The 143,790-nt window shown below is 46.2% G+C and overlaps 2 protein-coding genes and 2 long non-coding RNA genes across 12 annotated transcripts in view; 3 read left to right on the plus strand and 1 right to left on the minus strand.

Annotated features, from left to right (window-relative positions):
* Positions 1 to 4,261, plus strand: part of ODC1 (ornithine decarboxylase 1) — an 8,519-nt gene extending 4,258 nt beyond the window's left edge. For both annotated transcript variants that reach the window (XM_040552629.1, XM_040552630.1), the window contains exons 7-11: positions 13 to 96; positions 1,355 to 1,517; positions 1,604 to 1,716; positions 1,994 to 2,208; positions 3,784 to 4,261. In XM_040552629.1, the coding sequence (XP_040408563.1) occupies positions 13 to 96; positions 1,355 to 1,517; positions 1,604 to 1,716; positions 1,994 to 2,208; positions 3,784 to 3,925 (717 nt within the window). In that variant the 3' untranslated portion in view covers positions 3,926 to 4,261. The remainder of the gene's footprint in view (positions 1 to 12; positions 97 to 1,354; positions 1,518 to 1,603; positions 1,717 to 1,993; positions 2,209 to 3,783) is intronic.
* Positions 4,262 to 17,440: 13,179 nt separating this feature from the next.
* Positions 17,441 to 73,468, minus strand: HPCAL1 (hippocalcin like 1). Of its 7 annotated transcripts, none has more exons than XM_040551292.1 (5): positions 73,224 to 73,468; positions 58,548 to 58,594; positions 20,849 to 21,251; positions 20,052 to 20,157; positions 17,441 to 18,655 (listed from the first exon to the last, which is right to left on the minus strand). In XM_040551292.1, the coding sequence occupies exons 3-5, from the start codon at positions 21,224 to 21,226 to the stop codon at positions 18,558 to 18,560; spliced, it is 582 nt and encodes a 193-aa protein (XP_040407226.1). In that variant the 5' UTR covers positions 21,227 to 21,251; positions 58,548 to 58,594; positions 73,224 to 73,468; the 3' UTR covers positions 17,441 to 18,557. The 7 variants fall into 7 exon arrangements, with proteins under 7 accessions (XP_040407226.1, XP_040407227.1, XP_040407233.1 ...); XM_040551293.1 differs by having other exon boundaries at positions 20,849 to 21,317; positions 73,224 to 73,434; XM_040551299.1 differs by lacking the exons at positions 58,548 to 58,594; positions 73,224 to 73,468 and adding an exon at positions 45,394 to 45,526.
* Positions 45,689 to 55,850, plus strand: LOC121067149. 2 transcript variants are annotated; one of them, XR_005818135.1, is made up of 4 exons: positions 45,689 to 46,335; positions 46,932 to 47,094; positions 52,318 to 52,537; positions 55,394 to 55,850. It is a non-coding gene; the product is annotated as an uncharacterized LOC121067149 (long non-coding RNA). The 2 variants fall into 2 exon arrangements; XR_005818134.1 differs by having other exon boundaries at positions 45,689 to 47,094.
* A 69,463-nt stretch (positions 73,469 to 142,931) lies between the features above and the next one.
* LOC121068051 overlaps positions 142,932 to 143,790 on the plus strand; it is a 1,731-nt gene continuing 872 nt past the window's right edge. The window contains exons 1-2 of the long non-coding RNA XR_005818580.1: positions 142,932 to 143,075; positions 143,761 to 143,790. The exon at positions 143,761 to 143,790 is cut by the window's right edge and continues 112 nt beyond it. This is a non-coding gene — a long non-coding RNA (uncharacterized LOC121068051). The remainder of the gene's footprint in view (positions 143,076 to 143,760) is intronic.

Below are 143,790 nucleotides of genomic sequence, written 5' to 3' on the forward strand. Positions count from 1 at the left end.
ATTTCATTTTAGGCTGAACTTGGCTTCAACATGTATCTGCTTGACATCGGTGGTGGCTTCCCTGGCTCTGAAGATGTCAAGCTTAAGTTTGAAGAGGTATAGCTTTGCTAAGAACTTCTTGGGTTGTGGGGTCTTTTTGAATGTCATTCTGCATTAAACCAAATACTGTTCTTCTCTTACGTTTTTTCATGGCAATATAATTTGTGTGGTCAGAAATTGAGTTTTAGAGGAGAGGGGAATGTATCTGACAACTGGAAATTAGATTAGCGCATAAAATAGAGCTGAACAACTACATGAACAAGCAGAGGTATCAAACTTGTAAAGCAAGCTTTAATTATGGACTGGAGAATGAGCTGAAAGAAGTTTATGCCAGTGAGGAGGATCTTCAGACATTCTAGATAAGTTAAGCTTTCAGCTGGGAGGAAAAGGTAGTCCTGAACCCATATGGTTCTGAGTGGCATGAGCGTTGTTGCAGCCAACAGGTCAGTGTCTGATATGTTTTGATCAAAAAAAGCACATCCAAATGCTGGTTATAATTACGTAGTTTGCTTTCACACAAATACGTGTGTTTTTAGGAGAGACAAGGTGGCTGGATATTAATAGGACTAACTTAAAGCAGTGTTGTCAGAATACCTGCCGGTCTAAAGTGGTGTTAAACGATATTACAGGTTTACACGAGGAGAGAGCAAATAGATTCCACAAAGTGAATTTTCTGCTAATAACAAGGGCTAATGTTACCTCACTTGTTACGTCCCTTAATGCAAGTTGGCTTCTCCTAGCGTAGTATTGGCTTATGCAAAGCATCAAGAGCAAGTGATGATGTCACTGGGCTCCATGGCATAATGCAGTTGTGCAGCAGTTGGAGGCAGCTTCATCACTGGTAACTCCAGAACTTGGCAGTAAGAGTGTTCATGAAGGCAACGTGATTTCAAAGGTGATGACAAAGGTTTCTGTAGTCTTAAAATCCTGTGCGATTACTTCTTTAGGATGCAGTAAACTGGGGATGTTGCATGATTAGCAGAACCAGAAGTGGACTAGAAATTCAAGTTGAAGGACAGTGACTTGTTGGTCACTAATGCTGGTTTAGTGAATCTAGGAGGGATGACTTCACTTAAACTTAAGTGACCAAACAGTGCATGTATAACTTTTTAAGCTGCAAGTGTCTGCTTTTGTTTTCTTAAACTTTGAAAATGTAATAAAGCAAAGGCTATCGATATAGTTAGCTACTTGCATATTTTAATCCATGTTTGACTAGCATATTATCCTGAGCATGAAAGAATGACTTCATCCCAGACTTAAAACAGCATCTGAGTAGCTGCTGAGACAGTAATATGTGCAACTGATTACTCCCTAGATCACAAGTGTAATCAACCCAGCACTGGATAAATACTTTCCTTTGGATTCCGGAATAAAAATTATTGCAGAGCCAGGAAGATATTATGTTGCATCAGCATTCACACTGGCAGTCAATATCATTGCCAAAAAAATTGTGTTAAAGGAGCAAACAGGTTCTGATGGTATGTAAATTTAGACTTAACGTTACTTCAGGCCCAACTGTAAGTGTCTTTTCAAGCATTCTAACTGGTGGCTCTACTTCTTCCAGATGAAGACGATGTGAACGACAAAACGCTTATGTACTATGTGAATGACGGAGTCTATGGATCGTTCAACTGCATCTTGTATGACCACGCACATGTTAAACCAGTTCTGCAGAAGGTACGGTAGTTCAGACGTATCTCATGCTTGTAGCTTGGCTGTAGGAAATCCTCTTCACCGGAGTCGATTCTGTTCACTGCTCCCTTCACGTAGACAGTTTGGCAATAAACTTACAAAGCATGCAGCAGAAGTAATTTGGAGCCAAGGGTATAGAAGGAACTGCAATCAGCTCTTCCTCCTCTTAGAGAGGAAATGGAATGCTGTGCATGTGTCAATTGTGATGTTACTTCTGGAAGCTCTGTTTTGGCTGTCAAACTAATTATACTCTTTCCTTTAGCGGCCTAAGCCAGACGACAACTGCTATTCCTGCAGCATATGGGGACCAACATGCGATGGCCTCGATCGTATTGTTGAGCGCTTTAACATGCCAGAGCTGCAAGTTGGTGACTGGATCCTGTTTGAAAACATGGGCGCCTATACTGTTGCAGCAGCTTCTACTTTCAATGGATTCCAGAGGCCAACAATACATTATGTGATGTCAAGACCAGCATGGTTAGTAACTGAAATGTGTGGTGATAACTTGATCTATCAAGTACTTTTGGTACAGAAACCGTAGCTTGAGTCAGTTGGCTGTTCCTTAACAAACAGGGCCACAGGTGTGGTGCTGCAGTCCTTGGAAAACTTCATTTTGGTGTGGAGGGCAATGCCTTGGAAGGCTTCTCCTACATTAGTAGAACAATCAGTGCTACCAGTTACGTTTTTTCTCTGATCTACTTTTGTCTAGAAGCCCTTTTAAAGGGACAATGCTAGGAGTTTTTTCATTAACTTGGGTTTCTAGCTTGTCTTTCTTTGGTACAACAGAGTGATTACAGATTCTGTAGCTAGTTTTTCTGACCAGCAGTCAGTCACCACTCTGCTACTATGCCGTCTTCTAAACTGACAGCTTGCTAAGTCCTGACTGTAAGGAACAGGAATATAAAACCAGTTCTTACCTGTGCAGCTTCACAGTGTGTTCTGTTCGAGAGCTGTTTGTTGACTTAGGTTGCGCTCTGGCTCATTGCTTAAAGCAGTGTGTTAGATCTCCACAGAGGAAGTTACTGCTCAGGTAAGCGAGGAAAGCAGGGTTACCTCTCGACTACCGGCACACTGTGACATTGCACTTTGTAAGGAGTAGTTGAAAGTAACCTGGATGCTCTTCTGTGTGAGACAAGGTGGGCTCCTTCTGTAAAAGTCTTCTTTCATAAGAGGAAGTCCCTGTCTCTGTACTGAAGTTTGCTTGTTAAAGTGATGGAAAGCATTTGGGCAGCAGTATTGCCCAAAAGCATGATTAACTTTGGTAGCAGATTCTTCCCAGACTTTCCGAAAAACTTCAATCTGGGGGAGTTCTGACTCTAAAAGTAAGAGGAAGTTTCCTCCATTCTCCTGTTAGCCTTGCCTTCTGTATAAGCAAGAGTTGTATTTTCTTTTCTTTTCCCCTTTCACGACACCTTCAGTCAACTGGAACACTCCCTAAGCCACATGAAGCTTTAGGCTTCCTGTAAGAGTCCAGACTTGTCTGGCTGAACTACAGATGGCTCTGCAGAAGAGTAATTGGCTTGTTCACTGTAGCACTGTGTGTCTGTTAAGATGTAATGCTTGAGCTTGGGGCATATTGAACTTGAATAAGCCAACGTAACTGTTGCCCAAGGCTGCAGCACTCTTTGTACCCCATGTGACCTCTTAGGTGTCTGTTTGTTTGTTTGTTTTTCTTTTTTTTCCAAACAGGAGTACTAGTATAAGCTGCTCCTTAACTGTAGGGAATGTATTAGTGAGGTTATGCTGCAGATCTCCTTAGCATAGGCAAAAGCTTTTTGCTATATATTTATGTATGTGTACAGCTAAATTCATGGCTTTTAACTGAAGGGTGTAAAGGACAAGATGCTTACATAGGTTGAAGTAAAAGGTAAGAATGTATACCACATGGGCAGCTGTACGGTAAAACAGCTTCACCTTGCATGTAGTGTAAGATAACAAGGTCAAAATTCACTTACCTGAAGTTCTATAGCTGTCAGTAACCAAAATGTTCTCTTATCTTTTTTACATGTTGTAGTGAAATAGACTTGACTTTTGCTGTTTTCTTCTTTCCAGGCAACTAATGCAGCAGATTAAGGAGCAAGGGTTCCTAGCTGAAGTGGAGGAGCAGGATGTTGCTAGTCTGCCACTCTCTTGTGCCTGGGAAAGCGGAATCGAATATCCAGCGACTTGTGCTTCAGCTAGTATTAATGTATAGATAATATTTAGTAACTAACTGCAAGTTTAGTCATTGAATTTAGGGCATTTGGGGGACCATTAACTTAATTCTTGCTAGAATTTTTAAGTGTTTTTTTTAAAGTTTAGGTTTGGCATAAATGCAACAAAAATGACTAGGAGATGGGTCACATTTATCTGTGTTCCTATGGAAACTATTTGAATATTGTTTTATATGGATTTTTATTCACCTTTCATGTATGCTACTAAAGACTGACCCTCAACTGTCAAACAAGTATTTGTAGCTTGTGTATGGCAGAATGGGCTAAGCTTAGTGTTTTGTGACCTACCTGTTTTAAAATAAAGTATATTGAAATAAGTGGCCACGTTTGGTTAATCTGCAGCAAATTTCTCTTAGATGGCTCTTGCCATGTACACAGAGAGTGGGAGTTGCTCTACACCAGCGTGCTAGGAAGGTTAAGGCAGACCACGTGCTGTGAGCCCTTAGCCTCTGAAATTGTGAGTAACAAAACTACCAGCTCTCCAAGCTTCCCGATGTTACTGAGGTAAAGAAACCCCATAATGGGTAGGGAAGTTAGCTTGTTTCTTTTCCTATATGTGACCTCAAAAGTTTGACTAACAGCATAATATCGTGCAACTTCCCGTAGGATCACACTTGTTTTTAGCTGTTGAACATGGGGTTAACAGTAGCGTATAGCAAGTAAACCATGCGGGTTTTATTCATATTGGTCTACAATGGGTATAAATTGCTTTGGCCAGACATAATGACTACATCATATCTAGTTAGTAATGACAGAATACAGCACAGGCTCCGTGGTTGCCGTTGACAAGTTGCTTGTTACATATGGAAGGATTAAAATACATAGGTTCAGGCTCTTACCTTTTCCCACTGTGTGGCTGACGATAGTACAATATTACTTGTGTTTGACACTTGTTCAGGGCTTTAGTATAAAATAGGCAAGGGATGAGACTACATCCTTTGTGCATGCAATACAATTAGAAGTTTATTTTATAATAAATATTTATTATTCAGGGAAAATACGTAAGCTTCAGTTTTTAGAGTAGATGTGATAACTAAGTAGTAACCAGTAAGAGCCATTACAGGGTATGTCTGCTTACTGGGAATAGAGCATTCTGACTTATACCTAACTCGATGCTAGTTTACTGCCACTTCTTAGGCTAAAACAGTAAAATATTTGCAGCATGCTCTGCAGGTCCCAGGTCTGTTCTGTTGGCCAGAAGGCCCTGGACTGCTGGCATACCTTAAATGCCTCCTGTAGTGTAAAGGAAAACCTTAACTTCACCAAATGAGTATGTAAATCCTTAACATGTTAAGTTAACTTAAATTTAAAAGGTCAGCTGAGGGGTTGCATTGCTGATAAACAGGGGATCTAGCAAGATAAGAAATACAAAGCTGTTTTCCTAAAGGTAGCTGTGAAAGCTTATGTTTAATCTTCATCCTGTGCTTTCAGCTGAGCCTCAACTCCCCACTAGCTGAATGAGCTGGGTAAACAGGAGCAAGTTACTCATTCCTGTTTCTCTTGAAGCAGCTGAGCTGAAGTCATGTTTTGTTTTCTGAAGCTGCTTCACTCCTAGCTTCAACCTTGTGACTGAAATAGCACTTGCCTTAATTCTCATGCATACAGGAGCCAGCCGTTTGGCTACTGCCATACCCTTCTGCAAACTGCAGTACATGCATACAGGAGAGTGACAGCCTGTGTCCGATGCCAAAGAAACTCCCTGCAACCAAACCAGGGTTTTCATTTTAGCTTCTACAGATTCACAGAAATGTGATTCCTAGTGTGAGAGCAGAAGTAATGAGTGGTAACCAAAAGTTAGTACTGTGACAATTTCACATCTAAATCTTGCTCTGTAACAGGTAAGTGTGTTTGAACTGTGGAGAAAAAACCAGCACATACATAGTCAAAGTACTCCTGGAAGGTCTGCAAGTGTCTGAGGGAACTGTTGGTAAGCCTGTCTGTTGGAATGGGGACAGAAGAGCCAGATGTACGGCTGTTGTGAGACCCTAGGTGATAACAGCTGCGCTATCAGCCGCTGCCAGCATCCATTCTCTTGCCCCGATGGGCAGCCAGCACAATCTGGCTTCCTCCACTCTCAGCCAGTGGAGGCTGTTCCCAGCAGGTAGTTTGCACACAATAGGGTGTGGAAGCTAATTAGTAAGCTGCCTGAGAGGAATTTGTCAGGCTGCCAATTAGTTTCTTGATCTGCACTTAACTCGATTAGTTGTTTTAGCTGTTTCAATGTCTTTTGTCTCAAAATTCCATCTGCTTCTCTCTGCTGGAGGCCGGAACAGTGGCAACGTGCTAAGCATTTTGATGAGCTTGGTGATGTTCCCTAGAAGAGATGTAGGTGGCCTCAGCTCTTCACCTTCTACAACAGGTATGTCGTAGCTTCAGCTGGTGCTCTGTAAGACACGAGTAAGGAGAAGAATATCTGGTGCTTAAAAGAACTGTTAGTTTCTTTGTGCATCTTTTTTGTAAAAAATCAATGGGTTTTACTAGATTATTGCTAATACTTGTAGGAATAATAAATCCTCACAGTAACAGTGGTGTGGTTTTAAGCAGGACACAACTTTGTCATTTTAATTTGGATTGTGTTGAGCAGATGTTCTGGGCTTTCAGGTACTGCCCGTATAAACCTGTCTGTTTGATCTCACAGCAGCCATAGCCCAACTTCCATAGGATCTTAGTGCTCCATTTCCACTTTTTATAGACATTAAAACACCTGAAGTGACAGCAATCTGTCGCGTGCTAAATCAGGCCGTCCTGACTGTGGGGATTACCTGTGTACCATCCACACTGGGAATATGTTTATTACAGCAAAGCTGTAACAAAATCTGCAGTGAACTGCTGGGGTTTGTTTTGCTTTCCTTTCCCCAAGTCTTGAGCCATCAGAGCCTTTGCTCTATTTTGCAACATCCATTGATAAAATCTGCTCGTCCTAACCGCGCACCTTAGGCTTTCTCCGGGGAGGTATAACTGTCTGATACGGGAGGGAAGGAGGAGCTGCGTACCAAAAAACCTGAGGTCAGCTGCAAGTGTATTATAAGCGGTTCAACAAGTATGAAAGGTACAACGCAGCTCTCCTGCTCCAGATGTTCCTGGTGGTCACTGCTCTCATAAACACCAGCGGTAGTGTCTGGTCATTTGGGGTCGCTCTTGGAAAGAAGGGGGCAATACCTCAATGAAATACAAACCCATTTCCCTGAGATGAGGGCATGGCTTCTCAGCGCCCCGTTCCTCACTGAGTGGTGAAGCCGCCTGAGGTCTGAAACAAACCTAGCCGAGACTCCTTCCATAAACCCACCTGTGGCTCTGCCTGGCCTGTACCGGAGTCAGCCGACAAACTTTGGTGCAAAAGTGGTTTTACATTAAAAAAAAAGAAAGAAATAGTTGAGAAACACTGATCCTCTAAAACTGCATCCCCCATCCTGGCAGCTGGAAAAGCAACGGTGGGAGCGTGTCAGCGAGGGTGGAGAATGCTGAAGCAGAGGGAGCAGACGGGGAGCGGACTGTAAGAGACAAGCAGGTAGTGTGCTGTGGAGCTGAACTTCCTTACGCTATGCATGAGCACTTAACTCACAATTAAGCTGCTAACTTGTAGGCTGCACATCATAACAGGTGCCTTTCAGACAAGAGGTAGGTGAGTGCAAGTCACCCTAGGCCTGCAGAGCTGCTCTGGGCAGGCACCGCACAGCTCCTGCAGGCTCCAGGAACAAAGCTGGGGCTGGGGGAGAGCTGCGCACCTCACAGACCTCCCCACTAGCGAGTGTTACCACTTAAAGCGGTCTTTCGCGGCTAAACACAGCATCAATTTGTAGTGAGACTGAAAGGGAAAGATTTTCCTTACCAGATCGAAACCAACCCTCTTCCCCCTCCCCAATAAAATAAAATCATTACTCAAAAGCATTGTGTGAAGATCTTAGATTACTACGTTATTTGACTGTCAAAAAGGAAAAGGACATCAGCAATTGCAATGGCAATAATTATTAATTTTCTCTTGAAATAAACACTGACTGGTGCCAGAAGAAGTAAGAGTGATTTGCTTCACAGAAGTGCCCCTGGTTTGGCCATGTATCACCTGGTATTGAAGGCAGTTGGTGTCTCATCGCCTCTGCTGTGGTTTCAGTATTGTCATGGTTTTGGCTGGGATAGAGTTAATTTTCTTCGTAGAGGCTTGCATGGTGCTGTGCTTTGGGTTTAGGATGAGAATGATGCAGACAGCACAGGGGTGGTTGAGCTGCTGCAGGGCCGTTCTGCTCCTCGCGCTGCCCTGCCAGCGAGGTGCCTGGGGGGGCACCAGGAGCTGGGGGGCACACGGCCAGGACAGGTGGCCCAGGCTGGCCAAAGGGGTGTCCCACACCACGTGGGGTCATGCTCAGCAACAGAACTGGGGTAAAGGAAGATGAAAGGGAAGGATGCGTGGGTTGATGGCATTTGTCTTCCCACGAAACCGTTCCACGTGCTGAGCCCCTCTCTCCTGGCAGGGGCTGACACCTGCCTGCCGAGGGGGGAAGCAGCGAACGGGTTCCCTGGTTTGCTCTGCTTGCACAGGCAGTTTCTGCTTGTCCTAGCAAACTGTCTGTGTCTCAGCCCATGAGTTCTCCCACTTTTACCTCTCCGATGCTCTCCCCATGGCACCTGGGGAGAGCGAGCGAGCGGCTGGGTGGTGCTGAGCTGCCTGCCGGGGCTAACCCACAAGTGCCCACATCACAAATGCCTTCAGTATAAATTCATCCTTAGCTATTTAAAACACAGCATTTGACTATACTGGAAACACACTAAGAACAGAGAGCACATTTGGGGCTGGGACTTATTTTTGGGCAAGTTTTGCTACTGGTTTTCAGCTGACTTTGTGGTCCTCTGCGCTGAAGCCAATCCTCCTCTTTCTTTCCCTTGTTTCAGGGAACTGTTCCCAGCCTTGCCCACAGCATTCCCACAAGAAAAGAAAAAAAAATGCTTCCCTTCCCGGTTATACCATTCAATTCACACTCAAGGGTGTCATGTCATTACCACGCAGCGGCCAGCTTCAGGAAAAGAGCTGGATATGGACACTTGGTGGGCTTCAGCATCACCCCTGTCTCTTTGTCTCCTAAGCTCACTGTCTGGGAAGCAGCTTCATGGTTACAACAAGGTATCGGCCCTATGCTGGCACTATTGCAGCAAATGGGGTTGCAATGCTTTACCACAATAGTGTGGATGCAGTTTTCAGTAAGGTAATGGAGGTGCTGCTTCCTTTTCTGAGGACAAAAAGAAAAAAAAAAAAGATGTATATTATGTGGTTAAATAAAAAAATTCCTGCTTAAAAACTCCTCCTCCTCACTGTTAATTATAGTTCAGCAGCAGCATTTCACTGTCCCATCCCAGTAACTATTTCTCAGCAATGACTGTCCCTCTTCCTCCCAGCTGAAACTCATATTAAACCATTCGAGCATCCGACCAAAGTGAAAAGCAGAAGAAAAACCCAACTTGCCACTGAGACCTGCTGATTTGGGGGAGGGAAATTCCTCATGCAGCCTGCTGGGCTGGCTGGGGCTCGTGTGCCCGTGCCACGGGTGTTTTGTGCCCCCCCGCGGGGCGATGATGCCCGACAGAGAGCAAAGCACCCTGAGATAAGGCTGGGCTGAGTAATTCACCAAGCAAAAGCCCGCAAGATGGAGCTCGGCTCCAAAGGCATCAGAAAGTTTGTCTGACGGAGGCAGGGGAAAGTGGAAAGCTTTATCCGACTCCCACACTCCCAATGCAAGACTGCACCATGAGCAAGAAGCATTAGAGAGAACAAACACAAATGTGAAAGAAAGTGCAAGGAAAAAGTGCACACAAAGGAGTCATTAAGCCATTGCATGGCTAAAAACGAAAAACACAAACCCACACAAAAATTCCCCATCTGCTAACAGAAATGGGAAACAGAGGGTTTGGGGACTTTTAATATCAGGACACTTCAGAAGTGGTGACTTTTCTTTATTTGTTTAAGGCTGTTACCTCAAGTATCCCCTCATTTTCCAGCTTTCTGCTTGGAGTCCAGCCCAAGGCTTGGCTCTCCCAGTAGTTATTTCAGAGATGTTTTAATTCGCCTCTACTGCTCCTGGGCTTAATTTAGGCTCTCTGCTGTCAGGGTTTTTTTTTGCTGGGGTAAGTACTGACTCATGCCATCTTCCTTAGTGCAGCTTCGGGGAACAGCTGATGTTAACCAAGAGGCAGAAGACACAAGCTGGGACCACGGTGGTTAGGCTGGGTGGCAGAAGTCTCCACCATGAGGACACAAGGCTCACGAAGGTTCCTCATCCAGGAGCCCCGACTCTCACAAGGTGGAGATGAGCCCTCCTGAAGCACTTTCCATGGCACTCTCCCCTTTTACCAACTGAATGTGCCACCTGTGAGATTTGGGAACACCATTCCCACTCCCTCCTGGGTCAGATGGTGGCTACAGAAGCTTCAGGGAGCAAATGGCTTCAAAAGCTAGACCTGTCCCCAGACTCAGGTTTAGGATGCTCATGAGTGCGAGGTGCTGGGTGGAAGGACGCAGCTCAGCAATCATGGCCCCAAAATTCTGGCTATATCTGAGCCCATGGCCATGGGAAATGGGGGAAGCAGTGGTTTCTCCTGCTCTGGTTTGCCTGTTGAACATCCTGTATGTCCATCACAAAACAGAACAGGAAGGGGGATTCCCAGAGGCACTTCAAAATTTAGGAAGCAGCCCACGAGCAGCATCTTCAGTACATTCCCTTTGAGGATCTAAGCTAGGATCTCAAGCTCACAAGTTTAGCTTGTAATGGAGAGCTGGATCCAGGCATGTCACTAACTCACCCCTCTCCTCCACACTCACATTTCCTGACGGTCCTGGGGGAAGTGATTTGGCTGCTGGCAAAAGCGGTCTGTCCTTGGTGAGATCCTTGTGGGCTCAAGAGAGCCACAGCGTGCTGGAGGAGGCCAAACCCCCACAGAGAAAAGCAGCTGCAAGTTAATATCCGCGGGAGCGTCTCTTAATGAGCTTTTACTAGGACCATGTCCTGGCCCTAAGTACTGCAGCAAGCAAGGCAGAAACCTCAGAAAAGGAGGTGAAGCGAAAAAAAAAAAATTAGACCTTAAATATTTTCCCCTTGGTGGCTCAGAAGAGGAAAATTGCAGAAAACCGGCGATTTGAAGGGGAAAACCAGCAGCAGATGTGGGTGCGAGGGCTAGGTGGCAGCAGCAGCTCATGGGACCGCCTGCCTCGCCTCCCTGCTCTCACCAGCTCCCGGGCGGCCCCAGCACAGGGAGGGAACTTGGTGCTACCAGCAGCTGCACTGACCTGCTCTGACTCCTTACCTCTCCAGCTTTGTTGTTGGTGGGGAGGGAGGAGGAGGGCAGGGAGCACCAGGAGGGCTGGTACCCAAAAAGTGCCCTGGGAGAGGCTTTGCGCTTCCCCACTGCTTTTTTTTTTGGGGGGGGGGGGGTGACGCCAGGAGGCCTGCAGCAAGGCAGAGCACATCTCCACAGGCCTGGCTCCCCAGCACCATCCCCCAAAAAGCCCAGGGGCACAGAAAAAGCACCCTCTGCTATCCCCCGTGCTTCCCAACCCCCCCCATGAGCCTGCTGTGCCTCCTGGGGCTGGGGCTCCTGTGCCTGCGCAGCAAGTGGGAAGGGATAAAAAGCTTCCCTTGGCCCCCCTATTTCTGACCCAGAGTTTTAAGTGCTAAATTGCTAGTGCATAGTGAGATGTTTTGTCCTGAGAAATGGCAGCTTGTTCATCTTTGGGAGAGACGGGAGCAGCCAAGGCAGTGCTGGGCTGAAGAGAAATGAGCCCTCACACCACCAACATGCATTCAGCGCCCTCAGGCCAAAGGCCCCGGCCTGGTGCAAAAATTCCCCAACCTGTGGCACCTGAAGGGTCAGACAGGCTGATTGAAATGTTCCCTGCCAGTGTGAAGAACCTGTGAAGCTATTTGGCACAGGCCTGACACGACACCAGCCATGGGTACCAGCTGCTGAGGCCTGGAGGCTCAGGGCCCAGGACGCTGCCATGGGGGCAGGCTGGGCAGCCCTGGCTCTGCCCCAGCAGCTGAAGGTTTCAGAGGCCACTGCAGCCCTGTGTGATGCTCGGTTCACAATTTAGTAACATCCTAAACCCAAAGGCTCCCCCAAAGCCCAAGCATGGTATAGATTGCAGGGGGCCTACAGGAAAGCTGGGGAGGGACTCTGTCAGGGAGGGTAGTGATAGGAGAAGGGGTAATGGCTTTAAACTACAAGAGAGTAGGTTTAGATTAGACATAAGGAAGAAATTCTTCACTCAGAGGGTGGTGAGGCACTGGCACAGGTTGCCCAGAGAAGCTGTGTATCCCTGGAAGTGCTCAAGGCCAGGTTGGATGGCCTATGGTTCTGTGACTGAGAATTTAGCTGATATTTTCAGACCTACCCAAGGTGATCCCAGCATCACGCTTATTTGGACCTCTTTGCTGTTTACGAACAGTTAGGGCTAGTTTTTCACTGTCCAGTCAGCAGCACTGAGAAGCACCAAGCTTTCCACCAGCTCTGGCTATCCCAGACAATTCTGTATCATTGGAAAACTTTGTCTCACTGCACCTCTCCATCCCTTTCCAGATCATTTAACGATGCCTTACTGCAAAGACCGCTAATAGACTCATGAGGCAAGACCTTCATTTGTAAAAGCCCATTTTGTCTCTTCCCTAATAAATCATATTTATCCCAGTATCTGCAATGTCTGCACTTTGCTGTAGTTTCTACCAGTTGTTTTTTTTTTTCTGGTTCAGACATCAAGCTTACTGCTCTGGAGTTTCTGTGACTGTCCCTGGAGTCATTTAAAAAAATATAATAATCTGGTACCGTGTTTGCCAAAGGCTGATAAAAACGAGAGGTTACACTCTCATCTTCCTGCTCTTTTAGTGCACTCGGGTGGATACCACCTGATCCTAGCAATTTGCTGCTGTTCCTTTTAATGGGCTGCTGTAAAACCTTTCCTGTGGCATTTCAGGTTGGCACGGCTGCTCTGACTGGTTCTCTGTCATCCAGAGCTGGGGGGAAATCGTTGTTTCCACCTGGATGTCTGGTTAAAGAAATAATTTTTGCAACTTAGCTTCTCGCTTCCATACTGGTCGCATAATGGCCAAACATCACTATTCCGAGAGGCAAAAATGGGCCAGGCTGGTCCAGCCTCAGCTTGCTCCCACCCCAGCCGTCGTGCTCCTGCTTCTACGTGCCTTTGAGCTTGATGTCCTGAGGAAGTCCCAGTGCCACCTGCTGCAGCTAGGGCTTAACTCGGCTGCCTTGGCACCACTTGCTGCCTTTTGGGTATGTCTGAACTTGCACATGGTCTAGAGGGAAACCCTGAGCAGACCTTTGTCCTGGCAAGACGCACGGCCATCACCACCACCCCATGCCCAACGACAAGCTCAGCTGCAAGAGGTCTTGCAGAGCTATGGCAAATCCAGCTGGGGTGGGAAGGGGATTGCCATCAGTTGGTGTTCTCTGTGCCATCGCCACATCCTGGGGCTCCTGGGCATGCTGCAGGGACAGCTGCCACCCCACCTAAGCTGACTCCTCATGTGCATTTGCAGCAGGCTTTGGTCCCCCCTGCTCATACCTCCTGCAGCGCGCAGGCGCTGTGACTTCCCAAAGGTGGAGGCAGGGGGCTACAAAGTCATCCGAAACGGAAAGTAAGGTTTTTCTGCAAGCAAGTTGCTTTGCTTGGAGTGGAAAAGAAAGAATACCCTTTGCTCCTTTTTGGGTGTTGCCATGGAAACTCAGGCTGCCCCAGCCTGTGCTGCCTGGAGAGCATCAGCCGGGTACCAGGCGGTGGGCGCAGGAGGGGCCGTGCAGAGGCACAGAGTGGGCAGCAGCTCCCTTACAGGCATCACGGGAAGGCATCTCACTCCGAGGAAATCATTTACAAAAACACACTTTTTCTGTTTTTCTTTTTCATTTTTTTTTTTCATCAGTCCTGCAGCTTTCAGTGGTGCAGCCTGTGATGCCTCGGTCCCAAGTGATATTGGGATTTTGGCAGGGGAGCAGGTGACCTGCTCAGGTTGTGAGGGAACACTGGGCTCGTGGCAGTGTGACTGCTGGGCGGCTGGTATCACCTGCATCTCAGGGAGGGGTGGCTCTGAAATCTCCTTCCCCACGTCCCCCAGCAGGCACCAGACCTGCTTGCTGGCAAATATCAATAATTAAGAAGGGCAGCAAACAGCACAGGAATAACCATGGCTGCGCAACACTAACATCTGAATTAGCCGAGTTTATTTTATTTTCTCCAAGGAAAGAGTGTGCAGTGTTTGTGTTTTGTTTCTGGTTATTAATGGCAAATTAATGCAGCTGCGTTGCGCTCACCTTTCCCCAAGGAGCAAGCTGCCAGCGCTGCGCCCACTGCCAGCGGCAGCCGCTCAGACGTGGAACCGGTGATTTACCCCAAAAGGGGTCCAGGGAAGTATTGAAAAAAAAGGAATAAAGAGAAGGAGGGAACCCTGAGGGTTTTCAGCAACCTGGCTTGTGGCTGAGCGGGGCCAGGCGGGAGGAAGGCATCCAACGGAGAGAAGTTCGCAGAGGCAGCACGGCGTCCTGCTGAGGTGACAGAGCTCAGCCAGGAGATGCCAGCTGCCACCTGCCTGCTCCGGGCCATGCGGCAGGTTGCACTTTGCTCCTGTGCAGACAAGCCAAAGGATGTGTGGCAGGTGCTGTAAGGCCCAGAAGAAACCCGTGGGTCTCCCTGCCGGGGAAGGCAGCGCGGGTGCAAACGAGGAGGCTGAATCTGCACCCCCACACGGGCTGGCTTTGTATTTTTTTTTTTATTTTTTATTTTTTTACTTTGAAACAAAAGAGCAGGGGAGGTTTAGCTCGGACATTAGGATGAATTTCTTCACAGAGAGGGTGGTGAAGCATTGGAAGGGGCTGTGCAGGGAAGTGGTGGAGTCCCCATGCCCGGAGGTATTCAAGAGACGTGTGTACATGGCACTACGGGACAGGGTTTAGTGATGGGACTTGGTAGGTCAGGCTGATGGTTGGACTTGATGATCTTGAAGGTCTTTTCCAATCTAGATGGTTCTGTGCCTCTGTATGGGCTTGGGGCAGCGAAGGATGGTGTGAGGGTAGCAGCCTGGCACACTTCATTGAACAACCAGGAGCAAGGAGGGGGCCCTGCCTCTCACCGTCAGACCAGAGACTATTCCCTCCAGCTACATCCCAACCAGTAAAGACTTCATTTAGGATAAATCACTTCTCCATCAGGACGAGCCCAACGGCTGTCCACCCGTTCAAACACCCCATGCTGGCTGTGGACTTACCCCTTCCGAGGCTCCAGGACAGCTCCTCGCCTCCTCCTTGGGGCCGGGGGTTCCTGCCTTGTCCCCACACTGGCTGGCAGGAACCCAGGCACCCCCAGGTGGCTGGGACCTTCAGGAGAGCATGCAGAAGCACAGCAGACCCCATAACATCACACCTAACACACAGGGGCTACCTACAAGGGCTGGGGCCAGGCACCGCCTACAGCAACAAAGCTTGTAGAGATTTGCTTTGCTCACTTTTTTTTTTTTTTTTTTCCCTTTTCCAGCGAAACATCTCCCCTCCCAGAAGACGTAACAGCGATTATCGGGTTCATAAGCAGCCTCTCTGACCTGACGCAGCCTCAAAATGCCAGCTTGCCCACTGGACCATTAAAGCCCACGTCTGCTTCCTAACCTTTACATACGAGGGTGCCCTGCACAACGCAGCGGGGACGGCTCCGCGAAGACCACCTGCCCAGGGGCTGCACAAGACCGCATCCCCGCGCCTCTGCCACCCCGGCTGGAGCTGAGCGGCCACCAGGAGGGCACTAACTTCATTTGGGAGGCAAGGCCATGATTTAGGATTAGCCTAACAGGGCCTGCGATTCGTACAGAAGAGCCTGAATTGATGTGGTAATTAGCCAGAGCTTTCGGAGTGCCAGATATCTCCATGGTGAGAGAATAATTACACAGCTTATTAAAACGAGGTAAAAATGGACCTGTTGATGGGTTATTTATTTATTTATTGTGCCAAATTCCACTTTTGCTAAGTTAAACTCACGGCCTCAGAGGGGCTCGTCACAGCAGAGCCGAGATGTTCAAAGTTAGCTAGTGGCCGTGGGTGCCCAGCTCCAGCATCTGGAGCAGGTCTGATTAAAGGCTGGGAAAGTGGTGGAAAAAGCAAGAAGCAGCCTAAAAAAACCCAAGCATGGGGCCGGAACCTGCTCTGGGTGGCCCTGCTTGAGCTGGGGGTTGGACAAGGCACCCTTCTGACCTCAGCCCCTGTGATCCTGTGAGAGGCAGAAGGAGTTGGGCTGGGGGAGATGTTGGGGAGCATCACCCATGCATGTTGTGGAGAGATGTGCAGGCAGATGGACTCAGGCGTTGGGCACGATCCCATCTGCACGGGGTGGCCGGCAGCAAGCCTTCCCTCCCGGACACCTCGGCACATTTTAATGCCAAAATTGTAAAGCCAAAGAAATAGAACTTTTTTTTTTTCTTGCCACTAGAAGTCAGCTTTCGTTTTGTTTCTCGAAAGCCAGTCAAAATGAGCTTTTTGTAAGGAGATTCTTTTTTTTTTTTTTTTTTTTTTTTTTTAAATGAGAACAGTTTGGGTTTTGTCAGACTGTTACTCAAACTTGCTATTCACCAAAAAGAGAGTCGGAAACCAGAAGAGGACAGATGGCAGAAAAACCTGAAAAAAAGGACCACGCCCAGACTCAGACAAACGACGAGAAAAAAGACCTGATGCGTTTCCGAACGCTACATCGAGACAACTCTTAACATCCTCGCTACCCAAAAAAAGGGGTCATTGTGCAGCGCCCAAATAAAAATACGCCTGACTCATTTTAGGATCCCACAGACCTGCCGAGATTCAAATGCTGTGGTCCCCTCGGGGGCACGGTCCCGCTGCAGGCGCAGGGACGGTTCCGCACGCTCGCCCAAGCGTGGCCACATGTGTGAGCCCGGAGTGGCCGCTGTACCTCTGCCGCAGGACCCTGGGGTCCCCTCGGGACCTCCAACCCCCAGCCACCCATCCCCTGCGAGAAGAGCCGCTTGTGGAAGCTCATCTATGGTGAATTCAGTGCTGCAGCACTTCCCTGCATGAGCAGCGAGGCTGCCGACGGGCTGAAAGCAACCACCAGACTTCTTGTGTGTTTTTTTTTTTTTCCCCAATACCTTTTTTTTTTTTCTTGGCTTGCAGATTCTCAAATAACTCCGCTTTCAGGGCTGCGCTCATCCGCAGGGCGTTGCAGTTGAAAGGAAGGTTGGTTTAATGGCTCAAATCTGAATTTCTGTGGAAAAAAAATAATGAATGCGCTCCTCTGCTCGGCAGCACTGACATAAGGCTGTACTTTGTACTGGGTCTGACCTACCGGTGCATTTCTGTTTGGATATAGCGCAAACACATCTTTTTTATTTAACAGTGAAATTCAAAGCAGCCAAAATGTGTCCCGGAGAGAGCAGGGACAGGGAGCCAGCCTCCACCTTCCACCAAATAGGTGACGACACAGATTTGCTGCAGGGGTGAAAAGAAGACAGCTATTGACAAGAAAAGTAGTCTTTTATTTCAATTGATATTTCTTGGCATTAGGCAGATATTAAATAACACTGGAATGCACGAGACTAGTAACGTATCGACAGCAAGAGGGAGGAGGTGCAGCGAGGTCGAGAAGAGCGGTGCGAGTCACGTCACCTCATTTCACTCAGAAGCCATTTAACGCAGCGACCACCATAAAGTAGGACTCCACTGAGAAATACAAAATGAGGATTGCTCCTTTCAGGTCTGCCGTTAATACAGTAACGCTGGAACAACCGACAGTAAAAACGAACGAAGATTTGCATTCAGTAATTAAACAGAGTGAAGTATCCACAAACTGCTAGTCATGCATCTCTTTTGGAACGGCGATTGGCTAATGCATAAATACCACAAAAAACAATCATCTCCAAGATCGGAATAAATCACAGACAACTAGAAGAAACAAAGCTTGAATTCTATTGTATGCCTTAAATAGATGACCTAAATATTTAAAATTTTACTTCACCATATATATATAATTTATATATATATTAAAAGAAAGTAAAGACCATTAGATAAGTGCAAGCAATTTTCCTCAAAAAGAAAATTGGAACCATGCCCAGGAAAGCTGCGTTTTGTTTTGTTGTTTTTTTTTTCCCTTTTTTTTTTTTTTTAAACTTTCTACTCCATTCAGTCCACCTTTTTTTTTTTTTCATTTTTTATTTTTTTTTAACATAGTCATTTCCGAAGCAAAATAAATTACCTGCCATCTGCTACGTTGGGTCAAAGTCCTACCTAGCGTCCTCCTGGGACGACGGGAACACCATTCTTCCTCCCAGACTAAGCGAAGTGGTATCTCACGGGAAATCTGAACCCTTCGGATCTGCATGTAAACATACCTTTCATTTACCGTTAACACGTGCAGAGTGAACCAAAACATTACGGGAAAGCAGAAATGGAGCTGCCGAAGGAGAGCTGCACTGGTGTTAGTGAGGGGAGCGAGGGCTGTTTTCACTCAGACACACACAATCTGGCAATGGTATCTTATCCACTAACTGTTGAGGAATGATTGAGAAGGCATCCATTTGCGAGCAAAGCTTGAAGGACAAGCCGAGATTCTCGTTGCAAACTGTCCGCTTTGTATCAGAATTGACTCGCGCTGCTGGGGTCGCACTGTAACAACCGCACGATGGAGGGATCGCTCTTGGCACCTTTGATGAACTCCTCCAGGGACAGTTTACCTTCAAAGGAGGAAAGGCAAAACAGAAGAGAAAAAAAACAGTCATTCATTGCTGCCACTCACTGTAGCTTACAAAAAACAATGCACGTATATTTAATCTATTGCAAATGCATCTCGGGGAATTTAGTGCAACGCACAGCAGTCAAATCCCGCTCAAGCCCTTAAGCCTGGATGCATCTTTCTTCTGCAAAACAATCTAGCATAAAACCCTGTCGTTTCTTATTTAAAAAGACAGTACCAAATTAAAAATAAAATAAAAAATACAACGGTTCTAATATCAGCAGCTTTCTGTCCCAGAACTGGGCCGTACAAATAGCACGGAACATGAACAGGAGGCTTGGTACCTGCACGTGTGTGTGCTTTGCATGAGATGCTCACAGTGCTATGCTGTTTTCAACCCAAACGTGCCAAATCTCTCTGCTTTCACCGCCGGGGCTTGATGTGAGCAGTGGCAGCCCCTGCTGCCCCTCCAAGCCCCTCGCTGCCTCCCTCCTGCTCCAAGAGCTCTTCCCTCAGGACGCTGCTGAAACCATGTGTGAGTGTTTGCAGGGTTGGGAGCCACTACTGCCCTACCCACCCGTGCCAGTTCCTGCTGGAAATGCAGCTCCTCGCTCCCAAAAATGTGTCTGGGTGTCACAGGAAGGAGGAGATGAGCGTTTGCTGCCTCTCTCACACCGTGTCCTGATGCAGAAGCATCACTGATGTTAAACCTTTTGCTGAGCTCTGATACCTACACAGTGTGAGGGGCATCCCAAAGGGAAGGTTTCAGCTGTGGGAGATGCTGAGGGTTCCTCTCTGCTGTTCATTAAACCCCCTAGCTCAGGGTTCAATCCTAGTTTCTGGCTAACGTCTCCAAAAAAAAAATTGTTTTCTTAACTTTTTGTCAGTCTGAAAAAGAGCACTCCTAACTATCACGAAGTTTATTAGCGTTTCCCTTTCCTCGCAATGCTTAAAAGCAGCGCACAAAGGAGAAGCTATTAGCTGTGCCCCACAGCGGAGTGGGGCAGAAGAAGCATTTCAAGCCACCGAGAGGAGCGGGAGATCCATCCCTGGCTCCCTGGGCTCCCTGGCAGGGAGCGAGCATTGCTAACGTGGGAGCCTGCAGCAGCCTCTCTCTGTTACCTTTCCCCCGTGCAGATTTTATTGTTTGGCAGCGCGCGGCTCACGGGGCGATATTTTACCAGGAACGAGCTGACTTTATCTCAGCGACAAGGTGCAGCAGATGGAGGATGCATAGAGCAGGTTTTGCTGTATATTTTGTCATGAAACGCTCTTAAATCAGAAATAGCCTTTCTAGACGTAAAGCCATATTGTTACAGGTCTCTGTACCAGCATGAGAACCACATCCTCGCCCCGTGAGCATCTCCCCCTCGAGCAGGACGAGGCTGAGACCGTACCGTCATTGTTTGTGTCCATCTGTCTGAAGATCTTGTCTGTCCGCTTCTCTGGAGTGGATTCGTCTTCTGGCATTTTCATTACTGATGAAACCATTTTGTAGATTGCCTGAGTATTAAAAAAAAAAAAAAAAAAAAAAGGACATAGGAAAAACATGACCCAAACTACAAAGCATCAGGACTGAGAAAATTAATTTAAGCCTGCAGCAATAAAAAAAGGCAGCTGACCCCAGCAGGCAGCTGTGGGACTTTACAAACCAAAACAAATACAAATTTCTGACTGCAGGGTTTTTTTATTTTTCTTTCCTGTGTTCACTTGCACTTCAAAGAAGCACCCACGCTGCTGGGTCAGTTTAAGAGAAAGTTGGGGTTTAGGCTAACGTGCAGGCTGGCCCCAGAGCCAGCCGTGGGGCCATGCTCCCAGCCTTCAGGGGATGAAGACATGATACAGTCTTTAATTTTGAGCTCACGTTGACTCAGATTTGAAGTTTCAGAGCCTGTGGTATCGATTTTGAGATTAACCAGGTGAGTAGAATTTGCATTTAGGTCTTTATGGCCCCACCAAAACCCCACCAAGGAATCCTCAGGGAGAGCTGCAAGACTTTGGCCTTGCTGCAGTTGCATGGAGCCTCATTTATCTCTCAGGACCTTTGCACCTCCTAGGTCCCATCGTGGCCCCAAACTGCCCCTTGGGGACACGGGAGGGACCCAGCTCCATACACCAAACGTCTCCAGCTCCAAATGTCTCAAGCCAAGAAGTTACAACAACGAACATAAAATAAAAGACAGAGCCTCCTCACCTGCACGATTTCCAGCATTTCCCCGCGGCTGATGTACCCGTTGCCGTCCAGGTCGTACATGCTGAACGCCCACTTGAGCTTCTGCTCGAGCTTGCCCCGCGAGGTGACGCTCAGCGCGATGATGAATTCCCTGAAGTCGATCGTCCCGTCGCCGTTGGTGTCGAAGGTGCGGAACACGTGCTCGGCGAACTTGGACGCGTCGCCGTAGGGGAAGAAGTTGGCGTAGATTTTTTTGAACTCCTCCACAGTCAAATGGCCCGTCGGGCAATCTTTTAGGAAGCCCTTGTACCACTCCTGCAGCTCGTGGTCCGTGAACTCGGTGTTCTCGCGCAGGTCCTGCAGCACCTCGGGGCGCAGCTTGCTGTTCTGCTTCCCCATCCTCTCCCGGAGCCCGGCTCAGCTGCTGCCAAGCGAGAGAGCACCCGCGTCAGCTCCAGCCCCGCGCGAGCCTGCCTGCCTGGTGCAGACCCTGTACGGGGCAAGGGGACAAGGGCAGAGGGAGGATGAGATCACAGAATGACAGGATTGTAGGGGTTGGAAGGGACCTCGAAAGATCATCGGGTCCAACCCCCCTGCCAAAGCAGGTTCCCTAGAGCAGGCTGCCCAGGTAGGCGTCCAGACGGGCCTTGAATATCTCCAAAGAAGGAGACCCCACAACCTCCCTGGGCAGCCTGTCCCAGTGCTCCGTCACCCTCACCGTGAAGAAGTTCTTTCGCATGTTGGTGCGGAACTTCCTGTGCTCCATTTTGTGGCCATTGCCCCTTGTCCTGTCCCCACAAACCACTGGAAAGAGGTTGGCCAAATCCCTCTGTCTCCCACACCTCAGGTATTTATACACATTGATGAGATCCCCTCTCAGTCTTCTCTTCTCCAGGCTGAGCAGACCCAGGTCTCGCAGCCTTTCCTCACAGGGAAGATGCTCCAGGCCCCGTATCATCTTTGTGGCCCTCTGCTGGACTCTTTCCAGATGCTGGATTTGCCTGTCCTACTAGGAAAGCACCCCATTTTGTTTAACCCTCGCAGTTAATATGATGTGGGAGCATCTCCTCCCTCCCCGTTCCTCTCCGCAGCAGTGTCACAGGGCCCCAGTGAGACGGGGTTGGCAGAGCAACTCCTTCCACCTTTATTGGGGCTTGTGCGCCTCTGCAAGCTTGTTCAGTAAGTTCATTACTCCACAGCACGGGCAAAAGGCAAACGTCATGCTTTTATCAGGGTTTTTAGGAGGGGGGAGGATTGTCCCCTCCTGTGACAGTGCCCGTGATGTGCGGGTGGCCTGCACAGGCCCAGCAACAAGCAAGAGCCTTTGACACAGCAAAAGACAGTCAGTGTGTATTTAGGAGAGGAAACAAAATGGGTATCACGATGGATTTTTGGATCTTATCCCTTCCAGCCTTTTTTGTGGCCTCCCAGCAATACCCAGGCAGGGCGATGCTGCCACCTCGCTGCAGATCCACGAAGAGGTTGAGGAGCATCTCCCATCCCGAGCCCCAAATGTCCAGCAGGACAGAACCACAGCCTGGGACAGCCTCACTAGGGGGTGCTCCTACGTGTAACAACCCCAAGTAATTACCAGGGCGTTTCCACAAGGTTTGTACAGAGTTACGTCCGAGCCCCTACAAACAGGGAGGACTGAGCCCAGCACAAATGCCTTCCTTGACGTCCCTGCTATGCTTGCCCAAAACCAGGGCAGAAGGCAGGTCAGGACGAGCCCAGCACCCGTGTGGCTGCACAGCACCGCTCCTCAGCCCCAGGAAACAGCAAGAGCCGAGCAACAAAGCATGCAGAAACGAATACCAGGGAAAAACGTAACAGGGGCTAAGCGCTTCCCAAAGAGTAAAAAATCCCAGGCATGCATAAGAACCTAAAAAAATGTTAAAGGTCAGCAAAAAATAAGTTGCTGTGCAGCAGAGGGCTTTTCACCAGCTGAATTTAACCTCATTTTATCTGTATCCCACTTATTCTCTCTGTCGCCTGAGCAATGTGAAAAATCCCCGTCCTGCCCTGTGACTTGATGCTCGGAGACAAAAAACCAGCCAGCTGCTCATTAGTACAATGCATCAGGCTAGGCAGAAAACTCTGTTATCATCAGCGCTTCTGTTTTCTAGAAAGCTGCAACTATTTCAGCTCCGAAGCTTTATTTCTGCTCTTTGCAGGGCAGTTTTCTGCGGGTCCCATACCTCTGCTCACCCCCAGCGTGCGGGGAAGCTCCTGGTCTCTGCCAGCATCCCCTGCAGGAATGCCCGGGGCCATTCCCCCTTTTCCTAAAATACCTTTATTATTCCCGTTCCCTTAAAAGGAGAAGCCCCTCGCCAGCAGAGAGGCAAGAAGTTACCCTCATTTATTGGATTTCAATGCTTCTAATCGCGGTAAGATGTATCCTGATATTTGGACGGATGCTCATTTAGTATCATCCCCAAAAGCTTTATGCCGCAGTAGTCTTTGCATTCAACAAATTACAGGTTATTTCAACCCTCCCTCCTCTTTTGGGTCATGTTATATCAGAAAAGTGATGTGCAATGATCTAAACATAACCCTTTTTTTGCATATGAGCTTTCTGAAAGGCTCGCTAATGTGTTCAACCCAAATATAACCCCGCAGTTGTTGTAACCAATTTGTTAAGAATAATTAAACAACCAGCATTAACATTAATTTATTAAAGCAGGTCTAAAAACCACCTTCGACGTGAATTGTGTTTCAGGTAGCTCCTACAAAACGAAACGCCTAAACAGCTCATTAATCATGACAGCCCCCCCCCCCTGCTGCTGGCACCCAGCTGACATTTCACTCGATTGCTGTAAAATGCTTTCATCAAATCGCTTTCCAGAGGCTCATCGGCTGATTTAGCTGCGAGGCCACTCGGAGGACGGCTGCTAATGGAAATTGCAGGGAGCGGGCTCGGGATGCTCAGGTCAGTGCTGTGATTAGGGCAGTGGGTTGTCGTGGTGGTGTGTTTTTTTTTTTTTTCCAAGAGCTTGTGCCAGCTGAACCTCTTGCGAGCCTGAGACATCACGCTGCCAGCAAAGCCAGGAGCAGGAGATGTTTGGGGCTTCCAGCACGACTGTGATGGCTGGACTCCCCAGAGGAGCAAAAATAAGTACAGAAATGCCCCTGAGTCCTACCTGAGCATGAATATCTTCTGTCCTTCTGGGCTCACAGCAAAATCCCAGCAATGAGCAAAAGGTCTTTTACTCACCGAGGCCAAGCCAGAAAGCTCGGTGCGTGCCACTTTGCCACGAGCCCTCTGTATACCTACCACCAGTTACTGCCAGAAGCAATGTTCCCAGCGCACGTCACCCAAACAGCAGAGAGCAGCCTGGGTTTTTCACTGCAAACCTTCTGAAGGGGTGCAAACCCCTGTGAGCAGAGCTCCTGATGGGATGCTCTCAGCGCATCAGTTAGGGCTGCAAGAGAAGGAACGGCTCCGTAGAGATGCCCTGCCTGGTTCAAACCTCCTTGGGAGTGGACTCGGTGTTAATAAAAAGGGGAAAATGTGCGATGCGCCTATCTGTAGGGCAGTGGTGCTCTTCAGCAGAGAAAGAGCATGGTGAAATATAATAAACACTCCTTATATCATCTGAGCTGCCTGCTTCACAGGGGTAAATTTTGCACCATTTGTCTTGCCGTGCTCGCTTACAGAACAGAACAAGCGTGTCCGAGACCCATTATGGTCCTGAATCTGTAGCACGGTGCCCTGGGGACTGCAGGAGCCCCGAGCAAATGAACAGCATCAGCCAGGCAGCCAGCGCTGCTCTACTGCCCTGAGATGGGCTGACACGCAAGAACCGCTCCCATATGGGTGAAAGATTTTTTTATTACAACAGCCAAAGCGTCGGATCGGTCACTGATGCCTTCTGCCCTGGAGAGAGACAAAAGGATCAGCCCGGAGGGATATCGCGAGCTTCGTGCTACGAGAGGTTTTGCTTGGAGACACTGTTTTACTGCTCTGGGTGACCCTGCTGGAGCAGGGGGATTGGACTGGATGATCTCCAGAGGTTTTTACCAACCTCAGCCATCCTGTGACTCCATGAACTAGCTTCCCTATCCTTCTTCCCATTGCCAGGTAAAGACGAGAGCCATGGGGAGGTCCTGCCCCGTGGGGCACTTCAACAACTGCCGTGCCTCAAAAAGCCAGCAGCTGTTTTCTGAGGCTGGGTCCTCCACTGCAATTTGATCCTTATGTTAAAAAAGGGCAGGAAGCCCAACTAAAAGCTTCAGTCCCTAAAGGCCTGTGCTGTCACACGTCACGGACACACCCTTGAGTGAAAAATGCATTGGACTCTTCGTCAGCTTAATATATATATATAACCTTCTGGTTAGGAGGAAGCCCTCCTGTCTCCTTGCCGATGCCCCTCTGGCTCACCCTGCACTGCTGGCGTGGCGTGGAGAGGGGCTTCTCCAGCTCCCACCAGCCCATTTAATGCACACACGGATTTAAGAAAGCTCAGGAAGATCCCAGAGCAAACAGCGCTGCAAGTGGGAACGTAAAGGAGTCCTCCAGACCTCGTTTTGCCCGGGGACGGCCACCTGAGCCGTGTGGAGAAATGTCCGGCTGCCCGGGCCTGGGACAGACAATGAACTCCGCGGCGAGGAGCAGCTTGTGTTGGATGTTTTAACGGCAGTATCCTAAGCAACGAGCACTGCAGCAGAGGAGGGGCAGGATGCACAGCACGTTGCTATAGCTATCCGGCCCTGCCGGGCACGCTCACGTGAGCCCCGCTTCCGCCCCGCGGCCTCGGCCTCGGCCTCACCGGTGGCGGGCTCGGGGCCGGGAGCAGCACCTCACGACGGAGCTGAAGGGTGACGAGGAGCATCTCCACGTCTCTCGAAGTTAATAACGGGAGCAGCTGGGCGGAAGAAACTCAATAAAACGCCGAACATTCCCCTGCAGCCTGCGGAGCAGGGACAGCAAGGCCTGGCTGCAGGAGGAGCTGCGGTTACTTCCTCGCCGCGAGACCTAGCGAAGGGAAAGGCAAAAGGGAAACCTAGCAAGCCCAGAACAAACAGAGCTAAACAAATAAACGGGCTTTTCCACTTTTTTTTACTTTCAATGACTAATCACTCTTTTATCTAAACGAGCAACGCCGCTTACTCGCAACTTAGTTTTGAGCTAAGCCTTTTCCAAAAGCTCATTTAAAAGCGGTCGGAGGGAAGTAACCCCCACCTGCATCACCCCCACTTTCAGTTTCGGAAAACCCAGCGGTATTTTCAGGACGAACGCCCTTCGGAAAGGCAGAGCGATGTGCGCAGAGCCCCGCCGCTGTGAAAGTTTCACCATCAACACACACACAGGCACTGGCAACGCGCCCTTGCAAACCCAATTCTGGGAAGGCAAACGGACAAGAGCTATAGATAACCCACCGCCAGCTCTCCCGAGAAAGATATAATTACGAAGGCTCCAATCCTGCGAATAGCTATGCGAGAGGAACACTGCAGGATGGCACATTGATTTCATGGGGCCAGCTGCACTGAAACCTTAGAAATTCACTTAGAGGGCTCTGGATTCCTCGTGTCTCTTCAAGTCGCTTTCCTCGGGATTATATTCCTGATTAACGCAGGAAATCACTTAGGCTGTGGACATCGAGCATCAAGCCGAGAGCCATTTGGGGTTCAAGCTGCCTGCCTGCAGTGCAACCCCATCACCCCACTGAGGGCACGCCGACAGAAACCCCCAAATTGCTGCAAAACAAATTGAAAACGGGCTGTGGGCAGAAAGGGAGACCTGCGCTAGGACCAGCAAATCTGGCAGCTCCTCGGGAGCTCTCTATAACGTTTTCCAGCTCAGAAAGGAGCTTGTTACTGTAAAGGGCAAATATTCCCCAATGCAATAAGAAAAGCACAGAAATATTTCGAGCAAATTAGGAAATTAGGTTAATTTGGGTGGGAGCAGTTCGGGCAGGGACGCAGCTTGTTATTTGAGACAGGAAAAGACAACCATGAGTGGATTTTCCTCTTCTCCTCCCTTTGCCCTTTTTTTTTTTCTTTTTAATGAAACCAAGGGAGAAGGAGGCAGCCTTCTTCTGTCTTCAGATGCTGTGTGAAGTTGGCAAGGCTTAAAAAAAATACAGTTTGTTTACACAGGATTACACTGCGAGGAGAACGTGTCGTCAGCACAGCGTCTTAGCATACAAGGTCTTTTTCTGAGCAGGTTGGGCTGCACGGGGGAAAACCCACGTCACCTTAAGGTAAGGTACAATTGTGATAGGTAAATTAAAATAAACCTCCGGGAGCACGGGCTTGCGGGAGAGGTGCCTGCCACGAACCGGGAAACGAGGGAAATGTTGCAACCGCACGGTTCCCAAAGGTCAGGGAGGGAAGAAAAGTGACAAAAACCAGCGCAGGGCAGGGCAGACGGAGCGATAAAATCCAAATCACGGACTTGGCAGGCTCGTTGTTGGATTTTACAAGTTTCACGTGAGGCATTTGTTAACTGATTAAGCTAAATCACATCCAGCCCCGGTGCTGGCCACCCCCAAAAGTTTCCTTCGTGCAGCAGTCCATCACAGAGCCCTCCATCCACCTGCCACAGCCCATGTCAGGCCCCATGCTGAACGCCTTGCTGCACTAGGAAGGAGGCAACAGCTTGGGCTCTTCTCCTCTGGTGTGCTGAGCCACCAGCAGAAAGTCCCTCAAACGTTATAGGATTTCCAATATTGACTTTGTAAAAGTCAGGTTGGCTTGCATTAAAGGGTGTGTACGTGCTCATCCGAATGACAAATGTCAGCGTCCCGCTTCTTTACGCGTCTGTCCTCTCTGCAGAACGATCACGGCACCGGGAGGAAGGAAGCTGGATCCAATTCCTCCTTCTGCATCGCAAGAATTAGCCGAAATGTGGCAGCGCCAAGTGCCTGACGACTGCACCTGAGCAAAGCCCGTCGCATCGGAGCCACTCACGCGGAGAAGATGAAGAGTTTGGGGACAAAGACACTTGCAAAAGAGATAGTGACAGACGATAATCAGCCCTCAGAGGCTGGTCTGCGAGATCATCATCGCTGCTGATGGTGCTTAAACGGAAATAAAAATGGGATCTGACATCCTGCCTCTCCCTAGCCGCAGGTACCGTGCTGAGATAGGGGGCTTTGAGGAGCCAGGGGGATCTCGGGGTAGCTAATCGAGGTTGTCTTCTTTCAAAGAGTGGAAAGAAACTTTTTTCTTTTTTTTTTTTTTTTTTAAAAGAAAGCCTCCCTTTATCTTACATAAGAGTTATGCTTACTAAGACGATGATGAAAACTGTGGTTTTGGAGGTACGCCAACTGGCTACCTCGAACAAAAATTCAGCTGACATTTGTTTAGATGCTTAATTAAAAATACTGAACCACTGGGGGGAAAAAAATAAAGAGAGAAATACTGCTTGTCACTAACATTTTCATTGACCAAATAACACGGTTATTGCTAACAATTTCTACTATTCAATTTCTGGTTCCCCAAACCTCCAATCTAATAAACCCGCATCCATTTCTTTTATTCATCTGGCTTTCTAAACAAACTTTCTCTCCACTGCCATTTTTTGGTGGTGGTGGGGTGTTTTTGTGTTTTTTTTTGTTTTTTTTTTTTCTTTTTTCTAATATATCACCATTTTAATAGAGGACAAAAGCCACTGGTTAACTTGCTTGAAAAGACACACTCCACAGTGAACAAATCCTACTCAAAACACTGTCTGTTCTCGTTCCCCTTAATCCACTAACCTAATTGTTTCACACCTTTATTTTCCTGTCTACTGAATGAAAAAATACCTAAGTCAAAAAATCTGAAAGCAAACTGAGTGTTTAACTTTTTTTCTTGCAGAAAACCCCATAAAATAACAGCTCTGTAAACTAACTAATGAGAGAAGCATCCCACCAGCACGGCCGGAGCCCACAGAGCTCAGGCAGAAGACGTCTGCTGGACCCTCCTGGCAGCCTACAAGAAAGGGAGAGCTCCAAACCAGAGGGATCAGCTGGGAACCCCCTAATCCAGGCCCCTTACGACATTTTTAGGGGGACAAAGAGCACCCAGGTGAAAATCCTTTCTGTCCTCTGGCATTTCTGTGCAGCGTTCAACACCTGAATGGGACTCATGAGAGAGTTACCCCCTAAGATCTCCCACTCAGATAGCACTATCTTTGTTGTAGCAAAGATAAATAACGTGTGCGGTTAGGTTTTATTGCATCAGGCCCTGGACAGACAAGCTCTTCTGGGTCCAGCCATGCCAGAGTACTGCCCTCTGCTGGTTTTTGATTTTCCATTAGTTATTCTGGTCTCTGACGAGCCACTGGGCTATGCCTGATGTCAACCACTGGTCAGCTCCACTTCTAACCCAACATTTTACCCACTTCTGCACTACATCTTTCACAATCCGAGATCCACCCTAGCCACCAGGATGACATTTTTTTAATGTCCCCTTTCCCAAGGATGGCATTTGTGTTTTCCTGGAAATTTGCAGCGACTTTTCTGCGCGAGGAGAAGGTATCCTGTGTGAGAAGCCCTGTCAACAAGACCTTTCCGCAAGCGGCCCGTTTGCGCAACATCAATGCGATAATTTATCATTTATTTTTTCCTCTTTGGAGAAACAGGAAAAAAGTGTTTAAAGGACGCGGCGGTGGTTGAAAGGAGGGGAGTGCTGATGGAGGGTAGGGTACTGACTGGAAGTTTCTGAAGTGGTGTGTTCTCCCAGCATCTGCAGACATCTCCTTTCAGCACACAAGAGCGAGGCTGCTTCCCTTAGCCTTGAAGCCTGTGAAGAGCACGTTGCTTGTAGGATGCACGTTAAAAGGGGAAGGCCAGTGAACATCCAACCTCTGGGACCAGGAAAGTCAGCCGCAAATTGATATAAATATTTGGAGTCATGTAAGAATAGACAATACCTTAAAAGCATTTCGGGTACTCATTCCCTCGTGGTCAATATTTTATTTTTTTAGCTCCTTGACCCAGAGAAGACAGATCATGACTTGCCAAGTTTATCCAGAGACCTCCCTGTCCCCCCTCCAACATTCACGACTACCACAACAGCAGCAGCAAACATCAATCGTGCTCCCGAAGGAAGGTCAGCCCCTCTATTTCCTCTCCGCAACGCCAACATTTCCAACGGCACGAGGGGCGGCGAGGACAGACGGACATTTATTCTGATACTCCAGACACCAATCTCGGGCGTTTTGGTGCAGAAACGCTCTGCTTTGGAAAAGGAAAGGAGACACATCTAAGGACGGCCCTGGCGAACAATAGCGTGCTGCCCCGGCGCGCTCGGCTTTGGAGCGACTCCAAGCAGGGTGGGGACTGTACGGAAGCAGACAAAAGCGTCTGTGGGGTTGGGATAGAGATCTGCGTGGAGGAAGCGCTTCCTCCATCCTACAGCCCACAGAAAGGACGAGAGCTTTAAATAGCCCTCCTCCAGAGCGCTGCTGAAGACCGAAAGGGTTGTCATCGAAAGAAAGTCCTAAGGTCCAGAGCCAGGCTTGGACCCCCCAAGGACATCCTCTGTTGGACAAGAAAAAGCACGGATTGGGGCAGAAGCTGGAAAAAGCCCTACAGTTACCTTCAGCAATGCCATCCCAACATCACACTGTTCCTCAGCCCCATTTATCCTAAAGCATGGAGGCATTCCCCTGCTCCACTCATCCCTCTTGGAGCTCCCCACCTCCACATCCTTCTAACTCCCGTGTGGCCACGCGTGGACCATAGCCACCCGAGCAGCACAACGGGTAGGTCTGGCAACCCGGGGGCACAGCACTGATATGAAAAGAATTGGCGCTGAGCAAAAAAACACCCTTTCCCTGATGAATATCCATGGAATACTTGCTTCGGTTGGACACAACGGGATCACAGAGTGCAGAAATGTGGATTTGCAGACCACCCAGGTCTTTTCTCTGTACGTTATGGCATCGGTTATCTGATCTGACCTGAAGCTGGAGGAGGTTCCCTCTGAACATCTGGGAGCTGTGCGGGTGACGGAGCCCTGGCACGGGACTCAGTGCGCGTGCTTGGCTGTTGCACTGCTCGCATGCCCTATTCTCCGTCCTGAGCACCAGCCCTGGTCTGTTGGTTTCCAGCACGTTTAGTGTACTGGAGCACACACTGCCCGATAGAGGAGGACTTGAGCTGTGCCCAAGCTGTTGAAATCTACTTCTCAGGCGCCTTCAGTGGGCTGGAAGATTTAATAGTGGAAAATGAGGGAGAAATAGGAAGGAAACCACAGGTTTGGAAAACGTCGGGCTAGACAGCTTGAGAAGCAATGTGGGAAAAATCTATTCCAAATTATATTCAAGAAACAAAAACAAAGATAGAGGCAGGTCAGAAAGAGCAGAGCTGTGCACACAACCCTGCCTCGCTCTCTGGAAAGGAACGACGCTGCTTTGACATGGAATTGAACAAACAAACTTCAGCTTCCCGGAGGAAAAAATTAGTTCATGAATGGCTTTGCACAAAGCAATTACCCACCGGCTTGGAACAGACGGCTGTGGTTTCAACCTGCCAAGATAGCCATCAAAGCTGCACTCGTTCCAAAACCGGGAGAGATTAGTTATCTGCTCCTCCCTGGTTTTACAAGGGAGAGAAGGAGTTCGAACTATTTGTCATAGCAATTATCTGCCCGGGTCTGGGTTCACTGGACAACAAAGTGCACTTTGTAAAAGTGCAGTAGTTATAAAACTCCCAGGTTATCTCCAGTAATTCGTATTAGGGCAATACCGTGAGCACTCAGCTGAGGAGACAGCTTTGGTGTGCTGAAATTAGACAAAGCACAACAAGAAACAGCCCGCGGCAACACCAAATTCGTGGCTGGGCGAGAGGCAGGGAGGTGTGAGCGCCAAGGGCTAACACACAGTCACCCCAGTCAGGCTTTCATGGGATCTGATTCCTCTAACAGCTCAAAATCACTTCCCAACGTCCAGCCCAAAGGTACCCACTGCTCGTTACAGCGTTTGATCTGGTCCCAGCATCACCTTGTATAGAATTTACCCTCTGCTATGCACGGTTACAGAGCACCATCACTCCCACGTCACTTTTAGCTCTCCTGCCTTACCGACCAGGCTCCTCATCCCCTCCCATTAAGATGTGTTCCTTTCTCTGCATCCCCGGCCACCAAGACCGCCCGCACCACCTTGGACGAGGTCTCGCCCCTGCTTGCCCAGTGGCACCGAGTCTCCTTGACTGCACTGGGAACCCATCCAAGAAGGGGATTTGGCTTTTCCAGGGAAGCCTCACCCCGGTGGCTTGGGTCAGCCTGTGCTCAGCTGTAGCCAGGCTCTTCGCTGTGCTTCCAGCTGAGCAGCTTCTCCCCCGGTTACAGGCAGGGGTGCCGGCTGCCCATCCCTAGGCGCATTAGCTGGACGGCACAGACTTCCCCCAAATTCTGTGCGTCTTCTGACTTCCATGCCCAGGGTTAACCACCTCTCTCAAAACATCCCGACCTTCTTTTACGTTAATGGCAACTCCGTGGCATCAGACATTTGCTCCGTTCCCTCCCAAGTGCAGCTACACTGATCCTCTGATAAGGTCTAATGGAAGAGATGCGAAGCTCAGTGGAAAAACAGCGTAAGAAATAATGTTCCAGCTTGTTTCTGGAACATCTCCACATGCAGTACGAGTTACACAAGGAGTTTCCAGTCCCTTCTCCAGCTCCAAGTGTCCCGCGACCAGGGAGGACCCCATTTGCCACTGCGAGGGCAGGCAATAGTGGTGCATTTGTTTAAAATAAATAAATAAATAAAAAGCCAACACCCAGGCTTGTACGAAAACAAACAAACAAATCTAACCACAGCCTTAACTATGGGAGACCACAATCACTCTCTGTTTGCTGTTCGGTTGGATCTGTGTACTGGAAAACATTCTCAGCAAGTGCAGCTCCTCACATCCACATATTTGTATTTTATACATAATCCAGCTGTTGTTGTGGTTGTTTTTTTTTTTATTTCTTAAGTGGGAGATTCAGACCTGCCCTACCAGAGGAACAGCTGTAACGAGCAGAGAGGCCATCAGGCAGTTTGCTTGGGAAATAAAAACGTCCCTTTGCTAGAGCAGCGAAAAGGGAAAAGGCTGCTGAAAATACCACCGAGTGCTACTGGCAGGCTGGGGTGTGCCGGGAGCTGCTGTTCTCATGCACGCTTACACACACAGGGCACTTGCAGACAGGAAGAGTGCAGAAAAAAGAAAAAAAAGTGCTTTTCCTTTTGATAGCCAAGAGAAATGTGCCCTTAGCTGCTTCTCCCCATGGCCATGACAGTGGTGGCACAGGCACAGACCCTCCCCTGTGGTAGCTAAAAGCAGCTGCACTTCACACCCTCTGGAAAACATAAAGACATCAGAGAGGGGCACCAGGAGAGCAAATGGATGGGGAGAAACTGCTGAAGTACCCTGAAGTCTGATCGTTCACCAAAAACTGGGGAGAGACACCTGGATGTGGGTTACGGGGCACCACGCAGGTGGCTTCGGCCAGGAGCAGCCAGAGAAGCAAGCCCGGCTGCTCAGCTCCGGTGGCTTCCAACACACAGGTCTTGAAAGAGCTTTGAAAACCCACAGGCTTCAGCATGCTGCTTAATAAAACGCGTATGTAGAAATAGTCCTAATCCATAGATCTACTTCCCCTGTGCAGCGTGGCTGTATGTCTCAAGAGGAGCTGCTCTTTCCAGCGAGCCTTTCCATGCATGCAACTTGCTTTTACGAATCAGGAGCGTGTGTGCGCCCTCACCAGTGGGCACCCTGGCTGAAAAGAGCCCATCGCCATGCCAAAAAGCTGGGAATTCAAGTGGAAGGGCAGATAACAGGACCTGGGCACTGCAGTGCCCGCGGACAGCTGGGGAGCACCCCAGGGAGGTGCTGAACGCCCGGTGCCATCAGCATCCCTCAGCAAGCTGGAGGCCCTCTCCAAATCCATCCCGGGCATCCGAGGAGAGGAGCCAGGGACAAAGAGGAGGTGCCTGACAAACAGCAGCACGTGGTAAGGCTAAACAACGCAGTGCCTGCTTGCTCTGCTTCGAAAGCTTGCAGAAAATTGCCTCGCAGCCCATAAAACATCATTCGATTTATCCAGACTGAAAACACTAGATGCCTTATGTCTTTAGCTTGAATAACACTTTTCCCCCTGTGGACACAGGAATTTTGCTTACCTTCATCAAGCAGCAGTGCCAAAAGTTGTTCAAGTACTGTATAAAGAGCAGCTAAGAAACATCGCAGCCTTTGGCAACAAGCAAATGCAGATTTTGGCACCGGTCCTCACAGGAACGAGCTAAAGCACAGCACAGCAACCCACAAGGAGAAGCTGGTGACCTGCGTGGACCAAGGTCTCCTGTGCTTCTCCAAGGACTGGAGCAGGCTGTACATAGGCATGGCTAGGCTGATGCATAATTTCTAGAAAATCCACTTCCCTGCTTTATTTTTATTTAACAAATTGAAACCCTAAGTGTCCAATTTCAGGCTCAGTCACAACTCTCCCACTAACCAAATTGGCTACTCAGATCATTAGTGCACTTGAGGACAACTTCACATCCTTCTGTTTATGCTCTGCTAATCTCTACTTTTCTCTCAGTCTGATAATAAATACAAAAAAAATCCATTCCACTTTCAGTTTCTGGCTGGAGAAAGTTTCAAGAGTTCAAAAGCTACGGGGACTTTTTTAATTAGAAATGTTATTCTCCATATATTTTTGGTAAAGAAATCCACTGGGTTTAGGTAATTAAACAGATCTGAAAAATTAAATATGCAACAACTTAAACCTACTATCTCTGCTTCTAACTACTACCAGCCTTGCCTAAGGAGCAGATTTGCAGGGAAAGTTATGCATCGAAATGCAGGGGCCAAGTGATGCAGAGGTGCTAAAGACACATCAAGGAGAGCAGGGGAGGTAATGCCTAAGTCAGTTATGTAAGTGGGGAGGCATGGGGTGAAAGGACAGGAGGACGCTGCGGGACGGACGGCCGCGAGCTTCTGAAAGCTGATAAAGAGCTTTGGCAGGAACCAGCCGTCCCGCTGGAGCAGGCCCCAAAACGGGCGTCGATGCTTTCCCTGCACTCTGTTTTTTAATGCTGATTTATTTTTGTTTTCTTAGTTTGCTGCTGAAGTGCCCACGGACAATGATGCTGTTAAGCTCTTATTATAGCATGAGATTAGTCTGGGTTTCAGTTTCTGCTGAGCCAGCTCATTTCCTTCTACATTCGTATACAGGATCAGATGCTAAAACATAAATGGGCAGTGATCATAAAAGCATAAAAAAGGAGATTTTTCATGTAACAGCAGTTAAAATTTTTCTTTTTCACAGCTTTAGCCACAACTGTTCAATAGCCTGCTCCACGTCTAATTACAGTACATTAAAGAGGCATGGAGCGATTGCGTAGTCTTTTCTTTAATAACAAAAACACACAACACACCCCAAAATATCAAAAAACAACAACCGACTAACAACAAAACTGGCCCAACCGGAGAGATGAGAAGCCTCCAGAGAAGCCAAACAGAAAAATTACTTTATCCCCCTGCCATCCTGTAAGCGTGACTGCGGCGCTGGTTTCACATGCCAAATTGGATTGCAATTAGTCACAAAAGTTCAGCATGAGTTAAAACCGCTGGATGCGCCTGAGAGCATCCCCGTGCTGTTCCTCCCACCCAAAGAGGAAAACCAAGTGGATGAATTACTCACCTTCCATAAAAATCCACCTCTGCTCTGTGACTCTGGTTCAACAGGCATCCCTCCCTGCCCAGGTCTGTCCCAAATGTCCCCAGTCATGCCACTGAGGGAGCATCTCCTCCCCGCACATTGGCACCCAGTGCTGGTGGATGCACCCCTACGAAGCACAGGGCCAGGCAGCACACAAAGTCACGGCTTCTCAGGCTTTTTTGGGGGGAAACACAGAAGCACATCGGTACCGCTCTGTAAAATGAGGCGGTGAGCGACTGAATGAAGCCACCTCACTTCCTTGCTCAGCATAAAGCTTTGCAGAGTGCAACAGACACACGGGGAAGGCCATGGGAGGCAGCTAACCCGCAAAGAGCTGGTGAGCTGTGAAGCAGAAACATGCGACGTAAATATACAGCTGATATATATGCCAGCAGGAACCGAGTTATGATGAGAAATCGTTGATAAAACTTAGAAGGGGTTTCAGAGCAATCTTTCCAAATCATTGGCTTCTGGATTTGAGAGAAGCAAGGCAGAGCAATGCACAGAGTAAAATTCATTTAGCTCCCAGGGATAAGAAAGAAAGGGTCCCTGCTGGCAGCTTGGACAGAGCTCTGTGCTGTCTGAATTTCTCTGCAACATCTCACTGACCACAGGCACTGACTAAGCAAGGGAAGTCTCATTCCTGCGTGTATGGGGCAGCCAAAACGATGCAACTTCCTACTGCATTTATCAGCTTATTCGTAAGCACTTGATTATTACAAACGTTTTCAGCATGTGTGCCCACTGCGCCATTACGTTTCCTTAAAAAAAATGAAGAAATAGATAAATGAATGAAGCAACACGGTAGGGAATGGTGCAGTGCCACAGCTGAAAGTGAAGCTCCCAGCATGTCCCCCCACCTGCCCTCGCATTCCCCGCAGTTTCGATCGGGCGCTGCCTTTCTCACTTCCCTTCGGCAGCGGTTTCAAAGCCTCGGTGCTAGAGGGGTCAGAGCACCCAACTGCATCAGATCCGCTGCCACAAGGCTACGTTAGCACCGGAGGCTGCCGGTTCTTTGATTTGGGGTCTATTTTGGTGGATTTCCGATCGCTGCGCCATTGCTGTGTTACTGACCTGCTTCACCCCGGCCCAGGGGGGACACCCGCCGCTCTGCTCGCCCCTCACCTGTCCCCTCGGTGTCCCCGGGTCAGGAGGGGGCTTCTCGAGGCTGACACAGACGGCCCATGGCTCCGGCTGCCCCAACCACCACAGCCCTGCGCTCACCAGGAAGTGCAGGCTTGTGGGGAGCCTATTTTTAGATTCTTCTTCTTCTTTTTTTTTTTTTTTTTTAAATGTACAAAGCCACTTGTTCATTCTCACTCCGCCCAGCAATGGGTTTCACATTTTGCTTTCTTACTATAGTCAGAATTTGGAAGGAACCATAAGATCCCATATATTTGCACCATCACCTTTAGAAGCCCCATTCCCACCCAGACAAAGCAGGAGCCTCTGAAACCAAATATTCTGTGAGGAACTGCATGCTGTGGTGCTGTGAAAGCCCAAGGAGAAGCCCCAAACTTTCATTTCAGAGGCACAAGCTGAAGGTTTCTGAAGCAATCGAGGACTTGGCTGCTGGCTGCTGCCCAGGCTGGATTTCAGATGTGGTGGGACAACAGGTCTTATATGGTAACATGGGTTCACATATGGGTTCAATGGGAATTGCTGGTACAACACTTAGCTTCCCTCTACAGTAGAATAAGCACAAAAATTCGAAATTATACAGTATCCTGAGTTGGAAGGCACCCACAAGGATCATTGAATCCAACTCTTGGCTCCACACAGACCCTATCAGACCCTATATCTGAGAGCGTTGTCCAAACACTTCTTGAACTCCAGCAGGCTCAGTGCTGTGCCCACTGCCCTGGGGAGCCTGTCCCAGTGCCCGACCGCTCTCTGGGTGCAGAACCTTTCCCTAACACCCAGCCTGACCCTCCCCTGTCCCAGCTCCATGCCGTTCCCTCGGGTCCTGTCGCTGTCCCCAGAGAGCAGAGCTCAGCACCTGCCCCTCCGCTCCCCTCGTGAGGGAGCTGCAGGCCGCCATGAGGCCTTCCCTCAATCTGCTCTGTTCTGGGCTGGACAAACCAAGGGACCTCAGCTGCTCCTCACATCTTGCCCTCCACTTCCTTCAGCATCTTTGTAGCCCTCCTTTGAACACTCTCTAATAGTTTTATGTCTTTCTTATATTGTGACACCCCAAACTGCACACAGTGCTCAAGGTGAGGCCACACCAGCGCAGAGCAGAACCGGACAATCCCTTCCCTCATCCAACTAGCAATGCTGTGCCTGATGTACCCCAGGCTATGGCTGGACCTCCTGGTGGCCATGGTGCTCTGTTGGCTCATACTCAACTTGTTGTCAACCAGAACCCCCAGGTCTCTTTTTGTGGGGCTGCTCTCCAGCCTCTCATCCCCCAGTCTGTACGTACAGCCAGGTTGCCCCGTCCAGGTGCAGAATCCAACACTTGCTCTTGTTAATTTTCAAGCAGCTTGTGATTGCCCAGCCCTCTAATTTGTCATGGACTCTCTGCAAGGCCTTTCTACCCTCAAGGGAGTCAAGATCCCTTTATTTTCCAAGACCGTCAGAAAATCTACCAGAAATGCACAGTTCTTTAAAAAAAAAGAAAGAGGGGCGCACTAGGTTAGTGTATACATATACCTACATCAGCAAGATGTCTGCATTAAAGAGAGCAAAACCCTCAAGGGAAAGTATATTTTTATATTTGTGCCTATGGATTGATGCGGCTACACTACCAGGCTATAACCGCAAAATCACCCATTTTACAGACAGCTTCAGTTTCACCTCAAAGAGAAGCCCCATGCCAGAAGCAGGCCACTTAGACAGGGACATTATAAAAGAGGAATAACTGTTTCAGAGCTCTGAAAACCCCAGTAAATCATGGCGCTGTTTCTAAGACCAATGATTAACAAATGCTGTGCTGGTTCCTCTACAGTTTGCCCTGATGTGCAGCACCAGCTACACACACTCACTGCTTGGTGGGCACATGCTGCTTGGACAGCATGTGTCAGACAGCATTTGGATGACAGTGAACTTGAAACATACAACTGAGTCACTTAAAATTGCAAGAAGGTGTCTGCCTTGGTTTTAGTATCTCACTGTTGTTTGTTTTTTTTTTTACCTCCAAGACAAGAGAAATTCAGTAGCTATGTCATTGTACCAGTGCTCTAGGAAGGACAGGGCACCTTCAAGTATACCAAGCGGCTGTCAGACGCATAGGTGTTGCTTCCAGAACCTCAACAACAGTAACTTGTTGAATTCTGAATATCAATGAATATAAAATTAATGGATGCCTCTATTTAGTAATATTATGAATTTATATTCCTATTTAAGAATATAAGAAGGTGGAATCTAAGACACTTAGGCCACTCCAACCATTCAATGGTCCTCCACACTAGGACAAAATGTAGACTCACTGAAGCCATTTATATATCTTTAATAGTTCAGGAATCATAAAGAATCTTCTGTTAAAGCTGGCAAATATTTCTGTGCATTTTAAGCAGCAGAGCTGAACTCACGAATATCTTTTCGCAGCCCAATCCAACAAATCCGTGGTAATACCCAGGGTTTTATTTTATTAATTAATTTTAATTTAATATTTATTTTGATTTATTAATTTAAAAATGTTATTTTATTGTAATTAAGAAAAAAAAAGAGAATAGTGTCTAGAATGGCCCTGGGCTTTAGCTGTACTGAAGACATTTCACACAAATATCACGGCAAGGCTGCAGGTGTCATTTAGTCACCTTGTCAGTATTTTATCAGCTTTTGCACACTGCCCATTCAACACCCTCTGGAAATGCAACAAGGCATCCTGTACCAAGGTCAGTCAAAAAGCCATATACCAGGTTGCTTAAAAAAAATAACATTATTTGATCTAGGGCAATGGGAGGCATATTTGCTCTGCCCCCATGCCCCCTGCCCCTTGAATGCCCACGCATTCAAGTGCTCTGGCATTCAAGCACCAAGCCCTGTCCTTTCCCACTTCCAACAAAGTCTACAGACTTCTCCAGCAGCAGCCTAATGGACTGTGTTTATTGCTGCATCCTTCACTTTATAGGTCAACATATACCAGAGAGCTAGCAATTCTAAGCTAATCAGATTTCCACGCAGACTGACAAATGGCTCCCAATAAGAATATAAAAAAAGCCATAAAATAAACAATCCCTGTAATCAAGTAGCTCAGGGTAATGCAGTAAGTGTGCAGAAAGCTCTCACACTTTATTAATGCATTTGTTTGCACTTTGCGGCAGCATCCTGGGGGCTGGCAGTGCTGGGGGGTCCCCAACTTGAGCACGAGACGTCTGTCCACATTCTTGCTGGTCTCTGCTCTTTGTGCTCCAACAACAGTGGGATATTTTAAAACAGCATTAGTGACAGTTCTTTGACATACCATGAGTTCACTCACACAGTGCCAAAGCCTGAACTAAAAACAGTGTGAAGATGCTTGCAAGGGAGGTCTTTGCAGCTCTGCTACATTTGGTCCCTTTGAACTCCCGATCCTACACACACAATCATACACCTTACTCCCAAAACAACCTTCCCAGGGATGTGGTAGAATCCCCATCACTGGAAGTCCTCAAGATGCAATTGGACAAGATACTAAATAATTTCATCCAGGTTCCCTTTTCTCACAAAAGGTTGGACCTGATGATCTTTCAAGGTCCCTTCCAACATGGGCTGTTCCGTGTTTCGTGTTTCAGAAAGCTCCCTCATCACTGGAGAAGTTTAATGAGATCACTTCGATACATCCCATCTCTTCATCTCCCCTCACCTGCAGTGGCTGCGGACACTACACACCCCAAGAACCTAGTGAACGAGGTGAGCGAGTGAGCCAGGAGAGGAGGAGATGCTGGACAAAGAGGCAGGTAGAAAATCATGAGTCCCTACTCCATGATGGCCCTCAGGTGGCTTTAAAGGATGACCGGGACTTCCAGATAAAACACCAGTGTTCCTGGAGGTCTGACACCTGAACTGCTGCACAGGTAAAGGGGATAGCAAATCTGCCAAGGTCCCAGATTAGGAGTGAAAGAGAAGCCCTGTGTACACAATACTCTTAATGCAGCTATAAATACGCCCCTCTGAACCAACGTTTTATACGCTGCATTGACACTACTGACTTAATAGGATTTGCTGGGTAGCCTGAACCAGTTCTGCCTGTGCAGGGCAGCCTTGTCGAGCGCCGCAGCAGCATCTTCACAACTCATGCACGTGGGCACGATCGCACATTTTTGGTGTCCCATTCACACTAAGGCAGGAGAATACTGTGAGAAACTCCTGAAAGGGTCTCTGGGAGTTTGCAGGTGGAGAAAACTTTCAAAGTAACAAGCTTACCTCACGGGTAAGTTACAGATTGTTCCATTTCTAATACAAATGCTATTTCTTTCTCCTTTCTAGTCACCCTTTTCTATGATGGCAGAACAAGAAGGAAAACAAAAAAAAAATATATGCATTATAGAACCCTTTATATCATTTCAAGTAACTTAAAATACTAGATTGTTTCCCTACTCTAGTTCATTATGTCATCTCGCTGCCTGTTAAGCAAACAAAACCAATTCTCCCACTAATGAGTCATTATGTTGTCCAAACAACTGTGTAAGATAAGAATTTAAACCTCTCTTACATTACTTGTATTCCTAATAAAGAAATCCTCCCGTTTGGGTTACTACCTGTTAACCTGAGTACCGGTAACCAAACAAATAATCTTTTACTCTGTATCATGTCTACCACACCGCCTTCGACTCTGTGGTGTTTCACAGCTTCTGGTGGTGCTGAGAATCATACCCAGGTCCTGCCTTGACCCTTAGAGCACCTACAAGATGTAGCCACCATCCCTGCTCCCGATGCTGAGCTGCGGTGCCTTCCTGGACAGGACCGCAGCAATACTTTCTATTGGACACGGGCAGATCAAAAAGATGTTTCCTGGTACCTTATCACACTGTCGATTGCAAATACCCATCCACACATTAGGTACTGCATGCTGCTGGCTCAGGATGAGCTCTCCAGCAAGCCCGTTGCTCCGAGCGTGCTGAGTCTCCAAGGCTTAGGGATGCTGTCCCTCCATGCAGCACTTCCGTGCTTTTCTGGGATGAGGTCTGGCTACTGGCAGCACTGGGAATTTGTAACACAGAAGAAGAAATAATTAAGTTGACCTCAAGCCGGTTCGGTACACTCATTCTGAAACTGAAGTAGCAAAGACGTGACGCATCATTTTTTCCTACCACAGCCTTAACTGTTATGGAAAATGCATTAGCGAAGAAAGGGGCCGGCTCATGAGCTAACCTCACCTGTCTGCCCTGCATCTGCTTCTTCAGCATGTACTGCACGACACTGAAATCATGTACACAGTGTTTGCATGGATATTTAGAAACCCCAAGCAGAAGTGATTGTAAAAGAGGCATGTAGTTTAAAATTTCATTAAAGAAATGACTATAATAAAATCAAAAGTCACTCAATTCACTGGAGGCTGAGTGTTGCCAAGGAAAATTATGAGCCTCCCCCTGAAAATCTCCTTACCTACACGCAACAGCAGCTGGACTTCTTTATTCAGCACATGTACTAGGCCAGAATAAGGTGATCACTGAACAGCTTAAAGCAAAGAGCCTGGCAAAATTTAAGAAGCCTCAACAAACCAAGTGAAACAGTGCTAAGAGGCTTCACCATTTATACCTTGTGCCTATTCCTCTTCTCAGGAAACTTTCTGGAGCAGATGGAAGGGCAACCTGCTCCCTAAGAGCTCCAGTCAGGGTAGATGACAGACTGGTGGCTCCTTCTGCAAAACCCATTTTCTTTATTATTTATTATTTATTTATGCACGAGTGGTAATTCAGCGCAGGGGGAGGGGAAAACAAAGCAGAATGAGAGGTAAGGAAAATGCTTGAATGTTAGATTAGGCAAACTACTCGGCTAGAAAATCTAGATTAAATTAAGCATTCCTGCGAATTTGTAATAGAGGAACAAATGGCTTCCATCTGGAAGCTCAGCAAATTAACTTGGATCCTGGTTAAGAAAACAGCACCAGAGCCTGCTTCCAGAAACGTAAATATCCAGCGTGCATTTGCAATCCAATCACAGGCTAAAAATATAAGACAACGCAGAGTGGAAATCTGATTTTGTGTCTACCCTCTTAATGGGAAATAAAACAAGCGCTCTCTGTAGACACAGCAATCTGGACCCATTCTTCCTGCTCGGCGACAAACTGCAAGATGGGTTTGCACCAAGGAAGTCCTTCAGCTGCTTTGGACTGCAAAGCCACAGCTCACGTGCTGGGGGCTGACTTTCCTCCCTCGTACGCTGCTCCTCCATCTCCTTTTCCATCTCGTGCCCCTGGCTCCTCCACCGCACCGGTCTCAGCTCTCTGTTTATTTTCACCACTTTATCCGGTCCTTGTTATTAGAGTATTCGATCTCCTTATTCTCCGAGAGGATTAGTTTCGGCCTTCTGGCAAAATATGAAGTGCTCTTGCCCTCAGCGTGCAGATGGAGAGCTCAGCCACAGGCTGACGAATGGGGCTAAATCTGGCTCGAAAGAGGACGCTCTCTGTGCCAGTGGGGGGGAGTAGACCAGGAGGGCAATCCGGAGCAGGAGCCTGTTTTAGAAGCTCCCCAGAGGTGCCCACCTCCCTCCAGGCTGCAGGGGAAGCCTGGGGAGACCAGGCTTGGCCTCCGAGCAGCATCCCCAGGGGCCTTCTTTCGACCGCGCAGAAGGAAGGAAGAGCCATTGTAAGTTAATGTCATCCATATGGTTCAAGATACTGCAAAGGAAGTTTTAGGATGTTCTTAATGCCCAGAAGGCATTCATGGAAAAAAAAGACGTTTTTCAGTGGAGGAGATACGGTCACCTGTGATCACAGCAGGCACAGCTGAGAGTTTTAAACTAAAGGAAAAAAAAAAACTCCAGAGAGAGGATAATCAGGAAAATCAGTTAATTTCCACATCTGGTTTTAATAAACAGGAGAATTGGTAAATGTGGACAAAAAAGCACACAGTGTCATCTGAACTTCAGAGAACAAAGGACGTATTAACATCGACAGCGACAGGCAGACAGGATGGTGGATAATCGGCCAGAAATTCACAGATGATGACTAAGAAAGGAGACCAAGTGTTAACACATGGATACTGGGAGCCAGGGCAATACAGCGGAAGAGCCAGGAATGGAGAAGCCAGGAGGCAGAAGAAGATATTAGAAGGACAAGAAACCCTGGAGCAGGAGGGGTATCGGTGCGGGGTGGCAGCTTCGGGGCAGCCCTGCAGCATTGTGTGGGACCGCACCACAGAGCCCAAGGTTTGGTGAGACAAAAATGCTAGCAGGGGTCACCTTACTGGGAACTGTAACTGCCCAAAACATTAAACTGAAGAACCTAATATTAAGAACTGGCCATGGATATTCTTGGAAGCAGCAGAGAGCGGATTTAATCCTCCAGCTGCCGAAGCAGAAAAGGTTGATGTTAACTTAAGACACTGAAAGTACTCACAGAAAGTAACTCTGGAGATGACCACAAGCATGGAGCAATGGTTTAAGTAGAAGAATACTCTGAAATGTAACACAGAAATTAGCATTTTCAATTTTCCATAAGCTTTGAGGAATCAAAGGAACTCGGTATGGAAGTGAACCGGGCAGAAGCGCTCAAGGACAAACTTTTAAGAAGCGTGGTGTCTCTTTTTGGCAAAGATGTAAAAAAACAAACAAACAAACAAAAACAGCTGGTACTTATAACCCCAAGCAAAGTGGGGGTGACTTGCTGGGAATGATTCCCAATCTGACTGGCTAAAAAAAAAATCACCCAAAAAGGGATACTGGGACTCAGCAGAGTGCCTACAAGGAGTGGAATGAAAGGGCTGCTCAGCAGAGACAGCTGTGTCGTGGAGGTCAGGAAGCAAAGGGGTAAAGAGAAATTGCCAAAGTCGAGCTGAATTAGATCACCCAAATAAAAATAAAGAGCAAAGTCCAAAATGTTCTTCAGTGATACAAATTAAAAAAATAAAAGACAGCAAGTAAGGAAAGTGGCAGTCCGGCAGAAGGAGGCTGGTGCCTCTTAAAATGGAAGCAGAAGGGAGAGGAGTTTTTGCTGGAACTGCATCAGGATGGCAAATAGTAGATGGGGAAAAAAACAAGCAAACCACAACGCTGACCAAAAAAACCCCAAACCTCTTAGAACTGCCTGTAAGTTACACTGAAAGTGGGGCAGTTTCTGATCAGAGAGGGAGGTGAACAGCCTCCCAACAGGGCCAGAGTGGTCCCCAGAGGGGACCGGCTTGTTTTTTTCAGGCTGGAAGTCCACTCACCGCACCAGCACAAGGCTGGACTTTGCAATCAGCAGATTCTCGAAAGCTGCTATTTTTAACCGTGCCAACCACCACCACCTCGCAGGGAAACCTAAATGACAGGATGGTGAAAGAGTCTCACGATGCATGGAGAAAAGCATCTTATAAATAAGATTAAATGAGATAATTGCCACCTGTGGCTTCATCACTCAGCACCCCCAGTCAAGACTGCTGTCGGTGCTCTCCTTCACATCCCATTTGGGACCTCAGCACATCAACCCTGCCTGATCTCCTTTGGCAGGAGCTGCACGGAGGCTCCACACCTGGAGGGCTGGAGCAGGGGAGGGTGTTTATTTATGATCACCGATAATCCGATCCCTTTTGAGACAGGCTTGCAAGCAGGACCAAAACAATCCCGGCTGTTGCTGGGTGGGGGCAGTCCGGCTTGTGTTTACCTACCAAACTTTGGTAGCAAATATGCCACGACTGCAAACAAGCATTGCTCTGAACAGCCCTAACGTCACACAGCTGTCTGCCTGGAGTTCATCCCCGAGCTGCAGCATCCCGAGCAGAAGCAACACACATCATTTATAAGCACCGTCAGGACTCCTTCTTCTCCGCATGAAATTAAGAAAAAGGTGATCCGTTTACCTGAGAGCTGTTTCTTCTTGGGATTAAAACAAAAACTGCAGGGTGAAATGGTTTTTAAACCACCTCCCTCTCCAGCACACGTGTCACCATCAGAGCACGGGGCTGCTTTTAGGGACGGAGAAGATATTCCCAGAAAGGAGACATGGTTCTTCCACAGACCGACACCAATTGCTTTTCAACAAGCTCCACCACACTTCAGGGAGCAGGGGTGGGACCTGCTTTGTAGCTGCACCAAGCCCGTGTTCAGCCAGGCACGCAGTCACCAGCTTCGTGTCTGCAGCTCTGCGAGAGTTAAAGCCTGAGCAACAAGAGAATTCCCACCACGCAAGTCAGCACAGCAACCCTATTATTGTCCAGCTTACCAGGAAAAAAAGACGGGTGTTGCTGGAACAACTGTAACCAGAATAACTTAAGGAAAGGGTAAAAAGCTATGAGTAACTCCATGTGTCATGCCCAGCCCCGCCGCTGCTCGCCACCTCCAACCGAGCGCATGGCCGAACGTCACTGCTGCTCGAAGGAATGAACCACAGCTTGACCTCCAACCTGCAGAAATACTCCGAGGACATCTCCCCAGACGAAACGACAATTAAAACCAGAACCAGCGCATACGCACGTTCCCTGCGCGGACAGATGCTGGAGGTTTTTTCCGTGCCAGCCGTCCCGAGGCAACGCAGTACGCAGCGCTGTGACTTGTAGCTGCAAAAATGTGAGAAATGGCCAAGTTTCCAGAATGCATCACAAACCAAACCGAAGCCTCCTCTGCAGCCTTACGGTTCTCTCTTGCCTTTTCTCTCACAAATCATTGCATTTTAGTGCGTTTAGTCATCTTCCTAAATTCGGCTGCGAATCGGACCGCTCTTAACCAAGCGCTGGGAAGTTCTTCCCCTGCACCATGCAGGCACAACCAGGGACCTTCTGAAAGGAAAACCAGGACATAAGCAGGTATTCCCCTTATGAGGGCTATTCCAGGCCGTAAAAAGATGATCAGTGAGTATTTTCACATGCTCTGCATGATGCCACCAACTAACAATGAAGAGCACTTGTGACCTCAGATCAACAAAAGCTCTCAAAGCATCTTTTTTTTTGACCCAGATTAAGCACGGCATGAATAAATCCAGCCAACCCCACGATAATTTAAGCATATGTCTAAAATGAAATACAAGATTGAATGTTCTTCTGGCTCAGGGCATACTTTAAACCCCTTTCATTATATGGTTTCCAGTGCAAGACAAAATCACAACGCTGAAAAAAAAGGAGTAGACTGGAAGAGAACCAGGCTACAAATCACAAATTATTTCACTGTCAGCATCTTATCTTTAAACCATTCTTGCAGGGAAAGAACAGCAGGAAAGAGGCTCAAAAATTATTTCAAAGACACTACTGCACTGGCTGTCTGCTAGCAGATTAATCATTCATTGCCCGCTTAACATAAATGTAATTGTTTTGGAATATTGCAAAATTACAAGAGCGTATAGTGACTCAAGTCGAATCTGGCTCTTCATTTTACATCTGTTTTAGACTTGTTATCTCTGCTGCAGAAAGGACCAACTTCAAGGAAAAAAATGTCACGCAGCTGAAAGTTTATTGATTACCCAGACAACAACTCCGGCCCAGCCACTGCAGATCTCTCCACGGGATGGTATTCACAGAAACTGCTTCTAATGAGGAAACCTTAAGGCAAGAAAGGAAAACCTGAGGGCAGTGAGTATCAATTTTTATAGATTACGAACAACTGTTTGCCCTTTTGCTTGTGTAATTGTGTTTCCCTTTATAACTACAGTCCCTGCACTCCACCTTCTTCCACAAACACCCACTGCTAGGCTATGGTAGCCAATTCTAGCTATATGGCAGTAACTACGTGCAAAACACTTTAGCTTTGCACATAGTTACTCAGCTCGCTGTGCCAGGGGCAGCCTGAAGTCTAGCAGCTTCAGGAAAACCCTGCAACAGCCTGGTCATGGAGAGATGCTTCCTTCTTCCCCTGCGATTTGAACAGCTTTACACAGTGCTCCGTGATGAAGGAGTAATTTACTTAGAAAAGAAAAACCGAACCTTGTGTCCCAAACAGCTACGTTCGCTTCAGAGAGGGCACCAAGCCCACGGAAATCATTTTTCTTAAAAAAGAAAAAAATAAAAGCTAATCCTCCCAAATGTTCCTGGCAAACCAACCTTGCTGGAAGCAATTACGGAGAAGAGTCCCTTGGTGGCTGAGCATCCGCGCCAGCAGCACTGGGGGATGCGGGGCGCTGCTCCTGCGTGGAGCCTCGCATGGTTTGCTGAAGGCAGAAGAAACTCACCCCTGCAAATCTTACCCCTCCTTTAGGCTCTCTTCATCACAACTGCGATGTGCCAAGGGTGTTGAAAGCTTAAGCGCTTAGGGGAAAGGAAGGAAACCTGACCATGGGGCTGCTGTGGGGTCTGACAGCTGCTGACTCTGAAGGTACCGTGTTTGCCTTCTTCAGTAACTGCAGCTCCTTCATCGTGAGAGAAATGATGCTAAAAAAGCAAAGAGGGTAGAAAGCCACACGGGTTTACAGAATTCTCTGAACTGAACTACAGCTGAACTTGCAAGCAAAGGGATCTGCATCTCCCAGACAAGCAGCAGAGGAGTTGAGTAAACAGCCATTTGCCAAATATAACTTTCTCTAACAGTTTGTCAGAAAATGGCAACTTTGGTGGGGTGAAGCAATAGGGCTGAACAGACATTCTCACGGCGTCACATTTGTATTTAGAGAAGATGAATAAGAAAACAAATCCGTCTTGCAGATGGCCTGTCTCCGCGTGGCCCTGATAAAAGCCTCCTCACCCTGACTTTGGGTGAGCGGCATCCCATCTCCGCGGCAGCTGAGCCTGCAGAAGCATTAGCAGTAATTAAGGAAAGCCAATCGTAGTAAAAAGCCAGAAGAGAAATACACACTGAATGGATAGAGATCCTCTCCTCTCTTTGCTTTTTGATGGGCTGACGCCATGCACACCTTACAAACCATTTCTGAGCATCTCACGGTCATTCCTCCACCCTTGGTGATGCCACCGAATCCTAAATAGGGCTCTCGGCATCACTTATCCCAGCGGCTCTCCAGGAGGACCCCAAGGACATCGCGCAGGTATGGGCTCTTCCGAATTGCCAAACAGCTGTCCGGCGTGCAGCCCCTGGGAATTCGCTGGCATCTCACAAGAAGTGTGAGGCTGAGAACAGCTGATCCAGTCCGATACCTCTCGACTCAACAAACATCTCCATGAATTTCTGCATCAAGCCACCCGCCCCGTTTTGCCTGCCACGTGTATTTTTCAGAAGATATGCGACCCTGATCTAAAAGCCCCCAGAGCACAGAAAACCTACCATAGCCTGAAATAATCTGCTCTAAACGTCGATTTTCTTTCACTGTTAATCAGGCACATCCTGTGCAGCTTTTTGGGGAGAGGTGGGATGAAGGAAATGCTCGTTTTGTGTCACTTCTCTCCGGGTACCCTATATAGCTGAGAGCCCACTTGTGCAGCTCACTGAAAGATTAGTTGGCTCGCTCAGGCAGACAAGGGTAGACCCTTAAGACGGTTAAGTGATTTGGGGCAGGATGATCAGCTGTCTCCTCCCTGTCCACAATTAACCATTCCCTGCCCCTCGCCTGGGCCGGGGCTGAGCTCTCGGGAGCATCCGACCAGGAGCATCCTTCCTCCCACAGCAGCCAGGGCTTTGGTGCCATTGATTCTCCTGCAACACACAAAAAAAAAAAAAAAAAAAAAAAAAAAAAAAGCCACCTCTCCCTTTTGCTTATTCCCCATAAAGTTCAGCGGTTCAAACAGCAGGGAAATTAGGCGACAAAGCCTGGTGATGGGCTAATAAATCGTGTCGCCTATCTGCACTCCGATGGCTGCAAAGAGCCTGTCAAACTTTAAACAGCCTGCAAATTTCTAAAATTGAACGGTTCTTGGTGTTATAAAGGTCAGCCATCTGTTCGAATGTTCATGCTACAGTTAATTTAACCTTTCTTCTTCCACTCCTCTCCCCTGACTCGAACATATTTCACGGGACATAGAAAGGATCGCCTAAGTCAGAGCAGTTGGCTCTCCTCTTCCACGAGGAGCTACCCACAGAAGACACATTTTTGGCTAGGGCAGACTACAGAAACAAACAAAAAAAAGATGTGGTGGGAGGAAGCAGTATGTTACCCAGCCCTCACAAGACAACCAAAACCCACGGGGAGCTGGGACTACAGGTGACATTTGGGAGCGAACTCATCAGGGCCTGGAAGCTGCACCCAACGTCCAGGTGCAGCAGAAGACCTCCGGTGTGCTTCCTGCCCGTCCCTCCCAACCTCTGCTTGGTCCTGCAGGGCTCCTAGAAACACTAGGGAGTGTTATGATGTCCCACTCTAAAAGGTCATCTCCCAACACAGAGAGCTTCCACGTGAAACACAGCTGGTCTCAGTCACATGTATTTCTAATGAAATTGTTTGCTTCAAGAGATATATATATATATATATATATATTTGTAAATATTTATATGTATGTTTAAAAGTAAAAATATCTGGAGTTGTTCAGCAAGCATGGCCAACCCAAGGCTTACATGGAGACAACTGGGCTTGAGCTGTGCAGGATATGAAGAGAGATGACACAAAACAACCAAATTCTACTGTTTGTCATCCTTTCACAGGCAGGGTTATTGTGTATTCTCCTCTATTCCTTGTAATAGAATATATATATATATATATATATATATGAGTTCTGATCAAACTGAAGAACAAAATGGACAGGGAGACAGAGCCAAAACACGTTATTTTCAGGAAGAGACCAAGCCTGGGTAGGGGAAGCTTGTGAAAGCGGATGGCTGATAAGGGGTTGGCCTTCTGCAACCACCAGATGCTCTTGAAATGCCCCTGGAAGGGACTGGCCAACGTGCTTCAGAGCATGGGGAGCGCCACCCATCAGGTCCTGTCTGGCACCAGGGAGAAGGTAATATGTGCAGCCTAAATACCTCCGGCTCTAGGCTGGAACGACGGCTTCAAAGGAGGCAGGGCGACACTCGGCTTTATTGCGTGCCATTTTGAAACGGTGGGAGCTGGAATGAGGTTTTGATAGAGTTACTTGGATAAAATTCTGTGTAGTAGAGGCATCGTACTGAACTACCTACTGGGTTAAATGCAGCTGAGTTCGGACGGAGAGAAGTGCCCCCACACTGGCTTGAAAACCCAGCCAAGAACAGGTGCGAATATTTGGTATTGCAGGTGGCTTCGTGTGGGGGAACGATGATGAATGAATTACATAGAAATATTGACATTCATCATTTCCTAACACCTCCAGCTTAAAACCTAGCGAAAGCTCAGCAGCCTGACCTTTGGGATGAACGTAAAAGCACTGCTACAGCACCAAAACAAAATATTTTCCTGCTTTCAAAAGTCAACAGGACCTGTATAATTTGAAGAATGGTAGCCTAGAGGAATTGGTTTCACTGCAAAACTGTTTAGGCAGCTGCCATTAGTTTAAAAGCCCATTTTTGTTTAATGACTGCAGTTTCACATGCTCCCACTGCCATGCATCATAACTGTTGTCCCTAAACCATAGATTTATGAAAGCATCTAGCAGCATCATTGTACTCAGGAGTCTGCTGACATTCCCATTATTAAACCACTTCTTGCAGGTTTTCACTTGCATTTAGGCATAATAAACCCGGGATCCTGCCTGGGCAGGGAGGAATGGGCGCTGCCGTGGAGGAGGATGCTCCCCTGCTCCCACCACACCACGGGGTGCTGGGGGCTCCAGGCAGAGCCTTCCCCACCCCGACCACCTCGCAGAGCACGGGAGGCTGCAGGGAGAAGGGTGCTTGAGAGGCAGTGAGAAATAAAACCAAAATTTACCTTTGTTTAGCTAGAAATAGAATGACTCTCTTGCTAGGGAGGGAGTTTGGGAAGGATGGAGAACATAACGCCCACTGTCCTGTCAGGGTAGGGTGCAGAGAAAGCATTTGGCTGGAGGGGAATGCAACCACAGAGTTTGTAGCTGTCTGGAAACAAGTGAAGAGCCAGCCAGCCTGGAAAATCAAACTCTTTCCCTTAGAGATCCTGCCTATGATCTTTAAAAGCACGCTGACTCAAGAGGACAATCTGCAGTCATTTTGGAGGTACTCTACAAAATTCAGCGTTTAGTACCTGCCTGCCTTGAAACATCTTTTGTACACGCTATCATCCCTCAGTCCTCCATTCAACTGTCATTTTGCAGGTAAATTCATCTCCCACTATCTTTGTAGTGGAGAACAGGGACCACTCAATCCTCTTACCTGACTGTCGGAGTGAGGAGCAGAGCCTGTCAAACACATCTGGTCAAACTTAGAACAAAAACAACCAAAACCCAAGCCCAAGCAGAACAAAAAGAAAAAAGCTCTTCTCCTCAGACTCAAAATCCTTAGAAAACACACAAGCCCAGTGAAGGTCCCCTAGGATATTCCGGAAACAATCTGTTCAAGGTTTTGAATTCTGAGGTTTCCATCTTCATGCTCTTGCTTTTCTGTATCTATTGTGCTCCTTGATAGGGAGTTAAAATACTTCATTATAATACAGAGAGAAGGCATTTTAACCTTGAAGGAGATTTCAGAACAAACTGCCTTAATAATTCAAGTATAAGTGATCAGAACTAGATAATTACCTATTCTGGTGTACAGGCAGTAATGGTACTTAACAAACAATGAACCATGATGCACACCACTTAATACATGCCTTAGTACTGACATGGCATGAAATAATCTAATGATGGTAAATCCCTAATGTGAAATTTCCCCAACAAATGACAAAAAAATGACATTTTTTTCCTAAATGAATTTTCTGGCATTTCACAAGAAAATGCCAAGTCATATTTCCCCCCTGCACATTCAAGAATGACCAAATTCTTTTTTGTGCGTGTGTGTGAAATGAGAACATCCCAACCCTTTTGCAGGATCAGAGGCACCATCCTGGACCTGCAGGCCGGCCCCCTTCCAGCTCTCTGCCCCGATGCTTCATCCCAGACCACAACCACATCCCGCCAAGGGGCCAGCAAGCGCCGTTGTTTTCCCTGGCACTCGCACCCCACCAGTGTCCGCCTCGAGCCCCACCTTGGAAAGGGCACGGCAATCCTACAGCTGAAATAACCACGGCCAGGAAACTTGCAAAAATAGGTCGGTATTTTGATTGCTAAGAGGCAATTAGAGGGAGGAGGAAACACCGTCCCACTTCACTCGTACAAAGTCATGCGGACTGCAGCGTGGCACAACCAGCTGGCACCCGACAAATGCTCTGCTGGAGCTTCTCCAGGGCATCGTGCAGGGGAGCAGAGATGTCCTGACCCCACACCAGTCGGTGGTTGTTTAAGAGAGGGAGAAGAAAAAGCCCAAAGCATACAGTTTGCAAAGCGATGGAGGCCAAGCCCCCGGCTGCAGCAGGAATGCAGCAACGAAGCAAAATGCTCAGCAAAATGCTGAGACCCGTGGGTCTGTGTGTGGTTAGCTAGCTAAATGGTTAACTTTGCTACTGAAACACTTAAGTACGGCTGAAATACACATTAAAGGTGAAAGGGGTACAAGGAACAGGGTGGGTGTTGTTCATTTTGAAGAGATAAATACATTAGATAGATCGAAACCTCTCTGTATAGGATGGGGTTTTCAGCCTTCACTTCAAAAAAACCTTTCAATTAGTGTTAAGAAACTTCCCACCGCCTTCGAGCCTCGCTGTTCTCAAACCCAGCATGCATCCCGAGTCAAAATTATTCACGTTATTTTCTTACGGCAAAATCGACAGTTTATGTTCATCTACCCTAAACGGCGTCAAAGAGATCGCTGTTAGCAGGAACAGGGCTGAAAGACTTTGTGAGAAATGCTCCGCTGGAAAACCTACAGCATCTTCACAACCTCCAAGTGCTAGACACGCCTTACAACGGGCGTGCTGCATTGCCCACAGTGAGCTGCGGAGCCCTGCAGCCACCCTATTTTTTTTTTCTGTGTATGGTACCAATTAGGTACTTACTGAAAGGACAGGCACTTCTGTACCCCTGAGAACTAAAGAGAACGCTGTAAAACTTCCCATTGCTATGTATCTGCTTCACTGCAGATGAAGGCTTGAAGGAGATAGAAATGCTTGCAAAACGTGGCACTAAGGGACAAGGTTTAGTGACGGGGCTCGGCAGGTCAGGCTGATGGCTGGAAGCGATGATCCTGAAGGTCTTTTCCAGCCTGGACGGGTCTATGACTTTTTAATGGGCTGGAGTCCTGCACGTACCTACGCGTGCACATCCTCGCTGAACTAAGCCAGCTCTCCTAAGCCAGCCCTAAGGCACCAGCGGTTCGGGCGGCAGAGACACCGCGGTGGTGTCCGTCTGTCCGTCTGAGGCACAGGAACCCGGCCGGACAGACGTGCTGCCTGTATTAGCTCCCTCAGGCTAACCTCAACGGCACGGCACGCGTTCACATCTGCTTTATCAGGGCCACGGGCCGCGGCTGGGTGACAAGCAGGAGGCGAGCGAGGGAAGGAGCCACCGAATTTTGGCACATTCTGCCGAGAGGGGCAGGGCCCGATCCCAGCAAGGCAGAGGGATGCGGGTGCCGCCGTCCACGGGAGGTCTCTCTCACTTGCTGGAATTAGCCAGCCAGCCCTGCGAGCGCTCAGCCTCCCCAAACCCACCACACCCCCTCGGTGCAGAGCCGCGGTTGCCAAAAATCCCATCGCCAGGCGCCTCGTGCCTCCACAGACCCGCTCCTGCCACCCGACAAAGGGCGCCTCCTCCCTAAAAAGAACAACTCGGGCAGGTCTGCATCGATTGCTCCTTGCACATCTTGGCAATCGACGCCTTTCCCAGGAAGGGCCATGAGCCAGAACAGCCTCGTGTTTTATTCCGAGCCTGGCCAACTTGGTTGAGGCCACAGGAAAATTAAAAATTTAACGATGCACTGTAAAGGAAGAAATAATCATAATAATAAAAAGAAAGATGTGCTGAGCTCATGACTAATCTTTGCAGCTCTTGGTACGGGCAGGATTTGTACAGCCATGTTGATTTTTTATAAAAATAGTAAATCGTATTACCCCCATGCTGCAAGACCAAAGATTCACAACGATACCTTAATACAGATTAAATAAAAATAGCACTACCTGAGTCAATCTGAGGATGATAATGCTTCGTAATCCCGCACTATTAGAGGATGAACATTTGTATAGTAGTGAATCAACATGAGATACTTGCCTTAGGAGACGCTCGTTTTCCCTGGCTGTATAGCAACATTTCTACAAAGTGCAGAAGGCAGGTGGTGGTCGTAGGAGGCACAGCACACGGCGGGGAAAACAGCGCTATTATAGGATAACCCAAGCCCTGCACCCCACTATCTTCCAGTTCTGAAATCCTGGCTAGTGACTCACATTCTTAAAAGTAAGCCTGCTTTTAAATTTTCCCCATCGCTGTAAGGAATTGACTGAAAAGTTTGATTTTCAGAACTTCTCACAAACTGGGCAGCCATGAAGCCCGTGTGCACTCAGACAGAAGATTCATTCATAAAAGCAAAAGCAGATGAACAGCAGTGCTGCACATTCATTCTGTTTTTTTAAAATATCCCTGAATGAGCAAACAGCATGTACGGTAAGCAAATAGGCAATACAGCACTGAAATGCCTCAGCGGTGAAAATGCTAATAAAACCACTTTATAATAAAAACGTAGAAGACAAGAAAGCCTCAAATACCAGTTTTTAAAGCTGGTTACAGGAAAAGGAGCAAAATGTAAGCTTTGATTAGTGACACGTTTTAAACCATAATAAATTCTTCTTAATTGCTTTGTTACATAAGAGACGCATACAAGGTACTTCACTTGCTATTGTGCTCCCCATTTGTGCTTTTTTAAGACAGGTTTTCCAGTTCATTGCACTTTTTTTTTCCTTGCTGCAGCGTATTGGTATGTACAATAGACACCTTGCAGACTCCCCCAGAGGGTTTTATCAGACTGGGGAAAGGTAAGAGAACAAGGTAATGCTGCTGAAAGGTCTCTCCCCAACAGGATTTGAGTCCTCACAACAGCGAGCTTTTCAAGGCTGTGACACAGAGGATGCCCAGAGAAAGTGGGAAACAGCCACAATTTCCTCATCACCCCTGCAGGCTCCCTCCTCTACCATCCTGGTGCTCCAGCTTGCGGACGTCCAAGTGATGAAGGAGGTCCTGGTGATGGAGGAGGTCTCGGTGAGGGAGATCTCACATGCCAACAGGAGAGGGGTCAGCCCAGCCAGGACATGGGGAGGTGCCCATGGTCCTGCACTCCTATATGTGCAGGAGTATTCCCAAAACCCCCTGAGCACCAACTGCAAGAGTACTCACTGATTTCCATGACAAGCCATAGGTGGTCCTGAGGCACCTCCATGAGCCCTCAATGCTTCATGAGATCTCCCGCTCGATGGGAGCCACCTTCCCTCGGAAACAAAGCTTGCACAGGTTTCAGCTCGTTTCCAGTTTAAAAATAAAATATTTCTCAAAGTTCAATAGCAGAGATCTTTGCTCCCCTTTTGCACACATCTCTGCTCCCCTTTTGCTGCCACCCCATAGAAAAGCGTGTGGCTTTAGCCACCAAGTCCATGCCCTGACCGGGGAAGAAGATACCCGTGCAGAGGACACCCAGTGGCACCACCACACTGCCACCCCGGACCAGAGCTACTCTCACTGCATCATCACACCTTCAGCCTCCTGGCACAGCCGCCAGGGCCACAAGGGTGCCAATTCTGCCGTCCTGCCCTCAGCGGCCCCAATTCGGGCACATCTCCCATCACGTGCAGTTTCTGCTGGCCAGGGCAGCCAGCGCGCCTGTGCCCGGAGCTGCTTATCTGCTTACAGGCAGTACTACAGCTAAGTAGCTTGCTCCATCAGAGCCCGCAGTACCCCATCAGGAGAGCACCGAAGCGTGTGTTGTCCCCACCCTGGATGAGGCCACCGCACTCAAGCACCCAGCTGAAGATGAGGGTGCACCTTGGGCCTCCCAACACCCACCCGAGTGGCTCCTGTGGGCACCCTGCCCTCCGAGAGTGCTCAGCATGGGTGAAATCCAAGCTACTTCAGGCACTTTTGTATTTTTCATGACGCTCATCTCGCTCTGCAGCCACCCCCGTGCCACAGATAGCACACTGCATTTGAAAACTGCCCATCAGGCTCAGCACCAACCTACCTTCAGTCCTGCCTCTCCATCTCTCCCACACACTGAACAGGAACCAACACCACCATAAACCCCATACAGAAACTGTGACACGCAGTATAATTACCTTAAAATTGCTACAGATCATTTAAATTCCCAAATTGGAACAAAGGACCTATCTGAACTTGAAAAGTCAAGGACAAACACAGACCACCAAAGCAGCAAAACCATGATGCACAAACACCCAACACCTCCACGTTCTGTTTGCAGAAGTCCAAGTTTCACCCCAAGACCACAGGGCTTTCATGCCTTTGAGAGCACTGCCAAAGGGACTACACAGGAGAAAAACCATTCACTCTGGTAAGTCTATTTTAGAGTATTAGCAAGTTTTTTTTACTTACAACCTATTTAAGTGCTACCTGAAACAACAACAAAAGAAAATCCAATTGCAAGTGCAATTTAAACCGACAGCTGGAAATTACCTGGCCTTTAAACGTACGGTGTTACAGTCACCAGCCCCATGCTCGCCTCTGCCCTCGGGAAGAGTGTTTGATTCATCTCTCAACATCTCAGAAAGATCAACTGATGATTCAGGTCCCAATATAGCAATTATTAGTACAAATAGCGTGCAGGTTTATAATAAAGATTCACAGCAGCTGCAGGGGTGGGGGAAGAGGAGAGGTTCATAAGCTATTACTCACATGAACATTTGCAAAAGGCGCATGGGATTCATAACTTGGCCCTCAAAGACTCGTGTTGCATGGATGTAGGCCTTAGTAGGACTGTCTGGGGGTTAACGGAGCTCTCATTATATAGAAAACATAGATAATACCATTTGTTAAGTAAAGGATACTTTTGTTGATGAAAGATGTAATTGATAACGAATACACTGGAGGGAGAATTAAATTAATGTAAGCATTTTCTGGCCAAAATGAAGACATACTTAAGGTGGACACGCGCTCAGTACAGCGTACCACTCCCCAGCACCCTCCCCTGACACATTTCAGCCATACGCTGTACGGACACCTCATATTAACCTGGGATCATCTGTTTTGAAAGGCACCTTATCTATGGGAAATACATTTATTTAAAAGATGGAGAAGTCCATTAAAGGCTTTGGGCACTCAACTGTGGTTCATTAGTCAGTCTGAACGCACAAGAGCTCTAATAGCTTGTATCCTGTGCACTAGGGAAACGCAACTAAAGAATAAACTTCCTGAGCAATTAATGTCTAATGATATAATTTTGTTAATCTCATTGGAAAGAATCTAGAATCGAAAGAGGAAACAGAGTGTGTATTTCTCCAGAAACAACAAAAACAGCCTGCAAAGGGTGCTGCGGCCTGGAGGGCAGTGCCCGGAAGAGACCGGCTCCACAGGGAGCAGAGGCCGCGCTGATCGACGTCGGTGTCCAAGCTGGGTCGCTGGCTGTAATGCCACAACACCAGTGTTTCTGATCAATCTTACGCTCCTGCAGCCCCTGACTGATTTAACGTTTCATTACTTACAAATAAGAAACTAATGAAGTGCATACAAATGCAAGCCTTGGGTACCGGCCAGAGCAGAACCTGTCACACGCAGCAGAGATTAGCCCGAGTTATGCAGGTCATCTGAACCTCTGGAAACTGCATTCCTTTGGATTAACGCAGATGGCCAGAACAAAAGGAGAAAAAAAACTAAGCAGGTTGTTCTCTCAGATGCAAAACACTGCCCCACTGGGCTGTGTGGGCTTTCAGTACAAAATACAGCATCATTACTACAGGTTTTCCCTCCTGAAGTCAGATACATTTTACATTTTTTTAAGCATTTGACTAATCAAGTCTCAGGAAGTCCATTCTGGCACAAAGGTAACGTTTCACATATGGATGGCAACCCCACACTCAGAGATCAGCCTGCCAGCTCTAACGGGCAGCACAGGCTCAGATAATGCAAACTCCTGCACCAGCTGTCCAACCAACAAAAGCCAACGCTTTATATTTTCTGTCATTCCCATTTAACACATGCCTTGAAAGGAGCAGGGTCTGGAAAGTACTCACCACCTATCTTGGAACCTCTTCAGAGAAAGTCCACAGGGCTCAATTGCCTGAAAGGAGAAAACACAAAGCAAACATACTTTACGTTAGTTTTCTTCTAAGTAACGACCTTCCCATCTCTTACCCTATTCTCTACAGACCAATTTTCCCTGCTGAAAAATAAATCAGAATTTGTCTAAACATGCAAAAGCTCTGGTTCAATTTTTTTCTCTAAACTGAGCAACAACTGCAACTTTACCACCTGCATTTGCATTTTAGTATTTGTCCTGAAAAATGCACAGATTTCACTCAAATTTGGACAGCAAACTCTCCTGGCATTCAAAAATCTGCCGAAACCATCCTGCCTGCCTAACATCTTTTTGTAAAACTCACAGAACACAGAACTCATCTTTCTGTAAAACTCATCTTTCAAAATAGGCAAGAATCATCTTCCGATTATATCAAAATGCCACAGTGGAAAGGTTTGCTTGGCTTATGCCTCAAAATACCGTTGTGCCAAGATCTGAAAACAGGAGAAAAAGAACTGAAATATGAGGAAGCCCGTTTCAGGATTTCTAGAGCCATTAAGCACTGCTCGAAAAGGGTAGGAATCAATTCTCTATCAGTTGAGCATGCTTCTCGAAAAAGCAGAATATAATAATTTGCATCCCTTCAGCATCTGCCAGCTACGAATGCTGTGGTTCATCAGCACTTAAGAAGTCACAGGGAAGAGCACCAGGAGTGAGCTCACCCGCTCCTGCGATTCGTAATCTCCCAAAGTCTGTGGATCAGGCAACCGAAAACAAGTGACTCGCTTCAATTCCCACAGAGCCATCCACGATTTCCCCCACTGCTCATCTCCTCCAGCCTGATGCCTCCAGACACACCACACCTCTGTCTTTCCTGTGAGACCCTTGTCTGACCCAGCAACCCCACAACGTCTGGCAAAAACACCCTGCTGGGCTTGGGACCCTACTTCTGGATGCTCCACTCCACCCCTAAGTAACACATTTGGTCTTCCCAATGCAAAACCCCTGCCACAGAGACCCAAAAAATCAACAAAGCCTTCTTCTTCAACAGTGTGCCATCCCTACAAGTAGGAATTCCTTCATTTTGCGGTACCATTACCCCTTCTACAGACATGGGGCAGAGGTTTCATATTTGCCCCCTTGCAGCAGTCTCCTATGTACTTCAAACCCGTTGTGCCATTCCTTGGTCTTCTCCCCAGACCATACAAACCCACTCCTTCCCAGTTTTCCTTTTGGGTCCCGTTCTTACTCTCTTAGTTCATATTCTGGTTTTGTCCGAAGCTGGTTGACAATCTAACCCCCTCTCCCAAGTGCTGGTAACCTCCCCTAGTTCGACGCTACCTGTTGAGTCTCCACCATATCGTACCAAAAGCACCAGTTATAATGCTGGTAATTTACTGACCCAAGCCACGAGGTCCACCTCTGCAAACCCCTACCCAACGCCTGTTTCAGCTTGACCACATACCAGAGCAAAGCCTGGAGTATAAGTAGCACACTTTCTTTCCACCACCCATAAGGCAAAAGGTTCACCAAATTTTTTCTCCCGTAGCTTCCTTTTGACAGTATCAGAGCAGTGGCAAAAACCCAAGTAGGATCAAAGCACATCATATCATCTGCTCTCCTGCTATCCACACAACCAGTTACCCTGCTGTAGAAGGCAATTAGCATGTCTGACATGATTTGTTCCAGACTAATCCATGCTGACTGTTACTCATAAGCACCCAGAAGATGCTTAGGTAGGAAATAATTTATTAACTTCCAGGAAAATCCTGTAATAAAAATCAGGCTGTACTGTAACTCCATCTCCGCCTTTTAAAAAATTGTAGCTCTCTATTTTTGCTTTCTCATACTTATGGGAACCTCACAAATTCTCTTCAGGTCTTCAGAAATAGTCACCACGAAGAAATTGAAAAGCACTGAAGCCAAGCAGCCTGTTAAAATCAAGCTCTTTCCACAAATCATGAGAAAGAGACAACTGGCACGGCTGCGAGGTCAGAGCATCCTGCCGGACCAGGGGCCACCAGCCACCCTTTGGACGTGCCCTCTGGCCCCATCACTGGTGGTGCTGGTTGACCAGCTTCTACTTAAGACCCAACCCTCCTACACATGTCCTTCTAGCAGCTGGAGGATTATATTATATACAAACCCTTCCCTATGGGCTAGAGAATCTGGAAGGAAAAATAATAATAATAATAAACCTTATGTGAGTGCTTCTTAAATGGTTCTTTTCCTATTTTATGCCGGTATCTTCCCCTTTCTGTGCAGATGTTAACTCCATCAGTCTTCTGCTCACAGGAAGGAAGATCAGGACTTCACAAAAGTTTCTATTGCTCTTGAGATGGCCAGGCAGGCACTCACAAATGTTGCACACGCTGGCAGCAATACGAGCATTTAAATAAAGAATTTTAGCTTCAAAATCTTAGGAAGAAAACCTACTATCCCCATTTTTTGCCAGAATGGATGTTAAAATCACTGCAAGCTGCTGACCCAATGAAACCCAACAGAAAGGCAACATAAGAACTGGACCAGGTCACTGGCAGAAGAAGAGACACAACCCAGAAGCACCTCTTATTTCTCTTCTGTGGTGCTGGTACAAAGTACTGTGCCTTCCCCGTGCATGTCACATTCAACAGACCTTATGGAATAGTGCACCAAGATTGTTTGGCTGCATTTATATGTTCAAAAGAAATACCATTTTCCAGCCCTTACCTACATTTTTGCATTCCAAAGGCTTTGGGGGAAAAAAAAAAAAAAAGGCCGCTTATAATCACCCAAAACCTTTGTTCCAGCCTGGTGGAGCAGAGGCTAACTGCCCAACACATGTTAATCTCTGTGTTAACAACACAAGAAGTATTTAAATCCACTGCCAATTAAAAGTAAGGTATAATTGAATTAGCAGAAGCAACTTATGGCAGAAATTCAATTACAAAGCAGAATTAAAGGAAGAGATGTCAGTAACTTTTGGAGGCTGGGCAGGAAGAGGCGAGTGCATCCATCTACTATTTTCAGAGCTGTCAGAAGAAAGCTTAAGGAGGAGGAGACACAGAATCACAGAATCACAGAGCGGTTTGGGTTGGAAGGGACCTTAAAGCCCATCTAATTCCAACCCCCTGCCATAGGCAGGGACACCTCTCACCAGACCAGGTTGCCCAAAGCCCCATCCAGCCTGCAGTCATCCACCTGAGCCGTCTCCTGCAGTGTGCTCGGACTTGCCCTAGCTTGCACCAACACGGCTGTACACATCTTTTTTTTTCCTTTTGGCCTCATTTTCCAAGTTGAATTTAACCTTTTTCCATTCCTTCATTTCTCAGACATTATATACGGAGCAGGTTTCTTTCTACACAACGGAGAAGCCTCAAGTGTTTTGGATACTTCTCCTCCTCTAATGGCCACCCTCCCACCCTGCTCAGTTGGAACTTCCCTTCATTTCCCTCTGCCTGATGTTGTTCTTGATTAATCTCAGTGCCGATCACTGACGATGCTCACCCACACCTCCAAAGTTCAGCTTTCATAACTGCATTAAGAAAAATCAATACTGATATTAACGTTGCCCTGTTTGTGAACGGTGTCGCCTGCCTGCAAATAGCCATGGAAATAACCCCCGGCACTGCGCTGTTAGCAGTGCTCCCGTACTTACAATTTCTTTTTCAACCGGAATCTGCTGTTTTATTAAAACGTGTTGTGTTTTTTTTTCCTCTTTTTACAGTGTGAGGAAACTCTCAGAGGGCTCTATCCGCCAGGTTGCTTTGTTTTCTTTGACGCCCGTAGATCAAATAAGAGGAGTCAGTCACTTCCCCCTGTCTGTCGGAGGATTTTCGCTCCCCAGGCTCATTTCCAACCCACCTAAATCCCGGGGATCACTCACACTGCTCATAGTACTCACAGCTCCCAGCTGGCCTGGTGCAGGCTGATTCTCCTTGGCTCCTGGGCAGGTTTTGCAGCCCGTACCGAGCTCCAGGCTGCTACCGCTACAGATTTAGGCTCATTTAAAAGCTAATTCAAGAGTTCTCTCCAATATCCTGCCCTGACTGTGGTGCGGATATACCTCAGTCTGTATGTCCCCTGAGGGGCTGGTACTGCTCAGAGGAATTTCCGTTGTGTTTCAGCAGACTGAAGTGCCGTCCCTCCTTCCCCTGCTTCGGATGCTGCTACTGGCACCTCTCCCATCGCCACTTCACCTAAGCTGTGTGCTTGCAACAGCCCCACAAGAGCACTACGATGCACGCACTGCAATGGAAAATTGATATGTGGAGACCCGGCAGCATCCCCTGGCGCACCGCAGGAGCGTATGGTTAAGTTGGAGGTTGAATTTCACTCCTTAAAGCCCAGCCACAAGCCCAGCAGTTCTGGTAGCAGAGAGGACATGGGTCCCATCCCTGTTTCAGCCTTCACCATGACCATACCACCAGTGCATCTCAACTTGCACACACCAACCCGGGTGCATACACCGAGGCAAACACCATCCCACAACCCAAAAATTCTCAGTGAAAGCTCCCCATGGTCACTGCAGCTGAGCACAGCTTTTCGGAAGGCAGATCCGAGCCAGACGGCTGGCAGAGCACGAAGGAAACCCCAAGCACCGCGTGCAGCAGGCAGCAGCAATGGGGAGGGGAACAAAACGTTCCTTGTGTGCTCTCCTCGTGCACCTACTGCCTGAGCAGGCCTGGCTTCCCAGGCTACTTTGATTTCTCATGCTGTAAAGCAGCCTGCGTCTTCAGATGTCCACCTCCTGCTGGCACTCTCCCTTCAGGCTTTCTCCCTCTGCGGATGATTTGGACAGCTTTCCAACCCAAATTTGTGCCACCTGCAGCACCTTGCAGCATCACCGGTACCTACAGCTGCCCACGGAGCCATCCTGAGACTGCTTGGTGAACTTAACCTGCAGTGGTGGTGGAGTGAGGGGAAAGCCAGGTGCACCACTCAGCAGAGAAGGCAGACAAGAAACGTGAATATTGTATCGCTAAAAACAACAGGGAGAGTGGGGCTGCTGGGCTTGGAGGTGTCACCTCTGCCCTGGCACGCTGCTTTGCTTGGGTTTCCTTTGGCATTTGGGCACATTGGGTGAGCCAACAAGCCCTGACGGCATGGCAAGTTGTCTACCTGCGTGCTTAGATGCCAGCTCTCCAGGTGAGGACAGGACCCACCTCTCTGTCTGGAAGACCTTGCCTGCGGCTCGTGCTCCAACTGCAGCAGGAGCACCATGCCTCACTGTGAAACATCGCAGCTGGGAGCACAGCAGTCACAAAAGTCCTGTGAGGTGACCCCATCCATCACCTTCATTTTTATTGTGAAGTTTTAATAGCCCAAGCCACCCAACCATGCTCCACTGCACGTCTGCTGTGCTGGAGTGCTATTAACAGTGCAGGCACTTCCCATATAAACCAAAAAGCTTGCACCTAAATTGGTAGAAAACGAGGTCTGGTGTGAGTTACTGTTGTTCCACCTCCAAAAAGCCACACTCTGAGCATCCCCGAAGGTTTATTTATTGAACACTGCTGCACTGGAGTGGTTAAAGCACGGGGTGAAGAACAGCCTGAAGAGACTACAAGAATCTTATCTCCGGCTGATGCTATCGCAACACAAACAATTGTCCGTGCCAGGCTCGGGAGGACGACAGGGGAACCAAGGAAAACAGAAAGCCCATGCAAAGGGAAAACCTGCATGCCAACAGACTGCACAGCACCGCAATAATCTCACCGGAGGCAGCTGCAATTCCCCTGGCTCAGAGGGGTTTTGCTCACTTCAACCAAAAGATGAAGATTGCATTTTTGTGTTACGCGTCGTATTTAGCTCGCTTACATCCTGCCAAGGTCAACGCTCACAAGTTGGCCACCAAGGATGACCGTACCCACTCCACAGCAATGAGGATGCCATACAAATACCTCTCCAAGTCATCGAGTAATCAGCATTTGCAGCCCTTAGCCCAGTTTCACGCAAGAAAATCTATTCAGCTTATTAAACACATCCTGAACTTGGTTTCCACACAAGCAACACAAAGGAAAGCACAACGGCATACGGAAGCTTTACAAATTCAAAGGCAAGGAAGGCTTTCTCAGGGCAGCACCAGAGCTAAGACTGGAAGCCAAGCTGGGTAAATTGATGTTATCATGTATTTGCTTCCCAGAGTAAGTTGTGTAAGTTCACAAACTGCACTCAATTCCCAGAGAAGCTGCGTGCATATAAAAGAAGGGAAGGAAGGTATGGAAATTCTAATACTCTACTGCGACTAAACACATTGAATTTTATTAAATCTAATTTAAAGTGTCAGAACAAGATAAATTATTTGCAATCAAATATTTTTCTCTTTCTGAACTGCAGAGTTTCTTTCCTTTCTTTTCTTCCCCCCAAGAAACACTCCTGACGGATGCCACATACTGCCTGGTCGCGCTTGGACACAAGTGATCAGCCGACAACTAAAAAGGACGTAGGCAGCTGGGGACAGAACAGTGCCAACCATTCAATTATCTACTCTATTTCCTCTTTTCAACTTTTTCCCAATACAGTTAACAGAATTATGTCACTGCACATTCATTGCCCGGGAAGTTTATCTCTGTCTTCCCCTTTCAGTCTTGCTTTTCATTTGCATTTCCCTTCTTCACAGGATGCTCTAAACTAAACATTACATTCAAGTTACACTATACAGACTTGGGAGGAATGGAGAAAATAGGGGAGGTCATGGGAAGGGAGGTAGCTGCTTAGCAAATCTTATTTTAGCAGACACACAGGGCGCAGTGTCAACTGAGTTTTATTAAAGGAGATTGCAAATTTGCATCAACTAAGATATTGGGTGAACAGATGCAACACAGCAGTAGTCGAAAGAGTTCAGAAAGTTTCCAAGGACTGAATGAAGCATGAATTTATTCAAAAAACAAATTACAAGGATCGATGCTGTTAAGGTACAGGTGTGGTGCTGCATATAACCTTAACTGCCTCTGCATACTCAGGCTATTTTATGCTACATAAAAATGCAGATTCCCTGCACTCTCCAGTTGTGGAATACGCAGCTGAGTTTAAATGGGGTTCATCACAAACTAGTGCTCCTGGACAGATCATTCGTTCATTTTAAAAATTACACATTCTTGCCTTTATAATTACTAAGGGAAAACCACCTTGAAAGCAAAGCAAAAACCAGAGGCACCGGTGGCTCGCTAACCCTCCAGAGAGCCAGAAAAGCAGCTTTAAGAACAGAACTCCCTGTACACTTCCATCATTGCCTTACAGACTGTAAAACATCAATGTGAGGATGAGGCCGAAGGGTTTCTCTGCTTGTCTGCTGCCCTCACCCCACAGCACACCTCGGCACAGGCTGTCCCACCTCCAAGTGCCTTGTTTGGGGACGTGGAGATGGGGCTCACCAGCCGGGTGACGCCCTTCCCAAGAGCCATGGGGACACGCAGGTGACAGCACTGAAGTTCCCTATCTTTGTACTGGGGAGATTTGGTGTGATCCATGATTTGGTGGGATCTCACTGAGGGAGATTTGGTGGGAGCCATGACCTGCATGAAGCCTGGCACCTGATGGGAGACCACCTTTGGGACGTGTCAACACTCCCGCTCTGGTTGGGTATTTTTTTCGCTGCATCCACTTCTGACTGATGTTCAGAAACCTTGTGGCCAAGCTCAGGTTTGAACTGAGCCTAATAGCAGGAAGCAGGAGCCTGCTGTCCCTCTGGCACAACGCTGACAGCACGGTGAGCTTGGAAAAGTGACAGTGGAGGAGAGGGACCAGCACGGTCCCCAGCAGCACAAGGAGGAAAGCAATGCCAGGGCACAGGGTGATGGGAGGACTTGCTCCTTCTCCACCAGCTACAGCAGCAGCTCCTCCACTGGGGCCCTGGGCAGCTGGCATGGGATAAAAAGTGTGAAGTGGTAACAGATGGGTACCTCAGCCCTTCACATCCTGCATCACAGAATCACAGAACTATCCGTGTTAGAAAAGACCTTTAATTTCATCAAGTCAAACCATCAACCTGACCTACCGAGTCCCATCACTAAATCCTGTGCCACATCCATACATCTCTTGAGTACCTCCAGGCATGGGGACTCCACCACTTCCTCGCGCAGTCCCTTCCAATGCTTCACCACCCTCTCCGTAAAGAAATTCTTATTAATGTCCAAACTAAACACCCCTGGTGTAACTTGAGACCATCTTGACAAGCTTCAACCAGAAGCCACAGGCTTCTCACAAGCACCATCATACACCCAGGTGGCAGCGAGCCCTGTGCCTGCTCCCATAGGTTTTCTGGGAGGGAGACTCCCCAGGCAAAGGGCAAGAGATGGAGAGCACAATCGCATGGAGAGCAAGGGGCACAGTGCTACCCTTGGAGATACTTAGAGGCCACTGATGCTTTATATTTCCATATAATGGCTGTTATGCCAGCACACACTCTGGTTAAATGCCCCTGAGGAGACATACTAAATAGCCCAGCCTATACGCATACAGCTCAACCTGCAGTAGAACAAGAATAGAACTTTTTGAAATGCTTTCGTGAACCCCTTGAGCAAGTAATGTGGAGCATTTTTGCTAGAAACGTGCCTCCCCACCATTTTGTCAGGAGAGTCCCCACCCGGTCAATTCTTGAGAACCCAACAGGACCACAACAGTCTTCGGCAATGGGCAGTCATCTCCTGCAAAGTCTCCTCTGCTCCTCCTGGCTGAGCAGTGAGAAACTCTTGGAATCAGAGATGCTCCTTCCCAAACAGGGAAAGAACTCGGCTGCTGGAAAGTGACCGGGCAGCTGTTGCTGGTTGCCACCTGAGCAGGAGGAGGAAGGCTCCCCAGGGGCACCAGCCTGACCATGCAAGTCAGCCCACAGCTCCTGGGCATCCCTGCAGCGATGAGATGGGGTCTGAGGGACAAATTCAAACTGGACAGCAGTCTTCCCTGACTTTGTGTATCACCTGAGAGACATGCAGCTCTTAGGAACAGCGTTAGGGCCACATTTAGGGACAAACGCCGTTTTAAGATGCACGCCACCAGCAGAACAGAAAGTTGTGACTGGAGTCTACAGAGCTCACTCTCATTTGCTTTCAGACCATCACCACAACTCCAATTACCCTCAGCTGGAATGAAATCCAACTTCCATTTAAAAATAAATAAGTAAAACCCCTCTGATCCACCTCCTGACAACCGCGGAGAGCCCCGGCCTGGCCCGGCCTGGTGCCGAGGAGCGTGTCCTTCCTTCCCCGTGGGCCACCAAAGCTCTTGCCCGTGCCCGATGGCCTGTGCACGGCTCCCCGTGGCCACCAAAGGCCCAGCCCTGGCCAGCCCCAGCTCGTCCACCACCGAGCAGCACCAGAGCCAACATGACCGAGTTGGCCAACTGCAGAAGACCTTCCCACCTCGGTGGGTTTACTCCACATCAAGCCTAAGCCACGGGAAACAAGACTCCTCACTTTTGCCATGGGATTTGGGGAATTAGGCTCCTTACGTATGCCTTGCAGTGCCAGCCTTGGTTTGTTACCCGTCCTCACTGCACTCCTCTGCTGGATGTAACCACCAAGGCCTTCCTGCACACAGACAGGAAAGAGGGTTGACACAGGCACATGCTCCTTCCCATTTACAGGGTGCTGGCTTTCAAGGACTGGTCACAAAAAGGTGACTGAAGTATCTGCATTTCCGACCCCTTTTTTATTTTGTGTAAGTGCTTTTTTTAAAAAATAAACTCCTACACGAAGGATCATCGGTTTTCTGGAAAGCTCCTCAGCATCCCTCTGAAGCAAACCTGACATGTATTAACTCAAGAGCGATAAAACTCAGCCCAGCAAAAATCAAAGCAGTGCCTAATCACCGAGAGCCTTTTATGCTGATTCCACTTTCTTCTTCCCTCTCCTCCACACAGCAACTGTAGCCATCTCTTCACAAGAGCATTACAAGGGCAGATACCAAGGAGAGGAAACTAAAACCAAGCGGTGGCACAAACAGAGGGGTATTAACCATTTCAGAAGACACTCAGACTGGGAGCTGGAGGCAACAGCAGGAGCAAAAGCCCCAGCTTGCTCCAGGCTGGCCCTGTGGCCACTCCGCAGGGAGGATTTGGAAACGAAGCCGCCTGCGATGCTGCCTGGCCAGGCAGCTCCTTCCAGGCGGCTGCTCCCAAACCAAAGTTTTAAGCTGCTGAGTTCCCTTCAGCTCTGGTGAAGGGGATAAAGGGTTTTCCAGTGTCTTCTAATATATTTAACAGATGTTGCTTCTAGGCCCTTTCCGAAGCACCGTGAAGTATGCTTGCTCTCTGCTTGCTTTCTTTCGAGCGCACATTTAATAATTAAGCTCCGTGCAGCTGGCTGTGCGTGCACAACGTCCTCCCTGCTGACTCCCACTCCCCTCTCGCACGCACGCACGCAGCTCCTTCAATCAGCCCCAAACTGCTCCCCGGCCTCCAAGCTGAAGTTTGCTTCGCTCCCCCAGGATAAGCTTTCTTCTACGACATACAAAATGAGACCTTTCGAGAAACACCATTTACCTGCCAGAAAAAAAAAAGAAAAAAAAAGCCAGGATAAAGAGAAAAAGCAAAGGATGCCCTGCCAATGAGAACTGCTCCGACGGTGGCTAGCCGCAGCACGACCAGCAGCAGCAAGCTCTCTCCCTTCGCACAACGGGAGCGCTGCCAAGAAGAGAGAATCCTGCTCACAATGCCCTTTAGAAAAAAAAAATAGGGAAAAAAAGCCTGCTACCTTGGAGCAATGAAAAGCATCCATTCTGCGCAGACACGCCGGGCCGTGTGGAGCAGAGGTGAACTAGAAGCACGGCTCGCAGCACCCCCGTGCCGCCCGCTCCTGGCCCCCAGCTGGCTTTTTTTCCTCACCCTCCTCCCACCTCTGCCACCCCCACCTATGCTAAAATGACTTTGCAGGAGCCACATGCTGACTTCCAAGCATCAGCAAGACGTATTTCCTCAGCCCATGCCCAAGCTACACTATCCATCACAGTCAAAAGCAATGCTCGTAATTCCTTCAGAACACAAGAGTTTAGCATTTGCACAAGAGCACACACGTATGCACTCCCTCTCCCCCGGCGTTCACTACGAAATGTTTCCTGCACTTCCACTGGTGGGAATTATGTTCCCGATGCTGGCATGCTGCATGGCTGGGGAATCAAAAACAAACACCTTTGCCACTTTGACTAGTACATGGGTTAGATAAACACATTGTCTGAAACAAAAACACAATCAAATTGCAAAAGCAGCTGCCTGTGTTCGGCCGTGGCTCCTGGCACACCCATCAGGATCTCGGTACGCCTCATTTCCAGCAAGCATCTCTGTAGGTGCAAACCACGCTGCTGATATTCAGCCTCCCACCCTCGAAGTCTCCAGACGTCCCTGTCACCCAGATCCAGTGTTCTCCAACACGGACAGAGTTTTGAAGGCTTGCCATCAACCTCAAACACCTTTCTGAAGACGTTAAGACTACAGCAACCGAAATACTGGCAAGTGTCCATTTATCTGGCTGCACCATTTCCCATTCAGCCAGCCTTATCCCCTTTGGAAAGATTGGGCAGAAAAGAGGGCCTCCTAAAATTGTATTTGTAAAAATCACCCCAAAAAATCAAAGGTCTCGAAAGATGGTGCGTTAACTGTATGCTACTACAGCTCATCTAAGTTTTGGTCCTGCTTTTTCCCCAGACAGATTTGAAGTAGACTGTGTTGCTCCAAATAAGTAGTGCGATCATCGGCAAAAACGATTGAGCGTGCAAGAGAAGAGAAAAGCCGACCAGGTTGTAGCTGGCATCCTTTGCACAAAATATTGCCAATGCAGGTTTTCTCAACGAACAGAAACCACCAAGGAGAATTCATTAAACTCCTTGCTTCTTTCTTTGACTTTAAAAAGAAACACCCCTACCGGGCGTGTGGATTGAACAGCTACAAAGCACCATTTGCTCTCTCTTCCGCCCTGGTTATCCCCGCGTACCTACAAACCCACTACGCTAATTACAAGGAGCACTTCTTACTGATAATGGCGTATTTCATGCAATGCAGTCCAGGAGAAGTGCAATATTTCTCAGATTACGAGCTGGATCCGGCCTCTCGGCTCCTGCCTTCTAATTCCAGCATGGACAAGGCACGGGAATGCATAATTCATCGCGCGGTGGATCCTATGGGTCTCCAAGTCATTGACACTGAACTTCCAGAAAGCTAACGTTTCCGGGAGATTCGGCTGAAGAATTTAGTCTCCTCACTGCTACAAGAAGCAGGAGCTCCTTCGTGGAGTATTTGGCCCCATTGTTTAAAGATTCATGATGACTTTGCCACTGGAGCGTGACAATAGGCAGATATTTATCTGGGAAAGTCAAGAAATGCAGAAATCAATGAGTTAATTAGTAGGTTAGCAAAATACAACTGACCCGTGAAGGCTTTTATTCACCAAACGGCTGATAAGGTGAAGATAATTGTTTGCATTTGTTATACTCTCGGGGCTGGTAGAGGATTATTGGAACGATGGAAATTTCAGACATTGATTTAAAACATTTTCTGCTCATTAAAGCTAAAACCCAACAATTTCGCAAGAGCAAATCCTCCCGAAACCAACGGCGTAGGACCCCGCACAATACAGTCAACATGAGCTATGATACATCAGCTCTTGCCAACAGAAATTAACTTCAGTTTGAGTTAAGCCCCACGAAGATACTCAAGTTGGGCACTGCAACTATTTTCTAACACAGACAGTGAACAAAGAAACGGGTCCCACACACAAACACTATGGGAAGCATACTAGGAAGAAGAGAAAAAAACATATTAAAAAAAAAAAAGTCTGTTTTTCTTAAATTCACTGGAAAACATATTGCATTTGTTACTGGTTCTGACCTAAGAGTCATGTCTGAAGGGAAGACCAGCCGCTCTGCAAGAGTGAGCGATCCTCTTCCCGTGAGTATCAGTGCATCTCGCACGCACAGACAGCACAACCTCATTCCTTAAAGCCTCATGTCACTACAAGCAAGAAAAGAAGCCTATAATATAGAATTTTAAATTAGATCGCCCACTTGGTCTACCAGCATTCCTGTCTCACTCGAGGCAACGCAATCAGCACTGAAAAGAGTATTGTCTTGCTTGGAAAACACAATAAATCATGCTGCGTGAACACTTTTAATCACAACCATTTCTAATCACAGATCGCATGCTTCTTTTTTGTTTTCCTTTTTATAGAGTTGTGCCCCTGAATTTGGGCAGCAGGAGCTGCCCGATGCCGAGCTGCCTGCCCTGACAGCCTGAGAAGAGATGTTCCTCTAGGCTGACAAGTTACGAGCGTCCAGCTGTAGCAGTGAATCCCCCCCGCTACAGCTGGACGAATTCTTCCCTACGCTGCCTCCATCGCCTCCCTGAACAGACGAAGCCGTGCCAACAAAAAGCACTTTTTTGGCTGGCACAGCTGACACCAGAGCAGAGCTGCTGCCAGCATTGCGACACCCATTCTATAGTGGCACACCCCCCACGGCTTCCTACAGTTATACGCAGAGACCAACATTGCATTTAGGGCAAAAACAAAGAGAAGAAAACAGGTGGCGCAAAGAGGCAAGGGGCTGGCCGGTACCTCTCCATCTAACCTCAGCGAAGCTGTGGATGGATTACCTCCCTTTTTTCCGAGCCTCACAGCTCGGGGTGGAATCAAAGGCAATCAAAAGCTGCTGTTGGACCCTCTCCTTTGATGGGCTCCCGAGGAGGAGCGGAGGCAGGAGGAGAGAGGTGCGATGCGGTCCCCGACCCCACCGCGGGATGCACGGCACCGAGCTGGGCTCCCCACCCAGAGCAGTGCTTTCAGGGTAACCGACACGTCCCCAGGGCTTCGTCTCAGGCATGAGGAGCTCTGGAACCCACAGCCAACAGCAAACGGCTCCGAATGGGAAAATTGCAGAATATTTTGGGGAGGGAATAATTGCTTCCTCCTTTGTTTTCCCCGCAGAGAAAACTCCACGTCCCTACCGCGCTTGCATTTGTGAATGGGACTACGGCATAACGTTCGGTTCCAGCGCTCACCTCTAAGTATCGCTGCAGGAAAAAAAAAAAAAAAAAAAAAAGGGATTTTGCCATAAAGGAGCAGATTATCCAGCTGCCAGCAGGAGACACGGAGCTACCGAGCGGCCGGCTGCTCTCCCCGGCAGACCTTTCATTTCGGATGCTGCGTTACGAGACCTTTTTTCCCAAAGCCCGCAGAAACTTATCCGAGCAGAAAGCCGCTCGCAAACCCTTGCGGGTGCACAGCCCGTCCAGGGCAGGGGGGGGCACTGGGGTGACCCCAGCTTCCCCCAGCCGGCCTCCATCTCCCAGGGGAGCAGGCAGCGAGCACCGGAGCCTCTTCCCCGGAGGCCGGAGAGCTTTTATTTCGAGAGGGGCCGCTCGAGGAGGTGGCAAATAGGAAGTCCGGATTTCAGGGAGTTGACTCAAAAGCGCCCTGCGAGGCTCGGCCGGCGGGAACTTCGCCGGGTAAACCATTAACCCGCCGCCGCAGCCAGCCCCGCAGCCTCCCCCCAGCGCTGCGGGAGAGGCCGCGGACACACGGACGGACAGACACGGACGGACACGGACGGACACACCGACATCCTCCCGGCCCCTCCGCGGGGCTGCAGCCAGCCGGGCGCTGCCACCGGGGGATGGGGGCGAGAGGAAAGCGGGACCCAAATCCCCCAAATCTCCCTCCCTCCTCCCCAAAATCCTCCCCCCCCAAACCCACCCCTGCCTTACCCGGGGGTCCCCCTCGGCGGCTGCCGGCGAGCTCCTCCCGGGCGAGCCGCACGCCTGCGGAGCGGCGGCGAGGAAAAAGAGGAAATGAGCGGGAGGCGCTCGGCGGGGAGGGACGGAGGAGGAGGAGGAGGAGGAGGAGGGAGGAGGACGAGGAGGAGGAGGAGGAGGAGGGACGGGGAGGAAGGAGCCGCCGCCGAGGGACCGCGGGGAGCCAGCCACGGGGCTCCGCTTCCCCGCCGGGGCAGCGGCTCGGCAGCGCCGGGGGCGGAGCGCGCAGGGCCCCGCGGGGCCGCCCGCCCGCGGCCGCCGCCATTTGGGGCCGCCCCGGCCGCCGCCTGCCCCGCACCAACCCCCCCCCCCCCCGGGCAGGAAGTGCGGGGCCGGCACCGCACCGCGGGGAGCTGCGGGAGGGGCCGCGGCTGGGAGAAAGTTTGGGTGGTTTTCCCCTTTCTTTCTCTTTCCTTCTTCTTTCCTTTCCCTTCACTTCCTTTTTTTTTTTCTCCCGTTTCTTTCTCTTTTTTCCTCTTCTTTTTTCTTCTTTTCCCCTTTCCTTTTACTTTCCTTCGTTTTTCCCTTCTTTTCTTTCCTTTCTTTTTCTTTTTTCTTTTTCTTTTCTTTTTCTTTTCTTTTTTCTTTTTTTTTCTTTTGTTTCTTCTTTGTTTTTCTTCTTTTTCTTTTTCCTTTTTTTCTTTCTTTTTCTTTTTCTTTTCTTTTTTTTTTCTTTTTTTTTCTCTTTTCTTCTTTTTCCTTTTTCCTTTCCTTTCCCTTTCCTTTTTTTTTCCTTCCTTTCCTTTCCTTTCCTTTCCTTTCCTTTCCTCCTTCCTTCCTTTCCTTTCCTTTTCCTTTCCTTTCCTTTTCCTTCCTTTCCTTTTTTCCTTTCCTTTCCTTTCCTTTCCTTTCCTTCCTTTCCTTTCCTTTCCCCTTTTACTTCTTCCCTTCCCTTCCCTTCCCTTCCCTTCCCTTCCCTTCCCTTCCCTTCCCTCCCTTCCCTTCCCTTCCCTTCCCCTTCCCTTCCCTTCCCTTCCCTTCCCTTCCCTTCCCTTCCCTTCCCTTCCCTTCCCTTCCCTTCCCTTCCCTTCCCTTCCCTTCCCTTCTCCCTTCCCTTCCCTTCCCTTCCCCTCCCTTCCCTTCCCTTCCCTTCCCATCCCATCCCATCCCCTATTTTTAACCCCCAGACAAATAAACAGCCACCCCACCATGGCACCATCTCTCACTAGGCCCTACACTCCATAACACCAAGTTTTGTGGAGGGGAGGAAAGCGAGGGCCACAGCCCCACACCACACACCTCACTGCCAAGCAGGCGATGCTGGCATGCACCCGTGCCACCCAAAGTGTCCCCCGTGTCCCAGCTGTACCCCCAAAAGGCCGGTGGCCTTGCAGGTGAATGTGGTACAGGTGACAGTGGAGGCAGTGGATGGGGGCTCTGCCACCTGGCCAGAGGCAGGCGCTGAGCTTGCGGCAGACCCCATGGCAAAATGGAGGGGATTTAGGGATTGATGCTAATCTGCTTCCCGAGGGAGGTGACTGCTCAGAAATAAGGCCTGCAGAGCAGACAAAGGAATGAATCCTCCCGTTAGGATTTTTTTATTTTCTCCCCAGCTCCTGCCCAGCACATTTTCAAGTCAGAAACGTATGGAGAATATAATGCAGTTGCCAGTGTGCCTTATCAGTAGCTCTCACTCTGCCTGTCTGTACGGGAGACTAAGTGAGCACATTCGGTGCAGTTGCAAGATAAGAGCCAAACAGAGCTGAAATCAAGGCCACACCAGGAAAAAAAAAAAAAAAAAAAAAAGGAAAAAAAAGAAAGATATTTAGAGATTTTTAGAGATTTTAGCAACAAACCTTAGGAGGCAAGGGGGGGAACAAAGAGAAAAAGCCCACCACCACCAAAACAGCAGGTTTTCAAAGCTTATCTCTGCATTAAATCCAGCAGATTTTTTTTAAGGACAGGAAAAAATGAAAACACCTTTCACACCTACTGCAAAGCTGGGATACATTGAAATTATTGATGCAAAGCTGAAAATGTTACTAAACAATAACCCTTTTCTCCACCCCCTTTCAGAATAGTTCAACCGTTTTGCCAGCTTAAAAAAAATAAATACATAAAATAAGAGTAATAAAAGTCAGCCCAAGGCAAAAAACAAGCTCGGAAACTGAGGAACCTGCACAGTTAAACCCGAAGCGACTTGAATGGGAAGGCACAGTGGAAAACTGTACGCAAGCACCGCCACCGCCAACCTCACGTGCTTGAAGCCCGCTTTTCCTGGCGGGAGATGATTAGGGGTGAGCAACCCTCTCGATTTCCCTGCCAGCCCTTGGGTGACACAGGTGACGGCAGCAGCCTCTGCCCAGCCCTTGGTGGCAACCAAGCAAATACCTGCTTGAGGCCTCCGCCGAGATTTACAGCTCTCAGGGCCCCATGCCCATGCTAGGAGAATTAGGGACGTTTTATAGTCAGTGGGTAATTACTTCGAGAAGTGCCCAGGCTGCTCAGCCCAACACAAAACTCATCTCTTTGAGCTGTCTAGCATTCAGCATCCTATCCTGTGATTAGTCAGAGAAGTATTTAAAATAATTTTGGATTCAGCTATTCCTAAGGAGCACACAAGAAGAACCAAACAAGACATTACCATCAGTTACACACAGCTTCTATTTTCAAGAACTGCACCCTTCCAGTTGTGACCTGAAACAAGATGCCAATCAAATCACCGCCACCAAGATTTCAGGTGATTTTCACAGAATCACAGAATCATCTAGGTTGGAAGAGACCTCCAAGATCACCTAGTCCAACCTCCGACCTAACACTAACAAGTCCTCCACTAAACCATATCACTAAGCTTTACATCTAAACGTCTTTTAAAGACCTCCAGGGATGGCGACTCAACCACTTCCCTGGGCAGCCCATTCCAATGCCTAACAACCCTTTCAGTAAAGAAGTTCTTCCTAATATCCAACCTAAACCTCCCCTGGCACAACTTTAGCCCATTCCCCCCCAAAAAAAGAAGCACTCACACAACCCCAGAGAATTGGCAAGAGCTGTTTATTGCCAGGACATCTTGCAGGTAAGCCTGCGGGATGTCCGTGGTGTTTGGTGGCTCCAAACTAGTGCTTGCAATGGAGCCTGAGCAACAAGTAGGGGGCTCGCCGGGCACTCCTGCGATGCTGTTGGTGCTGTCGGATGGCAGAGCACAAAGACATGCCGCAGTAGTCCCAGGTCTGATCTGGCTGAGGTGGATCCACTTCCATCATTTCCTCCCCATCTGGTGGATCCAGCTCCATGGGCTCCACGGTGCTGGGCAGAAGGCTAAGCCAGTCCTTGCCCAGGACTGCCCAAACGGGATGCCTTCCATCCGGAATGTTCTCAGGCCAGGGTGCCAAACCAAGGGGTTGCCCAGTTCCACGCGTCGGTCCCATGCCACTGTTGGCTTGATTTTCATACATGGGTCCAACGCTGCTGTCTGGTTTACGGCCATTACTGGGTCCCGCACTGTGCTCCAGACTATGGGCACGCCTCTGCTCCCTGCGGCTGTCTGTCTGATGCTCCCACCTTCGCCCCACGTCACCGTTGCTCCTAAGGTAAGGCCCAGGCCCCCTGTCTCTGGGTGTTTGAGGGGCTGGCCTGTTCCCCGCATCGTTGCGGTGCCGATGGTACCGCCTGTATCTGTCTGTAGGCCGGGCGCCAGAAGTCCCTTGGGCACTGGTGTCTCTTGTGCCACCAGCGCTATCCCTCCGCCCACGACACATCTCCTTCTGCTCAGGTGCATTCCTTCTTGGTGCTTCACCAGACTGCATGGCTGTCCTCGCACACCAAGGAGGCCTGCCGCTCGCCTTGCTCTCCTAGTCTCCTTCCTGCCGCACGAGCTGGCAGTCAGAGGGCCTAGATGCTCAGCGAGTGCTGGGCCAGCTGCAGGGGGCCTGTTTTATAGGGCCCAGGGCAGTGGTGGCCACTGTGACCTCAGCAAGCGTCTGTGATGGAGTGGTCCACACGTGGCCAAAAGCGGCTGTGTTGGGAGCAGCCTGGAAGATGCCCTCACGTGGACAAGGAGGAGGGTTGGGGGGGCTGAGGGCCCCTTTTCTGGGGCTGGCTCTCCCGGGCCATTTGGCTTGCCAGAGAGAAAGGCTGCCCCTCGGCCACAGGGACTGCCCTGCACCTCCCATCCTGTGCCCTGGGTTTATTTTTAACACTGGTTTTTAGGTAATTTCATTCTATTCTTTATGGAAAAGAACAGAAGCAAGGTGCATCTTCAGCCCTAATTCCCATGTGTGCTTTGTGCTCCATGTGACGAATTTCTTCCTCACGTCACATCTAATCTAAATCTCCCCTCCATTGGTTGAAAGCCATTATTCCTGGTTCCATGGCTACACTCCCTGATAGAGTCCCTCTCCAGCTTTCTTCTAGGCCACTTTTATGGGCAAGGTTAGGTGGCAGAAATGCAAGACCTAGAAAATTGCATCCTTATCTACCTTGTTCCACACATTCCACATGAAGTTTTCCAGCTCAGGCTGTAGCCTCTCATCAGTGTAACACAGAATCATCAAGGTTGGAAAAGACCTTCAAGACCATCTGGTCCAACCATCACCCTGCTACCAATGTCACCCACTAAACCATGTCCCCAAGCACCACGTCCAACCTTTCCTTGAACACCCCAGGGACAGTGACGCCACCACCTCCCTGGGCAACCCGTTCCAATGCCTGACTGCTCTTTCTGAGAAGAAATGCCTCCTACTTGTTTTAATTGTTGCAGAGCAGTGCTTACACTGAGTCAAAGACTTTTCAGTTTCTCACACTGCCCTGCCGGCGAGGAGGCTGGAAGGAGCAATCCCTGATTTACAGCAATCTCCTGGGGAACAACTCGGAAGGAAGGAGAGCTTTCCAAAGCTGTGGGCTGCTCCCAAACTGCCCGTGGGATGAGGAGTACCTCTTAATTCAAGAACTTAATGGCCAGAGGTTGGCATGTTTGCAAGACTGGGCCCATTGGGTGAACCTGGATTATGTGGGGTTCTTCTTTTAATGTCCTATGCTCATTAAGTCTATCTAATAATCCTTTGCTGATCTGGCGTGGTCCTTCACCAACTGCACTGCCATAGCTGCTTTGTCATCCCACCTCTCGTCTGATTTTCTTTCTGCTTTTCATTTCATTTCCACAGTGGGAAGAGAGGAACAAAGAGGGATTAAATTAGATTCATCTGGATCACTCCAGCTCTGCTGAATCTGAAAATACCGTGTGAAATTCCTTCTGCTGGCTGGTGCTTAATCACTAAGGGATTAGATGGAAACAAAAGTAGTTGAGTTGTGTGGCACACTGCTATTCCTTAAATATCTGCCATAATAACGTGAGCTTTAGTGGCAGTATGAAGGCTATTGCTAATCTTGAATTATTACCTGCCTTCCTGGGGCTTTGCGTGATTGACTCTGGGGAGACATTAAAGCAATATTTACCTTTTTTGAGCAGTTCATCAGCCTGACCTGGAGCACCGTGTGCTGCCGGGGATTCCAGTTCCTGTTACCTCTACCAAAAAAGCACCAGAGGAAACTGCTGGCAAGGATTAAAGGCTCACACCGTTCCTCCCCTCTTGATCTCCTGACACTTGTGATGGTTGTGGGGATTCAAGGCTCCCTCCTTGAAGGCAGCCAATTGCTCCAGCTGCTTTCAGGATGGATTGGAGTGTCTAGAGCACAGAGTTGCCTCTGATGCAGATACTGAGAGCAGAAGTAAACCTTTGGGATCTGAACTGGGGCCACATTCAGCCTGGGAGAGCCTGGTCCTCCCCCCTGTGCTGCCCTCTTGGATGCAGGAGACTGCAGGAAGTCCCGCTGGTGGGGCCATGGGCAGGACAGCTTCAATGGAGCTTCACCAGATTATTTTTTCATCCCATTTCTCTCTTGCTTTCACCGAGGAATCATGTTAGAGAAGTTTATAGGAAAGTAGAAACGAGGGAACCGCAGCCATTGGTACTGCGCTGTGATAAAGCCAAGCTGGATGGCAGGTGGTTGGGGAAACGTGGAGGCAAATGGTTTATCACAACTATTTTCTGTGATAAGTCTGGTTTTCCAGTAATGAAAGCCTGGATGCCCATCTATAAAGCCTCCTGATTTTTGCTACCAGCTGCTGGGGCTCAAATCTGTGCCTGCATCAGCCTAACCCTCCTTTGAGCTCCTTTCCTTTGCGCTCCCAGCTAGGACTTATCGTGCAAACAAATGTGCTTGGGAAACGCCAGCTGCACACCTTGCTCTCACCCACAGCATGGGCAGGAGCATCGCTCCGACAGGCAGAGCCAGTATTTAATGTACTACCAAAGCAAATAGAAGGGGGTTTGCCAGTCCTTCAGATCCCAGAAACCGGAGGTGGAAAACAGCAGGTAGGTTTTTACGGCGTGTTTCCCTGCTGAAGCAGGCTTGTTCCCTGCACTATCTTCTACTGCATTTTCCTGCCCTGTTTTAAATGACCTTGGAGGGTGGGGAGAGATGGGAAGGTGGAATCTGCCCGTACCCTAGAGAGCCTGTGTCTGGTTTGAATAATGTAACATGGAGCAAGCGGAAATTCAGAGAACGTAGCTACAACACAATATTTAATGCCATTTTTGCATGCTTTTTCCTCTGCAACCTGCTTGCTATGCCTGCTGTGCCAGTAACATCAGATAGATGTTTAAAAAAAAAAGAGAGAAAAAGGTAACAAAAACGGTGGCAATACTCCATCATTGCATGATGGCTCTTCTTTCTCTTAGCAGGAGATTGTCTTGGGTGCTTTCTTCCCCTCTGAGGAAAAATGAATAGTGAGAGCTGTGATGATTGGCAGCAAGGCTAGGAACAGCAGATGTGAGCCTGCACAGTTGGACAAAGACAAAAATGCACTTTGCTACCTACCTTTGTATTCAGGTTGCCCCAGGGATACCACAGTGCCTACGTGTGACTTCGCATATGAACAGCAAAAACATCAGGTACATTTACATATATAGGAACACTTGGTGTCCTTTTCAAAGTCAGAGAGAGCAATGATTAAACGACATAAAGGAAATTTGGCTGCCTGGCTTTACTCTCAAATAATAGAATGACTGAGTGAGGAAATACAGGAAAAAAAATATAGGACTGGCAGAGGTGAAGAATTTATGAATTAATTAAAACAGCACGTTTTCATTTCATTTACTGTTGTCTACCAGTTTATTACATGGGAATCTAAAAGGGACTTGATTTTGCCTCCAAGGCTGCAGTTGCTATGCTAGACACTAAAGTTAGATGTTTTAGATAAGATTTTAATATTAAATCTTCTTGCACAGAAAGAGAAAAGCCTTGCTAAATAGGGAAAATTAAAAAGCCTCATTTCTCTCCATGGTGCTTCACTGTAGTTTTGTACTGCAGTGCTTGGCCACACTGGGATGTGCCAGCAAACAAAGCATGGGGTGGTGGGATGTGGGTGGGTGTGTATGGTGGTGGTGGTGTTTTAACTATAACTACTGAAAATAATCATAATTTCCTCTCCTCCATCACCTGCATGTGCTTATTTCCAGCTGCAGCTATCCAGAGCCTGGTTATCCCATGGGCCCATGCGCAAGGGTTCCTGTATCAGCACAGGAGCACCAGAACATACATGAGATGTAATCCATGAGATGTAATCCATGAGATGTAATCCATGAGATGTAATCCATGAGATGTAACAGAATCGACTCGGTGTTTGTGGTCCAAAACATCAGACCTTTGCTGAGAGAGGTGGGATGGATTAAGCAAAGTCGAGTGTTTCCACACTGCAGAAAATATCATACTTGTTTCTACTCTGAACCACAAAAGGGAAATGAACAAAACCAGAAATTAAGCATGAAAAATACCGGTGTGTTTAAATGAAAATTAATGTTTTAGCCTGGCATTACAAAAGCTTTAAAAAGCAAAACAGAACATAACGCTTTGGTTCAATCCGGGCAATAAATTATAATATAGCAAAACCAATGTTTCCCCACTGCAACTTTCAGTTTTCCTGAGATCACTCTTTTCCCTGTGGCTGAACAAGAAGAGAAGAAGGAAACTCGGCAGGGCTTTCTGGGATGTTTGAGCCAACAAGATGCTATTTTAGTGCTGTGCCATGCTGCGTGCTCCGGGATGCTGTCCAGAGCCAGCACGGCGGTGTCAGGACGCTGGGGCTGCAGCCCTCGTCCAGCGCTCGCAGAGAGCTGCTGGATTTGGAAACCTTCCTGCCAGCTGCACAAATCCACCCTGAAATCAGAGGGTCCCAGCATCATTTCTCATGGGGTCAGGGTCTCCTGATTTGTATCCGAAGGCAAAACCATGTGGATCATTCAGTGCAATGTAGAGGAAGCCAGGTTAATTTCGACATAGGCAATGGAGTGCTCTTGTATTGCTCCTGTTGGTAATTAAGAGAAAGCAAATCACAGGGGAGGACAATAAAAGTATTAATTAACAACTTTTTAAATAAGAAGAAAGTAATTTTTCTTAAAAAGGAGGTTTATGCCTCGAGAAAATACTTTAATAGGGTAATCACATTGTTGGGCATTTGAGAAATGCACGCTAATAATTAAATGGGGGTATTGACTGCACATTCAGATAATCACCAGTTCCCCCATGCTATTGCATGGACATCCCAGTTCTGCAGTCTCGAGCCTTGATTTAAAGCAGTGAAAAATATGCTTAATTTCAAGCATGCAGACAGCCACATTTCACTCGCTGGCCTCAGCTTGAAAAACATCCGTGTGCATTTACCATCTGCTGGAGAGCAGGATGTGCGGTCCTGCAAGGCCGTGGCAAGCTGTGGGACGTAGCAGAGGCTCTGGGGAAGCCTCTGGGGTTGGCTGTGATGGGGAGCGATGTAGGGTCAGTGCCCTCTCTGCCTGCCCGTGCAAATGCTGCTCCATTTTTCTTATGATCACAGTAGCAGGCGCCCTGTTCATATAAAGTGATATCCAGGCAAGTTGGAAAAGTCTGGTTGCTGGTCCCGTGCTGGGGTATCCGAACCACATTAGCTCTGGTCGACTTTCAGAGACATCTTTTCTGCTCCTTCATGCTGGCAGATTAAGAAGTAAAACCCTTTTTACTAGATGAGCTCCTAAAAAGCACTGGACGGGGACACCTTTTGCATAGAGCAGTGGCATTGCTGCGCCGCCTAATTAACTTGGTTTGGCCTCAGCCGTGCAAAGAGCACACGTCTGCCCTTGCAGCTGTGACCTCCCACCAGCGACACAAACAAATGCCGCTTTGCTTTGGGCTCCTGTTGGGAACTGCCAGCCCCTAACGGCGTGCAAGGCTCGGTTTTCGGTAGAAGGTAAATGGTAACCAAGCTGCGCCGGCTGGGAGAGAATAAACCAAAACAAAACACTGGATCTAGGTGGGGGATCTGTTTTCAGAAATTGCACGGAGCCAAACAGGCAGGACCTGAACCAGTGACATGCTGCTGCTTCCTCTGACTCATAACTGGTTTTTCAGAGAGGTTTTCAGGGAAATTTCTTCAGCGATTCCTGTGTTGTTGCCTGACTCATAGCGAAACACCAAAGTCATTATTAAAGTAAAATTGTAGCAAAAGAGGCTGTGAATGGTTGGTATTTACCCATTTAAACACACTGTAAGCCATATTGCACCATGCAGCACCCTTTACCCAACATTTAAATACTATTTATTTACAATGGCTAACAAAAATTCTGTCATATGGGGAACATGAGATGTTAAAAAACAGGTTCGTAACGGCAGGTTAACCTGTTCATTGGAAGGTTCACCACGGCATGGGGGAGAGGAGTGGGGCTCTGCTGAAGCCTCCACCCCCGAGGAAAGACCCCAAACCTACAGGGTTTGCTTTGCGACTCGCTGACAGTGGTGACGTGTGGCCATCCGTCGCCCTCCCCCTGCAACAGCTCCTTTGCTTTTTGAATTAAAACCCAAACCATTGCTGCGGAAGAAGGGACTGAAAAAAAAATAATCCCTCAAGTCTGGGAGCTCATATTTGCCTTCTCACCAGCTCTGCAGATACTTAATTTGAACGTTGCTTCATCTCCTGTCTCCCTCATGTATCATCGCTAATTAAAGTACACACTCCCTGCACTTACCCGAGCAAGGATGTGGGAGGCAGGAGAGGCTCAGCCTCATTTGCCGCTGCTGGATTGCCTCTGCAGAGCCAACCACAAGGGCAGTGGGGTGCTGCTCAGAGCCCCCAGCCACCCAAATGACACTGCTGACTTCTCCCCAGCTCCTCCAGCCTCCCCTCTGCATCCCTGCTCTGCTTTATTCCCATCCCTGGGATGTTAAAGCGTGTGAATGCAGCCCACAGCAGGCTCAGAGACCATCAGTGCCTCCCAAAGATTCAAGGAGATGCCTTCCGAGAAGAAAACACCAAAAGCAGTGGGTTGGACATTTGGCCAAAGCCATTCCCTCGTCCCAGCCTCAAGTGTCCAAAAACGCCTGGGCAAAGTGCTGCTGAGAACTTCCACGGCTCTGAATAATTAACTCCCAGAGCTATAAAAAGCTACGAGGGAATGGAATTTAGAAAAATCTAGTTTTAGGATAATTATAGCACAAATCGGGAGAACACTTGGACCCAAGACAGATGTATTAGTAGGACAGCTGAGCGCAGTGGGTCAAATTCATGCTCGGCAGCACTGCAGAGCCTTCTGCAGAGCTCCTCCGAGACAGACTCAGCCTGGGGAGCCAAAGCAGCCCCTGCACTTGGATAGACAAAGTGAGTAGAAATCTAAAATACCACTTCTTAATATAGAAGACATTGAAACGAGGGAAATTATTTCAGGTTAGCATTCATGCCCTGGGTGTAAATGGGGAGGGATATTTTCCAAAATATTTTGTTATGACACTGCTTTAAGTGCCCCTGCCCCCCATCCCGTATTATCACACCTACTGCATTACAACTGGCCCTATAAAATCCCAGTTTGTTTGCAGACCTTGTCACTTCGGGGCTCTCCGAACTCCAGATGCTGGAACTCACATGTTGCTGGAGAAAGCAGACCTTCACTTTTCGTAGCGGTTATGTTTCTGGTCCGTATTTCGCATGGGAAGTTTGAAAACATTAACACCAAGCACTGTGTCACCAGCAAGCAAATGCACGTTTTCTTCCAGATTTCCAGTTTTTAAGCAAGTGATTGCTTTGTAGTGTCCAATTCGAGGTGCTGGGTCCTTTACCTCCTGGTCAAAGGCACGTGCTGAGTGGCAGAAGGGCCTGCCTGACTCCGAAGAGCACCCAGATAGTGCAAAAAACCCCATTACAGGGGAGCACTGGTGCTCCCCTGAAGTTTATAGCCTCATGCAATAAATCCAGCAAATTAAGGAAGGACTTGATGTGCCAGTTCATGCTCCCTAAAGTGTTTCCTGAGTACACAGCTCGTGCTACACAACAAACACAGGTAACTGGGCATTTCTGGTAGAGACAGAGGTGTGATCATCCCACTGCATTTGTCAGGCTGCACCTGGAGTGCTGCGCCCAGTTCTGGTCCCACAGTTCAAAAAGGCATGGATAGATTGGAGAGGGTCCAAAGGAGGCCATGAAGATGACCAGAGGGCTGGAGAACCATGAATAAAGATTGAAGGAGTTAGGTATTTTCACTCAGAAGAAGAGAAGGCTCAAGGAGACCTCATCACAGTATTCCAGTTCTTACAGGGCAGCTACAAGCAGGACGGAGGCTCTCTCTTCTCAAGGGGGGAAGACAAAGGACAATGGGTACAACCTGCATCAGGAGAGGTTTCATCTTGATATAAGAAAGACATTTTTAACAGTGAGAACACTCACTCACCAGAATAACCTCCCCAGGGATGTGGCAGAATCCCCATCACTGGAGGTTTTTAGGATGCGACTGGACAGGGCGCAAGGCAATCTCACCCAGGCTCTCTTTTCCCATGAAAGCTTGGACCTGATGACCTTTCCAGGTCCCTTCCAACTTGGGCTGTCGTATGGTTCTGGGATTCTATGAGTTACATCTAGAAAAAGACCATTACCTTCCTGCCTGGCTGCTGGCTGATCTGCAGGTTGTTTTTAGGTTGCATGGATTCACAAGGCGAGAAGACTTTGAGGCAAATGGGAATCACCTGTGTTAATTAAAGATCCCACAACAGTTCTATGATGGGCAGCCTTCATTAACCCTCTTGTCCTGTGTTAGCTCACATTTCCATGGCCTCCGTTACAGCATTATTCATTCCCCATATGAAGTTATTGGGCACAGTCACAGCACACTGCTAAACAAGTGCTGTTTCCATAGTGGTGAGCAACGATCTCCTATATACTTTGTTTATTAAGAGCACAGGCATCCTCCGAGGTAAAGGACTCTCCTGTAAGCTCATGTCACTCCTTGAACTTAAAAAGTGCTTAAGAGAAGGCACGTGGTGCGAGCAGCTATTGTCTCCATCACTTCCAAGCGCGGCAGCCGTTTGTCACGACACACAGCAACCGAAGGGAGGAAGCAAGGATTGGGGTGCCAGCCAGAAACGCATCCTGCTCTGCCCCATTAGGGCCAGTTGAAAAGATGAGCATGTGATCAGGGTACAGATGGGTACAGATGATGAAGATGGAGCCTATCCTTACTACCGTATAGGCAACATCAAGCAAGTGGGAGCACAGGGGAGGGCTCAATGACAACCAAAAGCAATACTGCCAAGTTGGGGAAAAGGCTTGGAGAAAAGGGAGAAGCTCCCTGAAGATGCATGCGAGGTAGACAGGGACGAGCAGCTGTGCAAACACAGACTGGGTTCAGCTGCAGCAGCTCTGCCAAAAAAAAAAAAAAGGTCTGAGAGGGCAGCTGTGGATTGCACACGGAGCATGAATCAACAGTGTCATTGTTGCTGTGGAAATGCCAGATGTTTCAGGGCACATAAAGGAGGAGCAAGAGCCTATAAAACATGAAATTACCCTTCCACACCAGTCAGGGTGTTGCACCAGGGCTCGTGGAGTGGCATTTGCACTGAGCCTGGCTGCAGGATGGGAGCGGGGGCTGGCAGCCTCAGGATGCAAAACCTGGAGGGAAACATCATCCTCCAGCTGTGTAACGTGTTGTCTTAAGTGGAGGGGGATGCCTGTGGTGTGTGGGGAAAGAAATATTGGCAGGTAAGGGCAGAAAACGGCCAGACTGGGCGGCTGGGGGGGGGATTGAAATTTCCATCACGCTACCAACAGGTCAGACAAGTGGTGGTTAGAGATGATAAAGCAGCACAACCTGCCTTGAGGACGGAGAAAAGATTAAATGAGCCCCTGCGAATCTTTCCAGCCTTGTTTTTTCTGTGATTTATCAGAGGATTCACAGCTAGAGTTTCCCACATTTAGGGTTTAAAACGCAGCTCAGCTGGCCAGCCCCGCAGTGAAGATGCTGGGAGGAAACGGAGACACTCCTGCCTACACCAGGGGACACCCAGGTGGAGCAAAACCCACACCAAGTCCCCAGCACGCTGTGCTCCGATCTCCTCGGGAGCTGTAAAGGCATCACACATAAAATATCAGCAAAAAATTACAGACGGTCAAAATCAGAGTAGTATTTCAGTTCAGCTTTGTTGTTGTGCATCTAGGTTTCTTCATCTAGGTTTTCTTTTCACACAGGTGCACAAGAGGATGAGGGACAGAGGTCACAGATGCAGCAAAGGAAATTCTGAATAGAAACTAGGGAAATATTTCCATCACAAGGGTCAAGCACTAGAAAATGTTGCCAGGAGAATCTGCGGTATCTCCATCCTGGCGTTTCAAACCTTACTGGCACTGACCCTGGGCAACCTCTCCTAGCTTTGAGGTCAGCTATACTGGGATCAGGGGTGGCTCTAAGACCCCAGAGGACCTTTCTACAATGAAAACAGAGGTAAAACAGGAGTTTCCCAAGCAACAGAAGAATTTCCCATACTTCTTAATGCCTAAAACACGCTTTCCCTTGAAAAAGTGTGCAACAATTGGCATTTGTCCCCAGGCTGCCCCAGTCCTACCCAGTGCCCCCAAGCAGCCAGCCCAGGGCTTGCTGCTGAGTCTATTGCACACCACATCCTTAGCTCATCTCTGCTGCTAAGCTCCAGGCTGCTCGATAAGGACAAACATCTCATTTACCTGCCTTGTTTCATTACAGTGGAATGCAAATAGGGTACATATACTGATATGGTCTTAGGAAAAAGAAAAAAAAAAAAAAAGATAAATGAACATCCTTTCTTTCATTGCTGTCCCTCTGCAGCGTGGGAGAGGACAATTTATGCTAATTCCTCTCCCATTCTCATAGTGTTTATTGATTTTTCAGGGCCTTAGTAAATCCACCGAATGGCAGCCAGAGAAGACACACCACAGCAGTAGTGGGTGTCATCAGCACGGCCCCAAAAAGCACCTTACAAAGACTGCAAGACATTATCCCTACCTGAACAAAAAGGGGGAAAACATCAAGACTAGTGTCTTACTCAAATCACAGTGAGCGCCTTAAAGCCCTGAACACACCCAGCCTCGCAAGCCTTCCCCATGTTTTAACGCAGGCATTGCTCACATCTGCACCAGGCCATTTTTCCTTCTCTCTGCCTGCTGAATGCCCAGCAGTGGCAGGGCAGAAACCATTTTGACACTCAGAGCCAGGGTGATGTGGCAAAACAGGGCTATTAGATGATGACTGTCTTGTAACCGAGCCAAGTTAGCACAACTCCAGGAGCCCTACGCTGATGCAACCATGACAGCATGTGCAAGGAGACTCTCCTGCTTCCTTGCAACACTTTTCTGCCTATTAGCTAGAAAATAAATTGGTAGGAGTGTCCTATTTCTTTGCATGGAGGTCAGATACCCAGAGCCAAGATAATGTTTAAAAACAGCACAGAAATTTCTTGGTTAAAACATTTCAAACCCGAATGTACCTTAATATCCATGGTTATAAAGGGATAGGCAGGGCTGATGGGGCTGTCATTGCCTCCGTGGTGTGGCTCTCTGATAAGCGGGGTACTTTGTCGGAGGTGGTGCCCAAAGAGCCTTTCCGGGTGCTCGCACAGGGAAAGGATAGACGAGGCAATCGATCCACTTGAATTTAAAAAGACAGATTTATGAAGAATACTTGCCTTCTAACTTGGCAGACAATGTGTGCTGCCTTCAAGGGATTCACAGCTGTGTCCTGTTCTGGTGGAGTTAACCGGGCTTAGAAAAAAATATTTTATCTATTCTTCCTTCCTTAATTCAACAGAGCTGAGAGTCTCCGAGGATATTTCTATTAGGATTGCAGCAGGCTTTCCTTTTCGATGTGTTGGCAGAGGATATATGTCACACTGATGGAATTTTCTACATGGGAAGTATCACCAGCACTTACAGTAGACAGCAGCATATACATCACCCCAACAGCTGACTGTGCGTGTTGCAGGGGCAGCGAGATGGGATGCCTTTCCCTCCAACTACAAATGCAGGTTGCCTTGAGCGACGTGAATTTCGCAGCCAGATTTCCATGTTTTGCACCGTTTCTGTGCTAGACTGACAGTGCTGGCATTTAGCTTCATTAAAAACTAAGCCACAATTAAGCGCAAAACAAATAGATTGAGTTGCAGAACCACTCGTGTTTGTAGCAAGCTTCCCAACTTCATCCATCGTTTCCTGCAGCTCTGTGCACAGATGCCTGGCTCTCACCTTTTAAAAAGATGGATTTTTTTTTTTTTTTAAAGTTTATATTTGCACAGCATTTGAGCACAGCTGGAAACTCCTGGTATAACCTTCCTCCCAGGAGGAGGAGGAGACTAAACATCCCACAGGAGCTCCTGAGTGGTGACCTGAGAATTCAACAAGATAAAAAAAATAATGAGCTTAAAAGAAGAGGAAAACCAAATTCAGCTTCAAGCTCCTGCTTTTGTTTTTAATTGTGGATACAGAGTGCTGCTGTAATGGGCACGTATGATGTTGGCAGCATCAGCACTGGATCCAGCCTTTATAGAAATATGATGCAGCCACCGCTGGAACCGGTTTGCAGACCCTCTCAGACACCACCAGCCGGCACTGACTCACTCTGAAGCTCGTAATTTATCTTTTGTTACATATACAAAGAACTTGAGTAGAGTTATAGAGTCATATTTCCAAGGTAAATCATTAGCACTGACTGAAAAGGCTGTCCCATTAAAAATGTGTTTCCAGGAAATTTTATGCATGCAGCTGAAGCTCCCCATGTGTGCTAAGCACATCCTTTCTCTGTTGAAAGTGTCTCAAGGCTAACTTCTATTATGTGGACTTTTGTAAAGCTAGAAAAAGCCTTCTGTGATGCGTGCAATGCTTGATAGGTTCTGTTTGACGTAGAGGAACCCAAACATTACTCAGGTCCATGGACCAGGGTAGGGGCCCACTCTTCCCTTTGGTGAATCAAGGCTGCAGGCAACTGGACCACAAACCTGTCCCTCATTTTGGACTCAAAGTGTGGATGAAGCAGCCCTCAAAATGAAATGTATGCTAATATATTACCTACATTATATTGTTAAATGATATATTTCTGCTAAATTCAATATTTGAGAGTTTTTAAGTCTATCCTGCTTTAAAAGTAAGACTCTGAAACACTTTTTCATGTTGATATGGTGGTCAAAAAAGCCATTTAAACCATCTCTCTGCCAGAAAAGCAATGCCCCGGAGGAGTACTTTTTCAGCCTTGTTTTAAATATCCCCACATTTCCCTGAGAAGCCATCCAAAGGTCTGTTTCATGACCTGCATAGAGAGTATCTCCTAGCACTTACAGTATATGCATATGTTAAAAGTGTGCAGAAGTCAAAAAAGGCTTCAGAAAAATTTTCCAAATGAATAAATTCAATTATTTGAGTTTACTCTTGCAAATCCATTACTATTTTCTAGCAGCTCTACAGACTTGACAACCGTGGTACCGTTGGCATGGCAGCCCATCACAGTGGCCAAACTCGGGGCACAGAGGCAGGTCCCCCATAGGTATCAGTGTCACGGCAGCACTCAGACAGCTCTGAGAGCCACATCCCCTTGTGCTGCTCCTCAGGGGCTCTGCCCAGGCTGCCGGGTGCTCTCACAGCCCCCACACCCCATGAGGGTGCACCCTTGGGCTCTCTGCAAGGCAAGACATCCCAAGACCACTAAGCTCACATTGGAAACGCATTCCTCTTGCTAACGTTACAAGCAACAAATGTGTCGCAGAGGCACCAGGCTGCTTCTTCAAAACAAGCCCACATCAGTCATTCACAACGGCAGTGCTGTTGCTCACAGCTCCCCGGCTCTGAATGGGAGCACAAAGCACCCCCCGCACCCCATCCTCCTCCCTTCGTGACTCAGCGGCAGCCCCCGCCTCTTCCCCAGCCTTCCCCTCTCGGCGAAGGTTTTCACACCCGGCCCGTGCTCAAGCTGTGGGGCTGATGCTTCCCTGTGATCTGTGCCCCTCGGCTACCCACTAATTTATTGTCTGCTGGGTCCTAGGCTTTTCACCGAGCAGAGTCAGTGTGGGGATGCAAACGCTGACAACCCTTTGCAGCCCTTTCTTTGAGACCCAAGTTGTCTCTCCTCTCTGTCATAAGCCCTTAACCTAGACAGCAAGTTAGCGGAAGGGTTCACCACAGGATGGCAAATGGACTCCTTCAGACTGGGCTTTGAACCGTGCAGAGCTCTCCATTTTCTGTAGCTGGTGTTGATGCAGAAGTTATTAAGTTCAACATCTCTTCCCTCCTGCACCTTTCTCTCGTGAAGTATCACGCATGCTGCGGTGTGATGTGCTCTGCCAATCTGTCCCAGTTGCGATGATGAAGCTTGGCAAAGCAATTCAGTCCTTGGCTGGTATTATATAAGATATTAGAGTGCTCTTAAACACGCCTGCCAGCAATTTGATAGTGTTGCTTAAACGCTGTCACTGGAGACTTGTCTGCCTAATGCTGCAGCCATGTTTGTCCGAGGTGGCCTTGTCCAGCAGCAGTGACCGAGGAGGCTTTCCTATGAAATGTCTCAAAACTTTTCTGCTTCCCTCTGAGATAATGGCCTATTGTTACATGCATTTATGGGGCACCACAGGTGCCTTTCATTAGTTCTTACCCAAACTGGACTGTTTTGATCCGTGGATCCCCTCAAATTAACCTGGTGGAGCAGTTACAGCAGACTCTCACCTTGCAGGAAGATATTCGTGTTTTGCTTGTTATTTCCAGTCCATTTGTTGAGGAGGATGCTAAGAAACCCGTTCGCCCTGAACTGGATCTTGGAAGGTCATATGCCCCAATGGTTACAGACCTACCTGCCTGCCCACCACCTTCTCATGGCTCAAGTCCCAGGTCTTCCCTGTGTTTTTTCTCTGCCCTTGTTCCTACCAGCCAGGTCACCCCTGTCTATCTTTACATCCGTTCCCCACTCACTAGTCTGCCTCGTCTTTGTCTGCTCTTCACAGCTCTTCTTCATGCATCCATATGCTTCTGCTGCAAGCATAGCATTTCTTTGCTCTTGGCTTCAGTGCTCAGTTACAGAGGAAGAACTCCCGAGATTAAACTGGGCTGGAGCCTTGGGTTTGGAGATGAAATCATCCAAGAACTTACCCACTCCACCAGATATCTAAAGGGTACATGAAGCAGTGTGTTTTTCAGAGGTTTGTATCTTTGCCAGACTTAGGTGAGAGGGAAAACTGATAACTGATCCAGTCTTGAATCAGATCCTCCTTCTGAGCTTCAATTCCTGCTCAAAAATGAGGCACTGCAGTTTGGGCACAAGAGCTCCAAGAATTCTGACTTAAGGAAATTAAACTTGTTTGTGTCAGACTTTTTCCAAATTTGCTAGATCAGATTTGCTGAAACTTGCAAATTAACCAGCTCTGAGAATAGGCAATGTAATACGTAATCCACTTGGATCCAATCTCCTTTGACAAGGCACAAGCAGCTGAAAGCCAAACTTGAGAATGGAAATTATTGAGTAACTCTAAGTCTACATGGCTGCAGTACTTTAAATGTCCTTCTCTTTTAAGAATCTGGAGGCACAGAGAAAATACAAACCTTGATGAAATACAGGTTCTCTCTAATAGTTTTCATATTTGGTAACATAAAATTAAAGACTATACAAGCTTTATCTACATTAAGTGCCAGAAAAATGTCAAGTTTTGTTGCCAGTGAACATTTAGAGTGCCTCCTAAATCCTCAGTTCAAACTTCTGAAAGACAAAAAATGCAAGATTGAGTTACAAGATGAAAGAACACCTTTCATGACTGTACATTATAACTCAGGAATCCCTTTCTCTATTACCCCAAAAGTAGGTCTCTATGTTACCCTGAACCAGGCTTCAGAACACGACATTTCCAAGTAATTTGGGCCTGTCAAAGGTTTTAGTTTACTCTTAATTAGAAAGGGGTTCTCACCTCAAAACAAAGCTGACATTTGCTCTCATTTGGTCACGGCAATTACGTGTTTACCTAGCACTCAATGCAGCAGAGCCCCAAGCTTTGCCCTTTGAGTGTTACAGCATTATGAATCAACAGCATTACATCTCTATTACCAGCACAGCTTTCCCACCAGCCATTCTTCTACCTCCACACCTCCTCTTTCCCACATGCAGACATAGATATTCACCTCTGAACAAGGGGAGCATCTGCGGATCCTTTTTGGAGGAGCCTCTGGCACTAGTTAATCTGGCCTTGGGGATCTGTTCTCCCTATGGTAAGGGAGGAAAAAATGGTACCTCTGGTTTGGGGGTGTTTTAGGTCTTCACATGAACCTTTCTCCTTACAGATATCAAGCTACCGGATCAACCCCAAATGCATGTGCTCAAGTTGACTCTGAACCTATCTAGACAAGCCAGCTGCCAGGCAAGACTTCTTCATCACACCATCCTCATCCCCAGCCACACACCCTTTCTACGGTTGCTGTCACAGGCCTGGTGAAGGACTGGATATTTCCTCTTCCAGACCTTCACGAAGATAGAAACTTTGCACAGAGTGACTGTAATAACTATTCTTCATATTGTCCAGATCTTCCACTGCACAAAATGTTAACACATGGAGCCGAATAGCACCATTAGTCATTTACCAGAAAGAATGACACAAACTTCAAGAAGAAAATAGAGCTACTCTCCTCAATAACTCAGAAGAAGCTATGCTCTTTCAAGACTCCATAAATATGTCTTTACCCATTATGTAAAATTAATTTCCGTATCAGACTGAGCTAAAGAATTATTAGGAATATCAGAACAAGATGAAAGGTTGCTTAAAATGGTCTGTGTTACTGATTGTATCAGTTACTACTTGCAGCTTTAAAAAAGTCAATGCCATCTAATAGCATCCATATTTTATCTGTTGAGAAATCTAATACTCTCAGAAAAGAAGCAATATCAGACTGCATGGTCAGTCTTATTTGGTAGAGAAAATAGAATTCTAAGAAATTTAATCTTGAACAATAAGAGAGAAAATAGTGAAACCCTGCTGATATGTTGCATATGCACGTGGAAGGGGAGAAGAAATTAAATTATTGTGATGAATAAGGAAAACATCTTATAAATAATGAAGATGCCAGCATAATGTATTCTTTGTTTCTGATGTTGATCAGGAAAGATAAGAAGATTGCTGCAATATCACACCATCACTCTGAATGCATTGTATTTAACATATAAATTAAAATTCTGCCAGTAATCCCAGGTACAGAGTGGCATGCATATGAAGAAGACATTCATTTCTGAAATTCAGGACTGTAATGGTCAGTGTCTCATAATCATATTGACATCTCTTTCTCCCATAGCTGATGTAACAAACTACCACCTGTATGCTGTTGTTTACCCTATGGTAACACCCAGATGCCCTGACCTGGGGTCCCGTGGTGTGAGAAGCTGCAGATTTAGCTGACAAAGGTTGGGGCTGCTCGGCCTGGACACCAACAAAGAGTGGAGGGCAGGGAAGAGCAAGGCAGTAAGTGGATCCTAGGAATGGAGAACTCCTTTCCTTCATTTGAATGCACCTAGAAATGCCAGGCACAAGCGAGCATAACTACATTAGTCTCATAGCAAAGAAAAACTCTCTCCAAGGGATAATCTTACCTCCCGTTGCACAGCAGTTGTGTCAGAGCTTGCGTACTCCCTCACCCAGCACACGGCAAGCCCATGCACACTTCCATCAACATCACTGGGGTGCATTAACAGAGAGTGGGTATGGAGGCCTTACTACCTCCTTTCAAAATGAATGCAGCCAGAACACTTCTGTGCTTCACACGTGGACAGAAGCGTGTTTTTGCACTACAACAGGGGGCTCAGTACAGGAACCCAGGTCACACTAGCTGCTGGCTCTCAGCTGCTGTTGCAGACTGACTTCTGTGGCATGGATGGGGACATGCAGAACCCTCGTCCACCCTTGCCAAGCACCTCACCTCGTCATCACCCAGGGCAGAGCATAACGAGCGAGCCCTGCCCTGTCCTGCCAGCCTCCCAAAAAGAAGAGCATGGTGACTTGCTCTGAGCCCTGAGGGCAGGCAGCATGCAGCAACGATGCTCAGCCTTGTCTCTTGTTTTATACCCCATGCCATTAACATGCTAAGAGACATTTTTTTCCTCCTCTCCTTACGTTTTGAAGGATTAGCTTTGTTAGCAATCTGCTTAAGCTGCCCCAGGAACAGAGCACCAGCTCACAGCACCGTGCTACTGATGTAAGCTTTGTTTTGGCACTGATAACCCTATTGCAGACATTTTGTTCAGACAAGTTTAGTATGTATTTTAGCATCTGACATCCTCCCTTTCTAACATATCTTCTTTGCTAAGAAGCAATTTATTTATTTATTTATTTGCTACATTTTTGTCTGCCTTTAGACTAGCTCTGTCTCCTTGATCTCATCCATCCACAAAAATAGCGTAGTCAAAAGAAATCTGCCTGATTTTAGCAGACCACTGATTTGGAGTGAGAGTACCTACTCTAAAACTCTGCCTCAAATCAGCATCTGAGATGCTATTCCCCTGATCAGGATGACTTTTATAGTTAGCTTTAAAAAGCTACACCTGATAAAATCCAGTCAGCTGGCTCCCTGAAACTTTTAAATGTCATTATCCACATGTGCATCTTATGATTGAATCTAACGTGTGTGTTATCTAAATGCTTACTGCAGTGTTTTGTTACCCCAACTTAAATCTAGTTAGGAGTGTTATTCACTACTGTTATTTTAATAGGAGCCCACTCCTGAATTGCCCTCATGATCAGGACTCCTTTTCAGTGAGTGAATTTCATGGTCCTGCAGAATTAGGCCTTACATTATTACAATTATGTGCAGAAATTACATGACCTTGTTTTGTATTTCCTTGACATAAAATTGTGTGTTTCTCATTAATTTCTGATTTTTTTGTCTGATAGCGCAGTGATAATTTCTTCCTGAACATGGAGCATAATGTGCTCAGCTATTACTGCCTCCGAAAAGAAGCAATTATTTTGCTTACAATGCTTTGTGAATTGAGTTCACCAAGGTCTAGACAGAGGTGTCAGCTATTCTCTGCACAATCTGATATTTGCATGTTAATTGAATCCTCCTTTGAGAGGGCCACCCTGTTTAGCTCATCAGAGAAGAAGGAAGAAAGCTAATTCATACCTCGGAGGGGGCAGGTGAAGGAGGGAGGCCATTATCAACAGGAACAATTACTACATTTCCTTTATATCAGAGTTAAAAGACATGTATGTGCATAAATAAGACCAAGCCCACGGCTGCTCCTTTGAAGCCACTGGGGCTACACAAATTTGCCCTGGCTGAGACTCTGAAGTATGCATACAGCAACAGTTCTCCTTAAAGAGCTGACTGACCACCTGCAATTTTCACCATTTCAACTAGTTCTGCCAATTGCAGATAGAAACAAATCAATTTCAATCATACTTTGCATATTTTACTTGAACTTAAAAAAAAATAATCCTATTATCTCTCACCCATGATGATACAACATTTTGCAACGTAATAAAAGATGTAGATACACATGGTACTTTCTGAGGATTGGAGGATAGACTGCATTTGGACATCCAGAGTGCCAGTTTTTTTCTGTAGTTCATAATTTCCTGTTATAAAGTGTAAGTTAAAGATTTTCTATTTGCTTGTGACTTTTTTTCTGGGTAAATTAGGTCAAGCAGTATTTGGCTAAAAATAGATAGAAAGCACAAAACAACATTTAAAATGTGATTATTTTCATTGTATATTATTTAAATATGAAATGATTTAAATCTTAAATAGCAATTGCTATTAAAAAGTGTCTCATTTATTAGCGCACATATTTTTCTAAAGTGAGAGAACTGAACTGAATAGAAACCATTGGACCAAACTGAAGCCATTCTATGACTCCATGAACTGGCCTGGTCACTACTAATAACAAGGTCATTTAAGACATTAAAACCAGTAGAGGTAGTCTCCTAACATCTCGCTTTTACTTCTGTGTTAGTGCAGAAAATCACTTTGCTTTTCCTATTTCCAAACAGATTTTCAGCTTTCAATTAACTCGTCATTGAGTGGAACTAGATCAACGTGCTGAAACAAAAACTCCACTGAATTCCTGCTGAGATGAAATGGCTGTAAAACTGTCTTATTATTGTGACAAAAAACTTGTTTTAGATGTTTGTATGATTACTTTTATGAGCTTAATGCTCTTTCTTTTTCAAACTTTGGAAATAAGCAATGTCATTCTTAAATATTATGTTTTATTTATGTCTACTTAAATTTCCAGATATTATGGCCTCAACACACTTGACATCCTTTCATGTCTTAAAACAGATAATCAGTTTCATTATTGTAGTTTAATTTTAAGTTTGTTTCTGAACAAAATCTGTTTTAAATATCTTCTGTTTTTTAAAGCAACATGATTTTCTATAATGAAAAATTAAATTCACTGTGAATAAATAAACATGAGAAGAACTGTTCTTGCTTTACTTCAGTTATAGTGGTTTCTGAACAAACCATTACCACTGAGGAAAAAAATCCTAAAATTATAATAAATGTAATGAGCTGTAAAGAGTTTGATTAATGGTGTGAAAAATGTTGCTGATGATACGGAGTTATTTAGAACAGAAAAATTGGAAGACACGGAGTTATTTAGAACAGAAAAATTGGAAGACAACAGAGGAGTTTTGGGAGGACCTCACAGCAGCACCTGGGCAGCAAGTTGGTAGTTAATTTATGGATAAATTTGAAGTGACACACATGGAAAAAAAATCCAAATCCTACAATGAATTAACAATGAATTTTAAATGATCTTTTTCCATATGTTTAATAGATGGGAGTTTTTGAGAAACAATCAACACAGCAGCTGTTACAAATAGAAACATAAAATTAAGGAGAGAAGCAAAGAACACAAAAGGAATTGTCCTGGCATGACTGGAGCCATGCAGGAAATATCTCCTGGCACATGGGTCAAGGGTCCTCCAACTCCAGCAGCCTAGATTGGAGCTGGGAGAGATGCAGAGGAGGACAGTGAAGCTGAGAGCCACAAAGTAGAATTGGGTAAATGAGGTGATTGTTGTTGAAGCTGTCTCCTAGCAGGTTTAATGCTCTCCAGCTCTTGTACTGGATGAAATGGTGAGCATGCAGAAAATATCTGACTACGAAATATCTCTGGAGCTCCTTGCTACTGGTTACAGTGTGAGGAAGGTGGGAACATGTTGCCACATGCTCACTGTTCCCTCACTCCTCTACGACTCCTCAAATCACAGTATTTCTGGGAAGGGCTGTATCATCATAAAGGCAGGGATATGCACCTAAACAATCACGTAGATACTGGTAACATCTCAGAAATTAAATAGGAAATGCTTCTCATGGAGAAGCAAGCAAGATTTACATTTCTGTTTGAGATATTTAATTCTGGTGTTGTGAGTAACAGAACCTGAGCTTGAACATTTGGAATTGCTAACTGATATTGGAAAGCAATCCAAAAACTCAATCTATTAGCCTGATTACGAGAATAGCAATGGAAGACTCATTTATCAAACAAGTCATAAAAGATTCAAGTGTACTTGACCACTGGCTGACTCCATCTCACAAAATGCATTTCAGCATCTCTGAGGCCCAGACTTCAACCCTGACACTTAGCATTCAGATGGCACCTCTACAGCTTGACTGGAAATCCACCCACATATCTTATTTAAATCTCCAATTTCACAGAAACTTTGAAAGAATGTAAAACAACAGAAACCCAACACTGCCTTTCACCTCGCCAGGCATTCACTGTACCTGAAGGGCCCCTTGGGAATGCACCCCCAGCAGACACTTGTTACACGATGTGGCTGGATGTGAGGGGGGGCATGATGAGCAGAACAAGCTCAGGATGGCAAGTAGAGGGTAAGGGATAAGGAATGACTCAGTTTCTCTATTTTTCTGGCTTAACACCTCATTTATCACAGAATCACACAGAATCACAGAACTATAGGAGTTGGAAGGGACCTCCAGAGACCACCAGGTCCAACCCCCCTGCCAAAGCAGGTTCCCTAGAGCAGGCTGCCCAGGTAGGTGTCCAGACGGGCCTTGAATATCTCCAGAGAAGGAGACCCCACAACCTCCCTGGGCAGCCTGTCGCAGTGCTCCGTCACCCTCACCGTGAAGAAGTTCTTTCTCATGTTGGTGCGGAACTTCCTGTGCTCCATTTTGTGGCCATTGCCCCTTGTCCTGTCCCCACAAACCACTGGAAAGAGGTTGGCCAAATCCCTTTGTCTCCCACACCTCAGGTATTTATACACATTGATGAGATCCCCTCTCAGTCTTCTCTTCTCCAGGCTGAGCAGACCCAGGTCTCGCAGCCTTTCCTCATAGGGAAGATGCTCCAGGCCCCGTATCATCTTTGTGGCCCCCCGCTGGACTCTTTCCAGGAGATCCTTGTCTTTTTTTGTACTGGGGAGCCCAGAACTGGACACAGTACTCCAGGTGAGGCCTGACCAGGGCAGAGTAGAGGGGGAGGATCACCTCCCTTGACCTGCTGGCCACGCTCCTTTTAATGCACACCAGGTGCATTTATAACACTAACACCAGCACCAGGTTCTTATTTAGCCCTTGTTTTCATTAGTCCTCAAGCACTTTGCAAGGAGGACTAAGGCAGTCACCTCTCCTCTAACCCCTTTTTGGGACCGCATCACCCAGTGCATCACCCTGCACCGCCCCTGCACTCGCTTACAGCCCAACATGCATCTCGTTTTCTTTAAGGGCAGTGCTAAGGACATCTGCCAGGAGCAAAAACAGTGTTTATCCACAAGGCTCCAAGAGCCAAAAGGTTCCTGATTTAGATCTCCCCGACTGTTCCCCTCCCCACAAAATAAGTGTTTTGCTGTCATGGAGACAGACAGCGCTGATCTCTGCCCTTTGTTCTGAAAAACAAGAGACACTCGCCTGAAACCAATTCGGATGAACAAGACCGTCCACCATCGGAAATAGTTCAGCTGTTAATAATTTGGTGGTTGACAGAATGGAGACATAAAAAATGAAAATATTTCCTCCTCCTGCTTTGCCACAACCTTGCTTTCCCAGTGGTTTGGGAGTTTCTTTCTAATGTGTAACCTCAATTTTTTTCCTACAAATTTAAACTCCTCATCTTATCCACCAAGAACTGATTTCTCCTTTCTTTTCCACCTCCCCCAGCAGCCTCATGCCAGGGGTCACCCTGAGCCTGTGCCTCTGCCAGCCCTCCCCTGACGCAGGGCTGCCACCCACACTCAGGGTCCTCATCTTCCCCCATCCTTGCTGTCGTTGACTCACCTCCTACGGATTTAGTATGTTGTTGTGTTTTTTTTTTTCCTTTTTTTTCCTTTTTTTTTTTTCCTTTCTTTAAGGTTGTTCTGAAGTCTCACCCTCCCCCCTGAAGCACTTTCAGCTAATACTGCTTGTGTCTTGTCTGCAAATTAACAAGCTCAGACCGCCTTGCTCCTGTCATCCAGGTGGTCACTGAAGAACACAAGAGCAAAACCCTGTCCAGGATGGGTGCAGTAGTGCCCAAGTAAAAACTTCATTTCATTTTGAAGTGAACCCTTACCATTCCCCTTCCAGGTTCAGCCCTTCCTGGTCAGACACAGCACTCCAAAATCTGGGGACAGTATTTCTGATATCTATTTTTTTCCCTTGGGCACATTGGCTTTTACCGGACTATAAAAGAAAGTACACGGGAGTTTTTAAGAACAGAATGTATCTGCCGCTACCTGTCTCCTGCAGCCCTTCCAGGTGCTTTCCAGCAGTCTGTTGTTCCCCTGGCACTTGGGTGGGGGGAAGGTACCTTCAGCTGACTCATCTGTAAGTCATTTCCTTCACTTTCTCTTTGGTATATCTGCAGGCCCCCGGGCTTCCTCATCCATCCCTCGTGGTCCTCTCATCGCTTTATCTTCAAAGGCGGAAGAAGAATGAACTCTTAGCTCCAGGAACTAGCCTCTATCCTGTTCTCTTCCTATTCTGTGTTGAAAACCTCAGCTGGGGATAGGAATTATGCTCACAACGAAAGCACGAGCAGGAAGGCAGGGAGCCCTGGGACAGCAGTGAAATACAAAGCTGGAGCCTGTGGGCTCCCGAGGAGGGCAGGAGACTGATGCTGTTGGTGTGCCCAGTACCAGAACTGAAGCCAAGCATCTGAGGGATGCCTCTGAAAGATGCAGAGCAGTCAAAATGAGGAGGGATCTCTCAGGCAGCCCAGGATGGAGTGCTTCTGAGCAGCCTTTGCATTAAATAGTAGGACCATAAAAGCTATAGCAGCTTTGTCTGGATGTCCCTATAGAGCATCCCCACCTGTGGGACCGTGCCCAGGCAGCAGACCCGAATGCATGGGCAGATAACCCTGGCCCTGGGAAACTGCTTTCTGGCCCCAAAACAAGCCAATACCCTGCAATTTCCTAGTTAGGTGAAAGATAAAGAGGATGGAAGAAAACAGCAAACCAGACAGGGTTACTTGACCCCCAAAATGTACATGCATATAGTGTGAATGCAAACAGATGACATTTGTGTCATTATTAAAAACTGGTAATAAGCCTGAGGAAAAAAAAAAAAAAAAAAGAAAGAAAAGAAAAAAAAAGTATAATAAAAAGCAAAAAACCAAACAGGCTGCAAGGCTACAAAAATGTTACAGGTAGAAGCAATATTTTTCTGGGGATCTTTTTGATTAAAATGCCGATGATGTTGCAGACACTGGTCCAGGAGCCTTCAGTGGCTCTCCTGTCACCAGTGAAACATTCCCACCTTGGAGAGAATTTCAGGCAGCCACGATCAGCCCCACCACCAGCTGTGGCTGAGAATGGATGTTTAGTAACTCGTCTCCAAACCTGGCTGAAAACCAGCATGGGCTGCAGCAGGGCCAGGGGATGTGACTCTTCTTCATCTTGCAGATTCGGACTCCCACTGGCAGCGTATTTGATAGATTGCCAACAAAAGTGGAGTCAGCCCACTGAATGATGCTCTCTGCATCTCATTTGAATTCCAAAAAGTCTTCTTTTTTTCCCATTAATGACAGGAATAGCAGGGTAGCTCTGAAGTATTGAATGATTGCAAATAACATTCACAAAATATCTTTCATTCAAAAGGACCATTATAAACAAAATTATCAGGAGTTACAGTCTAGTCTATGCCACCATATTCTTGCTCTGCTCCCCACTTTAAAGTCCCAATGAAGTTGTATAAGCAGAAGGGGATCTTCAACTCTTGTTTACTACTTCTGTGCCACAGTTTTACTGAAAATTAATAGTTTTATGACTGTTCATAGCCTTGTCCCATTATGCTAAGTATTTAATGTACACAGAGTTACCTCTTTGGGGAGCAGACTTACCAGGCTCAGCAAATAAGGGACAAAGGATCCACATTCCAGAAATAGAGAAGATCTAAATCCAAGTGCTTAAGTCACACTGAAGTAAAACAGAAATAAATAACATTCCAAGTGGAGTCAAGCTCTTAAAATTTTATTTACTGGCATGGACCTACCTGAGTTGGAAAGAAAAATCTACGGCAGATATAGGAACTGATGCCTCTTTGATTTCAGTCTAAGGTCTTAAGTACTCAGCAGCACAGGCCCACAGAGGTACCTGATGTTTATGTGGTCAGAAAAGCCCACCCTTTCCTTCAGAGCCCGTGGTACAAGTTTAAGCATTAGCCCCTGATGTTCCCACCTGATGCAGGATAAACCAGGGGCTTTAATCATGGCATGGAAGCAGAGGGGATGTCCATGAACAAGCCCAGATGGACCATCTGCTCCAAGTGCAGCACTAGGGATCAAGCCAGCACACCCCAGCTTTCCAATCTGGGCACAGATTGGTTGCACCTTACATGGATGGGGGGTACTGCAAACAGAACAGTGATGGCTTCCAGTAGCTGAGACAGTCAGTGGATGAAACACAATGAGGAGAGCACACAGTAGAGCCAAAATGCCATAAAACCATTACTGTTAACCACAGCTTTTGAAGTGATCGTGTCTCTTCTACATCATGAACAAGGAAATCTCAGCAGCTGATATTGGGCCCTTACTCATTACAAAACATAAACCTGAAAGTTCCCATGCTTATGGGGAATCCCCTTGTTATGGATACCAAGCCACTAACCCTTCCCCTCAAACTGTAAAAAAATTCTCACAGTTTGGTTTTACAGCAGAACAACAGTCAGCAATAAAAAAACATCCTTTTCCTAAAGTGAAAAACGCTCAAGGGAGTTAGAGACTGAAATCGATATACTCAGAAATGCTAGTTTAAATTAATATACATGACTACTAATTGGACTGCAAGTTAATCTATTTGAGCACTTCTCTAATCCAAAAGCCAATATGTTTGCATTATTCAAAAGAACAAAAAGAATCCTTTGAATGCATACCTTCAGACCCATTACATTTCAGCTATAACTGTTCACCCTCTGCTTTGCCATTTCGTTATTAGTGTCCCTGCCAATTTTCGTTTGATATGTGATTTCAGTGCGCCTGAGAAGGGCTGCATCGCCTGCACAGGGAAGCTGCTGTTTACTCGGAGAAGAAGGTCACGAAAAGTATTTGACATGCTGCATCCCAGAGCTGAAGGCCAGCTTGAAAAAACGGCCTGGTGCCTTGAAGGGATGGAGAATAGGTCGAAGGGTCATCCTGGGATGACTTAGAAGGTCACCCCTTCTCTCCTTGAAGGAGAAGTTTGCAAGCATGGACAAGCTGGGGTAGGGAGCAGAGCCAGCCCCAGGGAGGCACAAGGGCTGGGGAGCTTGGGGAAGGTCATCAGAGGGTTTTACTGGGGAGCAGCCTCACAGGGCCACCACCGAGGGACTCGATGGGACAGGGGAAAAGCCACTGAAACTGCTGACAGGAATGACAAATATGAACAGCACTGTATAAATGAATAGCACTCTATATATGAATAAAAGTGCCCAGCACTTAATTGTATTGGGAAGAACTGAAGTAGAATCTGGGTCATTTCCATTATTTTAAGGATCTTCTATCTCTCGTTATACAAATGCACATGGCATTAACCCATTCAATCTAAATGTAACTCTTTCATCTCAATTAAAAAAAAAATGCTGAAAACTTTCCACAGGTTGCTGTATGGGAACTCACCTATCTTATGATGCAGGCTTTATTTTGGCAAGTGCTGAAATCAAGAATTATGCTGATAGGGGAACCAAAACCAGCTTAATCCTCCCCTCAGTCTGGGGATCTTTGATACAGTATGCCTACTATAAGCAGATTGTTGTTATATTTTGCCTCTTGACTTAATTAAAGTCTCTTTTACGAGATGCTGTATTAGTAACTACTACTTTCCCCATCCTAAAATGAGCCATCTCATCTAGTACAGTAATTACAACAACATCACTGAATCTGTATTCACAGCCTGTTTTTAAATAGTTCCCATTTCTAAGCGGAGACTGAAGATGTTTGTGGGTAGAAATGCTTATACTCTGTGTCCTGGGCTATATTCAGTCAGAAATGCATGGATCACACAGCAAACCCCTTAACAGGAAAACTGCTTAATGTGCCAGTAAATGACACAAACTTTGCATTCACGGGGCATTGTCCTCAGCCCTGCAAGGTTGCCACTATCCCAAGAAGCACGCCAGGATAGAAACAGAAACTTTTTTTTTTTTTTTTTCCAGCTGGAAACTGGGGTTGAAAGCAGTCATTTTAAGCTAGGAAAGGAACTGAGCTGCCTTGGTTGGACCCTCTAGACCCCAGGACTGGTCCCAGATCTGCAGCTGATAGCACAACCACAGGCGACCCCATCACACTGTACAAGAGTTTCCTCCCCAGTATTCGCCTTGCATTTCATTACATGAGGAAACCGAAGCCAACAGATCATCATTTTGGTAATGACTATAAAGTGCTTGGCACGAGCTACAGCCGAATTGCACGAGGAGCTTTTCCAGGTGATAGGGGATGACAGAGACTGACAGTACTCCAACACGTCAGCAGTTACGCAGGCTCCACGTTACACCCAAGCCAGCTGTCTTCACTTGATAGCATCACCTGCAATCCACAACTCCTGTCTCTTCAAAGAACCTCTACGTTCAGTCTGCTGTTGCCATTGTGACTTTAGGGAGAGGAGAAGGACAGGACTTTCTGGATTTTGCAACTTGTTGCCACTCACAGGAGCGCTGAGCAGAAGTGATGGCTATAATCACTTTAGTGCTTGGCCTCGACCCATCACTGGGACACGTATTCCTCTTACCCCATCGCTCCCTGCCAGCTGCTCACACCACAGTCCAAGAAAGCTTTACCTATGATTAAAAAAGAGAACTTAAGGTACAAAAGGCAAAAAGCCACTGAAAATAGAAAAAAGGGAAGGAAAAAGGAAAGTTCAGTTCCTGTGCCTGACATCTCAGAATAACAGCAAACTCATTAGGGAAAAGTGCAGAGGAAGGCAGACCGTGCTTTTTCATAACAGCCTACCTCTCTTTTTTACTTTTTTTTAAAGAAACTGAAATCCTTGTTAGCCCTTGAAATCTGAACCCTGCTCACATAGCCTCCCTTGCATCGCTCCTAACTCTGCTGTGGCTGATCACTAACACGATGCCAAAGTCTTATCTAGGCTTTTTCTGTATTCAAAGGCACTGCACTTGCTTGATAACTAACAGTCTATCTACATAAATACACGTATATATGTGTTTTTTTATATATATACAAAACTTTAATTCACTCCTCTGGTTCTTGGTCCCATTGCCCCCAGCCTCATCTCTTCTGTTGGTTACTTTAATAAGCAATGATTTTTTTACATGAGAGACGGATGAAGATGCAATGAGACCACCATAATCACAAGAGATTAATTATCTGGGATTCAGATACCTGTTCCTAACAGATGACTCACGCGAAGAACTCCAGAGAAAGGACGGAAAAGCTCAAATCCTGGGTTGTCTGGAGTGTGGGGAGGTTTATTGCTCAGTGAATGCTTGGTGATAAATTTTTATCGTGCATACATGAAGTGAAATCTATAACATGCTAATCTTCCATACCATGGGCAGAACTAAACCATGCCATTTCAGCAGTCCATCAGTTCAGTCTTTGCATTTTTTTTCCCCTCTCTTTGCACTCCAATCCATTGCAAACTGTAAAAATTATGTTTTGCAGCATCTCTTTTAATCCAAGTTCCACGCAGAAGAAAAACAGACACCCCAAGCACAAACTGCTGTGGGATTGTGCCTGAAGGAAAACAAGAAAGCTGCTGTTTTTTTTTTTTTTTCTTTCTATATTTATTTATTTATTTATTGATATGACGTGGTTGTGTTACCACCGCATCATGCTCTCCCTCAGCCCAGCCAGTTGCTCTTGGGGTTTATTAATCGCTCTGCAGCAACCAGCTACTGGGGGAAGTGAGCATTTCTGCCTGGGCTGAGAGCAGCTGCTATCACATCCTCCGTGCTGTGCATTGCATCCGACTCCCTTCATCACTGACATATCTTGGGAAGAATTTCCATTAAAAACAAAATAAAGAAAAAAAAATAAAGAAAAAAAAAAAACAGAAAACCTTGACTTTGTAGTAGGGATGAACTAAAATTAGAACTTTAAATTCTGGCCTTTGTTAGTTCTCATTGATGAAGGGGCATCCAAATTAAATTCCTGAAGTTTACAGGAAAAGATGAGGCTGTTTTCTGGCACCTTTTGAAGTAACAGTACTGTAAGAAACATGGATTGGGTAAGATTCCTGCATTGTCAAAAACTCAGCCTAAACCTCAAATACCTCGGTTTTTACAGAGAGCCTGTAACAATAGTGCCTGAGTTCCTGCCAAATATTCTGGGGACATTTTATGGACTGGAAATTGAGGGATGGAAACCAATTAATTTTCCCAAGCTTAAAAAAAGACTGTGACAGAGCCAGGCACTGATTTGAGACTGGAGTCTCAACATGCTGCCTAATTGCAAGCCTATCTTCCCCCCTCAGGCCCCAGCTTTCTATAGCTTTCTGCTATTTCCTCACTAACCCATCTCTAAGATGCTTTTCTTCCCTCATTCCCATCAGATAATTTATGATGCTTTCAAATTTTTACTGCTAGAAGTCAGGGAACACCACCCCTGGACCTCACAAATTTAGTGCCTGAATTTGTTTCAGGAATAAGAATAACACAGTGTTGTATACATTTGCAGAACTAAGATATTTCTGCCATCTATTTCTTTGAAGCTTTTATTGCTCTTTCCCTCAAAAATTATTCACTGTGGCAGCAATGGAAGAAAGTGCTTTCTTCTCATTCCTCTTTATATAAGAAAGTGAGAAACGGAACAATTGCAGTGAGGTAAGCAGACCCTGAGATATGCTGGTCAAGCACCTACAATCTAACAAATACAGGAGCTAATTAAATCAGCCTTCATTTTCTAAGCTTATTCTGTACCTCTATAAATGCTTCATTTGTTATGAAGGGAGAAAATGAAATGGAAATGGAAAAGAACAAGAAAACTGACCACTACAGCAAGCTAAAACTTCTTCTAAAAACAACAAAAAGTATTTATACCTTTTACATCCTGTTCTCATCTTCACAGAAGCAAAATTTGGGGGTTAAGAGAGTTTAAAGCTTCCTCAATGGTACCCTGAATCTTTCCATTGTTAAAATGTTAGAGAATTGTCGTTTTCCTTTAAAACTGAAACAGCTGTTTGTGGAGAGCAGGGATTTATTCTTCATGGGTTCTTTATGGACACGAAAGTATCCAGAGCTTTTTTCACTGGCCTGGCTTTTAAAATCAATATTTTAAGTATTTGTTATTTTCTAGAGAAGTCGTATCAGCAGCATTTTCAAGTTTCCAGTGCTGGTTTCCCATAGCCCAAAATTTCACTTACTGACCTTTGGCTTAGTTCTCCAAAAAGTATACGGTGGAAGCCATGTGGTTTCTCCAAAACATTTGTTCTGTGGAGCAGAGAACATCTTGTTCCTGCCCTCTTTTAGCACGGGCAACAGATTGTCAGCATGAGGTGGTCCTTGTAAATGCAGGAATTGTTGTTCATCCAGGTTTGCACTTTATTGAGTGATCATTCAGAGGTAATTCCAGTGAGTGCATGTAAATGAAGTGCAAGGAAGTCTTATACAGTCCAAGACCTTCCTTTCTTGATAGTGAGTGTTTATTAAATTGGATATGAGTCCAAAGCAGAGGAGGATTACATGAAGGGATTTTCTAATAAAGTGACAGCTGTGCTGATACAGTTAGGGGAACCTTGAGGTCCAAACTTTCTGTGAAATTCAGCCTCTAAACAGAAATGCTGGCCAACAGCAGGTGTCCTTGGGTTTCTGCATCAAAGGTGACCTCATGCCTGGTTTTGCCTTCAACCCTGTCCCCTTCAACAACTGCCTTGGATCTGCTTTTGGAGCACACGCAACAGCAATGCCATGGCTCTGGGCACCCACAGAACCTGCTTCTCTCTGATGGGTGGAAATAAAAACCAACCAGAGCAAGAGATAGGCAAACCACTGATTCCTGCAGGGCTGGTTAGGGATTGACACTATTTAGAAAAGTCGGTGAAGACAAAGCTTTCCTATATATATATGAATATATATATATATTTAGAAGGGATGTTCAGTTGCAAAAAACTTGTTCAGGTAACTAAGAGCATTCATTCGGTGAAGAGCATTATGGTGAACCCAAAATACTAACATGGAGAGAAAAGAAAAAAAAGAAGTGAACTCTGTAAAATGTCTACATGTGTATATATGTAATTTTGGAAGCACAGGAGAGAAGGAGAGAAAGTACATTTGTCAAAAGTGAAACAACCAAGCCTTATGTAGAAAGGTGGTTGGGTGTAGTCTAGGAAAGATCTCACATCTTCCTACATTATCATGGAAGGTGCAATTTACTGAATTCAACATATGTAATAATAAAGACATTTTCTGATGGAAGACAGGGAGCTAGATTTCCAAAATTTGCGAGCTACACCCACAAACAACTGTTGACGTTTAAAAAAGCATTGTGCATATAAAATGCCATTCTGAAAGCCTGAAGATTTCCATTCCAATCTTTCAGAAGACATAACAAAGGGAAGTAAGCTAAAAAAAAAAGCAGCTGCACATTTTAGGTCAAAATTTTGACCCAGTCCTCCTCCAAGCACATTTAATTTGCTCATCTTCACCAGATCCTCAAGTTTAGGTGTGTTACAAAAACAAACAAACAAACAAATTCAATTTCAAGGAGACCAACAGAAAATAAGTTATGACGTAGGTACTTCAACTTAAAGAAGAAATAATTGCCCTTAGCTTGTGTTACCCAAGTAAGCGTGCAGCTACCAGATTCAAGTGACATGAAGGAAGATGCTGGAAGATGAAGGAAGATCAATGCTTGAGAAAGATGCCTAAAATATAAAACAAAACTCTCTGAAAACTGAACAGCTGAGGAGGAGAATGTATTCATTTTCTGAAAAGGCTGTTCTTAGCCTGCAGTTACTGAATCAGAATCTAAGTATCCTGAATTATCTCTAATTGGCTCAGCATTATCAGGCCTTTACCAGAACGCTGACTCCTCACCACTCAGCCACAACTCCACATACTTATACAGAAGACCTTTTCATCATTTTGGGTGCAGCATTACAATAAGAAGGTTAGGAATGGCTGGCATTTCAACCCTGCCAGCTTGGATCATCACCAGGCTGCAACACAGTCGCAGTGAGAAAAAAAAAAAAAAAAAAGTCCAAAAGAGGAGCTCTACTGAGCAGGATGTGGTCCCAGAATGGTTTAGTAACTACTTGGAAAGAACTATTCAGCGAAAGCAATGGATTTAGCCCCAAATGGGGTGCTCCTCGTGGGGATTTTGTCTGTTTTTTTTTTTATTTTTATTTTTTTCTCCTTTCTTCCTCAACCCCATGACCAATGCTCAGGGAAGATGCTGCACAGATTTTGCAGAAGGTACTTTTTCTGCAAACCCAGTAGGGTCTTGCCCACTGAATTGACAACCCACATCCTCAAGAGCTCACCATCACGCTGTCACTTTGCCTGGTGACCCAGCACATGCAGCTGGTCAGGAGTTTGAACACCCTTAGCATGCAAAGCAAGTCAAGATGCTTCAGGACATATTGTGCGTGGCACGGAGAACTAACCTGGGAGGACCTTGGCTTCAAAAGTTGCATTCCCATGCTGTGGCATCCTGCTTGGTCCTTGTCACTGAGACGCAGTGAAATCATCCCCTCTCAGCTCAGAGCAGCTTTTCTCTGCTGCTACACAACTTTTGCTATAGCAAACCTGTGTGCTGCAGTGAAACCACATGGTAGCAAGCCATTGATGATGTGGCAGCTGGTTCACCATGAAACGGTGAAAACTAAGAGGTGGATCTAATGTGAACACTCAAAAACACTAAGAGAGCCTCACCTCTCTAAGGCTATGCTTTACTTGAAAAAAATAAGCTTTTATGTAGAGAATCTCAACTATGTCAGACAAAATAAAATAAAATGGATGGAAACAGATCTCTTCCTTGACATCCTTAGATTTGCAGGGCAGATCCCAGCTCCTGGGTTGACCTTTGGTCAATTCAATAGGGCTTCTAGTTTGCAGCCAGCCCTGTACAGTCCTTCTGAGCCCTAAGGAAAACTCTGACTTTCCCTTTTTTTGTGAAGTCCAGCCAGGATCATGCTTTTCTCAAGAGTTTCTCAGTGTCTTTGATGGGCTTCCTGGCTCTCTGGGAGGCTGTGTTGAACACATGCCTTCCATGGGTGCACACAGAATCATAGAACCGTGATGTGCCTTGCTACCATGTGCCTTTTCCCAAAAAATCTTTCCGTTTCACCTAGGATCAGAATCCAGAAGGCAACCAAGGAGTCTTCCTCCCTGTTGCCCAGCTATGAACTTCTGACAAAGCACAGGATCAAACACAAGAAGTTACAAACCGAACGTCAGCCACATCCCACTCTGCCCACAGCCAAGCTCTCAGGAACAGGGAGCCATCCCCTGCAGCTCTCTGCTCCTGCCATTTGAAAATTAATACACTTTTTAGACATGTTTCTATGGGAACAAGGCTTAAAGAAGTCACACTGCCTTCTCATCTCCTCCTACTAACTTCCAAAGCCTTTGGCTCATCCCAACCATAAGTTGGCAGAAGAAGAGCAAGACTCAGAGGTAGTCTAGTTCCTCAAGCTTCATGAGCACAGGGGACTGAGAGAGTAGTGTGGACAGAAAGAGTACTGTAAGTGCCTTGATGAACAGAAAAGCAGTAGCCCAAGCTCACACAATCGACGCCGACTACGTGAGCCGTTTTATGAGGTCCCTCTGTTCCCTAGGAAGAAGGCAGCTATTGGTGTCAACTGTCAATGAGGAGACAAATCCACAAGAAACCGGGCTCCATCAATACACACAAAACTGTCTATTTTTTTTGTTTGGTTGCTAGTTTGTTCATTTTTTTCTCTTCTTATAGGTAGAAATATGAACAGCACTTGATTCTGGAAATCCTGAGGGATGAAAGGTTAGGCTGATTGTCTTCCATTGCTGATGAGCAGGGCTTCTCCTCTATTCTTTAATCCCTTTTTTTTTCCTCAAGATTTTTATTTGGATTTTGGAGTACTATTTTCTGTATCTGTACAGACATTTTCAAGCCAACTTGTATGGTTACAGCCTTTCTTCTGCTGTAGTGATGTTACAAGACAATTTAAACTGGAAACATCTGGGGGAAAATCTGTATATTGTTGCTACTCCAGTGTTGTAATCCTGGTTCCAGCCAAGTCCCTGGTGGTTTCACTATAGACTGTAATGGGGTTAGAATTGCAGTTCTGCTGCATAAGGTTCACTAGTGTTCACAGTTACGGCTTTGGAGATTGCAGAATTGAATCCCAAATGAACTAAGTAAAGTATAGCTACAAACCGCTATTGAAATAATTTTGACTTCACACGGAGGTTTCTAATTTTACCAAAGAATAAGGTTTTATTTTCAGGTGAGTGACCCATGTCATAAAGAAGATAGAAGGTAATAGCGAATATATTTTAACTGCATTGTTCACCTGGGGGTGCTAAGAAGGTATAAGGACAGGGCGTAAGTGGTATTTTCCCCTATGGCAAGTTCTCAGCTGAAGGAACAACTGGAGCGTAACTGAACAAAGGCATAAAAGCTCCGCTAAGTCCAATGGATATTCTGCCTCTCAGTAATTTAGTGTGCTTAAAATGGAGAATCCCTTCTACACTAGGAAAGAAAGTTACCAGCTTGCTGACTGAAGAGATTTGAGGCTTGACCCTGTTGCATACTCTTTATGGGATGGTAAAATGAGAGCATCCAGGAAGCCAGACCCTCCCAATGTGCTCAGAGCCATGTTAACCACAGCAGGAGCTGACTGCAGCCCCTTCTATTAGCAGCCTCAGGCATAAGATTTGCCATTGACTAGCAAGAGCCCAAACTGGCAGCTTACATTTTGCAGTGCACCACTTGCTATTTGCTCCGTGTGAGCTTCTGCATCAGGCACCACTGCAGAAGCCCCAGGTACGATGCCCAGGGCAGGTTCTTGGCCTTTCCCAGCCCAAGAGCTGCTGTTCATGGTCCTCATATCACTTGTGCCATCATGATTCACTCCTGTCTGTCAACATCCCAATTAATCATGTTAACTCCTGTTGTATATATTGCTAAACAGTGGCATCCCAGTCAGGTTAGACTTTTATTCTTGCTTGTTGACAGCAATAATAACAGCTTAGCATGGATACATAAAATGCATGACAAAAACAAAGCCCCCCCAAATATTACCCTACATTTACTCATGGAAAACAAAATCCAGTCTTCCCTCATAAATTTGAACATAATGCTATTACACTGGATCACACATGTTAGTCTCCTCCTGGCACCCTCTCCTCCCGCAGAGTTTAGCTATAGATGATTCATTGGGGGTGTTAAAAAATCAGCACAACATGAAACAGTATATGTGAGGTGTGATTTTTTTTCTCCCTTGGATTTACTCATTCCTACAATATTAACGGAGAGGAATGTCTCACAATAGTTCCAGATCTGTTTCTCCTTACTTGCTCATTTAAATTGTCTCTTGGGTATCCTAACCTACTTTCTGAGACTGTACAACCACCTTTTCTTGCAACATACTCACTCACTGTGAGTTTTCCTTTTATAAAGAGGTTGAGTAGTTTGCTTTCAGCTACTTTGGGTCTTGTTATCTCCATAGACAATAAACTCATTGAAATACACAATCCATATACTGCCCTATGTTGCAAAGAAAGAGGAACTGATACAGAAAAACAGACATATTAGAGTGTAAAATTGCCATTAGAAGGAGAGGAACTTGCTTCTCCTGAAGCAACAAAGCAATGTTTTCTGTTTCATAACTTTCCACGATGTCTTCATTGAAGGAAAAATATAACAGCACATTTTTACAATAATATGAGTTTTTACATTATTTTTACTTGGATAATGGATGAGAACATTTAAATTTGAGAGCAGCCCTGAGGAGAAGGACCTGAGGGTGTTGGTTGATAAGAAGCTCAACATGAGCCGGCCACATGCACTTGCAACCCAGAAAGCCAACTGTACCCTGGGCTGCATCAAAAGCAGCGTGGCCATCAGGGCGAGGGAGGTGATTCTCCCCCTCTGCTCTGCTCTTGTGAGACCCCACCTGGAGCCCTGCATTCAGGTCTGGGGCCTCCAGCACAAGAAGGACACGCATGTGTTAGAATGAGTCCAGAGGAGGGCCACAAAGATCCTCAGATGGCTGGAGCACCTCTCCTATGAAGCCAGGCTGAGGGAGTTGGGTTTCAGCCTAGAGAAGAGAAGGATACAAGGAGACCTTATAGAGGCCTTCCAGCACCTAAAGGGGGCTACAGAAAAGCTGGGGAGGGACTTTTTATAATGGTATATAGTGATAGGACAATGACTAATGGCTTTATACTAGAAGAGGGTAGATTTAGATTAAATATTATGAAGAAATTCTTCACTCAGAGGGTGGTGAGGCACTGGTGCAGGCTGCCCAGAGAAGCTGTGGATGCCCCATCCCCGGAGGTATTCAAGGCCAGGCTGGATGGGGCTTTGGGCAACCTAGGCTGGTGGGAGGTGTCCCTGCCCATGGCAGGGGGTTGAAACTAGATGATCTTTAAGGCCTCTCCCAACCCAACCAGGCCTGTGATTCTATGAAATAACTGTAATACAGAAACAACCATCCCATTAAAATAAAGTGTTTTGCTGGGCTGGTCATCCTTCCCAGACTTTCATGACCTGCTGCCAAAGCAATTGTTCTGTTTACCCTCTAGGAACACCTTTTCATTAGGCTTCAGTTGATTACACTTTCATCCTTCCCTTCAACTCCTTTCTGCCCAAATGTTTCACCCTTGACAGCTGTATACTTTTCTTCCCCTGGAAAAACAAAACAAAGTGTTACACAGCTATTAACAAAGATCAGGTAGAATTGCTTTTCCCTCACACGGCTTTCATCCCCGATGAGCCAGATTATCAGTAAATCATTAATACTGTGGCATATGAAATAAATATAAAGCCATTTTAGTTGAAGTTTGATTAAGTAAAAAAGCTAAACAACCAATTTACCCCAATGCAGAAATAAGACATTGCAAGCAACATTGCTCAAGCAGCCAGTGACATAAAACAACACGGCATTTTTAGCAATCACACTTCGAAGACTTGTACGTTAAAAAGACAACCAGCAGCAGAATTTGCAGAGGTTCTTGCACACTATACACAGTGAAAAAAATATCATAAATGGATAATAAGCCAAGACCAAGATTTGCTTTGCCTAAACTATACAAGGTAACAAAGTAAAACAAGGTTATTGCCAGGCAGCTAAGATTTACTGTTGAGGGTCCACTCATTGTTTGAAATGTGGAAAACTATTGCCAAGATTGGGAACCTCAGGCAAATATAAAATCTCAGTGAGCTGGCACGGATTTGGGCCTGAGCCATCCCTGCAGCTGCACACAGAGAGAAAACCAGAATCGGGGTGAGGAAAGGCAGGGAGGAGAAAGGAACATCTCACTCTGGACCCTGCTGAGAAATGAACAGTGATGGGTTAGGATGCAAATGCTGTTCAGACAGCTGGCACAAGCCTTCTCATGTCACAGGGGCACTTGTGTATTTGTATCCTGTGGGGAAGCAGAAATATTAAGTATTTAAAGAACTGTAGTCCATTATTTCCCAAGTTCAGCTAGCTGGTCTTTAGTTGTACAACACCCACCTCTGCGGTTTCATCACCTACAATTGGGTCTTACAGGTGCCAACATAACATAAACACCAACACAAGAAGGTGTAATATTTCTCAGTCGTGAAGGATTTCAGGATATACAAAGCAAAAATGTCTGTCACATCAGTGGGAGACTTTTAATGTCCAGAACTGAGTTAAAGTGCACCGGGAACCCCAGGACTTGGGATATCAGTTTTTAAGTGTTCACAGACATTGTAGGCCATGGGGTTTTCTCCCCAGTTCTGACTCTCACTGAAGAGAGAATCCAAGAGCAGGAAATTCTGTGTTGTAATAGGGAAAAGTTGATTTTTGAACTGCACCAGGTGTGCCAGCTCCTCCAGATCCTGTGTGAAGCCACTCCCTGGCAGGAGGATCAGATATGTCTCTCAGCTGCCTGTTTCACAGTGAAACTGTGTATTTTGGCACAGACATGCCAGATCTGCACCTGCTGGCAATTCTCTGCTGCAATGCACCCTCACGGAGTTGTTCCAGATCGTGTCTGAAGAGATTTTGGCATCAGGACTTGGGAAACATCCTCCTTGTCCATTTCTGTAGACACGATGTCCACACACCACAGGACCTACTCCCAGGAGCTGGCAACAAACTCACCTCTGCTGGTCAGTTGGAACTAGGCCCTCTGCAAAAAATCCCACCTCCCCTCTGACTATTTTGTCTCCAGGTGAATGACATTATGATTTCTTTGCTCCAGGACTGGGCAATTTAAGGTTTTCAGCAGCTCCAAGGATCATGTTCTCTCACTGCAGCCTCTCAAATCCCTTGAGATTTCATCTGAACTTTGCATTTAGCAGCTACCTAAGCAATTGATTTATTTTCCTTTACTGTCATCTATAAGGAGATCTCACTTCAAATCTGTCAGCCTGAGCCAGAGGATCCAAGAAGCAGAACATACCTTAGAAACAAAAGCCAAAGAAAAACAGTGCTGTCTTTGAGGGAATGAGAGCAGTTGGAAAAAATGCACAAGTGCTTGTTCATACACTAAGGGAAAGGCAAAAGGAGGAGATGAAAAAATTTCCAGAGATAAATGCAAGGAAGAGGGCTGGCTGGTCAGCAGGACAATGCAAGCCACGCTTTGGTAGGACTCTTCTGTGGCCTGGTCTGGAGGGAGAGTTTGCAGGTCTCTTCTGAATACCCTTGAGCTCTGATGAGTTCATTTTCCATACCCATGACAAACACAGGCAGGAATGAGAACAATTCCTAACACCTGGGGCCAATACCAGGGACCCACAGGGCTGGTAGCCCCAGCCTCTGGTTCTTCCCCATTTGCAGCCTGAAGGAGTACATTGCTTGTTATTGGAGACTGCCTCGACCACCTCAGTCAGATGGCAGAGCTGGACGCTCCGTCTCTCATGGCAGAAGGGTCTCTCCTTGTTGGTGGCCAACTCATTTCTTTCCCCCCTAACTTTGGGTAGAGTACTAGTTTAATCTCCAACACTAACTGGAAGCCTACTCTTACACTTAAATAAATTTACAAGCTCTCACATCAAGCTCTTTAAAATAACCCAGACCATCATTATCATGAAGTGGGGAGTTAATCAAAGGATGTTTTACATTTTTCAGGGAAGGAACCTCTGCAGCATTTCCACTTAGCTTGCTGGAATTTACGGAGCAAGCTAATTAATTTGTGGCCTGTGGAAGAACTCAAGGGCTTACTGTAAATTCTTAAAGTACTTAAAAAATTATTTAAATGTTGCAAAAAGTACCAAGGCACCACCCCTGGAGACTGAAGATGCCTTCTTTTCTAAAGAGGGTGCCAAGCTGCCATATGTCTCTCAGCATCACTAAACTGGCATGCCTCAGACCAGTTAACCCGGGGTGGAAGTCAAGTGCTCATCCTATCTCTGGTTCATGATTAAATGCTTAATTGAAACCTCCCTTTCTCACAGCCTACACACACATAGTTATCTTCAGGCTCGGCAAACTTCTGCAGAGGACAAACTTTGGACTTAACTGCTACGCTGAATTAGGTCCTTGTAGTTGGCTTCTCTGTGAAGAAGAGTAAATGTCAGCAGTTACAGCCGTGATTCTGTACCTCTTAAATTGGAATGAGACTGGAATTAAACTAGAATGTCATCCACACGAGGCAGTAGAGAGGTAATAAAGTCTTTGGCCTACATCTTCAGAAGATATGTAGTTACTCAACTAACTTTGTTTTCAGTGATTAAATTCTCAGCAAACGCTGTCAGTATGAGGTTTGGGAATTCATGATGGCATAACTGCTTTAATGTCTTTGAATCCAAAGCTCCATATCTCATTTTCCTCCTCATTTAAGCTGCTGCCTCCCTCACCAGCCATAGATCTCCAGGCACTTCAGGCCCCTCATCTTGGAGGGCTTCATCCCAGCGCTCCTGAAAATGGCTGACTCTTCTGATCAAATCAGAGGATGCATCTCTTCACCCTTCAGCAAGAGTAAGCCAACTGCTTAATGCTGGATTACATTTTCACCTTCTACTGGATCTCTGCTTTAACTCTGAAATCCTACTCTATCCCTCATCTTGGGGGATTTCTAAAACAAATTCCTTGGAATCCACATGGGAGAAAGAACTTTGGCTTTTTCTCTGCTCTAAGTTCTAATTAAGACCTATTTCACTGCCTTATATTTTTTTCAAGCCTGGACTCCAGGAAGGTGATCTCTACTCCCTGCAGGTGTCTCCAGCTCTACTGAGATCCATAGACCTAATTTTTCCTGCCTCCAGAATCTATCACTTGGAAAAAAAGCCAAACAGCATTAATAGGACTGAACATAAGTCTCTTCAAAGGTCCTCTGAGAGAGGATATGTGGGATTTGAACACACAGTTCCCACAGACCATCTCCAAGAGGAGGGAATCTAAGTGCTCCCCTACAGATCTCCTTAAGTGCACGGTAAGCACTTTAGTGCATATGGTGCTCTACTTCCAGCCTTGCATGTTTAATTGCCAGCCAGTACACATTATATGCAACATTGGATACAGGGAGGAGCAACATAGTGATTTAAGGAGGGAAAGGCTGGCAGCAGAACCTCTAAATGCTGCTGCACTTCAGAGCCCTGAATCAAGAGCTTTGAGCTTACTTACTTGCATGAGTAAATCTGAATTGCACTGAATAATTTATTTTATCTCCTTCACTCGACTCTAGTAGTGACTCAAAGGAACATCTTACGTGCCATGAGCTTGGTATTGTTTCAACATATCATATGTGAAGGGACTCAGAGGGGCATTTTGGCCCTGATAATATGGATTGTATAAGAAAATTCCAATTGGCCTTCAGAAGGAAAGGAAATACTCTGGGATATCACTTCATTAACTCTTTGTATTTGCTTAAGGAACAATGTTTTAGTAGATAGAAAAAGAGGCAAGGGCTAGAAATGAAAGAATCTGTTCTAACAATTTAAAAAAAAAAGTGAAAGAAAGTGTTTAACACAAGGCAGGTGTATTTTTGTGAAGATTTCCATGTTATCTAAATCCATCTCCTCCACCCCAATTTGACAGGACATCCTGTACCAGCACTCTGTTTCAGACCAGAGCACCACTGTTGTGTGTCAGACCAGCCAATGTGCAGCTCTACACAAGACAGAAGCTGCTGTCCCAGCAGCTCTACACAAGACAGAAAAGTCGGTGACAAAACTCCAGTGGTAAAGACATTTTTTCCCCTGACCCATGAACACAGCTAACAAGCCAAGTCAGGGGAACATTTAACATCTGTTCCTGTTTATAAAGACCCACTAAAGAACTTTAAAGAGCACAGAGACCTCAGCATCATACAGGAAGCCATTGCAGAAGCACACATCGTGATCATAAAAGAGGAACAGCTCTACAGAGGGGCAACACCAGAGATTAACATCTTTTCATTGCAATCTATTGCGATAGAACTTTCTAGTAACAGGATATGCTCTGCTGGCTTGAATAAAAACCCATCACATGGCATTCATGCTTGCAGCTAGCCCTGGACTTAATTACAGAGCTACCTGTAAGGTAACTCAGCCTCCTGTCCTTGGTCCTCCTCGGTTTCCCTCCTGCCAGATATTTCAGTAGGAAGCACGAGGTCTTGCACAGAGCACAGGAGGGGGGTTTGGGTAGTGTACGGACAGCCAGAAGCCGGACCCACTGAGACCTGAGACCTGATGCAGAGCCTCCTGCATGAGCACTACACCATCTGTACAGACCAGGGAAACATTGATGCTATGTGTCCACACCTGCAAGCAGAGCACTTTAAAAATGCAGCACACATGCCCTAATGCTGGAAAACAAAGCCTGTCCCCATCCCCAAAAGGTGCCAGCCGCTCTCTCCAGCTCAGCTGTGGTGAAAGGGGTACCCCAACACCCCTGCTACAACCCAAACTGGGGCAGCCAACTGCATACACTCACACCATGGGACAGGTGGGTATACCCCAGCCTGGCTACTCGAGGCGTTTGTAGGCAGCCATGTCTTCATGCTGCATCAGCAAGATAAATCCATGGCATATATGGAAGTTTTTCTTACTGTTTTATGGAAAGGACCCTGCCCTTCCAAGGAGTCCAGGTGGGCAGCCCTCTGCAGCAGTGGGGACCTGCACAGAAAGGGGTCAAGGCATAGGCGAGGAGAGCTACGCAGCTGCAGCCCTACGCTGAGTGAGGGCTCGGACTGCCTGACTTTTTCCTGCCCAAAACATTTAAATGGATCATTCAATACTAACAGCTTTACATCTCCAAGGTGGGAACAAGGAACTGCTCTTAACAGCTGTTTAAAGAGCAACTGCTGCAAAGAGAGCATGCATTTTTACTGCCATGCATGCTTCTCTACCGCCATCAAATATGCAGTTATATTAAAATATACAATTATCCAAAGCATCAATTTATTATTTAAAATGGCATTTAGTATATTTAACCAGTGCCTAAGCTCTTTAAGGGGATAATTCAAACCAATTTGACACTCAGCATTCGCAGAATCAATATTTTACAGGTTTATATAATCTGTCCAAGTCTGTTAACACACACATTCACAAAAGTCTCTCAACTGCTGATTTTCAAACAGAAATGAAAGCAGCAACTTCTATTAGCTCTAAGAAGTGGAGACAGCTAGAAGCTGAAGATAAAAATGCCAAATCACTTCCAACCCAAAGATTTCTGAAACGTATGAACACTGTTGAAATGAAAACGTTAAGTCAGTATATGAAAGCTAATGAGTGCCTCATCAAACGATTATTTTTCCAGTAGTTTTTGATTCAATTTAATTTTCATGTCAAATTTCAGCATGTGATTCTTTTTTTCTGTATTTAACATGATAACAGGAATGCACTCAGGATATTGTGAAAAAGCTAATAGTACTCAGTAATAAAGTGTCTGTTCATCATCCCTATGGATTTGGACGTGGTTAGGGAAGGGGGAAAATCTTTGAAAAAATGAATATTGCTGTGAGTAAGCTTCATCTGAAACTATTTTGATAGAAAATATTTAACAACCTTTCAAGTGGACATGCTTTAACATTTCTACATGATCAAGTACTGACAAAATGAATTCTCTTCTGAGGCTTTTGTCCTGCTATATGTGACTTGAGCTGTGGTGAATATAGGAAAACCTATTTCAAATTTACTGTCACAACCAAATGACCTATATAAAAAACAGTGGAAAAATCTGTGGCATCCTTTCATTGTTTCTGCAAGTCATTAGTTTTGTACTTCTACATTTCTTGGCAAAAAGGTTTAAGAGTTTAGTTCTTAGAAGATAACAGACTCGTCATGTGTCCCTGTTGTGTTCTTTTACATTTGACAGCCTATAATGAGGAAATTAGTATGTAAAATTTGCATGAACTATATTATTCCTGTTTCTACACGTCTGTACAAGATTTCTCAACTCACTGAGGAGGGTAAAACTCTTCTTTCAGGAAGCGTATCTTCATATGCTGAAACAACTATTTTCATGGCCATCACCTAGGCGTGGCTGTGATTTTATTGACTAAGTCTGTATAAATTACACTTAGTTTCCAGCCTAGACTATAATTGCTCTCTCTGTTCTGCACCCTCTTCATTCCAGGCCAGGAGGTCCTGGAGGCTGTCCCACATGTAGCTAGCAACGAGGATGTGGTACAAGTTTGTGAGTCAATAACACATTCAGATATCAAATGGTTACAGTCATTTCAACTATAAAATCTTAGGCAGATGACTCACACTGGAAAAAAAAATTTAGGTGTATCCTTCTGCCTTTTAGTGGCTGTTAAAATCACCTCTGCATACAGCTGATTTTAAATGCACTTTTGTGCAAACACAAACCATTGTTTGAGGAAACAAAGCAGCCATGGGCAACAACATTTCAGGCTGAGTCATTCAGGAATGAGCATTTCTTCTCCCAGAGGCATATCAGTCAGTCCCCGATCTTTACCTGAGCCTGATCACATTCCTCAGCCTTCCAGCAGCGGCCTTGGTGGAGCTCTGCCAGGATCTCTTCCCTGCGGTGTCTTGGTTTTCATTTGGGTTATGAGCCTTTCATCTCCCTTCCCCCTGGTCACTGGGGGCTCCATCTCAAGGCCACACCACCCTCCTGCTGCAATCCCCTCAGCTGCAACAGTCAGTAACGTCTCGGCCACCTCCGTGTCCGTGGACAGCTCAGCTGGGATGAAAGTTTCTGCAGCCCCACTACAGCCTCTGCCAAAAGGCCTGGCCCTGCCAGTAGGCCCTAGGTGCCCACCTTTACTCCAAGTCCTGCCCTACACATAGCACCCACTAAATCTTTGCAATGAGAATGTTAACAGCCACTGGTAGCAAGTCTTTGTTGTTTGCACAGCCATTAATGGCCCTCTTTAATAGTTTCCTTCCCCTTAATCCAGTAAAAAAACAAACAAACAAACAAAAAAAACACATGCACATGCCAGAAAATGTTTTACACTCCTCCCCTCCCCAGTAATGCTTCCCACCTAAAACCATACCCTGAATGTAGTTAGATTGATGCACAATCCTGAGAATGACTTAAAATAAAGACCAGATAACACCTTGCTGAGATATATTAGCAAGGAGGAGTACCATCCCAAGAAGGAACAGTTCTTTTAAAGGCAGGAAAGGTGAAGTGTTACAACCAGAGGCAGACACACTGCTAGCTGCCACTGAGACTCCCCATTCGAGCTTCCAGTTACCTTCCTGCTGCCTTGCTCTGTTGGTAGAGTGAGACCCCCAATAGCTCTAGGTTCTGTTCCTTTCCATTAATATTTACATAGCTCCCAAAAGTGTGATCCTGACCTTTGTATGGCCCTGTTTCATCCACCTACCTTATTCATTCTTAGGGTCTACTCTTCTATGATCTTTCATTCTTATTTATTAGCGGTGCCAAAAAAACAGTTCATTACCACGCTCATTTTTGTGCCAAGGTTGTTAACGAAAACATTACCGTGTGATTTCCCAGAGGGAAAGACCTTGGGAAACTCTTCTAGCAAGTGCCTGCTGCCAAACCTTTCATCCTCAGTGCAGCTGCCTTCCCGTGAGCCAGTTCCTCTCAGGCTGTGCAGTCCCTGAAGCAGCACCAACTCCTCTGCTTCCCTAACAATTTTCCCTGCAACACAATTTCACATATTCACAGCACAGTGGTACTTGGCCTCATTTACCAAGGATGGACTGGATTAATCTAGCATGATCCACCCTTACTTCGTACCTTATTCTATCCTTTTAATTCTTCTTTTCTTCAAAACCTGTCCTCAAGTTTTTATGCTGTTCAAGTCAGACTAATGAGACCTCTTCACGTGCCCCCATCAGCCTCAACAACGAGTCCAAAGGACATCTAGGAAGCCATTGGACATTTTCTGCAAGGGTGAGGAAGCAGTATTACCAGAAAATGACACCTAATCTGCAATTACATGCTCAGTTCTGCCCACTGCACATAAGAGAGAGGGATTAAAAGCAGGGCAGTTGTAAAGGGAGGCTAACTGGGGTGGGCAGGTAACTGCAACTTGTCACACACAAGAGTGAATTCAGGTAGCTTGTTTTACTAACCATGGGTGAGAAGGAATACAATTGCACTTCTAAACAAATCACAGGACAAGGCATAAACAGAAGGACAAATATTTCATAGTTTAAAGGGGGTAGTCTGATAAATGGTTACCGACAGAGGACATGGGGCATTGGAGCTAAGCAGTATCCATCTCCATTTAAAGAAATGGATGTGTTTAATGGTGAGACAAGATTGCTTGCTACAGAAAGTGTTATTGAAGCTGCAAACAAGCTTTTGGAAAGTGTAAGCCTAAACAGCTAAAGTGGCCAAGAGGAAAAGCACCTTCCAGGGAGCACTCTGAGCACTTTCCTCTGACCTCCCACGTCCCTCCTTTGGAGCATGAGACAGTGGGCAGCTGGAAAATGGTGCCATCACAGGCCATGCCCAGGGCTGCCCAGCCGTGCCCAGCTATGCTGTAAGCACCACCAGCCCTGGCATTTTCACTTGCCCAATAGATGCCTTCACGTTACACTGCCTGACCATTACAATGGCTGGATGCAAACAGGAATTGCCCCGATTCTGGGCTGCTGCAGGCTGGACGTGGTCCAGCTCCCACCACTCACCTCCTGTGGTCGCCCTTCCTAACTTCTACCTCCTCCCTTCCCTCCTGCTGATACCCCTGCCCCTTTTCCTGACTTTACTGTGTCTGTTGTATCCCTGTAGCTATCACATCTCTGTTCAGACATTCTTATTTAAGCCCACTCTGGTCTGGTTGGCTCCAGCTCTCTTTGCTTCTTCAACCAGGTTTTATTTTCAGACCATTTCGTGGGCTTGCTACCTGCTGAATTCCTTCCAAGTTCCTCTCTCTGACATAGCAGTGTTCTTTGTTGAGGTGGACAGGAGTATCGCACCTTCATTCATGCTGAACTCCAGCTTCACCTCAAAACACAAATTTTGGCAGCACGAGTGACATAGGTTTACTTTGGAGCCATCTTCTCCCTGCAGTCACTCTGCCTCTGAAGCCTCCCCCACATCCCCTGTCTCTGACTTCTTTTATTTTATTTATTTTTTTAGCAGCCCTCCTGTATTAGATTTTCTCAACAAGGAAAAAAAAAAAGTTACACAGGTTGTCTGATGATGTTATTTAAAGGCTGGTTTTGACGGCCTGTCACATGCAAGGTTTAGAAGACCTGAAATAAGTGTTTGATGTATGAAAAATGCAGAAATTCCCATTGCAGTGGGGGGTATAGGGCATTAGCACTACTACAAGCTCAGCAATAAAGTTCAGCTGGCCCAGCCCTGGCAGGAGCTCCTCGCCCCCGAGTCCAGGGAAGAATGCTTGTAGGGCTACATGAGGATGCTGTATATGCACCAGAGAGTGGCTCAGTTGGGGCAGAGACAGATGACTGCTAAAGCTTAAGAAGGGAGAGCTCCCTAGGCATTTCCAAGTCTTCCCTTGCATTGCAGGGGACAATTTCCACATCCCCACAGTCCCGGTACTTGCACAAGCGGCATCTGCTTTGGGAACAGCCCCCTGAACCTGTTGAACACAGCAGTATCCCAGACTGCAGTCCATGAAGGAGGCACCAGTAAGTGCTGCTTCTATAGCATTCATTTCTCCTTCAGACTGACTAAACTTTAATTTGCCCCATCACACATAAAATTGCCTGTAATAAAGATATAACTAAGGCACTTTTAAAACAAAACTATCCATATACCTACAGTAACCTATACTCCCTAAAAGACAGGGCAACTGCTAAGAAATCACTTAAATGAGCTGAGATCTTTCATACAATGTTTTTAAGCACACATTTGCAATACACCACAACAGCTGGATCACAAAGACCATTCCAGGAATGTAATCCTGATGTAATAAATAAGCTGCCCCTGTAAATTGAAAGATATCAAGCTGTCACAAGAGGGATTCCAATCCATAACTCTAATATAACCTCTGCAGGTTCTCTCAACAACTTTATTCTTTACAGATGAAGGGTTCAACCTGGTAATTGATAACAGGAAGAAGCTTCCCTCTACTTTCATTGACCACCACAGGAGACTATAGCTCACAATAAGGCTTGCAGCCCAGCAAGATGTCCTCTTCCCTCCTATCTTTTATATTTGTCCATTCAAATGTGAGCCATGTGAGTGTTGAGGTATATACACATCTCCCAGAGGAAGAAAATTTCTGTGAACGAGTGAAAGGAGACTCCCAGGTATATAGGAAATTTTCTTCCAGGACAGCAATAATGCAACTTTAGGGATGCTGAAATGCACTATCTGTTTCAATGTTCTGAGGCAACCTGCAAGATCTATGCATCTCCTAGAGCCCAGTGTGTGAAATCAGAGACTCACAAAATGGATGAGCCTGGAAGGGTTCTCATCACATTGAGTGTTTGTGTGTGTGTGTGTGTGATTTCTTGTGTTCAGATGGAATTTCATGTGTTTTAACTTGTGCCTGTTGCTTCTTGTCCCGTCACTGGGCCCTACTGAAAAGATTCTAGCTCCCTCTTTACTCCCCTCTTCCTCCCCAGTAGGTATTTATACAGCTGGAAATCGATTGGAGCCACTAGCAATTTTACAACCAAAATTAAGAATCAGACAACTGTTCCTCTGCCGAGAGGATTTGAGTCTGTGAAAGGCTTACAGAGGTTTTTACAGTGAGTGACAATGTCACGAACCCTTTAGGCTAGAAGTCTGGAGAAGACTTATCTTTGAGATTCCAAAGATATACAATTTGGCACAGCAGTGTTGCATATCACCCTTGAGTATATTTTTTGAGAACACCTGAAAAGGACATTTCGGAAAATGAATTCAACTCTGGCTTCTAACCTCTGCTTATTTTTAGCAAGGTGTAGGCATGAAAATAATAAAGATAGTGATGTCTTGAAAGAAATTATGAAGTATGACATTTATTTTCACCTTTCTTCAAAATCCCCTTTTATTGATCTGACTTGTACAGTTTATTACTACTGTTGTATAAAGATAAGAAAAAGGACTGGGCGTGCTTAGAAGAAGTTGACTGTGAAAATCCTTTAAATGTGGCAGACCAGAAAGGCAGCTTTAACTATTGAGGTGAGCTAAGAAGATCAGATGTATCAGTTAGACTCTTTCCACCTGATCCCATACGACTAATAATTGTTCATCAGCTACTAGCCAGATACAGAGTTCAGGATAGAAGTCTTCAAGCAAGAAATATAGAAATTTCCATACCATGTTATTTACAGCAGTAGCCTCACAGTAATGCAATGTCAATATTATAAGATATGGGTGTTCTACTGAAGTCGAAAGTGGGTTAAATATTTTGTATATTTGGCTAGAAGCGAGAACATCATCTCCTTCAGACTGTTACAGTGATGTCCTTAGTGAGGAAGTGAAAGAAAAGTGTAATCAGAAGTGACATTTGGTCCTGAAAAGAAGAAAGGGGTCTTTAAGATATACAGATTATATATTTCCAACATGAAGTTTAATCTATATTGTATTTATGTTGAGAGGATGAAATCTGTGGCTGCATAGAAAAGAAGCACAAATTCTGCAGATTGGACTTAGCTCTAGATTTGTCATGTTTGACAAAGTTTGAGTGGTAGGAAGAAATGCCTTTACGTAGAACAGTGATAGGCCTAACAAGGATCCAAATTATGACCATGCATATTGCCAAGCCAAACCATTTTTATGATTTACCTTTCCTACCCAAGAAAAAATCTGTTCTACACTGGTCTTGCTGGCTATATTACCAGCATCTTGCTACCTCCAGCTAGTATTGTGATCCATGTTATTTTTGGTCAGTGCAAGGCAAGTTCACCATAAAAACCTTTCCTCATATATTTTCATGAAAACTATGCTAATTTATTCATGACACTATCATTCCAGGCACTCCATGGTGTAGCGGTTTATACTGATATATACAACAGCAGACGGAAAACTGCAAGACTGTAAAGAATTGAGACAACCCAAATAAAGAGGAATGATTCTGAAAGATTGTAAGAAATCTCTTTTTGAGGCTGCACAGTATCTCAGTAGATAATCTCGATAGATTTATCCATGTGTTTTGTTGTAGTCAAGCTAAGGATGGTTTTCAACAGTGTCTACAGCACAGTTATTTTTTGCTGTAGCCAGGACTGCAACGGAATTTCATTTAGTCTACTGTATTTGCTGGACAAAAAAAAAAAAAAAAAAGGAAAAAAAGAAACCCTAATCACTCATGCCACAGTTCAGCCTGTCAAAGGCTTTCCAACAGCCTCTTGTTACATGTATATGCAAAACCTCCTGCTCTCAAAGTATCTCACCATGGAAAAGAACAGAAGAGCCAACAATGTGTGATGAACATCAGTTCTATCACTTAACACAATCCCAAATAGCATGTGCTTATTGTGAGGAGCTGCTGCATATGAACATTTCTAGAGCAGAACAAGAACATGTGTGATGGCTTCAGTGATGATGCACTGTAAATGTGTTTAGAAAGGCCCCTCTGGGTGGTGTGAGTTACCACAATGACACCACTGCCACTATTGTGAAATTTTGAGGGTATTACATAGCATTTTGTGAGGATGGGGAGGAACGTTTCTGGTTTTCCACCACCCACCAACTGTACATGACAGGTCAGTAGAATTTTCAGAAACCTAATTTATAATAAAAAAGGTTTTCATGGAAAGCATTGCTGCGTTTTTCAGTCAAGTTCACTAGCTCACTCTATGACTGTTTTCAGTAAAGAAAAGGAACAAAGACATTTGTTTCCTTCCTGCCTTTAACCATTTACAGCTAAAATTTCACAAGCTAGGACCCCTGATACCATCTTTTCTTCTTACATTTTAAAGCAGGATTTTTTCCTTGTTTCCTCATCAATTCCTTTTATTCCTTCTCCCATTTTTTCCCTTTATCTCTCTTTTGCATTATAGATGTTGTGTTTTTTTTTTTTGTTGTTTGGTTGGTTGGTTGTTTTTTTTTTTTATGAAAACTGATTTTTTCCAGTTTCCTAGAAAGAAAGTTATAACATCTCACAAAGAAGATTTCCAGAAAATGGAAATCACCTGTAGTAGCATGGGCCTTCCTGCCAGATCAGTTTTCTTTCCCTATTCCACGCAAAGAAGATGAATTTTCCCAGAGTTCATGGCCCTTGCTTGTTACTTGTTCACATTTCTAAGAACATAACAAGCAAATTTGTAGTTAATGGGGTCATGTTAACAATAGTGTCTTAAAACAAACAGCACAGTTGGTTGATGTTTGAATAGCAATCAAGTTCACTGAAGCACAAATATATTTTTGCATGGGCTTTCAGACACTTGTTGCAACCACCCGGAGTGAAATGAAACAGTTGCTGGAGAGTGCAGCAATCTAGGGCACAGAAAGGGTGAAATATTCCAACAATGTATGAAGAGGAACTCAGCAGACAAGAACACTCTGTAGCAAGACTTGCAGAATGCCTCCAGAAAAAAAATAAATAAATAAAAGAGAAAAACACCTGGTACATTTTAATAAATAAATCTTACATTTTACATAAACTTTGTCAAAAAAAAAAAAAAAAGGTGAAAAAGGTGCAGCAGAAAGTGATTTATTTGGTCTCATATCATTTATCTATGAAGGCATAAAAGTTTTGTTTGGAGAGCTCTTCATCAAGTGCCAGGGCTCATACAAACAAGGAGTGTGGAAAGGATCCTGCCTTTTAAGTCATAGGTCAAAGGTCAAAGAAGTAAAGCAAACAGCAGGGCAATTTTTCAACCAGAAGGAAATATTGGCCCAAAATACAGCCACAATGAGTTACAGGTGGAGGGAGGGATTTGGAGATATGCCAGACACATTTTGTCATTCTTTGTTAATCTGCTGTTAGCTTTAGAGATACATGGTGGCAGAACCAAACAATGCACAGTAGCTGCACCCACACAGTCCCAACACACACGTGGCCATACCCTAAGTCACTCATCTGCGAGCGACTGCAGAAAGCAACTCCACCCAGCCTACCCACAGGGTCAGCCCCTTCTTATGATGTTAATCATACCGTAGTGATTACTCCTGTGGCTACCAGCTGTTTCCCCTCTTCTGCCTTATTATTTGAGCCTGCCAGCTCTGGTGGTCTTTGGCATTGCACAATTAATTTCAGCTAGTCACTTCTGTCCCAGAGAAAGCCAGCCCAACACTTCCTCTGATTTCTACATTAGCAAGCTATACTCTTGCTTTTTTTACAACCTGCATTGCACCAGGCAAACCCCCATCCAGCAGACCATGGCAGCAGAAATACCTGCGCTGGTTTAAGTACCTAGGATTAGCCAGCACAGTAGCTTGATATTTTTACACAGCCTTTTTTGGTACTTCAACTTCAGCTTTCAATTGTTGAGAACCCAAATGCCATATGGAGGCAGATAGTGATACTGTCTTTAACAACCAAAAGGCTGTTAAACCACTGTCCTTCGTGGGCTTAGGATCTTCTCTCCAGCTGGTGCCAGGCCACACCTAAGCTCTTCTCCGTCTTCATCTTACCCCGCACATCCCTCTCTCCATCCCCATGACAAGAAACAATGGAGGGAACACAACCTGATTTCCTACCAGGGCCAGTTTGTCATTGCTTTATGATACAGAAAACGATTGGTTCTTCCGACGGCATAGGGTAAAGAGTTCTTGTTTTGTAAGCATCTGTTTCACTTGCTTGCTCTTATTACTATTATTCCCCTTTCTTCAGTTTCTTAGGAGTGGATTTTCCCGCCCTCCACAAAGAAAAACATCATGGGTTTTCCATCCCTTGGTTTGTCAGACCTCAACGAGAGGAGCTCCATACCTGGGCAGGGATGCTCCTCTTTGCATGTGCACATCCCTCTTTGGAGTGGCGTTGGTGGCAGAGCAGAGCACAGGCAGGACCATCTCCCCAGGGACTTGCCCCAGTGGTACGGCTGGCATTTCAGTGGGCAAACAACCACCTGATGGGTATGCAGGGTCATGAGAATGACAGAGCTCTCCATGAGAAGCTGAGTTTGTGCAGCCGCTCAGCCACTCCTTAGTCTGGACGTAGGTAAGTTCCCAGTACAGGTAGAGACATGCTGGTCTGCTGACAGGAGAAGGCTGTGAGTGCCTCAGCAGTCAGACACAGACTATTTCTATGTACCAGCAAAGACAGGCCTTACAGAATAGGTTTGGATATAGTATTTCTGGAGGTTGTAATTTAGGAGATTGAAGCTAGTATCACATACCAATTGCCACCTACCTTCAGGAGCTCTGAATTCACTCCTTTATTGCCAGTCTCATATCACAGACTATTTTCAAAAGCTCAGGGCTTTGCAGCTCAGCTTTCAGTATTGTCTCTGAGGCCAGCATTTATAATATCTAGCTACATCCCCATCCACAGTTATCAGGGTTCAGTTGATTAGGTTCACTGTCAGCAGCTTTGATTGCTCCTAAATGGTAATTACAGAATGTATGGTAAGATCCTAGGTGCACTTTAGCGAACCAATTAGCAGTTACACTTGCTTTGGTCTCATCCACACCAAGCTTACCCTGTTTACAGTAACTAACAGGCCAAGACTACTTAATAATTGCAGTAGTGGAGGCTGCAGCAACACTGTTAGAGCTCATTATGTCATCTGCATCTTATGCAGTGTCACCACAGACCACATTCAAAGTTTGCTGAAGCAATCTCTAAGGAAATCTCCCAGTCAGCCATCTGTGGTCAGGAAAACGATGATATTTGGTATCTAGAAGAATGTGCTCCTTATCTGCACACACAATCCAGCAACGTGGAGGAAGGCAGCACAAACTGCAATTCGGAGAGAAGTCAGCTAAATAGCATACATGTTAAAATGATATGAAAGTAGGGGCTCTCACAAAGGACCTTGGTGCAGCACGAAACCAGACACACCTCAGCAGAAGGACTGAGGAGGACAAATATAAAGACTAGAGGAATCACAAGGAAAGGAAGAAATGTGGTATAAATGCAAAATTTCTGCAGCCCAATCCAAAGAAGTAGATGAAGACAAAAAAATATCACAGCTCATGAAATTAAAAGGCAATGTTAGCTGCTTATCTTCATTTTTTTCTTATAAGGAAAGGCACAATATACAGGGGGTGGTGAAAAGCAAAAGGGGTAACTGCAGCTAAGCCAGGTAAAGAGTCCTCTTTCATAAGTGCAGAAAAAAGAAAAAGAACAAAATAAAAGTGTGGCTGTCTACCTGGACTCTGTAACCTACAACACCATCTGATATGTAGAGCTAAATGGCAGAGTCCTTCCTGCCTGCATCCACATGGCATCAACATGGACCTGCGAGGATTTTTTCAGAGGACGCCGGCCACAAAACGAGCGTCTGGGAATTCCAGAATAGCAGACTCCCACTAGTCTTAGTGCTGGCACTTGTTTGATTTCACACTTTATTTCACAACGACCTACGGACCATCCTCTCTGAGCAGTTTGCCTATGCTGAGCACATCTGCCCAAATCCAGGACCCTGAGCCTCCAGCTCTATGAGGGGAGTCTTAACAGCAATGTGACTAACGTGTGTAACTGCTGCAGATAACAGGACTGAAGCCAAGCACAAAGATGTTGTCAATATACTCCCATTCATATCACACACACAACTAATCTCAGCTTCCCATTGTTTTGAAAAGGCATTGATCAGTGACACCAACCCAAACAATTATAGTTAGGAGACATGCTCTTCCCAAATTCAGCTCACCAGACTACATCAGAAGATGTACAGATGTTCTCTTAAACAGACTGCTAAAATACAAGAAGGGGGAGGACCTAGTGGTTAAACATGAGCCTTTTGGGGGCTTGGTTTTTAATTCCCAGGAGACACACTATTTAACATGCTGCAAGGATGGGCACACGCTGAAGTCAACAAAAATCTGGATGGTGACTTGTCCTAGCCAACATCTTCCCAGCTAGCAGCAGCATGCAGGGAGCATGTTAGCACACACTCAGAGCCACTGCTCTGAAAATCTGCTACCCAGATTCTGTAGCCACTGCCTACAGAAAATCTTCACCGTGAAGAGCAGGAGACATCCTACCTAGCCTCTGCTGCATGCTCCTTACCCAGGAGAGGCCCAGCAGTCGCTGACAAGGAGGACAGCAGAGCTCCCCTGCCACAGTCAGGGGCTTTAGCACATTACCACCAGGCTGCACAAAAACACCTATCTGGACTTCCATGAGCATCAGCTCATTGCTATAGGTAAGCTTATAGGGACACACCTAAGAGCAGCTCATCTCCTGCCGTTATCAGAAGAGATACTGTATGTCTTCTGGATTGGCTTATCCTTCTATTTTAGACTCCCTGCAGCTTTTCTCAAGCTAAACACCATTTAATGAGAAGCTGTTGTCAGGATCAGGGCCATTCAACTACAAATTTCTGCTTCTACACTTGTCTTGCTTACTTTTATGGGTAGTATTCAGTTTTCCTCTTTCCTACAACATCTCACCAATAGTTGCAAAATTCTGTCCATTCTCTTTACTCCTCCAGAAGAAGGAGGGTGTCAGTTCCTTCCCCCTTCCCTGATGTTATTTTCTTTTTTTTTTTCCATGGGCTCTGCAGATGCCCACAGCCTGTCTGGAGCAAGTAATTAAGGAGATAATTGTGTGGAGCAGAACTCCTGCAGCTTAGCAAAAATTGGTTGGAAAGGCCACTTTCTCTTCATGAAACAGAAAAGCTATAGCTTAGTTTTGATTGTTTCCACTTATCTTCAGTCAAACACTGTTACCTGATGAGAAAATAGCCTCTCTTCCCCCTGCCCAGCTTGATTTGGCATGACGGCAGACTGGGGAAGCAATCACTCCTTCCCTCAGAGTAATTGCCACTAAACCCCAGTCGGTCCTGCTCTGCTAATTCAAAGGGTCCTAGGAAAAGCATAAACTAGGCAACAGGCAGGATGCTTCATGTCAGTGTTTAAAAAGATCCATAGCAGTAACTTAACGCTCATTCAAGGAAGAGCAGCAGCGTGACAGGGCTGGAGCAGGGGAAGGAAAGATCTGTGTGAAACCCCGGGGAGCTGAGATAAACACACTTAGCCATAAGCCAGGGACTTCTCTTAAAGGAGTTGTTTGTTGTGTGCATCTTCCCTCGTCATCCGAACCATTTTTGTAGGTCTGCCTGCACCAGGAGGCAAGTGGCATGAGGTGAAGTGGGATACAGAAGTGGGAAACATGCCTGGCATGCCTGGATGAGGTGTTTTTCGGTGCTGTAGCCTCGCTGCTGCACCTGCAGGACTCGTGGCAGGAGTGGGTTTCTGCAGCAGGATTTTCAGGCGTACAGATGTTTGCATATGTCTCTCTGGAGGACTGAAGGCAGGCAGCGCAAGTTGTCATCCTTGTCTGACCAACATCACTTTTTTTTTTTTTTTTTTTTAAACTGTGATGTACAATGTCTCCTGGGAACGTCTTCTTTATATTTAAAATGAGTATGAATAAAATCAGCTTATCCAAACTCAGTTTTCTTGCCTTACTCTTCTTATTCATTCTTCATTTGCATTGATTTCCTTCCACTTTTGATCTGCGCTATCCATCTCTACACTGTTCTTTCCTTTTCTCATGGCCTTATGCAGGGTTATTTATCAGCTCTTTCCTGTTTTCAAAAGGCAAGCTCTCCCTTTTTCTCATTCTAGCATTCACACCCACACTTTCTCTCCCACCCCCTGACTGTTGCCAGTGTCTCTTCATCATTTTGTTAGCTCTCTTCCTTTTCTTACTTGGATTCATTTCTATAGCTCTACTGGAAAATGAAAAAGAAAGAAAAAAAAAAAAAACAAACAGAAAAGAAAACAGAAAAAAAAAAAAGCAGGGGGAACTGCTCCCCAGACAGTGATGCAGAAATGAGTGGGCAGGGAGGACATGGTGCATGGACACCCCTCGATGGAGAGGGGAAGTTGTTTTTCTGCTTTCTGTTTTCATTTTCTGATCGCTGTTGGTCTCCTCTCCCTTTCTTCTCCTCCTAAAGGATGCGCTACAGAATTAGCCCTGTAGCGCACCGAGATGTTTTGTTCCTTAGAGGTGAAATGCTGTAACCAAAGAGAGAATGAAAGTCAAGTCTAAGTATATCCGATGTGGTGTTTAAGTTGGTAAACTAGTGTTGCAGAAGCTGTGGGCTCACGACAGAGACAACAGAAGACAAGCAGTTTCAGATGGAGAGCCAGGTCTTTTCTGTCTTCAGTAACTACTCAGGAAGATGAGGAAATCTGCTTATTACCAGGCAGCACCTGCAGACAGGCAGAAAAATATCGAAACTCGAAGACACTGAGTGAAGTCAGAGAAGATCCAGTAGGAATCAAAGATGAACTGGCTCTTAAACTCAACTTTCTGCATCAGACTACGCTGTCTCATGCCTTCAGAGACCACAAAGAGCTTGACCTACACGTACATGGACTTCAGGTGTCCCTGCTGGGGCCGAGCATGATGCTTGACTCTCAGACTACAGCATGGCTGAATGCAGGCAATGTCATGGAGATGGAGTCTGTGCTCATGACAGCTCTGGTGATGACCAAGGAGATCCCACCATAGTGTCTTTCCTCACCACGGCTTGGTGATGGACTCAGACGTATACTGTAAGAAAAATGATGCACCTGAAATCCTCTTCATCAGCGTGTTAAATCCGTGTAACAGAGCAATCTGTGGACTGTTTAACTTGTGGTTTTAAGGGAGTACAATATCTCTGCAGCAGTAACAGAGAAGGTGACTAGATATATGACAATAAACAGAGTTGGTAGGGATATTTTTACACTACAAGTCTTCCACAGCTTAGGACTGTGGCATTTCCCTGCAATAAAGAGTTCCTCTTAAGGGCCTGGAGTAGTTGCAAATTAGAAAGCCAAAGGCAGAGAAGGACTGTTTGCTACAAAAGTTGGGCAAAGGCCTGAAGATGGTTTAAACAGGTATCTAGCTGATCGTTAGGGCTGTTTGTCTTGTTTTTCTGTCAGCTTCAGGAAAGCAAGCCAAACGAGTGCCTCCGCTGGTGAAAATGTTAGAGCTACCTGCCCAGCATGGCCCATGGCTAGGCATTAAACATGTGCACACCAATTGACCAAACCACACACACAGCTCTGAAGCAGCCAGGGTATCTGCTGCCTCTAGCCCGACCTGTGGCTGGGGTTGAGAGAAGAAGAGGCCCCTGCAAGGAGAAATTGGTGCTCCCATAGAAAGAACAAGAACGGATCATAAGGGTTTGGCTGGTGGGAGAACATTATGGAAAAGGATCAACATACAGGCTTCAAATCTGTCTGCACGTAGGCTTCATTAACTGCACAGCTCACATAACAACCCATTTGTCCTCGTTCTGGCAGCTCTCGGGGCGGCGATGATCTCCTAGTAGCTGCACAAGCAGGGCCTACCGGAGGGAGGCCCTTGTGGCTCCGTGAACCTGGAGGCACTCTTACAACACAAATAACCATTAAGGCTGTACACTCAGAAACAGTTAGAGCAACACCAAAAACTACTTCCCAAGCTAAGCAAACCTGCATAAGCAGTTTTGTAGTCCTCCAGAAGCCAGCCTGGGACCACGGCCAGGGCTGGTGGTGGGACTGGAGATTGTTCTGACCCATCTGTCCCATAGAGCAAAGCCTTGCCAAGAGGCTCACTGCTCATAAAAATAACCCCGCTGGCTCTGGTGAGGGTCTTCCATGAGCCAGTAGGCACTGAGCTAATACTGTGTTCTCATCCTCAGCATCCCAAGTGCTTTTAGGGAGTCTGGGTGAGGTTGTCTGATAAGAAAAACTCCATTATAAAGGACAAAGCCATCTGCCCAGCCATGCTGCTTGTGTGCCACACCAAAAATCATTGCCCAGGCAAATGATTCCACCAAAGCTTTGGCTCAGCTCTCGGACTGCCTGCTCCGTGCGTGCCTGGGCAGGTGGGGACGGGCTGCTCCTGCTGCCCAGCATCTTCCTTCCTCCAGGGCTGTGGGACAGACAGCGAGGTCAGGGCTGCTCTTCTAGAGCAGAATTAAAGTAAGGAGCAGGATCAAAATACCCCAAACCAACACCCACAAATTCCTCTGACATCTCTAGAGTTTGGATGTCACCAATATTCTTAAATTTTATTATGGAGGCTGTTAACTGCTACCAGAAATTTTGCTTTCACCACTCTGTGTGTCTCTGAATTTGCTATCACCACTGGGGAAGCCTGAGCCTGCCCTGTGGGCTGCTCCCTTTCTCACCCCGCCAGAGGAACAGGAGAGCTGTGATCCTCATCCAGCCTCCAGACCACACCAATACCAGCTCCAGTAAAGTGAGGAGACTACATGCTCATCTTTTCCAAATGAAACAAGAAGAAAAGAGGGATGGTTTTGGACTAGCATATGACTGGCATTGACTCAGTATTTCTCAGTTACAAAAAAAAAAAAAAAAAAGACTTTTTTAAAAAAAAAAAAACAACACATTTGTCTTCAACAGTTTTCAATACTAATGCCTCAATGTTTGAAAATCGTCTACTGTTCACAAATATATATATATATACATAAATAAATAAATATAGAAGGGATTGGTGGAAAGACATCATTTAATTTATAAGATAGATATAGTTAGGAACAGTTATGGGAAAGTCTTCCTCCTTTCCTCCCCAAACTGTATCTCCCACATATTCCTACATCCCTTAAGTCAACATTTTCCAAAAAATCCAAGATATTCAGGGATCTGTTATCTGAATATGACAAAATGTGGATCTCTACATCCCGGTTATCTACGGGGATACTATAATCAGCAATAGAAATCATACTTTTAGAGTGGTTTCTCTCAGAAGGTAAGATCCTTAAATAGATCAGATCACTCCTATGCTAAGAAATGGCTGCTCCTTTTTGGGTTGCTGGAGGAAAATCAGGACTGAGTAAATGTCCAGACATGAACATTTACACGGTACTCCTCTCATATTACAGAGACTGCAGCCTTAGAACCTAATCGTTAGCAAAAGCCAGTGAAACTCCTCAGATTTCTGCATCACAAAAGTCTGGATGAGTTGCCCTCTGTTCGCCAACGCCTTATTGCAATACTGTGTTGGTCAGTGAGTGCCAGGTAACAAATTATGGACAACAGCTTTGAGTAACGTGAATCAGTGTCCCCTCACACAAACCTTTCATGGCTTTGTTTAGAAAGCTCCAGGTGATTTGATACAATATTTGTCTCTGTACTAAACGCTGTGCAGACCCTGCCTGCCTCCTCCGCTGCTGGGGGAAGTCAGGAACATCTCCTTTTCATATCTGTGCAGTTTATGGCTGAGATGCCAAACAAAAGAAATTAGTGCAAAAAGTCTGTCAGTACACATACTGTACGAAAGACACAGTGTAGAAGCAGGTGGCCACCATTTATAATAGTTTCAGATTTTATGTTTCTGGAGGTTTGGGTGTTTGGTGATTTGTTTTGTTTTGTTTTGTTTTGTTTTTATTTTGTTGTGGGAAGTGTCTTCAGTGTCAAGTTAATCTGACAACACATGTACGAACAAGCATGGGGAGTTCTCCCCCCTTCTCCAACAAAATCAAACGTTAGTTCCCTTTAGAATTTTCTGTGATTTATTTTATGCTTCCCAGGCAAAATCTATCAGTACCATCAGAGAGAAGCTCATAGTGAGGCAAATGACCATGTGGAGAAAGTATTAGCATCAATGGAGTTGGGGATGGATTTCTTGAGGTGAAATACTGCTCTCTGCTTCATGGATGGAAAAATGATTTAAAACCAGATTTTAAAACAAACAAAAAAGTAAAGAAAAGAAAGAAAGAAGGAAGAAAGAAGAAAGGAAACTGGTAGATGCATATAGTGCTGACTGGAAAGCAGAGAATTTTCAAAAGCAGCTCCATAGGTTCTTCAAAGAATACAGGCTTTTAACCTTCTGAGTGGTGTGAAGATCCCCTAGGCAGAGCCTTTAAGGGTGAAATTTGTTTTGAAGATCTGGCCCCAGCTGGTGGAAGCAGAACTCCTCTCACCCATGTGCCATTGAGATGTGAGGAGTCTGGTCTGAGCTGGCCCTCTGCAGTCAGTGGGAGGATGTGCGCCTCCATGGGGCACCCAGCCCCTGCTGCAGGGAGACATCTAGGGTAGGTCCTGGGGGACCACAGGACCAGGCACCAGGCTTTCAGACCACAGTTGGGCAGATGCCGTCCCACCATAAAGATGAATCCACTGGGAGGACTCCCATTTCCTTCAGTAGGGCTAGAACTTCCCCTAGATTTTTCCGAGAACATCTTACTGTCGTTCTTCTAGGGAGATGGGAGAACACAAACCTGGTAAATACAGCCCCATCGATCAGTAAGGATAGCATCTTTGGGTTTTCTTTGAACATTCAAGCTGCACAGGATAACATTCAGCATACTTGCAAACCTTCAAAACACACAGCTGCCAGTTTCCCCCAAAAGCCCTCTATCCTCTCCAGCAGCTCCAGGTGAATGTAGGTCCCAGACATGTTTGCTGCCTCACAAGGCTGACCTCTGAGCACCAAAGCTGAATACCATTAAGACATGAAAGGTCTTGCAAGACAACACTCTAAGAAACTCCGCAGAACTGGCCTCGTGTTACTCCTTATTATTTAAACAAACCTTTTCCTTGTGCTTGGATAATTGAAAGCTTTCACTGAATAGCCAGGCATGGGATGAGGCCACGTACCTTCAGGGACCCAGGAAATGCCATTATCCCCGCAGCACACACAAATGCATTTGAGTCTCTCATGGAAATAATGAAATATTTCTACTGCTTGCTTCTTTTTAAAAGGCATAGGAAAATTGCATTACTCCATTTTCTCTGAATGCTTTCTGATTCTCAATAGATGATGGAATTTTTTCTCATGATGTTTTTCCATTAGAGAAGCATCTCCAGGAAATAAATAGTTTGCCCCGCTCCGTGCTGAGGTTCTCTAATGGTTCTCAACCGGTCTCTTCCTCTCCCTGGTTAGCCTCGTGGTGCTAGCTACTCCTCATTTTCAGCTGCCAAATGCCATTAAGAGGCAACAAAAAAATATGATTGCCTCCTGCTGTAGGCTTTCCACACAACTGCTTGCAGTGGCTGGCGAGAACCAAGTCAGCCGTGCTGGCGGGCGGTGAGCAGGAGGGCTGTGAGATGGGGTGAAGGTGGCTGCAGCCCACTTGGTGCGGGGAATTTTGACACCTGGGCTCTTGGAAAAGAGATGTAACAAAGTGCTGTGCAGGAGATGAACATTTGGTTACTGTTGTGACAAATAAAGATTCACAGGAGAAATATTTTTTTCTCCGGAGGGTTAAAAAAAATCTCACCCAAATCCCATTGAGCTCAGCGAATGACCAAAGATAAGACCCTGTCAAACACATCAGAGGTCTGTTAGTATTACAGGCTGGAATCTCCCATGGAGCAGGTGAGGAGAACACATTCACATAAGCACCTAAGTCCCATGATATAAGCCGGTCACATAGTGTTTATGGGTACAAAATTCACAAACACAAAATAACACCGAGAGAAAGGCTTCGAAATCTAAATTATCTCGCTTTGTGTTGCCTGTGAACCATAGCAAGGATCATTTTGTCTTCGCAAAAACCCTGGCATCAATTCTCCCTGCAGGGTGTCGAAAAGATAAAAGTGGAGCAAACAAGAGGGAAGTCTAACACCGCCTGTGGAATATTATTTGGCCACCGTTGTGACCCACAGGTAAGATTGCAAGCCATCATTTCATGTGACAGATAATGTCCTGATTAGTCACAGCAAGAAGATTCAGCATTACAAGAGAAAGATGGATGGGATTTGGAGTCATTTTTAGAGGATGAAACAGCAGAAGTAGCTAAGTAGCTCAGGACAGAGAGAGGACAAATCTCTCATGCAGGGACAAATGAGAAGAAGTGATAGTGAAGAACCTGCGGAGGCATGGAGAGGTGCTAGAGCAAGCCCAAGGCAACAGCACCAGAAACAGGAGTTAGAAATGTGAAAAATATGACTTAAAGCTAAGCTTTAGAGCTCGTGGCCAGTTGGTATGCTAGATGAATACTCTGCAAGGGGATCTGGAGGCAGACAGAAAACCGATGGAGAATTGGAGTGTGAAGCATGAAGCAAATATAGTTCTCTTCTAATAAGATCCAAGTCAGACCTTTTTTTTGTTGACAGGACACAGATGATTTCAAGCGAGTTTTTCCTATTTACACCATTATCAGCAGGATCAAAACGCAGACCTAGAAGAAGCCAGGACACAATGGAATCAGCTCTTTGAAGTTCAGGGAACAAAACACAGGCTGATTGCAAACAAAAGAAGGAGCACTCCAATCAGTGTACCTTTTAGGATTAAGATGTATTTAAAGATTTCAGAAGTGGAGTCATCAGGTGACTAGAAAAGACTACATTCAGACCTGGAGAAGAATAAAGTGCCAATTTTCCTACCTCATGGTATAAAAAGCATTATTTAGCATAAGCAAGAAAGATCAAGTGAGAGGCACAGGATAGGAATGAATGATTTTATTTATTGTTTGTTTGGGGTATTTCTGTTTGTATTTTATTTCAGAAAGAAACATCAGGCTTTAAAGCTTTCTCTAGGTATGTAAGCATAATCATCAATCTATCATAAAAAAAAAAAAAAACATAAGCAGAATTGAAAGCAGCTCAGAGTAAAGAAATTGCTGGAATCTAACCTTGCCAGCATAACTCACTCTTAAAAACTAGCTGATAAGAAGGAAAGGATTTGCAAAGAGCAATTATAACTTACTATGAAAGGCAGAGATTAATAGGCAATAAGTAGAATAAGCTAAATATGGTAGAAGTATTGTCACTATCTTTAAATTGTAACAATGGAAGTTATGTAATTATGTTTTTTAATTCACTCTCTACTGAACTGTGGAAGCAGTCAGAATAACAACAAGCATGGAAATTTAGTCCAGATTCTGACCCAAAGACAATCCTGCACAGTAAAAGGGACAATTGCTTAATATCTTCCCAGGAAAAAAAAATAAAATAAAATAAAAATTAAGCCCTCTCCCATGCCTGTTGTAGAAATTCCTTACAATAGCATTTGGTTCACGTTTATGTGGCTTGACTGGGAGTCTCAGAATGCTACATTGCTCTGTCTCCACAAAGGTGAATTGTGGTGAGAATTCAGAAAGCAATTAACAATATTTCAGGACATCAAGCAGAATAGATATTTTCTAAGGCTGACATTATGATGTTGGTATGGAAATTAAACACGTTATGATTTGGAAAGATATTTCTAAACATGCTATAAGAGCTCAGGAGCTTTAATGCTCATGTACTTAAATGCCTGCTCTTTTTCTTCTCCCCTCGGTTTTGCTGTTATTATCCATTTACCTCTTAGAAATTTCACCGTTTACTCTCTGTTACATCCCTGGCCTGGAGTTATTCCTTTCTTCCTTCTCAAGACAAGCCTCAGTGAAATTCTGGGTCTTCTGGAGCCATCAGCATTTTTTGCCATCACTCTCCCTTGGGCCAGGATTTTCCCCCTTGAAATTTCTGCCCATATCTGTGCACTGAGCTGTGATGTTTTAGTTTGGATCATGCGTGCTTCTGAAGGGAGTTTCCCAGTCCCACTGACTGCGCTGTAATTCATACTGCAGCATAGTCTGGATCGCCCAAGCTGGATCAGTTTTGGACAAAACTAAACTGGAAGCAGCATTGCAGCTCCTGAGAGCGTTTAGTGTGCAGGACCAGGATAGAACAAGCCCATACTGAGATGCATTTAGTGCAGACCAGGATCACCAGCATCATTTGCAGCACAGTCCATTCCTATCAGCTGAAACCACTTCCCAGCATAGATATGCATGAAGTCAAGGCATATCTGTACCGTACGAGTCAGTTTGATTCCAGCGTGACACATACATTGGCAGTATGCAGTCCTGGGGTGTCAAAAATGAGTGAATATCCAGGTTTGAATAGGGGGGCTAGGAGCCATCACAGCCCACAGGGAGGGGGGATAGCAGTGATCATCTGCCCCTCTGAAAGCCCCTTACCACATCCCTACTGGCCTGACCAGCCTTCAGTTTGGAAAAAGAAAACTCTGTCTGGCATGCTGCTGTTGGAAATTGCTGAAATTGCACTGAATGTTGATGTAAGTTAAAAGGAAACATCACTGCAAAATCCCCCTTTCCCTTAGTTAATTGGACACCAACATTTGTTTCATTATTGAAACTTGCCATTGAAGATAGGAACATACAACAGGTCTACTAATGACAACATTTCCAGAAGCCATTATCACTGGTACAAAGCGGGAGGGAAAAAAACCTCCCATGCAGACCCAGCAGCATTTTGTACCTGGTTTTGGACAGTTTTAAAGGGTTAAATTGCAAAGTATGGGAGGAATAGTTCCTTTTTTTTCCACCTTGAAAAAAAAATAGACATATTTAGGTCTAGCTGTTCAAGATCCAAAAAGTGGGCTCATAAAAGGTTTTAAAACTCTCTTACAGGCTCATCTCTCTAAAAATATATGTGATCTTTCATCTGTTTCCTTTAATAAGCAGGACTCCAACTATCAGTCCTGTGCACAGCAGCTGTATTTTGATGAATCAATAGTTTCAGTTTTGTTGTTTTGTTTTGTTTTGTTTTTTTTTACCAAAGCTTCCTTAACCACAGCTACCAGGTCATCCGACTGGTGCAAGCCGTGGTAGTGCAGGTGAAGCCTGTGAAGGTACTTCAGTCCATATCACCTAATGATCATGACCCAAGCATTTTCATGCTCTACTCAGATGCAGTGACACAAGGATGAATTTTGAATTAAGTCATGTCACAAATGTGTAGCCTCCTTAATCCTACACGGTCACACAGAGCTCCACAAAAAAAGCCCAGGACAGTGTTTTCTGCCTGAAGCTGGAGATTCCCTGGTTTGACAGAGGACATGGCCAAAACCCTGCTGGAAGACAATTGGCAACCCTGTCCTTCACTCATTATGTTGAGTGACCTTCATGCAAAAGTAAAGTTGCTACACTTCAGGTATGTCTCTTACATAGATACAGTGGGGCTTAATAATTCATGCCTGTTATGAGTTGCAGGTTGAGGATGAAGAGCATCAGTGAACCAAATGTTAATTGACTACCATGCTGAATGGGAATAAGCAAGAGATATCCTGCTTTTAAGTAGAGCACATCTAGCCAGGAAAGTATATAAAAGTTATTAAATGTCAGGCTGGCAGTGCTCAGAAGGCTCTGCTCTAGATTTTTATACTCAAAAGATTTGAGAGCTATGGGTTTGATGAAGGATGGAAACAATAAGGTTACGTTTATGTAAGTATTACAGTGCCTTAAATTGAAGATAAGGAATCACAAGTTAGCAAGAACATGCTATTGGGACAAACCAACAGTACTCAGAGCAGAAAACAGTCAGGACAGGGGCCAGCGTAATTGTCCAGAAATAAGGTACAGATATTTGTTGCATTAGATATTATGAGACTCAGTGTAACAATCACTCAAAACTGATGTGACCCATTCAGCATTGTAAGAGAAATTATGCAGGACATGGAGCTCCTAGATTCTGACCTGGTGCCTTCACAGAAGGCCACTCCTTCCTTCAGTGACACGCTGAGAACCTTAGAGCATCTCACACGGCAGCTATTTCATCCTCACAGCCCTGGGAGGTGAATTACTTACAGATTGTTTCTGCTTTCTACTTTGCAATGATAAAACCAGCATGGCTAAATGACTTCCCCGAGCAAAAGGGAAATGCATGCCAGAGACAGGACAACACTTTTTCTCTGCTAACCTAAATGTGGGAGGTCTCATTTTTTATTTTATTTTTTCATCTAGGTAGTTGATGTAGGTGTAGGGAGTGTGGCAAGAAGGGCTACACAATAGATAATTGTCCCAAAGAGCAGCATATATCCGTAATCCATCAAGGAATTAATACAAGTTGACAGAAGATGTTTGGGTTATTGCACAGGGAGGATACAGCGATCAATATTTCATCCTTGACAGCTCAAAACTCAATAGAATAGCTCAGCTGGAAGGGACCTTCAAAGATCTTAAATATACACAGCATGAACTGAACACACAACGCTGCTCATGGCTGTGTGCTTGACCCGTTAAGTACTTCATCAATTAAAAATGCACGTGAGGTGATAACCACTCCCTTACCTGTGGCACCCTGATTGGTATTACTGGTTAGGTGCACGGGCCATGTGCTGACCATGAGCCCTGGCCAGTTAATTCCCAGGAGGTGCCAAGCTGTCAGCGTTGGCTTCATTGCTCCTGATGGCACCTCGTGCTGCTGAGACCTCCTGACACGGAGCCTTGCTGGTGTAACGCAGCCAAGAGGCCTGGGGAGGATGCTAGTGATGCAGTGATGCACCTGCAGGGTGTGGGTGTTGCAACACGGGCACAGCCTCATGGCCCTGTGGTGACGTCCTGGTGGGGGGCGAGGACCTCCTCTTCCTCACACCTTCATTACTTCACAGTCCCCAGGAACTGCTGAGACGTGGGGACTT

Source organism: Cygnus olor, chromosome 3, assembly GCF_009769625.2.
Source record: "Cygnus olor isolate bCygOlo1 chromosome 3, bCygOlo1.pri.v2, whole genome shotgun sequence".
Taxonomy (NCBI): domain Eukaryota; kingdom Metazoa; phylum Chordata; class Aves; order Anseriformes; family Anatidae; genus Cygnus; species Cygnus olor.

What these genes read in the sequence shown, in the direction of transcription:
- HPCAL1 (XM_040551292.1), bottom strand. Translation starts at nt 21,226, where the DNA reads ATGGGGAAGCAGAACAGCAAGCTGCGCCCCGAGGTGCTGCAGGACCTG. An exon ending in AAATGCTGGAAATCGTGCAG is followed by an intron (nt 20,158 to 20,848) that starts GTGAGGAGGCTC and finishes TTTAATACTCAG; the next exon opens with GCAATCTACAAAATGGTTTC. An exon ending in GATGGACACAAACAATGACG is followed by an intron (nt 18,656 to 20,051) that starts GTACGGTCTCAG and finishes CCTCCTTTGAAG; the next exon opens with GTAAACTGTCCCTGGAGGAG.